Source organism: Patella vulgata, chromosome 8 (genome assembly GCF_932274485.2).
Source record: "Patella vulgata chromosome 8, xgPatVulg1.2, whole genome shotgun sequence".
Classification (NCBI taxonomy): domain Eukaryota; kingdom Metazoa; phylum Mollusca; class Gastropoda; family Patellidae; genus Patella; species Patella vulgata.
In genome coordinates this window covers 30467487-30589382 of record NC_065886.2, presented here as the reverse complement: position 1 = coordinate 30589382, position 121896 = coordinate 30467487, and the positions used below count along the sequence as shown (strand labels likewise).

The following is a 121896-nucleotide window of genomic DNA, read 5'->3' as shown; positions in this document are numbered from 1 at the left end:
TCCGAACGTCTAAACGACTGTCCTTGTCAGGCCCTCCGTCCTGCATCACTGACAAGGGGGAACCACGCCGGAAAAACTGGACGAACTTTCTCGGCCAATGCAGAGATCGATAACCCGACCTCCAGGCTAGCGAGCCAGAGTCTTACCCACTTAGCCACCATGACCCCCCCCCCCCCCCCATGTTCTTGTGTATTGTTATTTTCAATACTAAAAAAACATTACCCTTGTAAAGGCTTTGATACAACAGATATAGAATGTAAATGAAATGGGGTTTAACGTTCTACTGTTCTGGTCATACTGCAGGACTATTGAGTTAACGTCCGTCCGTCCTACCTAGCCACCGGTGCTTCGATATAGAATGTGATATGTTTTGGTTATCCTTTTTATTATAGTGTATTTGTTTGGAATTCAATTAGAAATTTTTGAAATTTCTCTTCAAAAATTCGTATTTTGGAGAAACTTGTATCGGATTTTAGCTTTCAGCTAAAAATGCAAAGTACGTTGCAAAGTATTTTAGCTAAAGTCACATAAACTATTTATTTATTTTTTTTTTTTTCAATACCGAAAATCATGTCGACGAGAGCCTCAAATGGAACAGGGATGGGCAGGGGGGGGGGGGGGGCACGGGGCGAAGGTCCGGGTAGGTGGCTTATAGTTTTTAATTCACTATTTTTCCCCAAAAAAGTGGACTGACAGAATTCGATTCTAATCCTACCCACGCTACTGGGTACCCACATTCAGAAAAGTCACCGGTTTTCTTCTGTTGTACGATCTTCTATAATGTATTTTTTAAAAACAATTTACAAATGTTTTAAAAAACATTACTCAGCATACCTTCAGGTCCCTCTAGGCCCATAGACAAGTGTCCCAACTGTACCCCACCCCCAGTCCCAATACCACCATCCCAACCCCTTCCCTCTCACGGGCCCCGTCTGGAGCCAGTTCATCTGAACAATCGCCTTTTTTGGTTAGATCCGAAGAACTAGTCGTTCTTTTTGATTTGACTGTTTTGGGATAACCTTTATAATTATCATCAGTCACAAATGTAATCTAATCATCAGAAACTAAATAAACATAAATAAATACTATCAAGAAGTCATGTGCTAGTTTTCTTTTTGATATAAAATGGAGACCGGACTTGAAAATAAAAATACAGCAACACAATACATTTCGTTTCAGATAAAGTAAGATACTCAATTTTGTAATCCACCCTCCCACTATGTAGACTCGATTAATCTAACCATTAGCAATTTGGCAGGTGCGTTCGAGTTGGTTGTTGTGGAATGTTCGATGATTATTACATTTAGTAATTAAGTATTTTATAATTTGTTTTTTTACACACAAATTTCTCAGACATAAAACTAATTATCCAACCCATTACTCAAAAGAATCATGTGGAATTAAATTTTAACGATTTTACGAAATATTAAATATTTTAATAAATGGAAACAATGCTGCACAACAGAACGCGTTAATTAGAAGATGGCGGCGCCCTCAGCTGGTTGAAAACGTCTGCTAGAATATTTTTATTTTATCAATTTTTGTTGTAGTTTTCCTTTATTTGCAAATTTATCCGTTAGATTTGACCATTTTAAATTGATTGTAATTTGTTTATGTGCAGAAGATATTGAAATTGCGCATAATGATAGAACCACCTGTTCTCCAGCCAACGCAGTCAGTCACGTCAGGAAAGGACGGAAAATATGCAACCGTCATGTCCCTCTAGCCATAAACCATAGGCCTATCGCGTTGACATTGTGTGAAAGTCACTGATTACGTGCCTTTTAATCAGAAAAACATCCACAATACGAACTAATGAATCAGTGTCAATCAATGTAGGACAGGCAATACGTATTAAATATCCTGTACACAATGATAGTGATAGGCCTATTGCCATTGGTCGATTGGACATTGATGATATCACTTGGCTGACTTGAATGATTTATAGGAATTAAGTTGAAATGTTAGACTTTTGAAACTTTAGACACAAAATGTTTTATCAGATGATGACTAGATTGATTATATTTTACAGAACAAATTTAAATTCTTAAATGCAACGAAATCATCGATTTATTGTCCAAAATCCAAAAGAAGCATAATTCTATTTTATAAAAACAGTCACATTGGTATTCTATGTTGGTGAAGCCAGTAGCAACATACCAGGCTATGCTTTTTGGTGCACACCAATGTTATTATTATTCACTTATGGAAAATCAATAAGAAATATTCTTTGGTGAGCATTGGTTTTAATTATTATATATTTTTCTTAGTAGACAAAGAAAGAACATTGGCCTGAGAGAATCAAAAGCAGGGCTTATTGAAGATGGACAGCCAGTCGGCATTTCTAAGAGGAAAAGGACGTGGTAGGGGTAGAGGAAATGGAAGAGGAGCCTGGTCAAATGGTGCTCCAGGCGTGAAATCTAATAATAGATCAGGTGATGGTTCTGTAGGTCCAGGAGGATTACAATCATCTAATAATATCAACAATTCTCATGCACAATCTGTCACATGTAAGTCATAGAAAATATACAAATGATTAAAAATTACCAGGCTAGTATAAGACCTTTTTGATTAGTGGTTATCCATGAAGAATTACCAGGTTATTATTGGACCTGTTCTTCATTGTAGTTAAATATGACCAACAACAATTTACTAGGCCATTATACAAGACCTATTAATTAAATCTGGGCAATGATAAGTACGAGCATATTACATGAACCAGGAACCGACCATGACAGCATCTCAGCCATCTTGCCGTTATGACATCATATCAAAAGTCTAAATCCGTAAGTTGATGTGCAGTTGTCCAAAGAACAAGGATGGCAAGTTTCACGTCGATCGTACTTGAATTAGTGGAGCCCCAAGAATAACAACATAAGAAGAAGATTCCCAGTTTATGTTCAAATAGCAGTGTTTCTTATTGATTTATAAAAAATAACCTAAGGTCATCTACAATCTTATTGATCTTTGATCAAAATCTTTAATTCAGAATAAAGGTATATTTTGAAGGGGGAAGGGGTGTCTTAATATTTTACTCCTTTTCAATCTTTAAAAATTTGAATTGTAATTTTTGTTGTATCTTTTTATTATTTTCCAGCTGAAGAAGAAATCCAACAGGCCCAGGTACAGGAACGATTTGATGCTATCAGTATCAAACATCGAGAATCAGCACAGAGATATCTACGAGAATTACAAGAGAATAATGAATTTTCTGACGAGGAGGAAGAAGAAGAAGAGTTAAAGGATGATGTGTTGGAATCTATTTTTAAATCTTATTCTGTTAGTTATGGTAAGATGTTCCTTGATTTTTTGTTAAATGAAATGGGGTTTAACGTTCTACTGTTCTGCTCCCAACTGGGCTAATGAAGACGGGCGTTTGCCATACACTTTGCTATGAGGGAAATCTTGCCTCGAATTCCAACTCTCAAAGGATCTTTTACGTGCACGCCAATGTGTACACAGGACCTCAGTTTTTCGTCCCATCCGAATGGCTAGAAAGCTGTCCTTGTCAGGCCCTCCGTCCTGCATCGCTGACAAGGGGGGAACCACACCGGAAAATCTGGATGAACTTTCTCGGCCAATGCAGGGATCGAACACCTGACCTCCAGGCTAGCGACCCAGCGTCTTACCCACTTCCCTGTCTGAAAGATGCTGTCTCACTCACCTGAAGGTCAGGTGTTGGATGAGAAAGTTCATCATTTAGATGGGACGAAAAACCACGGTCCCATGTACACATTGACATGTACGTAAAAGAACTCTTGGCAGTTGGAATTTGATATAAGAGTAGGCTTTAGTGCTGCCGTCTAGTCAAGAATTCCCTCTCAACACACTGCATGGTGGATGCTCATCTTCATTAGCCGAGTCGGAGCAGAAAAGTAGGATGTGAAACACCATTTCATTTGATCCTAAAAGAACCCATTTCAGATGGTATTAGACGAAGAGAAATGAAATGAAATGAAATGGGGTTTAACGTCCTACTGTTCTGCTCCTAACCTGGGCTAATGAAGACGGGCATACGCCATACAGTGTGCTATGAGGGAAATTTTGCCCGGACAGCGGCACTACGGCCTACTCTTATATCGAATTCCAACTGCCAAGGGTTCTTTTACGTGCACGCCAATGTGTACACGGGACCTCGGTTTTTCGTCCCATCCGAACGACTAGACAGCTTTCCTTGTCAGCCCCTCCGTCCTGCATCACTGACAAGGGAGAACCACGCCGGAATAGACGAAGAGTATATGGAAACAATGCCATCCACTCATAGCACACTAGATGGCATATGTCCACGGTCATAAGATGAGTTTTTGCATAAAATTATAATAATAATATTGTCATTTATAAAACGCGCTAATATTGAATAACAGTTTCTAAGGTGCATAGAAGATGTGGAATGCGTAGGAAAAATTAGATATTACGGAATTGTTTGTGAAATCAGTGACTCTCCAATAATCTGCAAACTGGTGAATGTTATTTTGTAGAATGAGCTGTGAACACGCAGCATCAAATTTGGACCCGTAGAGTCTGAGAGGTGTGCGTGTGTTTGAGAGTGTTCTTGAATGAAGTCAATAGAATGTATTTGAAATCCTGATTTGTCCTATTTTCAGATGAAGTTGGAAGTAATTTGGTGGAGAAAGTACAAGATGATTTGGTTCATTCGTTTCGTTCTGCCACGTCGGCTTGTTTGGTCTGTATAGAAACTGTCAAAAAAGAAGAAGCCGTAAGTCAACAGTGATACTTCATTTGTATGTTTAAAGGTAGCTAACATCTCACAGTCGAAGGCCTTGAAATGCAGGCTCTGTCATGCACCAATTCACTTTTCTCTGTTTATATTTTATAAAATGTCAAACAGATATTGAGCAAACAAATTGTGATATTTAAACATAAGAGGTGTTAGAGGTTTCCTGTCTATTCAATGTTTTTGGGAGAGCAAGTTATATGATTTAATTTGATACACTTTAGAAAGATTTGTGTGTGGAGAGTCTTATTAATTTTTTGCCAATATATATTAAATTTGGCTTGTTTTGGGGATAGAATTTATGTTTAGCAGAGCAGACACTCTTCTGGTCTAAAGCCAGTGTAAAATAAACTTTCAAGTACAACTTAAGTTGAATCTGACTTTTGTTCATTATATACACTTACACTGAAATGTGATCTGATTGAGAGAATTCAATTCTGAAACGTTCAATCGAGTACCCCCAATGATTTGTTATTTATATTTTATAGATTTGGTGTTGTCGTGGTTGCGCTGGGATATTTCATATTACATGTATACAAAAATGGGTGACTGAAGGGACGTACCAGTTTAATTACAAATCTGATTCCAACATTCCTGCCTCAAACATTCCCTGGCACTGGTAAGTGAACTATTATACCCAGCAGGGCTGCCGACAACCAGTATCGCAGCGCAATTTGCGATACATATTTTGTCCGTTGCTAACCAAAAATTAAAATCTAACGTTTTTGATTCGCAGTTACTGCGCATCATTAATATGCCTGTCATTTTGGATATTGACACAAGAATAATCCACATTTTGAAGACTAGAAGGCTTACTCAACACTTTCAACGTGTATAAAATGTTGAATAAAATTTTATAAACAAAACTGAATTCTCCGTGTGACATTTTCTTCTCGAACTGCCCAGACACAATACTATATAACACAGGGACATAACTCTATGAATAGGGACTATTAAACCGGAAATAGGGAATCAAGTAGTACCACTCACGTTGTGAGACATCAAGTAATTATATCATATTCATTTTGAAAGAAATAAATCCAGTGTATCTCCCACGTATTGTAAATAAAATATAAAAAAAATAAATACATGTTAACGTATTGTAAAATGATAAATCAAAGTAAAAATTCCCGTAAAATATTATTGTTTATATCGCGTGTGTCTAGTTAATCGAGGTGCGCCCGATTGAACAAAAATAATAATACACGATAAAAAGCAGACGAAATTGTTTTCTAACGAAGATTTCTAACGTAACAAAAAAAATACAATTAAAATGAGTGGGGCTTCGGAAGTCACTGTCAAGAATTGGCTTCAGACATAAGACCTAACTAAATGTCTACATCACATTCACAAACTGTCACAAGTACTTGTGGCAGTGCTAAAAAACCTAAGAATAGTCAGAATGGAATCTAATCATATTTCAATTCGTTATGAATTAAAGTAATATCTTGTTATTTAGGTGTTTTACGTTGAAACTGAAAAACTGCTAATCAATTTTTAAATTTGCTAATCAAATTTGGCAAAATTGGACTTTTTGATTAGCAGTGCTGCTAATCAACTGTGAAAAATTACCGACAGCCCTGATACCCAGTACCATTCCACAAAATTCTTAAAGTATACTGAATGCTTTTGACTCGAAACGTCAATGTAGGAATTAAAATGTCCTACTAGCTTATTGTCATGGTTACCAATAACATAATTTAATATGTGGACATCATGTGTACCAATAGTATAATTTAAAATGATGCAATCTCTTTGATCTGTCCTCATCTTTGTCTAGAAAAACAGTTACGAAGTGTTAAACCTCATTTGATTGTATTTTGTTTTTCAGTCCTAAATGTCGTCATGAGTATCAGCAGTCTGATTGTCCAACTAAGTATTATTGTTTCTGTGGTAAAGTTGCTGATCCTCCGTTTGACCCCTGGCTGGTTCCCCACTCCTGTGGTCAAACATGTGGTCGTAAACTGAAACCTGATTGTGGACATTCATGTCTACTTCTCTGTCATCCAGGTATGTTCAAAATGTTGCATAGCATAGAACTTCTCATTAAGGACAAAATCATTTATAAATTTAAATGTTTTTTCCATGTTTCCATAATTAACCCTTTGACACTCTGTACATGTAAATATTGATTGCCCAGGTTCCCCAAACGTATGAAAGAAAAGAGATATATTTTGATTGTGAGTTTGGAAGCTACTACTCCCTAGACTGCTGAATCACATGACTGCTGTTAAATAGTTGACATCTAGTCATGTGACTGGCAGTATGGAGCAGTAGATTCTGACTTATGAAGGGCTAAAGGGTTAATTCCTGTGTTTCATGGAAAGTTACACATTTGCACATCAAAACGAGGATTTTTTAAGTTCAACTAATCCACAAACTGTTTAAAAACAAAGACAAGAAAAGATTTCTTGAGAGAGAAGTGTTAATTACTTTTGGAATTAACTAAAAGTTGAATGTTAATTTTAGGTCCTTGTCCACCCTGTCCAAAGACTAAAAAATCAGTGTGTTATTGTGGTAAACAGCCAGCACAGATGAAGAGATGTAGTGCTAGAAACTGGGCGTGTGGTCAACCATGTGGACGTTTATTATCATGTAATCAACATTATTGTCAACAACCTTGTCATGAAGGTGAGTCACACATTTACAAACAATCAAAGAGGAAAATCAAGTCCAGTAAATTGACTTGAAATATTTTTCATGACCCGACTCAGAATGCTGTAAGAGCTAAGGACTGAAGTCACGGTGAGAGAACAGAAATCTAACTTGTCTTATTTGCCATGAATTGGAGACTCATTTGTGGAATAAGCGACTTGAGTGGGACTTGGACTTTCTTAAGATTGGGTTTTGTGACTTGACAAGGAGTCAAGGTACCACAGCTTTTACTCACCTTTGCTGACATTGCTATATTTTTTATTCACTAAGACCTATTCAGTGGTTGGATGTAAACAGGTAGTCAAAATTTCTTCTCACAACGTTATTAAGTGAAGTCCTTTCACTGTCTTAACCCTTTTAATTTTTGCAGCCTCTACTCTGGGCTCCTGGGACCTATTTATTAAACCAAAATACTATTTTTCCAGTCTTTGCCTGTAGACCTGAAATATCTGGAAATACAAATAAATGATAAAGAATTGGTAAAAATGCCTCACCAAATAGCTTATTGGTTATAAATTATACAAAAGAAAATATAAATATTGATTATTCTTAGGCCATCAGACAAAATGATTTATCTTTCTATCTTTCTTGGTTTGGTGTAGTTGGTGGGGGGGGGGGGGGGTCTGGTAGGGTTCACTGCTAGAATGCAGTAGGTTCAATACTGTAAGAACTTTAAGGTTTAATTAAAACTGGCTCCTATTTATCTGAAGTTGCACCCATGAGACTTGATAGTCTTGTCTATATGTTCAGATGAGTTAAAAAAATAAAATGATAAATTGAGTTCATATTTTGAAAGTCCTTTGACTAACGAATCCATTTAAAAGAATATAGATGAAAACCCCAACAAAAGTAATCCATATAGAAACCATTTAAAAACATATAAAAACAATATAACCAAGTGTTAACACATGTATAATATATTTCTAGGTGAATGTTCAGCTTGTAGTAAAACCAGTAAACAATCATGTTTATGTGGAAAACATGAAGATACCAGATTATGTGCTAGTCCTGAATGGAGATGTAAAGAGGTCTGTACTATTAAATTACTAATACTACACTAGTACTATGCTATGAATTATAACACATACTTATAGAAGAACAATTATTAATTGATTAGGGCGATGTTTCGTGGAGTATTCTCTCAACGTTGTCAAGCTACCACCCAAATGAATTAGTAATTGTTATAGTATATGTTATAGTTTATTGCTCTATTCACTTACTAAATGTCTCTAAAAGATTAATACAATACTGTACTATTGAAACAAATTTGTGGATGCTCAAGATGCTAAAGTTATCATCGGATTGACTTGAAATGTATACCCATCATGTTCATGAATGTTATTTTCTCTGTAATTTAGATATATTTTTGAATTATAATAAAATTAATACAGCCCCACAGATAAAAGGATTATATGAATTCAAATGTATTTATTGTAGGTGTGTAATAGACCTTTAGATTGTGGTAATCATGTTTGTGAAAAGGTTTGTCATGGTCAGGATTGTGGTCGCTGTCCTAGATTAGGTCTTAGAACCTGTCCATGTGGAAAAACAGGTAATTTTTATAAACTATATCACCTCCATATCACAGGCATCCTGTCGAATAAGGAACATCGATACATCATCTTCGCATGCATGGGGGGCGAGGCGGGGGGAGGGGGGGGTCAAATGGGTTAACGTGTGTGCTAGATCATAAGGTCTGTCATTGAGTAAGTGTCATGGTTTTGATTCCCTGCTTCTGTGTGATGAGGAGTAGGGCCACCTGTCCAATCTCATGGGTTTTCTCCAGGTCCCCCAGTTTCCTCCCTCTGCTAAAAAACCCTACACAAATGCCAATAATTGAAATTAAATTGAACCATTTGTTAAACCCTGTTTCTCTCTGTCCCTCATGTTCACGTGGTAATTGTAATTGGTGTTATTATTTGTGAATAATTCTATTTAACAGAATTGGAGTTACCATGTACAGAAGATATATTACCATGTGGTGATACATGTGAGAAACTTTTATCTTGTGGTCAACATAAATGTCTAGAAAGATGTCATACAGGAAACTGTACACCAGTAAGTGTTTTATATATATATTTTGTTTGACTTTGTTCATTCGTTCATGATGGACAGCTTATGGTCATTCAGAGGGAATGAAAAATCGAGGTCTCATGTACACATTGATTGGGCAAGAAAATTTCTCAGGATTTACAAAGCAGTGATGAAAGTCCGGTGAGGTTCCTCCTTGTCAGTGGTGTAGGACCAACGGCCATAGCGCCGCTGTCCAAGCAAAATTCCCCTCATTGCACAATTAATGTATGGTGTATGCCTGTCTTCATTAGCCCAGTCAGTGCAGAACAGTAGGATGTTAACCCTGTTTCATTTCATATGATTATTTTCAGTGTCAACATCTGGTGGTGAAGAGATGTAAATGTGGAAGAAAACAGAAAGAGAGTTTATGTAGTAAAGAATTTTCCTGTGATTCTAAATGTAATAAACAAAAAAACTGTGGTAGACATCAATGCAAGAAGAAGGTAGGCCTTGTTTTAATGTAGTCTCAAATCTGTCAGAGAAAAAAATGTTATTTTAAGCCTGACATGGACTGTGTCTAGTCATTTGGATTGGACAACAAACTGAAGTCCTGTAAAAAAAGAACCCTTGACAAGTAAAATTCGATATAGGAGTAGCTTGTAGCTCCGTTGTCCCAGCAAAATTTGGAAAAGTTAAACCCCATTTGATTTAAAGCTCCAGTCTAACCTTATGTATGATGTTTTAAGATTCTGTGTTAGTTTTGAAAGTTGCTGATCGTAATTTGTTTTTTTTGGACAATATCTAATAATCCACACTAAAATATAATCATTTTCGTTATGTAACATTTAATTAAGAAAACAAAACCCAAAGTAGATAACAACCCAGCTTAGATTCAATCGGATTAATAAGAGGTCCATCAAAATATTTATCCAATTCTTATACCTGGCGCTGTCTTATGTTGCAAAATATCTTTGTAAATACTGAGGAGGGGTGGGGAACCAAATGGATAACACGCACAAATTAGATCGTAAGGTCTATCATTAAGTCGAGTCGCATGATTTTGATTCCCCGCTTGTACTGATATTCATTTTTAGAGATTCAACTTTTAGTTTGCAATGTATTCAAAATCAGTCAAATGACGATGAGCGATTATAAAATTTATATTGAATCGATAAAACTGGATTTATATTTTTATAATTGTATTTTTTCAGTGTTGTAAAGGAAACTGTTCTCCATGTGATCAGATTTGTGGTAAACCTCTAGGATGTAAAAATCATAAATGTGCCAGTCCTTGTCATAGTGGTACGTTCCTTTTTCGTGATTTCAATTTTTTTATTCCCGTAAGAAATGTCAATTCAATTTTGATGCAGTGTAAAAGCTTGGGAACCCTGTAAAAAGAGTTGGAGCCACGGTGGCTCAGTGAGTAAGATGTTAACACACTAACCTGAAGGTCCTGTATTGCCCGATAGAAAGTTCATCTGAATTTTCTGACATAGTTCCCCCTTGTCAATGGTGTAGGATGGATGGTCTGGTAAGGGACAATATATAGTTGTTTGAATGGGACAGAAAACCGAGGTCCTCTGTACATAAAAGAACCCTTGACAGTTGGTATTCGATATAAGAGTAGACTGTAGCGCATCAGTCCGGGCAAACTTTCCCCCATGGCCCGACATATGCACGTCTTCATTATCCCAGTCGGAGCAGAACAGTAGGACGTTAAACTTCATTTCATTTTTATACGCCCACATTTTCATGTGGACGTATATTGTCGTCGCTCCCGTCCGTCTGGATGTCCGTCCACAATTGTTTGTGAACAGTCTGCAGGTCACAATTTTTATCCGATTTCAATGAAACTTGATATATAGGTCCCCCTAAGATCTCAGTTCCTTTCGATATTGGCATGTATGGGACTGTAACTTCATGGATTATGGCCCCTGATTGTACGAAAAATCACGTTTTTAGCTTGTGAACACTGTAGAGGTCACAATTTTTATCCGATTTTGTTGAAACTTGAAATGTAAGTTTATAACACAAAGATCTCAGTTCCTTTTGATATTCGCGCATATCGAATTGTAATTTCCTGAATTATGGCCCTTGATTGTAGGAAAAATCACTTTCTTGTTAGCTTGTTCTCTATCCATCTCTCGAAAATGTGGGCGTATTCTGCCTGGCAGCCGCTGGTTCATAAAAAGAGTTGATTATTCGAGACAAATGTTATATTTTATAGGACCATGTTATCCCTGTCCCTTGACTGTTGATGTTTTCTGTTTCTGTAACTCAACTAAAGTTACTGTACCATGTGGAAAAGAAAAAAATACCAAAAAACCTAAATGTAATCAAATCTGTAGGTAAGTTGGTTTGATTGTATATATCATCTGAAATTGGTCTAACAAATAGACATTAGAACATAAGATCTAAGTGGCATGGTTTCGATCCCAAGCTTGAACATCAGAAAAGGAGTAGGGTCACCTGCCCAACCATGTGAATTTTCTCTGGGTCATCTGCTTTCTTGGGGGGTTGGGTAGTCTAGTGGTTAGTGCATATGCTCGAAACCATAAGCTCTGCCATTGGGTCAAGTGGCGTGATACGTGACAAAGAGTAGGGTGGCCTATCCAGCCTTGCGGGGTTTCTCTGGATCTTCTTGTATCCTCCCACTGCTAACCAAAATGTTAGTCCCAGAATGATCTAGTTTGATTCAAGTGAATGTAAAACCCTATTTCTCTCTCTTTATAAAATGTTATTTATTTTTTTTTCAGAATACCTCCGACATGTCATCATACGTCAAGATTTAAACATCGTTGTCATTTTGACGACTGTCCGCCGTGTAGACTCGTGTGTAATCTACCACTGCCAGGGTGTAAACATACCTGTCCATTAAAATGTCATGATGAAGTCAAGGTCAAGGTCGTTGAAAAGGTAAAAAGTTAACAGTTTTCTTATTTTGAATCGGGAGCTGTGGTAGTAGAACCTCTTGACTAGAATGTCCAGAGTTCAATTCCTGGCAGAGGTCGAGCACACTTGTTAGAATATTTTAAAATTGGTCCTCAGTTTTCAGAGGTGATGCCAGGGAGCTTGACAGAGAAAGTCTACCTAGTCATTTGGATTAGACAACAAACTATCGTCCACCCCTTCTACACATTGGCGTGCAAGTAAAAGAAACCTTGACAGTTTGAAATGGAAGTAGTGCAGATGGAAATGCCACTGTCTAGAAAAAATTCTAGCATTTATTTCTGTGGTTACCACTGACATAAAAATAATCATTTTTCTCCTGTGTTCAAATCCCTGTAAGAGTGAGAAGAACCATCAGTTGTCAGGCGGCTGAAATTGATGAGATTTATATGCGTCATATAAATTAGTATAAAGAAGAATCGTATTGAATTTCAGCAATTTCCGTTTATTATAGCCCTTCTTTCACTTTGTTGAATCTTGTGAACGCTCTAACGCCAAAAGTTATCCGATCTTTGTGAAATTTATATGCATTATTTAAATTAGTAAAACGAAGAAGCCAATTGAATTTCAGCAATTTCTTTTTATTATGTCTAGAGTTATGGCCCTTGTTTCACTTTGTTGAGCCTTGTGAACGCTCTAACGCCCAAAGTTATGATCCGATCTGTATCAAATTTATATGCATCATTTAGATTAGTGAAACGACGAAGCCTGTTGAATTTCATATGTATGAAATTTGTATGCATCGTTTAAATTTGTGAAACGGAGGTCTATTAAATTTCAGAAATTTCTGTCAATTACTTCTAGTTATGGCCCTTGTTTTACTTGTGAACGTTTGAATGACAAAAGTTATCGTCTCATCTGTATGAAATTTATATGCATTAGAAGTCAACGAAAAAAACCTGTCAAATTTCATCAATTTCTGTAAATTACTTTCAGAGTTAAGGCCCTTGTTTCCATTTGTAGTACCTTGTGAACCCTCAAACGACGAAAATTATAATCTGATCTGTATGAAATTGTCTTCTAAATGCCCCCAATTACCTACAAAGGAATAAATATGCAACAACCCTTCATGACTGCTCGGATGAGTTAGCTGCTGTGTGTGTATGTTTCGTTGCCTGGCAACCTATCTTACTTTTAAAATATTCTCAGTTATTCTTCGAATTTTAATGTTAAAAAAGATTGTTTTGGGTGTTTAATATTTCATTGTGTTGAATATTTCATTGTGTATATTGTGTTTTAATTATTTTATTGTGTTGAATATTTCATTGCGTATACTGTGTTTTAATCTTTTATTGTGTATATTGGGTTTAATATTGCATTGTGTATATTGGGTTTAATATTGCATTGTGTTTAATATTTCATTGTGTTTTAATATTTCTTGTGTGAATATTTCATTGTGTTTTAATATTTCTTGGGTGAATATTTCATTGTGTGTTAATATTTCTTGTGTGAATGTTTTATTGTGTGAATATTTCATTGTGTTGAATATTTCATTGTGTTTAATATTTTTTTTTTTTGTATTTAATATTTTTTTTGTTTTTAAGATTTTATTGTGTTTAATATTTTATTGTTTAAAAGGATTATTTTGTGTGTGTTTAGGTTGAGAGAAAGGGACCATGGGATCCATTGCCTGTAGAGAAGATAGATATAATCAAGAAACCATGTTCACCATGCATGGTTCCATTACCTCAGAAATGTATGGGAGAACATGAGGTAGGTACCGTAAACACCCATATACACTCTGCCATAGGGTATTATTATTATATGGGACAACTTTGATCTTTTGGTCTTATACAAAAAAAATGTTCCATACTTCTGTATTATTTAACTTGTGTAACTCACTCAGAATATACAGGCGGAGGAACTTGAAGTTACCCCCCCCCCCCCCAACCCCTTTCCATTGACTTGTCCCGGACATCCCACATGGTTAATCCAACCCCTTTAGACTTGAAAGTAATATTTTATGTTTTGTTATAGATAAGAGAAGTAGAATGTAGTAATATTGGAGCCTATTCATGTGGTCGACCATGTGGTAGAGATTTAGATTGTGGTAATCACACATGTCATCTAGACTGTCATATTGTACAAGATGCTCCTGATCATCAGTCTGTAAGTTCTTATTATTTTTTAGTCATTTGGATAGGATGAAAAACCAATGTTGCTTGCATGTTAAAGATCCCTTAACAGTTGGAATTGGATATAAAAGAGGCTGTAGCACTGCTGTCTGGGCAAAATTTTCATCATAGCATACTGTATGGCATAAGCCCGTCTTCATTATCCCAGTCGGAACAGAACAATAGGACTTTTAAGCCCATTCCATTTCATACTATTTCAAAACTAAGCCTTTGTCAGCATGTTTATACTAAATTATAACGGTAAATCTTGAATAAGTTTTTAACTGATTTTAATTTTCAATATGGAGCATTAGGACAGAGAGAGAATGATCCGTATTGAATTTCTCTGTTCCCCATCCATCTCTTGCAGAATATGGAAGTATCTTCCACGGCAACCAGTAACAATTAACCTGCTGTAATTTAGCTAAAGTAGATTGATTTATGATACCATAGTGGCCGGTACATTGTTTTATCAATCGGCTTTTTCTAACATGAAGCAATTAATGACTGTAGAATTGAAGAGGAAACCCACAAGGTTGGACAGGTGACTATACTCCTTGTCACGTACAAGCAGGAAATCAAAACCATACCACTTAACTCAAAGTCCATGACAGACCTTATGATCTAACACGCACGTGTTAAACCATTCAGCCAATCAACTCCTTTTGCCTCTTTTGATTGATTACTGACTGTGTTATTAAACCGACTATCATTGAATTGTATTATTTTACAGGCAGGAAAGAATTGTGCCGTATGTGAAGAGTTGTGTTTAAAGACACGCCCACCTGGTTGTACTCACTCGTGTCCCGAGTCGTGTCATCCGGGGCCGTGTCCTCCCTGTACATACAGTATTAAGATGCGATGTCACTGTCACAGTATGGTTAAACATATACAGTGTATTGACTGGGCAGGTGCTTCCACAGAAGTCAGAGCAAATCTTAAAGCCTGTGGTGGCAGGTGCCCAAAAAATGTAAGTATTATGCCATCGCCAGTGTTCATCCATAACGTAAATTTTTAATATAACCATTTATCACTTGGTACAAGTAGATATAGACTAACTTGAAGAAAATTAGAGAAAAGATAATATTAATGCTGTTACATCCCTGGATATAATCAAATAGCAGTTCTGTCCCTTAGACTGTCCAAAACTGTCCACGATATATAAGCTTTCCTTATATAGGACTATTTACTAGTTTGGGCGTTAGATAGCTGTGCACGTAATGGGTCATTTTTGGCGGGATAAGGAGCCCTTGTTAGGGCGCAGTTTCGGGAAGTCTAACTGCTTAATGGTTAACAAAGCGTTTGTTTGTTTTTTTTCGTTTTAGATGCCGTGTGGTCATCGTTGTTTGTCTCCCTGTCATTCTGGACCTTGTCCTGAGGTCAAATGTCAACAATTGACAACTTCCTCGTGTCGATGTCGACGCATTAAACGCCAGGCCATATGTTACGACAAGAAGAAATTTATTGAATGTGATGAAGAATGTGAAAGAATTAAATCTGAGAAAAGATCAAAAGTAAGGAACAATTATATTTTTAGTATTTTCGTTAAAACTGATGGTCCAATAGCCCAATATAGAAATTACCTAATTATGTTGAAAGGGTGTAGGGGGATGGGGGCAGCTGAGTGGTTTAACTTATCATAAGGTCTGTCATTGAATCAAGTAGTGTGGTTTTGATTCCCCGCTTGTAAGTGACAAGGCATAGGGTCACCTGTCCAACCTTGTGGGTTTTCTCCAGAGTTTCCATTTTCCTGCCACTGGTGGTGAGTGTATGTTTACCCCATCTCTCATATATAGTGTCATATTCACATGCCTTGTCACCAAAAATTCTTGTGATTACTTGATTGACACTTTCAGTCGAGTATCCCCTATAGAATGTTTCAAGGTGTGCTAAGACATTCAACCGTGTATCCCCACAATGCTATATCCCCATCAAAGTATTTTGCACTTAGTGTTATAATGATATACTTATAGAGGGAAATCTTTGATAATCAAAGTTATAATCATATGCTTACAGAAGGAAATAATTAATAATGTTATATTTACAGGAGGAAGAAGCGGAGAAGCTGAGACAGGAAGAAGTAGCGAGAAAAGAACGAGAAGAATTGGAAGCTTTTGAACGCAGGACGAAGGGAAAGAAACGCAAACACCGTAAAGATTATACAGAAGTTATAGAACCCTCTTGGCTGTCTAGGAACGGAAAGAGTCTGTTAATATCGTTCCTAGTAGCGGCTTTCTCTGTTTTATTCTGTTATTTTGTTTATACATGTATTGAATAATGGCTTCCAGCCTCCCATGCTTTCATTTATTTTGCTCTTTCAGTGTGACATAAATCAAACGCAGAGTTAGATTGTCGATTCAAACTTTTATTTCTATTACTCAGTCTGATAGTGAAATGGCAAATTGCACTTAAAGTTCCTCTGTAGTGTCGATACAATATAACATACATTAAAGTTCCCCTTTATAGCTAATGCAAAATACATGCATCAAAACAACAACAACAACAACAACAATTTGAGAATATATATAAAATTAAAACATATCACGGTTAGATAAACGAGAAACAAATCGAGTATATTTTTATATTATCAATTTGTCCAAATAAATACAAACTATATTAAAATATGTAACAATAAATATATAACAAAGTAAAATAGATAACAAACAACACTTCCATTATAAGTAAAGTATATAACATAACAATTCCAGTATACGTAAAATTAAAACATACTGGTAGAATTTTGAAAATATATTTTGTATGAAATTGGATTTGTGCAATAGGAACAATTGTAAAAACGATATTCATAAATGTGAGAATTAATTCAGGCAAATGCTTCTTGAGGGAAGAAAAGCATAAAAAAAACTTTAAGATTTTATGCCCTTACTGAAAGTAAAGAAGACATTCCAAGCATGAAAATAATGTCAGACATTATTGTATCTGAATTTAAAACTTTGTCTGACGTGATTTATAAATATCGATAAAAAACACAGACAAAACTCAAATCTGTACCAGAGAAAATGATAGCTCAGTGAGTAAGACGCTGGCTCGTTAACCTGGATGTCTCAGGTTCACTGCCCGTGTTGGCCGAGAAAGTCCAATTTCTGTAGTGGTTCCCCCTTGTCAGTGGTGTAGAACAGAGGGCCTGGAAATGAACATTGTATAGTTGGTTGGATGGGACGGCCACTGTGGTTAAACCTATTAATTCATGAAAGCTGTGCTATAAATATAACTGGACACCCGAAGTAATAAATTTTAAAGTTTTGAATCGACAACTATAACTGTACAGTATTTACTTAACTTGTATATCCCACTGAATTATATATTATTTGGTATTGTTATAACTGTTGCTTATTTTCAAATTACACCTTTCGATTGGTTCTCTTTCATAAGAGGTGGAGCTAGAAGTGGCTCAAATTACACCTTTCGATTGGCTCTCTTCCATAAGAGGTGGGGTCAGTAAGTGACTAAAATTACACCTTTCAATTGGTTCGCTTCCATAAGAGGTGGGGCCAGGGCTCTTAAGACGTTAATACCACGGAAAATGGCCGCTAGACTTCCAGGTACAGTACAAGATATGTAGAATACTGGTTATCAGTGTGTAGTATTATAGATTATTATTAAACATGCATTATGTAAGGTTTAGATAAAGAGCTGAATGTTCTTGCTATAATAGTTTAAAAATACATGTAGATAAAAAAAAAATGAATATTATTATATTGAAAATATCATTCAAATTACTTTGTTCTGGGCGAAGTTATTACTGTTTGAAGATGTAGCGAAGATCTTGCAATGGTATTAGAAAACTAATTATCCATTGTATTAAATTTTACAATCTCAAGAGAGTTCAAATCTGTTTAAATCTCTGCCAACCGATGCTCTAGAGAGTTTATCATTGACTTGCCATGTGAATAAATTTCTAAATAATAATTTATATACCATTTGAAGCCCCCAAAAAGACCTGCAATAGGCAGTTTTAGCTCTTACATAATGCATTTTAATTAAAGAATTTCAGGCTCAAATCTTGCTTTTAATGTCAAGTTGCACAAACAATTACAAAATGTACTAAAAGGCAATAATTTATTGGAGAACTGAATAACTCATGAGGTTACCCTTGCTCTCCCAAATCTTCCAGATTCATTTATTTATTTGACAGTAATATGTCTCCACTATCAGTGATCTTGTATATGTAGAAACGATTTTCTAAGTTGTTCGAAAATATTGACTTTACAGAAGGTTGACATGGGAACACAAGTATAAGGAGATGTTAAGTTTGTACACAGAAATGTTAGGATTGTCGAGGGAGATGCTTGGCTGTACAGGGAGATGTTGTATTGGGTTGTATGGGGAGATGTGGGGTTGGGTTGGGTTGTATGGGGAGATGTTTTTGGGTTGTACAGGGAGATATTTATTGCTGGGTTGTACAGGGAGATGATGGATTTTGACAAATTGTAGACGTCTTAAAGAAAATGGTTTATTATTATTATTGTTGTTACGTGTTAAATATTTTATTTATACTGCATAGATGTCTATATATATATATATATATATAAATGGTGATGTATATTATATTCATTGTTGATAAAATCATGTCTTTGTTTTATTATTTCTGTTGAGTTGGGTGGCCGAATGGTTTAAAGGCTATAAGGTCTGTCATTTAATCAAGTGGCATGGTTTTGATTCCCCTTTTGTACGGGACAGGGAGTAGGGTCGCCAGTCCAACCTCTTTGGTTTTCTCCTGGTCATCCGGTTTCCTCCCACTCAGATTTTACATCCGGAACATTACCAGAGTATAATCTGCCAATTAGAAAGCGTTTGTTCTGTCATCAGCCATTATACCAGAATACAAAATACTCTATCAATTGAACAACAAATTAATACCGGAGTCAAAATTCTCCTGAATGTAAATAGCAAATTTAGACGACTTTGATTCCAAGTAGATCACTATCATCGTATAAACTGAAAAACTATTCTGGTCCTTATACGCCTTATAAAAATATGAACCTCAACTTTTTACCTCACCAAAACAAAATTCGATTGTTTATATAACGGATTATGATCCCACCAATGGTTCAATTTAGTAAGCCCTCCCAAGAGAAATAGTAGACTTCTCTATTATCCTTTTCGGAAATAGCCCATGTCGTACACTCTCCGAACAAAAGAAAAAGGCCAATCACATCATTTAGAAGGCTGAAATGCAAGCAGAAATGTTACGATACAAATAATTGGGCTTTTCACGCTCGATCCCAAATGAGACATAAATGATATGTCACGTTGGATAATATTTGAACCCTTTTAAATGGAAATGGATTCACATTTAGGAACTTTCGCAAGATTTAGTCCCGAAGGGTCCCCACAATCTTCATATTTATATGGTTAAATCTACTGAAATTGTCATGGTTTAATCTACTTAAATAGTGCTGGCTATTGCCACTGCGGTCAATATACGATACGAATCATATCACAATTTATAACCGGGTCAATATTTACCTCAGAAAACAACAGGGTAAATAAATAATTGATATTTTTTATTCCTGCTGATGTGGAAGAAATAAAACTGCGTTATTTCACGATATTGATTGATGTGGACCAAAATAAGGATCAAAATAATTTATAATGTGTGATAGATAATGTGTGAAGCGGATATAATTAAGAGTGAAGGTTACTTACTGAGAAAACATAAAAAGAATTGTGATACATTGATTCAGCATCTTGTGATTAAATAGGTGAATCGCGATACATCGATTCAACGATATATCATGTCAGCTCTAATTTTAAATTCTGAATAGAACCATTTTTGAACTGATATTTCTTTTAGAAATTCAACTCTTCAACAATATTGTAGTTCGCATGGTATTTTTCTTGTTGTTCAAATAACATTTAGTGGCTTGGGTATCGTCTCAAAATTCCAACACTTGCGTCCACTGGATGTATAAATGTTAATGTTGTTTCTTTAATGTTGAATCATGAATGAAAATACTCCGTCGGAGAGGTCGGAGAAGATGGGCACGTTGGTCAAGACTCGAGATCTATCCATGGGTTATTCATTTGGACAAAAGTGTTGAAATAATGGGATGATCGCTTAATTCAGAAGTGGTATCTAGGGGGGTGGGGGGGTCAATTTAAGTACAAAAATAACTTTAAACAGTTCATGATGATTTATTTTTTTCATCCTCAATTCAATGATAATTTTACAACTTATATATTTATATATATATGGTATTAAATAATACAATTCAACAGTTTTAACATTTTGTGGCAATTTTAAACTAACATTTGTATTTTTATACAATTAAAAAAAATAAAACAGAATATCAGGAAAATCACTTATTTTCTTTTTTCTTTGAGGTAAAAGAATATAACTGTGTTAACAATGTTGTACCACCAGTCATTAAGTAAGAGAGAGAGAAATTGGGTTTAACATCCACTCGACTAGGTTATTTCGGGAGCAACATATGGTTCAATTTTATTTCAGAAATTCGCTTACACTTAAGAAACCGAGGACCAAGAGAAAAGCCACAAGGCTGGACAGACGACCCTACTTTGGTCGCGTACAAGCAGGGAATCGAAACCACACCACCTGACTCAATTATTGACCTTATGATCATTAAGCAGGTGGCCGGTTAAGAAATGTTTGAGTCAAATTTTAAGTCCAGACTATTGTGAATGACTGATTTATTCATCCTACTAGTATAAACTTCAATAGATAAAGGCCTTCAACAATACTACATTCTATTATTTATAATATCAATTTCTAATTTTTATATATCACACATTATATATTAGCTGAAGGGAATAGCAATCATTATATTTACAATACATATGTACATTTAATTATCATACAATAACAATAACTTGGTAAGCATGATAGATCGATAACTACACAGGGTGGTGTGTCCTTGCCTCTCCCCTGAATCACTTATATTTCTGTTCCTATGAAACGTGTAAATTTCACCTATTTGTTTGGTTGGGGTGATGTAGCTAATAAAATTGTAGGTTATATTCAGGTCCAGATATGGGCCGAAAACGATGATTGACCCCCCCCTGCAAACAGTTCTGGTTCAAATATTTTTGGACAAGTTTCTTTTCCTTGTAGTTAAAGATTATGATTAAAAAATGAATGATGAACATCACCGGAACACCTAATAACACCATAACCTTTTTCTTGTTTTATTTACTTACATATTGACCTTAACTTAACTTAACCCTTTCGCCCCTGAACCACTGCTGACTCTCTCTAGCGACTCAAACTGCCTGAGTCCCATGAAAAGCTGTTGACTATAGATTTAGCAACTGTATACTAGTTCTGTGACGTGAGCAGTCTTGGCAGCCATAGTTTCGGATGGTTTCAAATATGACCTACAAAGATCACCTTTCTCTTATTTTTATAGAAAACCGAAAACCTACGAAAGGGTTAAAAATAAAAACATTAAAGCAACAATTGCATTTTTTGAAGTCATATGTTTAAATCGTTTAAAATAAAGCCTTAAAATACATGGAATCTATACACAGGCGTTGACCTGGAAATCACCCCTTCCATTATGTAGACATAGTTTCCCAGTGAAAAATATTTCAAATTTTTATGCGAATGTTATTAAAGTGCTAGAATGATTCCTTATATTGTATAATAGGGATCTGAGAACATTTTAAGCAATAGATAAAGAAATAATCATGTTTTGACTTTCTTAGAAAATATGAAATTATCGCTTTAAGTTTTGCATAAGGACAAGATAAAACAAATTCAAGCACACACAATTGCATTATATATCCTTTCAAGTATAAAAAATAAAGAATCTTTTGCAGATATTTCAACCATACAACTGTACGTATCTGAAGCTATTTTAGTGATTTATATCTGCCTACCATAATTTGAAAGGTTTATGATTATTAACAATGATGATATGATTATGAAAATGTTTAATTTATACAGTTTTTTTAAGGAAACAACTGTGATGGATAATAGTTTATTTATTATCCACCCTGAGCTCTCACTTGAGCCAGTGTCTTACTAGCATTGAAAACCTTGGACTAAGAAATCTCGGAGTTAATTTTGATGTAATAGTATTTATCTACTAGATCCATGGATTCCTTAATTACTTCTTATAGTGAGTTAGCTTCAAAAATCTGACAATATTCACTATATCATTACTTGAACAAAACAAAAAACTACATAAAATTTAGGATAAATAAAATATGAATTGTTTCGTAATTAAATATACTGTCAAACTATTCTAAACCAGCGGCTGCCAGGCAGGATACGCCCACATTTTCGAGAGATGGATAGAGAACAAGCTAAAAAGAAAGTGATTTTTCCTACAATCAAGGGCCATAATTCAGGAAATTACAATTCAATATGCGCAAATATCAAAAGGATCCAAGATCTTTGTGTTATAAACTTACATTTCAAGTTTCAACAAAATCCGATAAAAATTGTGACCTCTATAGGGTCCACAACCTTGATATACCATATTTTTTAGGCTATTTCAGAACGAACTGCAGCCATTTTGTCTGTCAATTTTGGGCCGAAATTCGAACTCAGCCATCCTTAGGGTGTAACGGTGATATAATAATACGTTTTTTTAAATCGAATAAACATTATGACCTCTATAGGGTCCACAAGCTAAAAATGCGATTTTTCGTACAATCAGGGGCCATAATTCAGGAAGTTACGGTCCGATATTTGCGAATATCGAAAGGAACCGAGATCTTTGGGTTATAAACTTACATTTCAAGTTTCAAGAAAATCGGATAAAAATTGTGACCTCTATAGGGTCCACAACCTTGACATACCATATTTTTACACTACTTCAGTACGAGGGGTGGCCATTTTGTCTGTCAGTTTTGGGCCGATTTTCACGAAATTCGAACTCAGCCATCCTTAGGGTGTAACGGTGATATAATAATAAGGTTTTTTAAATCGGATAAAAATTACGACCTCTATAGGGTCCACAAGCTAAAAACGTGATTTTTCTTACAATCAGGGGCCATAATTCAGGAAGTTACGGTCCGATATGCGCGAATATCGAAAGGAACCGAGATCTTTGGGTTATAAACTTACATTTCAAGTTTCAACAACATCGGATAAAAATTGCGACCTCTATAGGGTCCACAAGTTAAAAACGTGATTTTTCGTACAAACAGGGGCCATAATCCATGAAGTTTCAATCCGATACATGCCAATATCGAAAGCAGCCGAGATCTTTGGGCGATAAACCTATATTTCAAGTTTCGTCAAAATCAGATAAGAATTGTGACCTGTAGAGTGTCCACAAACAAATTGTGGACGGATGGACGGCCAGACGGACGGACGGACAGGAGCGTTGACAATATACGTCCACATGAAAATGTGGGCGTATAAAAATTGATGATACTATCATTTGTAAATTGCATAAAAGCAAAGACGAATTTAAAAAATCTTATAATCTAGTGTGATTTTTTTATATGAACAGCATATCTTCCTTTTTTCACGTTTTCCATAACATTGGCCATAATCTATGAAAATAACTGATCTGGAATCTATTTTAAGTCACATTAATTGTTATTTACTTCATCATTGTCAAAGCTTGGTGGTATAATTCCACAAGTTTTTTCTGTAATATGTTGAATGTAGCTACAGCATTTTTCTCCACTGGTTTATAATACACCGTGCATGTTTTATCGTTGCCATGGGAACCACAATAAAAATAGAAACCAACGGCAACAGCTGCCATGACGAGAAGAAGAGCAAATAACATTCCAAAACAATTGCATAAAGCACCATCTGCAAATAAAACAACATATATTGTTATTTATCATTGATAACTGTTTTATATCATTAACATTCCCTAACCTACAGGTCCCGTCTTCGATCCCTGCGTTTGCTGAGAAAGTTCATCCAGTTTTTCCGGCTTTGTTCCCTCTAGTAGGTGGTTCAGGACAGATGGCCTGGCAAGGGACAAGGTATAGTCGTTCGGATGGCACATAAAAGACCCTTTGACAGTTGAAATTTTATATAAGAGTTGGCCGGGGTGCTACTTAGCACACTGTATGGTGCATGCCTGTCTTTAATAGCCCAGTAGGAGCAGAACAGTAGCATTTTAAACTCTATTTTATTTCATTTTTAATGGAATCAATGGGGTTTTATATTTTGTCATTTTGAGATAAACAGATGCTAATCTCTTTATTTTTCTATGGTTATGTTAACGACGAGAGAGGAGAATTTTGAGCAGTGTTCTACCCATGTGGAGAGGAGGTTGCTTTAGACTAACATGTAGTCATTTTTATTTTCTATGGTGTATCTTGAATTACACATCTCCAGACTATATTTCCCTGATGCTTTGTTGATGGTGAGAATGATATTAGGGTGTCTTGAAATAACTATGAATATAAAAAAATCTACCTGTACTATTACTGGATTTTATTTCTACATGCTCTTTGACACCATTTGTTGCTGGTTTCTCTTTTACTAAAACACAAATTATAAAAACAATATTATCATAAACATTTCATTAACGCTTTATTTAGTTTACTTGTCTAATAGTTATAAAAACAGAAACTATTACAGTTTAGGTCAAAAATATCCCCACCCCACTCCCCAACAAAAATATTCCACTCTTCCTTTACAAAGGCCATTATAGAGACCGACATATCTCGTTATCTAACTTCATAAACCAACAAGTTAAGCTTAGTACATGGACAGGACATGGACATTAACGGATGCCTGATTGCCTTGGGACAACAAAAACTCATTTTCGGGCAAGTGGTTTTTCTTTCCTACCTTTTCCTAAAGAAAGTTTTTTTTATTAGTTTTGTCCCAAAAAAAAAGATGAAAGAAATTGACTGACAAGTTATCCGGAAAAGAATGACTGCAATAAGAAAAGATCGTTCAGAAATGTTGTAAACATATAAGGAAGTCAAGAGTTTTGTCACGGTTATCTCATATCTTTTTCTGTTGTCGTATCCCTTGAAAATCACTTGACGATTCAGTGTGATATAAATGGTATAAATATTATCAAATACATAATCTAGGTAGGCACTAGTAACTAATAATAGTTTGGATATTAACCCGACATGTTCACACAATTTATATCCAAGTTTCAGTTTCAGGCATATTCACGGAAGTATCTATGTTGCTTTTGATGATACCTCAACGGGTAAAACCTCACCTCTTTCTGGAGAATCATGATGATTATTCTGTTGTTTCTGTTCAGCTTTTAATGCTGCCTTTTGTCTTTTAATCTCATCAGCTTGAGCCTGTTTCTCAGCTTTTCTCCTTCTTCTTTCTTTTGCTTCTTCCTCTTGTCTGATCTTTTCTAATCCTACGAAAATAGAGAAAAGGGGGTTTAACATCCATATAAAACAAGCTAGGTCATTTCGGGACTAACACATGGTACATGTTTCTTTGAATAATTCATTTTACACTTGGTGTTTAGAAGTGGGGGAGGAAACCACTTTGACAGTCGACCATCGACTATGACGCTCGATTAGGATCGAAAGAACATGCCCGGAAAAATGAAATTATAACTTATCTTTACCTCTCACTCTCTCTTCTTCATCTTCTTGTTTTTTTAACAACTGAGCGTTGACACCCGTTAAAAATCGTACTGTCTGTAAAAATAGAATTCATAAATGTTTTATTTCAATGGGTTCCTCAATATGTGTCTCACTTGCAAATGGTGTGGGGAGTCAAGGTGCCTCGCTGACAAGAAGGTCGTGTGATTCACTCCCAGGGTTAGCTGAGAAAGTTCCTCTGGTTTTTCTGGCATGGTTTCCTCTTGCCAGTAGTGCAGGACCAAGGGCCTGGCAAGGACAGTATCTAGTCTTTTGGAGGGTACAAAAAAGGAGGTTCAGTGTGGAGTTGCAAACATTCGTCTTATACACTGCTGTGATTCATTTATGGATGAGGTCAGAAAAACAGTGAAATACTACGATTGGACTTATATTCCATATCAACTTATACCCTGTAAATATGGTAGGGATTGTGAATATAACTTTAATTAAATTGAAATATTCAAAACAAATCCAAGTTGATAATTCTTAAAGCTGCTAATAGTGATAGTCATTTGTATTTTCAGATATCTAATTTTTTGTAAAAACTGAACAGAACTGAACCATTTGTGGATTGATATCCCTTTTACGAATTCGAGGGATTAAAGAACCAAAATTACCTTTATAGCACATTTTTTACACTCTGCATCATTCAGACAATTTCCAGCTATAGATTTCAACGGTTCTTCTAACGGATTGTCTTTGACATCCAACCATTTCAGCTTCAACAGTTGATAGAAACTGACGGGTAGTGTCGTCAATTGGTTACCTAACAGATCTAAATGTTGTAGATTTTTAAGGCTGCCAAAATTTGATGGAAGTGACGCCAGATGGTTCTTACTTAGATCTATTTTTACCAGATGAGTTAAAGATGTAGAAAATATATCCTGTAATAATAAAAACAAATAAAAATAGCAATCACTCATATATCCTTCCAACTCTCTAATCCATCTTGTGCAGTCATGCGTCCTTTGTCTTGTGCAGTCATGAGTCCTTAACATAATTCTATGTAAAGATCTTGGTGTATTAGGGTTAATAGCAGTTAACATTAGGCTCAAAAGTAGCCATGGAAACACATTGCACTATGTGGCTAACTGATGTTCACATCTTCTCAAGGAGAGTAGAAAGTGGGACAGTATAACATCCACTAAATACAATGAAGTAATTCTGGGACTAACATATGGTATATTTGATATCAATAATTTGTTTGTGTGCAAAGATCATGAGCAGTGGATTAGGCAAGCAACCTTGGGATTGACAACACACAAATTGACTCAATGACAAACCTTACGATCTAAAGAGCATTATGTTACACCACTTAGCTGCCCCAGGTAGATAGTGGAACATACATGTAATGGTAGAAAATGGCACGCAATTATGTTTAAACGGCAACCTGAGGGAAAGTGAAATTTACTTTGCAATGAATTTCCATATCTGTCACAAGCACCCTTTCCTTCTTGTCTTATTCTTAAATTCAACAAAAATAATCTTTCAAAACTTACATCTAAGGCTTTCAACTGGTTATTAGATAAATCTAATTGGTTACATTTCTTCAGTGCTGCCTGAAATTAGACAAAGATTTATTAAACCAAATCAGTCAAATTATATTTGGGAGTGTTTAACCAGTTCATCACATGTGATAATGAATGACACCAATATACTAATATTGTCCTTTAACCACACGTGCAGTGAATACTTCTGCTAAAACACTTGGGAAAAATTTGGTGGATATATTCCGAAATTGGCCAAATGCTCTCTACACAATTTCTTCCAGATATGTGAGTTATTCTGACCCCGATTGGAAATTAATTAATAGCTCATTCATTCTCAAATAAAAGAAAACAAAGAGTTACAAACAAGTCATTACCACATCTTTCACTGGAACTACTGATAAATTACTTAAACTTAGATCAATCTCAGTTCCTTCTACTCGATCTCGTAAACTGTTTTTAGCCATTTTAACGGGTATTTTGTCAGTACTTTAGCTCAATCGGCGAAAATTGCAAACTTTCAAGAAATCTTCACGGCCCACGTTTACACAGGAAGTTGCTGTCTGATTAAGGTCTGTACTGCAGCAAATGAGGGCAAGTTACATTGAAATATTTCTATGGAGAGTTACTTAATTTTAATTTTAAAATCATCAATCATAGCTACAGTTCGTCTAAAGCTAACAAAATATTTTATTTCAGCTTTATATTTTGATATGTATTTATCCAGAAAAAGATTAAAGTCCAGTATTACTTGATGCGGACCGACATTTAACAACATCCGACTTCCGGGATAATTTCGTCTGTTTTGAGGACATGTGAGATTGTAAGAAGGACAAATTATTTCACCAGCCAAATGGTATGATGACATACATATTTATTTAGTTTTGACATTTTGTCACAACGATAGTATGTTAGTCGTAGGTTGATTTTGGTATAGCGTAGCTAGGACTTGTCTGCTTGATTTTCTTTTTAAAAGTTGATCATGATATGATTTTCAATCAACATGAATGATCATCATGAACATACTAACTGAAACAAGCCACGCCACATGTGATGTGGATTTTTGTCATGGATTCACATTCGGAAAAAAAAAACATAATATAGATTTACGAAACAGCAATACGCAGAACAGATTAAAGTTGTCAATAATATTGATAAATTTAATTTCGAAAGCTGTGATGAAGTCGAATGAACCGTACCAAAATTAACTAAATGGGAGCAATGGGTTCTTGATTTTTTGGTGTGAAACTGTGATGTATTTGTTTGGACTAAAGTCACATTTAAGTTTTACTATTATTGATACATGTACAATACATGTAATTACCTAGTTGCTCAGTGAGTAGTATATGGGGTTCATCTATGGCAGTTGCTCAATGCTCACTAACCAGGAGGTTGGCCATGAAAGTTTCTCGGGAATCTCCAATGGTTACCCCTTGACAGTAGGGCAAAACAGTGTGTCTGGCAAGGGAAAGGGTCGAGTTGTATAGATGGCACAGAAACCTGAGCTTCCATGTACATATTGATGTGCATTGTAACTGAAATTCAATAAAGGGTAGGACTAAGTGGGAAACACCCATGTCTGGATGAAATTTCCATCCGCACACTGCAAGGCATATGTCTATCACTATTAGCCCGGTTGATGCAGAAAAGTAGGACGTTAAACCCCATTTCATTTCGCATGGGAATTCTTTAATATAAGAATTTTTTGCTTTTAGGCTAAGTATTTTGTTCAAGTTGTAGTGGCTGGTGCACAGGTTGTGGGGCGAGCATTTGCCAGAGCTTTACGTCAGGAGTATCAGGCTAGTCAGCAAGCTGCCCAGAAAGCAGGAGGTGGAAGACATGGTGCCAAGAAAGCAGCAGCAGATACAGCAACAGGCATGTCACTTCAGGTAAAATGTTTGGCAAATATTGAAACACTAGAACCCTGGAAAACGGTACTTGTCAACAAGTCTGGACATAAGGCATCTTATTATAATATATACATTGTGAAATAATTTGTGACTGACAAAGTCTGTGACAGGTGCGTTATGTCCAGGCTTGTATATAGAAGTTGTGTGATAATTTGTGTCTTGACAAAGTCTGTGATAGTTGTCCAAACTTGTCAGGCACAAGCTCATCCTGGTCAGGCACATAACCTGTCAGTTTGTCTGGCACATAACCTGTCAGTTTGTCTGGCACATAACCTGTCAGTTTGTCTGGCACATATACTGAGCGCCATGGAAAACGCATCACTTTTTTTTCTCAAACATTTTATTACTATGTGGTTTTGTATGTATAATATTATGCAATACTATGAACTATTGTTTCACACAATGCTCCCAAACGCAAAAAATATCGGCCCGTGTGGAAAAAAAAAATTGCACGAGATGCACATGAAAAACCCAATATTCACGTGCAGCATTGTGTGTGAGCCCGTTAAAAGCATGTTTTCAACTTAATGTGCAGTACATGAACTGTGAAACGTCAATCTGTCGTAATTTGTTGTTGGACGTGTGAAGGAATCGAGCTAGAGATGCCGAGACTTACTGAAAATCAACGGAATGAAACCATGGGAATGTCCAAGGCTGGCATGTCTACACGACTGGATCAACACGTGACCGTCAACATCCTGGTTTTGTATGTATAATATTATGCAATACTATGAACTATTGTTTCACACAATGCTCCCAAACGCAAAAAATAGCGGCCCGTGTGGAAAAAAAAATTGCACGAGATGCACATGAAAAACCCAATATTCACGTGCGGCATTGTGTGTGAGCCCGTTAAAAGCATGTTTTCAACTTAATGTGCAGTACATGAACTGTGAAACGTCAATCTGTCGTAATTTGTTGTTGGACGTGTGAAGGAATCGAGCTAGAGATGCCGAGACTTACTGAAAATCAACGGAATGAAACCATGGGAATGTCCAGGGCTGGCATGTCTGCACGTACTGGATCAACACGTGACCGTCAACATCCTGGTCCGCAACGCGCTACAACCCAGGCTCAAGACCGCTACATCCGGGTCACTCATCTGCATGACAGATTCCGCCCAGCGACTCGAACAGGTGCAGCAGTCGTCGGAAGACAAGGACCAGTAAGTGCCAACACCGTAAGACGTCGTCTAAGAGAAATAGGACTCCATGCAAGACGACCTTATGTTGGAGCTATCCTCAGGGATCATCACCGTCAGCGGCGTTTGATATGGGCTCAAGGACACCAGACATGGAGAAGAGTAGACTGGCAAAGTGTGCTCTTCAGTGATGAGAGTCGCTTTCATCTTTTCCGGACACGGCACCGATAGAACATGTTTGGGATGAGATTGGACGCCGTCTGTATCGGAGACCACAGATGCACACCATTGCTGCTTTAGAAGCTGCTCTTGTCCAAGAATGGAACAATTTGCCCCAGGCCTTCTTTCAAACATTGGTAAATTCCATGCGACGTCGCTGCACAGCGTGCGTAAGAGCCCGTGGAGGACACACGCGCTACTGACATCTGTGTCGTACTTTTGGTTTTGACCCCTCTGACTTTGTACCGTTGATTACAGATTAAACATCAATAAGTGTACAAATGTGTTGTTATTGATGTGTTCCCATTTGAATATTGTTCACAATAAGATGCAAAATAAATAAGATATGTTTACAGGATCATTTTGTTATACGAAAAACTAAGTGATGCATTTTCCATGGCGCTCAGTATATTTGTCTTTTATTATAGCAAGATACAGACCCTTTATTCTATATCCGGCAATTTGTGTAACCCAACATTTACTGTCTAAATTCGATTAGGAAAATAGTTCACACACTCAGAATATTTAAATTTTAGCATCTGTACAAATTTGCTGTGTCAATGCTCATACATATCCATTTGAATAGAAATTTATAAATTTGTTTGTAAATATTGTAAAATAAAGTCAGCCATGTAACGGTGTTGCTTGTGCCAGGATTAACATATTACTATAACGGATATATTTCTGATGTTTATTTGATGTACATTTTAATCTGTAGTGTTGAACGATGGTTCAGCTGAATTAATTCATCGTTTTGTATTTTATTATAGGAAGCTAAACAGATATTGAATGTGTCCGAAGTTAAAGATATGGAAACAATATTACAGAAATATGAACATTTATTTAATGTCAATGATAAATCGAAAGGTGGATCTTTTTACTTACAATCAAAGGTAAGATGTCACACATGGGTGGTCATTTGTGACCCATGAAATTCAACAGCAAAACGAGTTGGAAGTTTCAAGTCTTTGTTTACGATATGTGAACAAAAATGTTGAAATAGACTAGAAATATAAAAAAAAATTGGTTTACTTTATTTGTCAAATCTAAACGTTTATCTTTCTTGTTATTTCATTGAAAAAATAGTTTAGTCTATTTTAACATTTTTGTTCATATAGTAAAAGACTTGCTACTTCCGACTCATTTTGTTATCACAGGTCACATATAGATCTAAGAAAGGCCCACAAAACACAAGACAGTCCAGTGTTCTTCAATCTTCAAAACAAGATTAAGCCGCAACGTCATAGCATGATGTATGCCCATCTGCATTTCCTTTGTTGGGTCAGACATGTAAGATGTGAACACTTATTTCATTTGTACCAGAGTGAGAGGTATTGAAGATTATTAGAATGGTTTTGCAAAATTGCAACAATTTTTCGTCCGCCCGTCTGTCCACCATCCACAATTTCTTGTGAACACTCTGCAGGCTACATTTATTATCTGATATATTTGAAATTCATATATCTTTTTTATATTAGTGAGACAAAGACGACATAAGTTATTATCCAATATCATCCTTTTTTATTTCTGATTTTAAATGTTAAGATTGTGTTGTTTTGTTTTAGGTTGTGAGAGCTAAGGAAAGGATAGAAATGGATTTAAAAGATACAACAAAGAAAGAAACAAAGAAAGAAGAATTATGACAGCAACAAAACTTGTATATTTTATAATGATATGTAAATAAATAGAGAGTGTGTGAGTGATATGGTGTACAGACATGTATGTAGAACAGTTAATGGTGCGTTGACCACACTTACTTTCGTTGACGCATGGATCATATTAAGAATTCAGTCCAGTCTATTGTTGTGATTTAACAAATTATGTACGTTGATCTGTTCAAAGATCTCGTAGCTGGTCGACTGTGCTAGTACTAGTAGATGAATTTTTGTGACTCAGAAGAAAAACTTAATTTCGTGGGTTTGAGAAAACCAATGACCTGATCAGTGGTTTCGACGTAGTTGGTAGATGAATATTGATTTATGAAATGGAAGAATAACATTACTTGATGAGGCTTTTCTCTTTCGATTTTAAGTTTTTTCGAGTTCAACTGTGTCTTTCACTTCATAAAGTGAAGCCCAAATGTAATTTCCCAAAGTTGGGTTTAAAATGAATCCTCTATAATATATTGGAATTATGGAATAGAAAGGGATAAATTTACCAGCTTTTCTTCAAGTACAAACAGCATGGGGTTATTTGATTATGCAATACAGATAAATATTAATACTTCGGTCAGTTTGTTACATGTGCAATGTGATGGGATAATTTTGCCCACACAGCAGTGTTTCTAATAAATGTACTAACTCTTTAACATGCACACCAATATTTACATTCTTGTATAGGAATAACATAAATTACTCCTCTTCTTAGATGATCAAATGAGTTAGCCATTTTGTTTGTGGTAACATTTATCCACCACATGATTAGTAACAAATGATTTTTTTTATGGTTCTTGTTTGAAATAGATTTCATGGTAAGAAAGGGAAATCACAAAATAGTGTGCTTTCCTGTTGTCTGAATTAATATATATAAAATAAAATATATTAATTATTTATGGAGATTTTGATTATTTCTCTTGCAAATAATATTTTAAGTGTATCTGAAACATGTTGGAAACCCTGAACCTTGTGATAGACAGGTATTAATAAAATCAATAAAAACAGAGTAAAATACAATTTGTATGAGACAGGCGACAGGTACCTGACAATGTATGTAACAGGTGTCATATTTTCAGACTCGTCTGTTGTATGTATATTCAAAGTGTTCACCTTATTTTTGTTGTTAAGAGTAGAAAGATTGAGACTAGGATTATTTAGTATCAATAAACGGGACACAGAATAATTATACTTCATCGGCTAAAATTATGCATCGCGTTTGTAGTAAAATGGTTGAGTTATTTTGGTGATTTACATTATTTCAGTTTGGTGAACAAAATGTTGTATTCCAAGTTATTTGACATTTGGGGGAGTCACGATGGCTCAGTGAGTAAGACGCTGGCTCGCTAGTCTGGAGGTTGTAGATTCGCTCCTGACGTTGGCCGAGAAAGTTCATTATGATTTTCCGGCATGGTTTCCCCTTGTCAGTGGTGCAGGACGAAGGGCCTGACAAGGACAGTTGTCTAGTCAACCGGATGTGTTGAAAAACCGAGGCCCCGTTATTGGCATGGAGGTAAAATTTCCCTCATAGCCCACTGTATAGTGTATGCCAGTCTTCATTAGCCCAGTCGGAGCAGAACAATAGGATGTTAAACACCATTTCATTTTGTTACATATTTGGAATGATTTTCTTCTTTGAATTTGTACATGATATGAATTATAAATAATAAATCTTTATTTACTTGTTTAGAAATAAAAAAAAAAATCCAAATATAAGTTATTGGTATATTTTTATATTGAGACAATGTAAAGCCAGTGCCAGGTCCTGTTATTTTTAAAGGAGCTAAATCGCTAACATTTGGGACCTAGAAATTGACAAAAGTAGGTCGCAACGCATATAATACTGTAGTATGAATGTATATAAACTGATTTACATTCAATGGTTTCCGTTTTTACTCCAATTTCAAATCAGTTATGTTCCGCAAAATAAGCCAGCAGTCTCAAGCGAGTGCAAATTTCTAGCGTCAGGTTATTCCAGTCTACATACGCCGTTTGATATGGTGCAATGTGTCTAGCCTTGTCCCTCGAGTCTCTTGATACAACTGGGGCTGAAGCGCATTATGGTACACGATTCGTGTACCAATGGTAAAATGTTTATTTTGTCTTAAATATTGGATATCAAAAGCCCATCTTTTTCAGGTAAGATAACCACATGAATGTTGATTTAATTTGACAAATAAATCTTGTTTTCAATGTTGAAGATTTTGGATGATATTAAGTTAGAGACTTAGCTACTTTAAGCAAAATGTTCAGTTTCTGCCAAGACATAAATTGTCCATGACATGCAACCCCTCCCCCTTGAAATATAACAAAATATAGTTAACTGCATACAGTAGAGGTAAAAGCTGCCTAGTGTCATTTGAGTGATTTTTAATCCCTTGCAAATTACAATATTGTCAAAATGGAATCTCTGAAAAGGAATATCAGTCCATAAATGGTTCGATTCAGCATTTATAAAGATAATAATATAATGAATTGAAATTTTCACAACATTCTATGGATGACATAATAAAGCTAGCATCACCTGGAGGTTATCTAGCATTGATATTTGCATTTTGTTTTGTTAATTAAATATAGAATAACAAATTTTAAAGTTGAATTGTAATTTTTGGTGACTTCAAAGGTACCGTGTTTGATTTTAAAAATATAAGAGCTGAAAATGGGGTTGATAAATGGAGTTATTTCCCTTTACATATAATCCACGGTCAGATAAGGACTTGTGTTAATTGTCGACTGTTCAGTCATTAATAATTACTAGGAACAAACATTTCACTATGATATCTGATATTATATCCCCAACCTCTATTTACAAGAATTTCAAATTTGTGACTTTATCAAAGAAAAACTGATTTTGATAACATGAGGTCAGTTCTTGGATTGAAATAACTAATCTTTCTTTTAATATTTCTCAAATATGATGTTCAGTTCAGTCTAGTCTTGAAAAATGATGTCTTTGTAATTTTACAGATGCATTATGTTAGAGCTAAATCTGTGTATAGCCTGTCTTTCTTTTGGCTTCAAATGCGTAATATTATTTGACATCTATTACAGGGACAATAACACTCTTGCTGGCTTGACAGCTCCAGAAAATAAAAAATAGCCTTATTCTAAGTACTAGATGTGTTAGTGTCCTACCTGGTGTGTAAATTATCCATTAAATCCTATTTTATTTGTCCAGAGAGTTCAAAAATATTTTTAAATCCAAGTCACATTTGAAAAACTTTACGTTGGGCTTTTCAAATCATTTAGTTGAATTTTTCCATTTTTTTAAATTAGGTGTGTTAAGATGAAATTTGTATCATCAATTAACTGGAATATTGTAAAATAGTACAATTTGTTGACAAGAATAAAGATTGGGACATATTATTCAGTTACAACAAGAGTGGTATTGAGCCTTTAACATGACAAGCCTATAATCAACTCTCTATAATTTCTAGATCATCAGTCTGATGGTGGAGATTTAAATGGATTTGAACACCTGTGAGATTTAAAACTTTAACGATAAAATGGATAACCAGACTAGTCTCAGTTGTCAAGTACCCTTGCTACGATAAGATTGTGATTGGACGATTCCATATCAACATATCATTCAAAACTTGTGAACCAGAAAATTCTGTCTGCACACAGAGAACTATCTACTTTGGAAATCGATCTCTTCCCTGGATGTCCTCCATATTCAAAATTTGTAATGGCTTATAATCCATTTTAAATCTTTTATACACACAACTAAATAAATATTCTCATGTTTATTAAATGGGAGCAGAATAAACATTTCTCAAAATCATCCAAGTACACTTTGTGTTTTCCACTCAAATAGTCAATGCAGGAATTAAAATATTGGTCAACTAGCTTCCAATTTGTTCTGAGGGGGAGGTGACTGGAGACAGACAAGAGTTATTTTCATATGCCATAAAATTCTGCAAAATCTTTTGAAAGGATTTGATTATTGAGTCATTTGATTGGCTGTCTAATCACAGACTCAGAAAAAGCTTCCATAAACATGTCCTTAAGATCTAGGGTTCCCACAACTTCTTCTAAGCGACCACAAAGTGGTGGGGCGTCGTCACGGGGCAGGGGGGGACTTGGTATGGGGGCCCTCCCCAAGAAAATTTTAAAAAAATGATTGCCAGAAAGGTGTTTTGCAAGCATTTCAGAAGAAATAACTTACTCATCAAATTCACAAAAAGAGATTGAAACTCAAAATTGATCGCAACCCCAAGGCAACTGGTCAACCCATGTCGAAAGTCTCAAGTAAAACTCCGGATTTAGATGATATTGAGGGTACCCCTGACGCAATATAGTTTTGTAGGTGCCGACTTCCCATTAAACAATATTTCATTTATTGAGGGGATTCCATTTGTTCCAGCCAAATATGCTATATCGATGCAGTACAGGGTAAATTTCCCTCATAGCATACAGCATGTCATATGTTAGTCTTCATCAGCCTGGTTAATGCAAAAAAGCAGGATGTCAAACTCATCATTTCGTTCTTTGAACTGACTTACCGACAAGGGTGAAGACATTAGAAATGCAAATATTTTAGAGATCTGCACAGCCAAAAAAAAAACCCACATAAAATAGCAGATAATATATGTTTAATTACATAATATATAAATATATAAACTACTATATTTTCAGTATCAAAATATTTCCACTATAACAATGATAATAACAATGAAAATCAACGACTATTTAAAATTAACCCTTATCAATATAGCACTTGGTACATTAATATTGAATACCCCAGTTCCTGGTAAATATCAGAGAAAAGGAATCCTTTTTACATTCCGATTTGTAGTTTATTTTTGAAATTGCTCAATATTACTGCTGTGTAAACCAATTCAACTTTGTGTCACATCGACTTGGAAATACATAGATCACAATTCTATGGAATACGATTACAGAGCGATATTTCAACTAGGTTTCTCTCATCTTTATTAAGTAATGATAAAATATAATGTTTGTATTGTCTCATTATATTTTATCATTGCTTATTAATGACTAAAGAAGCCTAGTTAAAACGTCCCTCAGTAATAAACAGTAATAGTATTCCATAGAATTGTGTCCTGTGTATTTCAATTCAATTACTAAATGACATTGAAACAATTTAATGACTCCGGGTAGATTGAGACGCTAGATATAGCAATAGTCTCTGGGGATCCAGCCAGTCGTTTGACTCCAGTAGATTGAGGCGATAGAGATAGCGGTCGTTTCAGGGGATCCAGATGCTAAAGGGTTAAAGTATATCTGGCTTATGAATATTATCAATGTGAATCATGACTGGTGTCACGTGTGAGTAGTGTAAACTTTCTATTACACCAGATTCCACTTCCAGGCAAGTTCACACAGCCAATGATTTATTTTGTTTTTTTCATGTAACAAGTTCAGTATCTATCTTCGGTTATGCTAGGTTCCCACTATCATGATTTGCGCTACGACTGAAATCGTGGACTCAATAGGGACAATCCTATTGTAACGCATCGCATAACAGTGGGAACCTAGCATAAACCAGTAAGCCAAATAAGTACATCTTGGGAAGAGTGAGAGAGAAATGCAGATTAATGTCCACTTGACTCGACACAAACTAGGTCATTTCGGAACAAAGATGGTTTATTTTATTAATTCACTTGTGCGTAGGGGTCTTTAGCAGTGGGAGGAAACTGAAGGACAGACGACTCTACTCCTTGTCACGTACAAACAGGGAATCGAAACCACACCACTTGATTCAATGACAGATCTTATGATATAGTGCAAACATTAAACTATACCCCCCCCCCCCTTCCCCCACACATCTTAAGGCACCAAGGGAGAGGCGGTGGTACACAGATATTTTTCCATTGTTGTATTTACCATGATACAAAGCCTCACTAGTCCTCCGTTAAATCAAATTATCTAGGATTTTACAATCAGATGTAATCTCAATTTTTAACTTAAATTAAACATGAATTCAAAACTTAATTAAAATACATTTTATGGTACAATATTTCTACCTTCAAACAAAGACCTATCTCAGGTGAAACAATGAAAACAAAGACCTATCTCAGGTGAAACAATGAAAATTAAAGTTGAACCATTCTCAAGTGAAATAATAATATGGCCTTTGTGTGAAGGCAGATCAAATTACAGCTTAATTAAATTTCAACTTTTAAAGTCATTTACAATTTCTGAAATTAAAAATTGTTAGAAATTCAATAAGAACAACAGTAACATCCACATGCTCAAAAATAATTAAATCATAATCTGTACCAAATATCAAATTACTGTATAAAACACACATTTAATGCTTTTGTTTCTAAAAATGAAATGAAATGATATGTCGTTGAATGTCCTACTGTTCTGTAACGACTGGGATAATAAAGACAGATGGTTTGTGCATTTTTTGGAAAAAATCTTATTTTTCAGATGAATCCACATTAAAATTAATTATTTGACATTTAATAATTTAAAAAAACAACATATCAATGGTAGATAATCTCCAGACATGGATTTAGTTGAATTAACGGGGCATTAGGTAAGATTAGATTAAGAGTTGACAGTTCTCGCTATAATAGTTAAAAAATAGATAATGAAAAGGGAATATGTTGAAAATTTCAGTTAAATTACTTCCTCTGAGCCTAGTTATCGGCGATACAATTAGTCTAGCCTCGATTGTCATGGCTACCTTTGTTAATAAATATCAAATTAATAATTTATATAACATTTAAGGCCTAAAGAAAGACCTGCAATAGGCAGATTTAGCTGTTGCATAATGCATGTTTAATCAGAGGCCCATGAAAATATTGTCGGGAATAATATAGGTGATTTGTTTTGACCATATCCCATTTGCGTCATCTGAAATGAACTATTATTGGATTGATACTCCTTTCAAAAATTCAACTTTTCACAATATTGTAGTCTCCAAATGATTTGAAATCCCTCATATATTGTACCATAGTTTAAAAAGGATTAAAAATATGATAGATAATCTCACAGCTTGAATTCAAACGATCATCGGTGGCTTTAATTTTATATGATCAAAATGTTTAACATCATTCCTTTCACACTTGCTTTAAGGTAAATTTTGATTAAAGCATTAGTATTTATTTATTCACTAGCTGGATACCTGGTTCAAGATCTGATTACTCACCATCATCCGTTACTATTATTAAACTTAATTACCATAATAAACAGGAGTTACCTCCTGTTAACCGTTAATTACAGTAAAACAGTTCCTCTGCAAGCACAGTTCTGCATTGATTTTTGGCTGTGTTAAACTAATAAATGATCTTGTCCTACATAAATCATGACCTAAAACATTCAAAGGGTCATGATGGTTAATTTGATACCACATATGTGGGGTGGATTGTGGCGACGAAGCATGATGGGAGAACATACATACACACATCTTTGATTTTAATTATATACATTTACTTAATGCTTAAAGTAGCAATACTGTTATATTAATTTATAAAAATCAACAGTTAAAACATATTATATTATAGTCATGTACAAATTCATTGAATCTTATAAACCTCAACATTTCTCAAATACAACGTTTGAAAACTTTAATTCTGAAATTGGTCGACAATCAAAATATGTTTGTTAACAGTGACGTTATAGACAGATAAACAATGGACATTATTCAAGAATACATCCTCGGTTTCCACAGTGGTCTCATTCCGTTTTATAGCCTACCTTAGGTTGATTCATGGGGTTTTCTCCGATTTCAAATTATCTGCTCTGGCCTTCATCGTAGCTTGAGTCTGCGAATCAATCAAAAAACAGTTTACAAATTATTCCTACTAAGACTCTTTAGCCCTTTTGGTTACGTTCACAACAACATGGCGGCTTGTTGCAACAAGGTGAGTTACTTCACCTCGTCAACTTCCTTTGCAATTAACGATTTATGGAATTGGTCGATAAAAACAGCACTAACATCAAGGGTAGATAACTTGAATATGGGTACCTCCCCCCTCGGATTAACCCAGGGTATAGTGGATTAGAACGGAAAGAGACCACCAGGGATACCGAGGATGTCCAGAATATTGCTAGAGTACTTGAGTTTATACTGTTAGAATTTCTAAATTAAAATACATATTTAATCAGTATGATGAAATGCTGATTTATTCTGGCTTGCATAGATTTATTACCACTTTAAACGTGGATTTTAGGTAACAATTCAGACAGTCAAAACAGAAAATATACTGGCCTAACCCCTTACAAATTGGAATAAGAATGAAATTCCTGTAAGTTTTAAGCTCATGCCAGAATTCAATTCTTGTACATTGTAATATTGGGGACCAAGGCGGTGCCATTATTCATCAATGTAACCTTTTCATTGGTCGCGAACTGAAATTTATACTTTGATTTGAATGCTCAGCCAATGAATAATCTATTCATGAACGGGGCCGAACAGCTCATATAAAGATAATGATGTATAAAAATGATAAAATGTTATTAAACCAGTGTTGAAATGATATTTGTGTAGGCATACCTTTTAACTTATCATAGTTTACCGTACAAAGTAGTGCAGCTTTATGGTTTTCGGATATATATATATGTATAAATTGGAAGATAACCATTTTTCACTATATTCACTTGACAAGAACTTTTCATTGATGGAGACAGTATGCAGAGTAAAGATCATGCAAATTACATGATCAAAATTACATGAGAGAGAGAGAAAATGGAAATGGGGTTTAATTGCCACTCAACACAAACTAGGTCATTTCAGGACTATGGTATGGTTCACTTTTATTTCAATAATTTTCTTGCAGGTACGGGTCTTTAGCAATTGTAGGAAACTGGAGGACCCTGGGACAGGTAATCATACTCCTTGTCACATACAAGCGGGGAATCAAAACAATGTCACTTGACTTTCTGATCTAACCTGATACATGCACAGAAAGAATATGCTCTAGCATAGTATAAATTATTTGGCAAGGATATAAATATATTCAATACTTCTTTGAGAAGAAACTCTATCATAAATACATTAATAATAGGTACATGTACTTATTTTCACACAACAAAAATATATGCTAAACCAATTTGAGGGAAAAAAAAGGCCCTCAAATCTCTTAAACGGTTTGAAATTCAGAAATAAAAGCTCTGAAGAAGAATAACGAAGGTCTTTTTATTTTTAAATATTTCTTTTTTCAAGAATATTCTGATTGTTGTTCAAAAGAAAAACTAAAATTCAAATTGATCTGGCCGGGGTATTTATAAAAAATAATATAAAAATATATTTCACTCGTCTTGTAAAACACAAAAATATTTTGTTCATGTGCACACCACAAGTTTCTTGTTACGATAAATCAGTCGGCAACAATTTGAGTAGTTAATGTTGCTATAGTAACGGGGGTACTGATCGGACTACGTGACAAATCTAACGGTCGTTCCTGACAATCAGATTCCGTCGGCGAAGAACTGCCATCTGTATTTGGAAGGGAGGATGGAATTGCTGTCACAACATGGGGTAACAGTTCTGTGACGTGAGATGCTATCGGCAACAGATTCCATGACGACACAACACTTGCGGTTTGTTGCATATTTACGTCTTTTGACAAATCACCATTGGATTGGACGTTTGAATTATTGTTTATATTAATTGTCGTATATGGTAGGGCTGTAGAAAATAACAATTCACTTCCTTTTTCCGAACATAGCGCGTCATGAAACGACTGAGAAGAGTTACTGCCCTTAACGTTATGTCCGTGAGTTCGTGCATGTTTACGTAATGAGCTGGGATCTGTATAACGTTTGTTGCATCCTGGCATTTTACAGATGTATGGTTTTTGATCTTGGTGCGTGCGGACATGTTTAAAACGATCGCTGGAGTTCGAATACGCTTTATTACAACCTTGAAATGGACAGGTATAAGGTTTCTCACCTAAAAATAAAAAAAATACAAATTCATTTATTATAGCCTATAAAATGTTGCTTAAAGATATACAGAGAAAAAATGGGGTTTAAAGTCCACTTAGCACAAAACAGTTCATTTCAGGACTAACATATGCATATGGTTCAATTTTATTTCAATAATTCGTTTGCACGTGTAGGGGGTCTTTAGCATAGAAAGAAAGCATTGGTGCTCCTATGGTTAGTCGGATAACCATAAACGGTTAGAGAGAGTGAGAGAGAAATGGGGCTTAACGTCCACTCGATACAAACTAGGCCATTTCGGGACTAACATATGGTTTTAACTTTATTTCAATAATTTGCTTGCACGTAGGGGTCTTTAGCAGTTGGAGGAAACCGGTGGACCCGGAGAAAACCCACAAGGTTGGACAGGCGACACTACTCCTTGTCACGTACAACCGGGGATTCGAAACCACGCTAGTTGACTCAACGACAGGCCTTATGATACAGCGGGCGCATGCTAACCATTTGGCCATCCAACCCCCCCACCATAAATGGTTAGAATTGGACGATTAAACAGTTCGAATTAAATGGTACGGTTACTCAGAGATGTCCACCATTATATAGAGTTACATGCATGTCCCATTATATTCCTCTTTATAACAAAAGTTTTCTGTTGCTCTTCTTTTGTATTTGATGTTTGAAAATCTTAGAATGTATCTCTCACCCCACGATGTCAACTACCAAAAATAATACTATTAATAGCACTCCAGGTTAGCGAGTCAATGTCTTACCCGCTGAGCCAAAGTGGCTCCTGCAATTACGATACTAACATGTGGTATGTCTGTATTACAATTATTCAAGGATCTTTTGCAGTGTGAGGAACTCAGAGAAAACCCACAAGGTTAGGCATTGACCCTTCTCCTTGTCAAACTAACAATACCATCATTGGATTAAATTCACATCACTTCACTCAATGACAGACAGTGCACACGTTAATCGGGTAATCCATTCGGCCACCCATTCGGAAATAGAAAATATAAATTTGAAACTTTCAAATATATTACCAGTATGTGATCTGTTGTGTATTTTTAGATTTTCTAAACGTGAGAAGCATTTTCCACATCGTGTACATTTATGTGGTTTCTCGTTGGTGTGAGTTCTAATGTGTATTAACATCTTATACCTGAAAAAAAGAGACTTAATTTATATCAACAACTTATAACTGGAAAAAAGAGACTTCATTGCATTAACATTTTATAACTGGAAAAAATAGACCTCAATTATATTAACAGCTTATGCCTTGAATCAATCTGCTTATTCAATGAAAAGAACAAAGAAAGATTCTGACGTACGTGTTACAAGGCTAGATAACAATATGTATCGAGTGGGAAAATTATGTCCACACAAATGCAAAAAAACATGAATAATGTCTTACCTAGCATTAAAGCCACGTCCTTGCCTCTGACATCCAGTCCATTTACATTGATAATCGACGTCAGGTCTCTCGACTTTAACATGATGATCATTTACATGGTTGACAAGATCATCCAGTTGTAAAAATCTCTGATCACAGTTCATCCATCGACAATCATAAACATGGACAGATTGAGATAATGGCTGTTTGGATGGTTCTTGTATTTCACACTGTCGGAGAAACAATTTAAATGTCAATTATTATATTTAAACTGGTTTAATAAAATCAATAAATCATTTTACATTTACAACTCATGGTTTTCGTCGAAGCTTTAGTGAGTTCTATTTTGCTATTTGGGGGTTGGGTCGTTGGGTGGCCAAATGGGTGTGCACATGAAATCATAAGGTCTGTCATTTTGTCAAGTGGCGTGGTTTCGATTCCCTGCTTGTTTGTGACAAGAAGTAGGGTAACCTGCCCAACCTTGTAGTTGTCCTCCGATTTCCTCCCACTGCCAAAGACACCTACGGGCAAGCATATTATTGAAATAAAATTGAACCAGAATTTTTTAAATAGATAAAAAATTCAATCAAGTGATACAGAATTCATCTTTCAGTCCTACAAACAGATGTGGTATGAGTAGAGAGGGAAACAGGGTTTAACGTCCACTCGGCACAAACTAAGACATTTTAGGACTAATATATGGTTTACCGGTATATTTATTTCAGGTCTTTAGCAGTGGAACGAAACCGGAGCACCCGGAGAAAACCAAACCAGTTGACTCAATGACAGACCTTATAATCTAAAGCACATGTTTAGATCATTTTAATAGGCACGCTCTATCTCCAAGTCACATACATTCACACCACGGATTCAAACCATAACCACAAGCCAGAGGTGACTGACCAGCTAGAGCGTGAAGTGTAACAAACTAGAGTGTAACAAACTAGACCATGAGGCCATCCCAACCTCTGTATTCCACATCAAGGGATCTTGGGCTATAAAGAAGAATGGGGTTTAATGTTAATGTACCACTGTAAAATTCATAGTTCTTAAGACTTTTAATAAATAAATAACAACTCGAGCCATGAAAATCATCTTTTGTTCAAAGTTAGATTTATTCCCAAAGAAATAAGAAGTGAAACACAAACTCATATTGGTGTGGTTTTACCTACTTTTATAAAACTATTGCTAGGCAACTGAGATGTCTGTATTTGACCTATGATCCCAGGATTGATCACCATTGCATCTTGAGGTAGAGTTGAGGATGTAATCAGACCTGGACGGAGTGAGTTAGGGGAGATAATCAAACTGGACTGTGTACAGGAAGTGCAGTACACAGGAAGTGATGATGTCAGGCATCCTTGTTGAGTACCAACTGGATATAAATATGTCTGATCTATATTTGGAGATAATCCATTCACTAAAAGATAGGCAATAATTCAAAATTACACATTTGGCAGACTTGCTATATCTAAACATTCACATGTATCAGGACAAACAATATAAAATGGTGATCTTGATTACAGAGAGAGAGAAATGGGGTTTAACGTCCACCCAACACAATTAAGTCATTTCGGGACTTTCAAGAGTTACGGGTCTTTAGCAGTGGTAGAAAACCAGAGAAGCTGATGAAAACCCAGTAGGTTGGACAGGCAAGCCTACACTTTGTCATATCGGAGGACATGGAGAAAACGCATGAGGTTGGACAGGTCACCTACCCTACTTCCTGCCACATACAAGCCTGGGATCGAAACCATGCAACTTGACTCAATGGCAGACCTTATGATCTATCTAACATTAAAACATACTTGTATCAACATATAATCTGTGCTCCTACTTTTATCAAAATAATTACAAATAATATTTTCCTACAATTCAAATGTTATTTTTATGGTTGCATGTGCAATGCAATCACTCAACCACCATTAACCCTAGGATATAAGAATTATAAAAATATATAATCTGTGATAGCTGGGACACCTGACGTTATCCAAAATAATTACAAAAGATATGAAAATATTTGTATCAAAATGAGTTTACCTGTAATAATGGAAGATGTATCAATGGATATTGGGCTGGATTCTGTAAACAAAGAGGAGATAACTCCATCCTCATCCTGATGTTTCACCATTTCACTACCTGACATCCTTCCCCATTTAACTTCTAGCACACATCTATAAAACACAAAATAAATGAAATGAAATGGGGTTTAACGTCCTTCTGTTTTGCTCCGACTGGGCTAATGAAGATGAGCATATGCCATAGAGTGTTCTATAAAGGAAACTTTGCTCGGGCAGCGGCGCTATGGCCTACTATTACATCGAATTCCAACTACCAATTGATCTTTTACATGCAAGCGAATATGTACACAGGACCTCAGTCTTTTGTCTCATCTGAACGACTAGACAATTGTCCTTGTCAGGCCCCCCGTTCTGCACCACCAACAAGGTGAAACCACACCAGAAAATTTTGATGAACTTTCTTTGTCAACACCGGGAGTGAACCCGTGACCTCCAGGGTAGCGAGCCAGCGTCTTACTCACTTAGCCACTGTGGTTCCCTGTGAAATTTTGAGCAGACAGCAGAATTCCCACCTGCTCTTTGTCAAATTCTAACTGCCAAGGGATCTTTTACGTGCATGCCAAAATGTACACAGGATCTTGTTTTTTCCACCCATGCAAATGACTAGACACTGTTCCTTTATATGAAGTGAAATTAAAGATACATTATGGGAGATTCAGTAACGAGTTGGCAGTTCTCTTTATAATAGTTAAAAACTAGATAATGTAAAGGCAATTTGGTGAAAATTTCATTCAAATTGATCCACTATGAACCGAGAACTAAGCGACTGAAATTCCCATAACCCTCGGTCATCATTACTAAAGTCAGTACGATAAACAGCATAGTCTCGATTAACCATTTAATCGTTTAATCGAGAAGGAAAGTTATGCAGTAAATCGGCTTACAATCCACTAAAGATCGCAGGCTAGCGCTGCCATCCAGAGTGTATTATGGCCTGGATAGGTTAATTAATGTCTAATTAATAATTTAGATAACATTTTAGGCCTAAAGAAAGACCTGAAATAGGCAGATTTAGCCTTTGCATAATGTATGTTTAACAAACTCTCGATTTCTTGGACTGACGAATCAACAAACTTGCATTTTTTCACTTTATAAAATACAAACATTAACAAAACCTTCTTCACTAACAGACCAACTTGTAAATCACACATTTATTGAAGTATGGAAATATGGCGCCACTCACAGACAATGTTAGAAACAAATGCATACCTTGTACATACAAGTCTCTACAACCAATTTGTCTGTGTTATTATTGAAAAGTCCAGCACAAAGTTTGACAGTCCAGTAGTGTCTTTTCCAGCGGGTTCAACGAATCAGCGTTATTTGTCTTTTGTCAGGTCCAACTAAATGTGTTATTTCCACTTACAGGTCTGCACACCTACCATTGTGTTTTTGTTTCAGTCCAGACAGCGAAATGTTCAGGCACCCTGCAGTCAAAGGATTAAAGAAATCATGAATTAACAATATCTAATTTTCAGAGTTCATTATAATTATATTGTGGGATATCAACTAGTAGTTATTCAGATATCAGATTAATATCAGCTGTAAAATTTGGCAGGGATCTATGCGATAGCTCTACCATACATGTACATACAAGTTAGAGACGAAAAGTTTGCACCAGTTTAAAGTGGAAGTACTAGATGGTACTCATAGACACACTGTAAATATTGCAACTTTAGGCCTTAAAAAAATATATTCTATTTTTCAGGTAATTTGGCATCAGGACCTGTTTTTATTTTTAAAACTAAAAAATAAATACAGTCTCATTAATTACCGCAAGTAGCCTAAATGTTTTACTCAAATTAATCTCCTCAAAAATGCATCAAAGAACTACAGTTGCATGTTTTGGGATAATAAATTTGTAAGTCTTGCACCCAAAATTATCAAGTGTTAGGTATTCAGCAGAATATATTTGTTCTTTAAGAGAACACTGAGTTCCTAATATCTCTGATAACCTATTTATCCTAAAGGTTTATAAAACCCATGATATATCAGTAGATATTATCAATAATACTGTTGAATGTATAAAAATATATAGGTTGACCAATCAACCATGACCATATAAAGACTTGTAATTAGCTGTGAGTACATGTCATATAACACCAGATAGATGAAAAAATGTGGGGCTTGACGTCCCCTCAATACAAACTAGGTCATCTTCCGACAAAAATATGGTACATCATTAAATGTCAAACAATCGATCTGAGTAGTATTTAGTGTGGATTTAAGATTCATTATCTAAGATTTAGATAAAGAGCTGGCCGTTCTTGCTATAATAGTTATAAAAATAGATAATGCAAAATGAATATATTCAAAGATTCATTTAAATTACTTTATTCTGAGCCAAGTTATCACTGTTTGTAGTTTTGACAAAATGTGTGCATTGATTGTTTAATATTATCGTTACCACAGTACTGGTATATTCAAGAGTTAGACATGATCCTCCATTTTTAAATTAAATCATTAAATGGCCGAACCATTCTAAACTAGTTAAAATTAGGAGCATTCTGAAGGCATCGAGAGTTGATTAAGGTTTATACCGATCATCTTTTGACGCTCATAGACTTATTATATCACATTATACATCCATAAATGATCAGCCCAGATGTTATGTTATAATTGTATAATCAACTTTTGTTTAAACTGTGTATGCTGTCCTTGGTGGATGCAATGATGATACAATAAAATCTTATCTTATCTTATCTGTTAATAAATGTCTAACTTATAATTTATAAAACATTTAAGCCAATTAGTTTTTGCATAATGTATCTTTAAGCAGTGAAACTTTAGACCTTGTCCAAAATATTGAAATGACAATCAGCGCAGCGGCTTTAAGGGAGAAAAAAAAAATTGTGGTCTACGCCCATAGCATTACTGTTGTTTGTCCCTCCCGTATGAATGACTGAGACACAAGCAACATAGATTAAAATTGAAGATGTCACGAACTAGATGACCTGGCGTCTGGTACGTTCGGGCATTTTTATGCGCGAACTCTTAGTTTTTTTTTACTGGCATGCGCGCAGGTACTATTTCTTTTTCTTTTAACAAGTACCCAAATCGGGGATTTCGTGCAGAGGTAGTTCGGAGGTAAACAGTCTGTGAAGTACAACACTTGCCACTGTACCTGTGTATCGCTAATTATAAACCGAATGTGTGAAGACAGTTCATACATATCACTCAAAAATATTTCAGTACAAACTCAGTTGATTCACGCTCGATTTGCTACTAAACAAACCCATCGGTTTATTTTCTCGACAGTGTGACCCGAAGTGACCGCGGATTTATTGACCTTGTATGAACTTATCCATAGCTATATCCTTACACCGAGAGAAATTATCTAGTCTCGGTGAAAAGAACCATGGTCATCTGGTAGAAAATTACTTTTGTATTTTTTGGAACGGAAAACAGTGTTTTTAGAAGCAAACTAACCTGCCGCACATGAGGAAGTCATTATACTAATAATAAAAGGCGAGACCTCTTTTTGCGGCGCAGGCTTATCACTGAGTAGTAAACCGTCCACAAACAATAAATAATATAGGAAGCCTAGTGACGAGTGTAGTAAGTAGGCTATAGACTATAGGTTTGAGTCGAGATTACTCGCTTTCAGTTTACTCTGTTTTTGCGATAACCAATTATGTGAGAAATACCATACTGACATTCGGTTTTTAAAAGTTGTACGCGAACTAAATGCGTTTGTTAGATACTGACAGAGCAGCCCCGAGTCGAACAATCGTCGCCCGAGCTGTCTTCGTCAGCTATTTTCACAATATCGTGCAATAGGTGTATTAATGTGATTTTTAGGTTTAACCCCGCAAACAATGCCAAAATAGTGTTTTCACTGCTTACAGAAAACTGAAATTTAAAAAAAAAATTTTTTATGAAGGTGACCCTCCCACACACTCCCTATCGAGCTGCCGCTCGGTCTGCGCAGCCTCATGCCTGGCACATACTGTCAACATTGTATATTTTTCTGTTTCCGCCCTTCCCCCCCACAATATATATTTCACGGCTACGTTGCGACGGTACCAGCATACCCAGTTGTTGACACCCATTACATCACTCCTGTCTAACAAATCATAAAGCTGTGGTGTTACGGTGGCGGCATAGTATTTCACCGTAACACCACAGCCACTCTAACCATTCATAATACATCTAACTATCCCTTTACAGCACTTCACTCCCTACACATTTCCCCTTGTCCTACTTTCCCAAACGTCAACAACACATCTCATACATCCAGTTCGCTGATTAACCCTTGTACCACGTCTACTGGATACATAGTAACATTACCCTCATATCAGTTTATGTTACACTGTTCTATAACTATATAGGGGGTCATCTCACACGTCAATGATTAATAAGTGTACGCACAGAGATTAACTTCACAGCAATAGGTTGACTGATAATCACACGTAGGGTCGGGGGGGGGGGGTGCGTTTTATGATTTGATGATACACAAACCAATAACCGATCATCAATAACTTGGGAAGGGGGGGGCAATAATATTAAAGATGCAGTATGTAAGAGCTAAATCTTCCTCTTGTAGATCTCTTTTCTGGCTTCAAATCTTACATGTATATATATTATCATATCATTATTTAGACAGTAAGGTACATCTATATGGAATTGGCGAGCTTTCCCCCTTGTCAGTGGTACCCAGGGCCTATCAAGGTCAGTGTCTAAATGTTCGGATGGGACAAAAAAATGATGTTGTTTGTAGACTACATATCATCAGATGGCCAAGATTTAAACGAATTTGAACAACCACTAGATATCAGAATTCTACAATAAAATGGATAATCGAGACTAAGTACCGTTGCTACGACAATAAATGATCTGCGCTGCATCTTCGAACAGTCATCGCTTTGCCCAGAATAAAGTAATTTGACTGAAATTTTCAATATATTCATTTTTCTTTATCTATTTTTGAACTATTATATCCAGAACAGTCAGCTCTTTATCTAAATCTTACATCTCCAAACAACCAGACATGATGTCATGAGCAAGCTGAATCAATCCTGAGCCATTCTGCTCAGGAATCTCTTTTAACTGGAAAGCTCAATTCTGCCTTCTTTATTCAGTATAAATATTATGATATTTAAATAAAATCATACAATTCCTACAGAATGCTGTTAAATATTTAATGTTAATATTTAATGTCCGCAGGTTTGTCTCATCGGTTCTGTTTTGTGTGTAGTGCAGTTCTCCTGCACTTATTATTTAAATCTGTTTTGTACAACTGTTGAAAGGGGATTTTAAACCTGTATTATATACTGCACTAGGAAACACGTCTAATCCATTTAATTCTAAATTAAAGTTCATTCACAGACTGATATCAACTGATATAAATTAAACTTTTTTCACATTCTTTTCATTTATAAATGTAATGTTATTAAATAATTGTAAAAATGTGTTGACCCATACTGTGAGTAAAAACACCTCGCCCCTATCTAACATCTTTTTATATTAGCTTCATTTAAAATTTAATCACAAACTGTGCATTGAATTACACATTTAACATACAAGGCTTAAAGTTAAAGAGATATCTCATTGAAAAACATTTTGAGAGAGAGAGAGAGATGGCTAACTTCATATGTAAAGTATATACATGAATTTGTGGATCGACACTAACCCATGTTTTACTCAATGAAATATCTCTTTAAACCCTGACAGATTTTTATCTTCTTTAAATATTCTGTCTACGGAATATATACATTCTAAATAAATCATGTCTCATTTTAGGTTTTTGGAATTAAAACTCAATGATTATTATGACTACAAATTTCAAGTTAATAAGAAATTAGATCTGCACGGAAGTGAACTATGAAATTGGGTGGTCTGAACATTTTACCAGACTCTGTCTAGAACCATCCTGTGGTTTCCAGCGAGCTTCTAGAACTATTCTGTGGTTTCCAGCGAGCTTCATCAAGTTATTTATAAATGGTTTGGTCACAAAAGAACTGTCCACCAAAAGAGAGCAGAGGATTCTTTCAAATGGCAATATGAACTGGTTTTTTGTCGCAACCTAAAGACTAGGCAGAGAGAGAGTGTGAGAGAGATGGTTTAATGTCAACTCAACAAAATCTAGGTTATTTAGGTACTACAACACGGTTCAATTTTATTTCAATACATGTACTTCGCTTGCACATTAATATTGGGATCTTTAGATGTGGGATGGCCCAGAGAAAACCCTCAAGTTTGGACGCTAGTCCTTGCCATGTACTGGGAAGATCATTCAGACACCCAATCCCCCCCCCAAACACACACACACACACACACAATCGAACACTGTGGGCCCCATTACATAGGAAGTGAATATAATTATATTTTCGATCAATAATGAATGTAGTTGAAGAGAAATTATGATTTGTAATCTATGTGGTACAGACAGTGTTATATTTTTTTTATAACTTACCTGTAAGCATGAAGTACATGTACCTATTACACCTGTCTTAGGCTCATCCATTTATAGATAAACTGAAAGAAAAAAAAACAGTCATAGGTTTAACTGAAAATACTGATTATTTATAAACTATAATAGAAAGGACAGGAGGACCACACTACACACAAAACAAAACCGACAATACAAACCGGTGAACAAGACAAACTACACAGACATTGAAAGTACTGGATTAAAACTACTAACTGCTTCCAATTAAGTCATGGAAGTAAATGTACGTATATATATATATATATATTATATATAGCACCTATTAGTAAGTGCAGCAGAACAGCACTACACACAAAACAAAACTGATAAGACAAACCACGGACAAGACAAACTACACAGACTTTACAAGAAACAACCAACAAACATCAAATCAAGTGAATGGATCCAGGGGGATGGGGGTAGGGTGGTGAGGGAATATAACTACATGTACATGTATCTTATATTAACTTTGGAGATACTGCAACCAGAAGGAAATGAAATAAAATGGGTTACAAAGTCCTACTGTTCTGCTCCGAATTGGCCTAATGAAGACGGGCATACCCCATACAGTGTGTTATGAGGGAAATTTTGCCCAGACAGCGGCACTACGGCCTACTCTTATATCGAATTCCAACTGTCAAGGGATCTTTTACGAGCACACCAACGTGTACACAGGATCGCGGTTTTTGTCCCATCCGAATGACTAGACAGCTGTCCTTGTCAGACCCTCCTTCCTGCATCACTTACAAGGGGTGAACCACGCCGGAAAATCTGGATGAACTTTCTCGGCCAATGCAGGGATCGAACACCCAACCTCCAGGCAACCAGAAGGAGGTCCCTGGTCCGATGATGAAAGGGACAGACTGGCTTCCCCTTGTCAGTGCTACAGGATAAATAGTTGGCAAGAATGTAGTAATTCGGAATGGAGAAACAAACAAGGTCCAAAATAAAGCAGTGAGAGAGAGAGAAACGAGGTTTAACGTCGACTCGAAACAAACCAGGTTATTCCGGGACTAACATATGGTTCAACTTATGGTTGGAGGACCTGAAGAAAGATAGGTTGCCAGGCAACTAACATACGCCCACAGCAGCTAAGTCATCCGGACAGTCAACAAGTGCTGTCGCATATTTTTTTCTTTTGTCAGTAATGAGAACATTTACAACACATGAAAATCTGATTACGAGTAATAACCCATGAAGTAATTATCAGAAAACATTAGAATTTGTTTCGACTGTTTGTCTCATGACCTTAAACAATTTATATTAACTTTAGCCTCTAGAGTAAATGAATGAATGAAATGGAGTTTTAGCCTCTAGAGTGCCCACAAGATTTTTCAAAGTGATCAAGGTCCTTAACTCAGGTAGTAGTTATCAGAAAGCGATGAAAATGAATAGGATTCTTTGTCTCATGATCTTAAACACTGTGTATAAGTTTAAAGTCAATCAGATATTAACTTTACCCACAAGAGCTTTAACAAGATTTTTCAAAGAGGTCAGTAATTATCAAAAATAGTTGAAAATCAAAAGGCTTCTTCGTCTCATGACCTTAAACAGTATGTATAAATTTAAGTCAATAATCGGATATTAACTTTAGCCTCTAGAGTGCCCACAAAATATTTCAAGGCGATCTGAAAATTGTTGAAAATCAATAGACTTCTGCGTCACATGACCTAAAACACTGTGCATAAATTTAAAGTCAATGGGATATTAACTTTAGCTCCTAGAGTGTCAACAAGGTATTTCAACAAGATCAAGGGCCAAAACTCTGGCAGTAAGTATCGGAAATCGTTGCAAATCAATAGGCTTCTTCGTCTTATGACCTTAAACACTGTGTATAAATTTAAAGTCAATCGGATATTAACTTTAGCCTCTAGAGCGAGCAATTGTGGATGCTGGACGGACCAACAGACAATATACTACATTTCAATGTGGGCGTATAAAAACCATGAGGTTGGACAGGCGCCCCTTCTCCTTGTCACAAACAAGCAGGGAATCTAAAACATGGCCCTGACACAATGACAGACCTTATGATGCAATGAACATGTGTCAACAACCCCCCCCCCCCCCAGTTGGACATTAAAGAGAACCTAAAAGTAGTCCATAGCGCATATGCCAGTTTTAATTTGCTTGATTGATGCAAAAAAAGAAATATGACATTAAAATTTATTTAATTTTTTGTTTATATTGACTTCCAACATAATAATATGTAATATGAATGTAATATGTAATAACTGATTTCAAAAAGTCAATATATTCACAGATTTTAATGAATGATAATATTTCATTTCTGAAAATATTTCATTCTTGAATAATACTTCTGAGAATAGAGGGGGTGCCAAGGAACTGTGTCTAATGGTTTGCAAGGGAAGAAAAAACACTGCATGACAGAAAAGTAGGATGTTAAAACTCCATTTCATTTCAATACTCAGAAGTACATGATAATGAGTAGGCCCGCTTTCTGAACTATTTGGCAAGCAAGTTATTGAAATAAACAATACATTTGTCCCAGATTGACCTAGTTGATATTGAATAGATATAAAACCTTATATATTTCATGAAGTCATTGTGTACATTGAATAAAACAAACACATTTATACCAATAAACAGATAAAGGATACCTTTGTGTGGGGTACAAATCTTGATTAATTAAACTCTATCATATTCTTCGAGTCAATATACTTAGCCATGTCATTTTAACTTATCACGATTGTATTCAGAATTTATACAGGTTATATTTATAGATTCAAATCTGTGTACTCTTACAGGCCCAAAATATCAAATATATCTAAAGATGCATTATGTAAGACTTCGATAAAGAGCGGGTCCATCTTGCTATAATAATTCGAAAATAGATAATGAATATTGAAAATTTTATTCAAATTACTTTATTGTTGGCAAAGTTATGGCTCTTTGAAGATCACTTATTATCGTAGCAACAGTACTTGAGAACCAAAACTATATCTTGATTATCCACGTTATTGTTAAATTTTAAAAGCTTGTGGGTGTTCTAATCCATTTGAATCCCAGCCATCCAATAGTCTACAGATGTTTTTACGAGAAAACAAATCGGTTTCAATTACCGATCTCATTTTGTACATGAAGTAGATCTCGAGTTGGTATTCGAATCGGTTCTCGTAAACGCAACAAGTTGCCGTGAAAGATGGCTGAAGACTGAAAAATTGAGGAAAAATGTTAAAAAATTCATTTTTCTTTATTCTATTCTTGAAGACACTGCCCAAAAATAAAAACGAGAAGTTGCACCAGTTGACTATTCCCAAATGCCCCGTATTTGTATCAGGAATGTCCATGATATTCATATTTTAACGTGAAATTCAAAAGAAAATGAACTAACTTCGGGCACTTCGTGTCGCTTGTGGGGAACACCATCTTGGAAATTGAATCGTCAGTCCAGCAGGCGAGCAAGTTGGTAGATTTGCATAATCAATTTGGCAAATCGTTGTGGTAAATTCAACAATTAGGTGAAACTGATTGGGCTATTATTTGCCGTAAATGTGTTTGAAAATGATTTGCAAATCGATTAGCCATAATCGGTTTATCATAAAAACGCCTTATAAGAAGATGGATTATAGGCTTGGCATGTAAATAAATGTCTAAATAATAATTTATATAACATTTGAAGCCAAAAATAAAGACCGTAAGTAGACAGATTTAGCTCTTACACAATGTATCTTGAACAGCATGTTACATGTAATTTTCAGGGTTAGCACTGGCAAGATTGTCCATACCTTCACCTTATGAAACTGTAAATAATGAATGAAATGATTTGGTTTGTTCTTGAGGAGAGAGTAAAACATCCTCTTGTTAGACTGGGAAGTTAATCTCAAAAGTGGAGTGAGCCCAAACAAATTGCAAAAGAAACCAATCCAGTTGGGTTCAATCATACATACATTTGACAACATCATACGTACTGAAAGGACAACATTGGTGTCAGTCCTTATCAAATATGTGATAGAACTGGTTAAACACGTTCCAGATTCCTTCCACTGCTAAAGACCCCTATGCGCAACAAATAATTTAAATAAAATTGAACCATGTTTTAGTCCCGAAATGACCTAGTTTGTGTCAAGTGGAGTTAAACCCATATCTCTCTCTCCCTCTCTCTCTCTCTCAGCCCCACATACCAACTTTTGGTCTTCAAAGAATTATTAGTGAGCTGAAATTCGACCGTGTGTTATAATTCATGTTTTCCTTTTGCGTTCGTCACTTCCCTTTCTTGAAAGCTTCATAACGCATCTATCATAACAATGATCTCAGTGTTCAAATTATATTTGGAACATGTTTAACCAATTCTATCACATATGTGATAATGTCTGACACCAACACTGTCCTTTAACATAATTCAATATGGCAGTCTCCAGGAAGCTTCTGAGAGCGAGATCTCTTAACCAGTGAGTTTCAGTGTTTGAATAATAAATAGCTGGGGTTTTTTAAATCTTACAATACACAGTGGTTATAGAGGAAAAATGTTCTAAAAATAACAAATTTGACCAACATAATAATAAAAAAATGTATTTTGCACAAGGTGCCGTTCATTTTTTCAAAATGGCTGCAAATTTTGGTAATAAAATGGCATGGTCCCAGTATATAACAAGTCACTATTTAACATATTTCTGAATTTAAAAATGAATTTTGAAATTCTAACTTGTCAGAAATTCAAAATGGCAGTTAAAAATAGCAGATTTTAAATTAATCGTTATCTTTCCCTGTTGGATATGACTTGCAACATGTCTTTAACTTGGTTTTCAGTGTCATTTACCGGTAGTGTAATTCTGATTTCAATAAATAATTTAAAAATCCAAAATGGAAACCAAAATGAAGTCCAAAATGGCGGATTTTAATTAAATGTCATTTTTTTCGATCGGATATGGCTTGTAAAATGTTTTTTATATTAGGTTTTTGAGGTTACCGAGTTCAATTCTGACTCCCAAAACTAACTTTGAATAGCCCACAATTTAAAATTGCAATCAAAATAGAATGCATAATGGTGACTCTTTCCATGTGGATATTGTTTTTAAAATATATCTATCTAATAAGATTTTCAGGGTTACTGAATTCTATTCTGGGTCTAAGAAATCCAAACCTCTGTTTAGCGTTCTTTTCTTAGTGCAATTTTCTTCATTTGGTGTGTTTTTGCACCATCTTTAGTGCAATTTTCTTCATTTGGCGTGTCTTTGCACCATCTTTAGCGAGGTAAAAGTGGTTTCGATATATCAAGTATTTAAGAATTTGTGCCCTAATATTAGTTCAGAAATGGTTGCGTCTGGCTGGAGAGCACCCCCCCCCCCCCACACACACACACACCCCATGGGGAACCCCTCACAGAGCAAGGATCGTGGGCCATTCGTCTGTTCCTGGTATCAATTAGATCAATAGTAATGCAAAGTTAAATATGGCCTACCACCCATAGCACTTAAAACTAAAAATAAATCGTTTATTGGAATTTTCGATGAAATGGTATTGTTGGTTCCACATTGGAATTATCTGAGAAAGGGGTTATTCTCTTGTGGCTCATGGTGGGTTCAAATAAACCTATGCTGAAATTTGGAGAACAATACATTTGATGTCAGTGAACCCAATTGTTTCCAGGGAACACTATTTCACACAAAATCTTATTTTCTATCCAGGTAGCCCTTCCATAAAGTATCTGCATAATAAGTTTATGAAAATTTAAATATGATCTACCACCTGTAGCAGTTTCTCCTCAAACTGAAAATAAATTTTTTACTGCAACGTTTGAATAAATAAACTTTTTCAAAGCTTTAAACTACACGACAAATATACAAATTGTTAATTTATATGATAATTTAAGGTCTACCATGTAATACGGAAATCTGTAATATGTTTATCTCCATATCTTTCTTCCTGTACTAACAATCATTTTTTTTTTTGTATAAAACAGAAACATTTCTTTTGTAGCTGTAAAATAATATACGAATTATTAGTTTATATGGCGTATTGTTACTGATAAATAATGTTATCAAGTAATGCAGAAATTTGCAATATGTTTTAATATTCTGTTTCCCCTCCCTTTTTTGGATGGACTGAAAAGGAATATGGTAGTTTCAGTTGTCCCCAAACTAGTTCATGTTTTTGCATAGTTTGGGGTCCCTTTTATGCATGATTTTATGTTGTTTTTCATGTGTTATAATAGTGCAGGTTAAATATGTGCATAAGCCAGAAACATCAGAAAATACTGCAGAAATCTGCAATACGTTTTAATATTCTATGTTTCCCCTCCCTTTTCGGAATGGACTGAAAGGGAGTATGGAAGTTTCAGTTGTCTACAAACTAGTTAATGTTCTTGCATGGTTTGGGATCCCCTTTTATTCATGAATTTACATTGTTTTTGATGTTGTGCAGGTTAAATATGTGCATAAGCCCAAAACAAAATACTATAGAAAGCACCATTTAAAGTCAGTTCTCTCCTCTCCGGCTGCAGCACGAAATTTCTTTTGAAAAACTGACTGTCAATGATGTTTTCTAAGTATGTCCTAATGTTTCTATGTTATGAAAATTGTATGCGTGACAATCTCCTGAAACTATTTTTTGAACCCAATATTAAATTCAGTAAGCCTGAAAACCTTTTTTTACAAGCAACATCCACAAGAACAAAAATCACCATTTTGGATTCTATTTTGATTGTCGTTTTCATACGGCCCAGATGAATTCCTGTTTAATTGATAGAACTAATAATTTAAGTAGAAAATTTCATTACAAAATTTGATAGAATCAACAATCTAAATATCTCCAATCAGACATAACAATATTGTTGTCAACTAAAATACTTGTGGTAACATGGCCGCGGGAGTACTGTATATCACAGTATTTTAACAACATTATTCTCTAATAGTGTAATATATTGGTAATATAGATTCTGATATATCTAGCCAAAGTATGAAACAACTTCTATAAACGACAGATCATTAATAAAGGTATTTCTTTTGAGTTTTGATTTTAGTGATGTAATTTGATTGTAATAAAAACAAGTCTTTACAGTAAAATAATATAAATACACATGAATAAAAATATCATCTGGCATACTGGGGCTATGAAAATAAACACTCACTGATTAATACATATCCAGATCTATATATGTACTATTTATATCTTAATATTCAGATCTATATCTACTATTCATATTTCAATATCCAGATCTATATATGACACAGGCCATGATAAGGTGTAGACCTAACACATGGTTTTGGATAAATTGATTTTTTCGAAACTGGGACAAATCAAGTGTAATTTTTTATATGGTTATACACAAAATATATTAAAGAGACAATAAACACTATTTCATGATCAAAAAAGTACAAATAAAGTTTTTATTGTGTGACAAAGAAATAAAATAAAAATACTCTCTTTTGGGGTTTTAAATTTGTCCCCCTTGGTGGTGTTGAAAAAGGTAAGTATTTTGATACTGAAGACATGGATTGAAATCTGTAAGTTTTATTATAAAGTGAAGGCAAGGGATGTTTCTATCCACCAGAAGTATCAAATTGCAACAATCTTAGTATTTTTCAACAAAAAATATTGTTTTAATTAAAGGTGTGTGACGGACATTACATATTCCGTCCAAAAAACCTGATTTTTTATTGCATTGAAAGTGTGGCTAACCACCTGTATATTTTTATAGTTACATGTATGTTTATGTTACAAATGAAGAGGCATACATTGTACTTGAGTGATATAACTTAAGTATTTCTATTGGTCGCATTTTTGATTGTCTACTGAAGATTACATCAAAGAATTATGTCCGTTACTTGCCTTTAAGATGATTGATATTTCGAGTCCCGTTTTAAATCCATGGCTCTTCCGTGGTTATTAGCTCCGTTGTTCTACACACTGTTTGTATACCTCATGATTTTGCGGGTAAATTCTGGGCAAAATCTGTTTGTTACGGTCAGCTCAGATTTCGTCAAGGTCGCTGAGATGCAATTTTATATGGTTAGGGCATGTGATTGTTGGCGAGACTGTAGGTTATGGTAAGCATTGGGGCTAGGTCCAGGGTTCGTATTAGCGCTAGCCCTGTTTACATCTCGTGACCTGTGACCAAACTTGAAGTTGGCCTTATCAAATAGATCTAACCGGTTAATTTAGATAATGTCGAACATACATGTAATTACATTTACACAAAGAAGCTAAAATATCCCGATTTGAATCGAGTTTCAAAATTAAAAGTCCGAGTACGTATGGAATTTAAACGCCCAAATATAGAGAAATGGTGAATTTACCTTGTCTCAAAATATCAGCTCAAAATATTAAGTCGTTTGGACATGAAAGTCAAAAATACTTATCTGGACACGTAACCCTTTTAAATTTTGGGTCAATTTTTTCGTTGGGCGACCTGATTATCGATTCCCGTTTATTTTGAGGTCTATACAGTGAATGGCCCGTGTGCTGTACTTCATAACGAAGGGTAAATTTCACCTACACATTATTGTTATAAAATAAAAGTCTGGTTTTATCCAGCCACCGTATAATAAAGTTTTGACATCAGTCTCTATTTCCAGATGACGACTGGCGGGTTTAAGTTGTTTGAAAACATATTACAATTATTGAGATAGTTGCTCGGCTCTTAGGTAGAGAATTTTAAGAGATTTTAACACAAAATTAGGCAGTTTTATTCTCCAAAATATTATCAGGATTGGCCCTTTAAATTGCATTAAATTACATAGATTGACTTCTTTTAAAACATCCTTAAAAGTAAGAATGTAAGAGAACGTTAAACACCGACAATGTACTCAGATATAGAGAGAGAGAAATGGGGTTTAACGTCCACACGACACAAACTAGGACATTTCAGGACTAACATATGGTTCAATTTTATTTCCATAATTTGCTTGCGCGTAGGGGTCTTTAGCAGTGGGAGGAAACCGAAGCACCCGCAGAAAACCCACGAGGTTGGACAGGCGACCCTACTCCTTGTCACATACAAACAGGGAATTTAAACCATGCCAGTTGACTCAATGACAGACTTTATGATACAGCGCGCACATGCTAACCATTCAGCCATCCAACCCCGCCCCCACTGTAACCAGATGCACCTCACCCTGTTAATTGGCTCAATAGTAACGTCCGTTACAAATGGTCACGTCCGTTACAAATGCGTCACGTCCATTACACAGTAGGGAGTAATGTCCGTTACAATATTTACAATATATTGATCAAATATTGCAACATATTGGCTGAGAATAACAATGAAATCATGCCCGAAGTTTTACACTTTAACCTGGATTGTGTCCTAATACTATTTATAGGACTATGATCCTTAATAAATAACATGTATATTACATTTTTATGCTATTTATGGCTCTCACTGTTACTATAGATAGATCCATATGTACTATAATACCTATTGAATAACCATAATAAAACTGAGTAAAATATGTCTTCATAAGCTTGGTTGGTGTAGTAAAATAGAATGTTAAAGCCCACCATTTCATTCCATGCCATTGAAGCTGCTAACACAGTTCACATAAAAACATCTGTACATGTTATTGGCTATTTGATCAATTTTCATTTGTGGAATTAAGAACTAAGAAGAGGCGTTTTTATTTTCGGTGAGCTTTTGTGGCTCACCAACCATTAGGTCTGTTTGTTCCCAGCTTTAACCAAGAAAGTTCCTCAGGACATTCCAGCGCCCCTCCCCCACCCCCCTTCTCAACGGTGTAGGACGGTCCTAGCAAAATGTCCCTAACACAATATAGCACACTGAATATATATAATATAACAAGCACACAAATTTATTCTGGCCCATTCACTCATAGCCAACTAATTTTTGCTTGACCTCCTAAAATGTCTCCACAAGGTAAATCTGAAGCAAATATAATGTCATATCTCCATGTTGGCATAAAGAATGGAACCCAAATGGCATCTACAGCTTTTGGTTCGATTTTTAGAATAGGACAAGAAACCAATGTACACACATATGCTCCTCAAGCCTGGACATACATGTAAGACAAGATAGTTGTTACAGGACTTTGTTAAACACAAATTATTACTAAAAGTTTTTATCATAACTTGAACATTGTGTGAAAATTTGTGCCTGATGAAGTCTGTGACTGGTGCCTTATGTCCAGGCTTATATATAAACCTTGTGTGATAATTTGTGCATGGCAGACGATTTCTGTCCAGGCTAGGTAGGTGTATATATATAGTTGCCATTTTGAATTTCATGAAAAGTAAAACAAGACCTCGTACTTGTGAATAAGTTAATTTCAAAAATTTTAGGAAACCGTTCAAACAAGATAGAGAAATGAGAAAACTACAGATTACAAGCAGATCTCTTGTGACTATATTAGGAATTTCCATAAAAATTTGTCCCGATATCTGTCTAAATAAGAACGATATCAAACCCTGTTTTAACTTATATTCCTTTCACAGAATCAACTATCACAATATTGTGATATTGCAACAGATTCAAAATCACTGTTTCTTAGTTTTAGTTTTGCCAATGGCATAAACTGTCAACATCGGATCACTAAATTAGTTTTATGAATATCTCAACATTGCCCTCTCTATGTCCTGGAAACCATGGTGGGTCAGTGACTAAGACATTGGCTCGCTTACTTGAAGTAACATGTGCGCTCCTGGGAAAGGGATAGACGTCATATGGACAAAAAACCAAGGTCCTGTGTACCCATGGGCATGCAGGTAAAAGAATTGTTGACAGTTTGAATTCGATATTATAAGAGTAGGCAGTAGTGCCGCTGCCTGGGCAAAATTTCCCTCAGCGCACTGTATTCCAGCCAGAGCAGAACAGGACATTAAACCCCATTTCATGTGTCCTGTGAACCCACAAAAAATTGTAATCATAGACCCCTACTCTTTTCACAAAGCACATCAAGACATGAAATTTAATCAAACTGAGATTTGTTATCACCTAAATCTTAGAGATCTCATTACTATTATTTCTTTTTTTTGCAAATCCATTAACAAACTGATATCAAAATGTCATCATATAGTCCATTTACTTTGTCTGAACTTTAATTAAGTCTGACGCATGCTAGATTTTTTTATGGATACACAATTACTGAAATAACTACTAAGCAACCTCTCAAAGAAAGAAGTTAATTAAATATACACTTTTATTTATGTAGTCAATTTCAAAGAGACAGAAAGAAAGAGAGAGAGATGGTTCTAACAAGGTTGGACAAATGACCCTATTGCTTGCCAAATACGAGGAGGGAATCAAAACCACACCATTTATGATAGAATTTATGATTTAGCAATACGGTTTACACAATTTGTCTTTATTGTTACATGTATTTCCATCAATTTGCTAAGTATGATCCAATTTTTCTTTTCATTTCCAATATAAAAGTAATGTAGAATATTTCTGAATAATTTAATACAACTGGAAGAGAAAGAGGTTAAAGTGACGAAAGTGAAATTCATGAAAGCTGATTTTTGATTTTTGGATTTGTTGTTCCAGGTAAATTATTTTACCTTGACTCCGAACTTGAACATGACATATTACATATTGATTAATCGAACATAGCATTAGTTCAGATAATGAATATTCGAGTATAAGTCCACACAAATTTAATTATGAGAATTGCGTTACCCTCGACATTTTGTCAGAAGCGGCGGGCGGAAATAAAAATAAAATTTGATCTTGGACGCAAAATATAGCTACCACGACAGTGTCAGGTGAATCCGATGAAATTTTCGGATGAAATTCGGAATCCCCATTGCAGGATTCCGAATTCCGGCCCACACCCAGCACACCTGGCCCAGAAAGTCTATTATACCAGCCCACGGCGGCCCGTTAAAACCACCGGCCACATACAACATGATCATCATCGCTCCATGACCGGTCCAATACACCCCCCACACCCCACATATAATGTTCAGCACAAAAGGGGGTTTTTTTTAGACGAATTGAACAAAATTATTTTTTTCATTTCCACCGGCCCTTCGGGCGATCGCCCAATCCGCCCCTGCTAGGCATCGATCCCATTAGTTATGACGGCAAACTTTAACGGTCTGTTACGGCGAGTTCTTGGCGTGCTGTAAACGTCAACGCTGATTAATTAATCAATGTCAGACGTCATAGTGTCAAAAGCCACTCGTATGACCCTGACACGACCTCCCACTACAACTGGTCAGAACTTCATGTAGTACAGGCCATCAAAAGTATAAAAAAGGGAAATGAAATATAGATCTGTATTTTAATCAGATTGTACATTCCCTTGTTTTTATTCATTATATACTTAATAAAAACATGGTAATGCACAGACTACTTTTTCTATTTTTCTCGTTTTCTCTTATCTAGTGACAGTCAATTATTTTTTTTGAATTCTCAAATATCCTCCCACAGTCTCATATAATAACTTTTGGTCTTCGAAGGAATTAATATAAATAGCAGAAATTGCTCATGCTATCTGTTGTCACTTCAGTCAGTTATATAGAAGGATAACTCGTTTCATCACTTCCGTTTGTTCAAATCTTCGTTGTGCATCTATCGTAGCAATGATCTCTGTGTTAAAATTGTATTTGGAACGTGCTTAACCAGTTCTATCACATATGTGATAATGATTGACACCAATATTGTCCTTTAATAGAACTGGAAACTGGTCACAATCAAATCTGGAAATAAGGCAACTGTCACAGACAACGTCAAACAATAATTCTAGCTTTGTTCTGCACAATTCCTCTGGTACTCTGGTGCCTGTCATTTTGTTCAGCACAAATTTGTATTTTAATTATTTATAATAAATAAATGTTTGGTATAAAATGTTAAGAACCCACCGTTCCTTTCTTGTATTAATTTATTGCTTTACAGCATCAGATGTCATACAGGCCTGAGGCCTGTGATTGCAAAGGTTGGATAGCACACTGTTCATTGACAAGTTTCAAACTATGTTAATTGTGGGTGCTTTCCTGTAAACTTTACAATAGTTCTTTCCCCTTTGACCACAAACTGATTCATTCATGGCAAATTTAGAAATGGCTACTCCATAATAAATATTTTCAAACGTAATGAATTATTAAAGTTTATAAATGTCACATTTGTTTGCCATGAACATAAATAGAGCAATGGTAAGTTGCACTTTTATAAGTAACCAAAGCAGTCGCATTTTGTGTCGTATGTCACTATGACACTGTGAATGACTTGAATGAGTAAACCAGCACGTGAGCACGGTGATATGAATTAGAAACTAAATTGAGAAACATACGCAGCTGTGACAATCCATGCGTTTCAATCGCACAGTCAATAAATAGCTAAACATTAAGAAAACAAAATACATATACCTTGCAATAACATAATAAACGATAAAATCCGTCATTCCATCGTTGCAAGTGTCTTAATACCATGTGCAGAGAAAGGAAACCATTGTTATCAACACTACTGCACATGCCCAGACCCCCTACATGCCAAATAATACGTCACAGCATTCCGCGGTAAACGTCATGCGAGATATTTATATCACGTGGCGTATGTGAAGACTTGCGGCTATCCTACGATTCTGTTTGATCTATGTCCAAACAGCTATATGTAAACAAATATCAGCATATTTTCACGTGATATAGTCACCTGTTTAATAAACAAATTGTGTTTGTTGTGTACACGTAACCTAGTTTTATTTTTAACGGTTAGGGTCGTGGTTTTTATTTTATTATTACTTTGTCTAGTATATTATACTCATTAAGTCATTTCTCATTTGGTACTTCTTCCTAGTACAGTTCTTTCTAGTTCTAGTAGTTCGTCCACAAATTCTAAGGACTGGCGTTAAATTTTAAATGTAGAAAGAGAACTTGCTACACGAGGAGCCATTTTACTGTACTTCATGCTTCCCGACCTCATTATACAATATTTTAGTATGTCGCGTCGGAAATTTCCGCCGTAAAAATGAATTCATTCTCCTTGAATTTCATCAATGTCATTGCATAATTTTCATTGGGCTTTTCTCTCAAAGCGCACGGCCTGAGCTTTAAGACTTTGTTGACATTCTATCTACCAATGAAATCTCCGTATTCTATCAGCTGATAGGTGGTCTTATTTTAGCCACGACATATATGGTCATGTCATAGACTGTCTGCATTCCAGACATACTATATTACTATGGAGAATTTTGCATTTATTCAGAAATATAGCATTTTATTGCAAAACGCAACAGTAAATTGAGGACAATATTCTGAGTTATAATAATACATAAATGGCTACACGGAAACATATTAAAATATATTTCCAATACTTAGTATTGATGCTTACATGAGGAAATATCATTTCAATAACTTTCAAATTCTCCCAACTGTCTCGATGGCAACCGTACGGCAGCTGTTGATTTGTTTATTTTTACTTTCCCGCGCCTTGCCAACGGACTAAACACTGGTTTTACATATATCTGACCGCAACATAAAATAGTTCCCCCATGTTTTATAATTTTTCTTTGGGACATTTATTGAAAAAAGGATAACAAAGCCTTATTCTAGAATGCATATGTTCTAATAAAGGGGACACAAAGATGGAAAAGGAGTTTTAGGGGTCGAGAATCGACCCAGACGGTGAGACCCCCAGCATTACTTTTCGCTGTGAATTAGCCAACAGCTGTTTCGCGCCAATTATTACTCACTCTGCCAGCGTTACGCCGGGATAGTTGTGGATAGTACCTTACAATCGTAAATAAACCCCACAAATCGTGTTTATAAAGTGTTTTTGTTGTAATTTTGGATGTTGGATAAATTTATGTTTCCAAGAGGAAGTGATCGACAAAAGATAATGGAACGATACAGTCCTAGGAGCGATGGATTAGCCGCTGTTTACGCACGGTGAGTTGTAAACTTGTACGCATGCTTTACGGGTATAAACACTATCGTAAGACAGCGTGGTCAGCCCATGTTTTGAATATTTTGACAAAATTTTAGCCGATTTCTAACTGAAACTATATGATTTAGTTGCAGTGACTTACGGGGCTCCAGGATATATAACTTTTAACATAAATTTGGGGTTGTGTCACATGTAGAAAATGATTTGTTTACATCGTGTATTGAAAGATCATATCGACAAAGCACGATGACGTTCATTCAAGCTTTCCCTCACTAGGTCGACTCGCTAGCCGCTATGTCCTACAAGTCTTGACTAGCGACAAACGCACTGTCGGTAAATATGCCGAGCGGGCACCCATTACGCTATTTTATTTATTTATTTATGACATGTTTTGAATTTTTTAACGCTTGTTTTTGGATTCAGCCCTGTTTTTATTTTTGCATTAATTCGGCCTAAATTTTTAATTTACAAAATAAAATTAACGTAGTCTAGACTAGGCCTAGAGGTTGACGTTCAACCATCATGCGGTGTCTTTGTATTATTTACATTAACATTTGGGGTTTAATTTTATTTCTTTCCTCTCTCCTATTTAACATTTTATTTATCAACATATTTCAAATATTTGTTTTATTATAAACATCTACAAATTTAGATAACTTGTTCGAATTAATCAGGTGCTTTGAATTTTATAAACTATTTAGTAGCCTATATATGATTTTAATTGAATATTATGAATATATTTTTTTTTGTCTTGACGGCGGGATGTGATTGACAAGACAGGCGTAATTGGTCCAGATCAAGGATGTTCTAGTGAAATAGCCGAATTGAATTTAGCTTTAGCTTTCTTGAGTCGAGATGTTTTAGTTTTTTCGATTTTGGTTGTGGACATTCTTTACAAACATAACTTGATAATTGTTTAAAATAAAAATAAAAGTTCGAAAAGCAAGCGAAAGGTGTAAAAACAAGGTCGTATATTTACATTTAGGGGTATGTATGCATGATAAGCGATTTTCAGCGTCAAAGGTACTTTGACCAGTCAGTCACGAGGAATAACTGGCAATCTGCCAAACGGGGCGGTCATACGGTAATATCGCTGTGACTAAATTTCTATTTATTGCATACACGCTATTCGTGTAAAATCGGAGTATTTTGTTCGATATTATCTAATGTATGCGTATCATGTTGGGTCCTTTTTTTTGTGGGGGGGGGGGTGTTTAGTCATCTACCTGCAACTTAACACCGATCAAAGCGCAATCAAACAAAAATGAGTTGCTGGCAGCCTGCCAAGTATTTTTCTCAGAGGCGGGCGACTGTTGGCAAACTGCCAAGCGACGGCTATGTCTGGCTTACAGCATTGATGATCAATACGGAAGATCGATTTCGCCTCCCGTTTTAGTAATGTTGTTATTTCATTCATTTGTAAGTTCTACCTTGATGCGACACCTTGTATTATTGTGCTAGCAAAGTCAACGCGCACCGCTTTAACGGTACATTAGCTTTCATCTTTTTCTTTTAAAGTAAAGCAAATAGAGTTGTATTCCTACGCAACATCCTAATACAATTACCTTCCTACTATCTCCAATACGGTATAATATATAAAAATTAAAAAAAAAACGCCAGGTTCCCCCCCCCCCCAGTTATAAACGGTTTAAAACAAAATAATTTTATATTAGGGTTTATTTAACCGCATAATTTTTTTTAAGTGTCTCTAATATTTATGAGCCCAATTTCGTCCGGATCAATGTCCGTTGTTGCCTCTCTTTTTTTTTGTGTTTTTGAAAATTTATACTATTTGAAGCCTATTTCGCATTATTATTATTATGTAACTGTGACATGGTATAACGACATATTTTTGACAAGTAATCAAAATAGTGTTTTTATTATTCATATATCCATTGATTGCAATGCAAAAATCTTTAAATAGTGATATTTTGTGTCACTGAGTTCTATCCGAATCACAAACGGATTCGATTAATCTTTAATATTTACCAGTAATTATATCTATTTTGAAGAATATTACAGCGGAAATTATTCACCTGTTCCGAGTATTACTATAGTATGAAACTATAGTCAGTAATATAACCATATATTTTGCCTAAAAGTTTGTCAAAGTAAATCACACTCCGTACATTTATTAATATTTCAATTATATGTTTTATATAAATTCCATTATTTATCTTATTAGGAACCATCCGCCGGAAAGTGACAAAAAGCAGCGCCGTGAAATTGCCAACAAAAACGAAAGACGTCGAATGCAAAGCATCAATGCTGGATTTCATGCATTGAAGGCTCTGATTCCACACCATGACGGCGAAAAACTCAGCAAGGTAAATAGTTATTTTACGCTCTTACTTATCTAGGGTGGGTGGGTGGTCGAATGGTTTAACGCACGCCCTTTAGATCATAAGATCTGTCATTGATTGCTCGCTTGTACATGAACATGAAAACTAGTTGGTTCCCCTGCCCAACCCCGTGGGTTTTCTTCGGATCCCCCGGTTTTCCCCGACTGCAAACGAATTATTGAAATAAAATTGAACCATATGTTAGTCCCGAAATGATTTTATTTGTGTCGAGTGGGCGTCAAACCCCATTTCTCTCTCTTTCTTTTTTTATATCTAACACTGGGTCAATTTCACTTAAGCTGCAGAAACATCAAATTCAAACGTAATTTCGATTTTCGCAAAATATGCATGCTGTCTATTATGTTATTAATTCCTACTATACACAGTTTAGTGACACGAATCCCGGGTCCACATGACGTGTTTGCAATAAAATTAATTAACCGACACATTCCTTCAAATAAAAAGTTTATTCGATTCTCATAAAGATTAATATATGTTTATGTGTGCAGTTTTTGCAGCAATAAGTTTCTAGTCAAATCGATAAATAAGCTTATTCGCTGAAATATTTATTAATTTTTAGAAATTATATCACATGTGAACATTTCATGTAGGCGTTGAACAATAGCATATTATTATAAAGAACGTAATAATACATGTACATGTAGGTAGGTCTCCGACACTGGATTTGATAGAGATGTCAATTATTTGGGCTGCCATGTCGAGTACTTGTCGACATGCTTGCTCATCATTCGCTAAATATGTATTTAATTAATTTGATATCCACCAGTTTGCTAGCCGAATCGCCCGCATACACACGTACATAACTCCTCCATTTTTGGCATGACCCACTCACTGGCTGATAGACGAGACTGAGTAATGTACATGTATTTGATTGCGTTTTATTAGGTGAATATGTAGGAAGCTAAGAACATGTTAGAGGCAAGCTGTTCTTATATATATATTTGTAATCTCATAGGTTTACATATACCTTTACCTTCTATACAATAACTACCAAATGTCCCGTCGCTTGTAAAATGGATGTACATGTAGGTAGAGTGCTTGTTTTCTAACCCGAATCAGATGTTAGTGATGGGTCGACATATGTAAATAAATAGTTGTGTGTGGGTTGGGGTTTTTTTTTCGGGGTTTTTTTTTGTTACAAATTTAACGCCCAATACATTATACATGATTTTGTGGAGATGTTGATGCAGTTAAGTTATTTACATATGAAGTAGTAAAAAAAACAGATAAAATAAATGTAATCGAAATGTCACTTTAAAACACGATTTTAAAATTCGATGTCTTGCTTGAGAAGGGAGGGTGGACCATCTTCTCCCTTTGTCATAATAAAATGTTTAGCACTGGGGGATCGAACCACACACAACCATACACGTTTAAAAACAGATATGACGGGGGTACCGAGAATAGGAAATAAGATGAACAGTGCGATAAATTAGAGAAATATAAACTCCTATAATTCCAGTAAAAAAAACAAGACAGGCGCTAATGCTACATCAATTGTCTTGCATCTTCATTGAATGGAGATTTTTTTTTATTAATCACCTGATAGAATACCTAAAAAATTAACGAACGCTTACCCCCTCAACCCCACCCCACCCTTTTACTCCCCACAAAAGTTATTTCTTTATAACTGCATGGGATCAGCGATGAATTAGAACGGATATTGACTTCAGTTTGTTTAGATTTGATTTTCACCGACCCCTACACAATAGAGGATCAACAAGCAACCCGTTAAATGCGTTTCAAGAAACCTACAAACTATAAAATCGTTCGGCTTCCTTAATCACTGAGTATTGATTTTATGATTTGGCCGATATCTGACATCCAGTTGCATGAGAATTGAGAAGACAGACAGAAAGCTGGTCTGGTTCACTTGTGTTTCTTAGACATCCGCATAGAACCGCGAATTGTCCGGACGCGAGACTGGCGAGACGAAGTCTATAGACGCCACAACAAATATATCCGATGGTCAACGAACTGTGTGAGCTATATCTGTAGTGGTGGGTAGGTCAGTCAGTGTGTCATGAAGACCAGCCTGAGCCAATATCAATATTGAAATAGGAGTCCATTTTAACATTGTCTGACGCCCATATTGTATTCAATTTCTGTTTAAATTAGACATTTCAAATATATGGTGACCTCACACACAGCTTTCCATTTTTTGCTTGGATAATTATATTGGATATTGTTTTCATATACATTTTCTTCATTTGTAACCTTAAATATTAAAACATATGAAGGGTCAAATTAATGAATTTTTGGAACTATATTGCCAGAACGGATATATATACCGATATCGAGTTAAGAACCAGGTGCTCATTAATTTACTGTTAACTCAAATTTTATACAATGCATTAAAAGTGCATCTGATGTTGTTAGCGTTATGTATGTCAACTTCAATTAAATAGGATTAGAAATGGTATCAAGTGTTCCAAAACAACACAATACTGTCAGATCAAAATATACATCTGTTTTGAATGACATGCTTATTGTTTGAAGACATTTTTCAACAAATTCCACAATATATGAAATTGATATTGATTATGAGGAGGTGTATGAGAACATATGTTGGGCTATTTATAGACCCACGAGTTGGAAAAGTACTTGTAAGTAGGCTATGGTATACACCTGGTGCAATATTGAACCATGTCCCAGTTAGCCTGTAGACACAATTGCTGGAATACTTGTAAAAACAGTTGATGCATTCCATCTACATGTATACTGAAAAATAAAAAAAATCTAGGATACATAAAAGACAATAGTTGAGTGTTTAAATGAAGTACAGCTCAAAGCCACGTCAACACCAATGATGATAAACGAAAAACACTATAAAGCGGATCAGACAATTGCAAAAATAAATATAGAAAATCCAAAAAAAAAGGCCCAAGTATCACCGACTACTAGTACACAAGTAAAGCATATTTGAGTGTTCGTTTCATATAAATAGGCCAGAAAATATTGTTTTGTTAATCTGACATTAAACACTTGTTTTACGCGGAGTTCTCCTCCACGCCCACCCAACAAAGTAGTTCGGCTCACTTCCTCTTTGGTTGTCAGCTGTCTAAACATACACAATAATAATTTATAAATTTCAACATTCCAACACACAGAAATAACACCTTTTCTCTCCCGTTAGACAACATTTCATATTTCTAACAGCTGACAGCTTTGATGGACGCCATTGTTGTAAAAATAGATGTATTTTTGATCACGTGAAATGGACTATATTTAGATGTAATGGTTCTGAAATGTTTGTTAATGTATATTCAAGATGTTCTAGTCTACACTAAATGCTAATGGCTTGTAAAATATTCTATTAATATTAATTTATTTCGTTAGTGCGTTCCGTTTGAAGAATCCTAGTGGATTTTTTTTTTAATTATTTTTTTATACAAAACCTTACACATGTGAATATAAAGTTGTAGTTGATCTACCGTGAAATACTCCCGAAACGAATAAAATTAATGAGTTTAATGAATATACGTTTTATTGTATAGTAAACACGCGTTTCATTCATATTCGTTTTCACGGACCGAGACCACCTACATGTAGTTGAAACAAACAAAACACCTTTTACATAAATTGTGTGTTGGGGTTAGTTTTCGCTTGGATTTTTTTTAAAAATAATACGCCTGGCTTCGCCTTGTACATCTTGCTGTTAATTTAAAAATAATTAAGATTCATAACATTCAAAGGATATGAATGCCGCAATATAATAGAACCGCAGGGGCTAATCGTCTTGCATACATGGCACACAGATTATTTTTTTTTCTGTGCGTGAAACAGTCACCCAGATGTAACTGAATTAAGATTCTTAATGGCAATTAATGATTATTAGATGTTAGAGGACCGCACCACACACAAACAAGGCTATTCGAGACTAACAGAATATTTTATTTTCATAATTCGCTTGTGTGCTTGTGATCTTTAGATAAACCATTGTCAAGTTATTGCAAACCCGGGATTAAGATCGTGACTCGGCAGTTTGATGAAGCATATTAAGATGTTAGAAGTAATAGAAGAAGAATGTCATTGAATATTTTCTCTCTGTATCAAGTCGGATCGCAATCGTTCAGCCCGAACACTAAAATATTTTACAAATTTGCCCCAAGATATTCTAAAGAATTTAAGGACTCGCATTCTGTTCTATCTATTTTAGTGATAAAAATATAGTCTAAAAAGGCTGCACAAATATTTGGGGCGCGCTTTCTTCAATGAATCAAATTAAAATTTGAAAGTACATCCTGTCTACCTGTCCATTTATATAAGACATTAAAATACCGGGGCAAGCAGGAGTGGCGATGATCTTTTGAAATTCTGATCGGGCGAACGTTTAACTCACAAATCACGTGACCTATAGAATAAACAGTACTCCCCCACATCCTATCGCGGCCTCGAAATGGAGATATTTGCCTCAAGAACCAAGCTCCATTTTCAAGATTTTGTTTGTTTTCTAAGATTCCGCTGAGTCAGTGCTGTCTTTAATTATCAAGCCCTACCTAATATGAAAAGTAGTTTTTTTTTATCAGGGAATGTAAAAGGCTATAAATGTTTAACGGGCCATGGCACACATTCTATATCACACGTGATACAGCTGATCGCATTATTTCATTCATGATCATGTGGCGTTTACGTCATTGTAGGTCAAAGGTGACGTATTTGGGGTGTTCGCTAACTCATTACGTTGTACACACATGTACAAGCCTGACTTCATATACACCAGGGGAGAATGCCATGCCTGATGATAAATGGGTCGAGTGTTGAAGGCTTTCTTTTCTCCAATTCAAATTGATTTCCGGTGAAATTTAAAAACTAGTTACTATTGATGACATATTTAATATTTAAAAAAAAGAATTGTTAACCATAGAATTAAAATAACGGTACCAATAATCACAAAAAAAAACATCAGCATACCAATGAGAATATAGTGTTTTCAATTTACGTGTATCCTTATTATATTTGATAAATGAAAATCATTGTAGGCGGTATATTGATAGCGACTGTTGCTCCATTGTCATTCTCTACAATATTCATGTCACGCCTATTTTGATGAGAAAGCTAAAAATGAAACAGTTCTTGTATTCTTCATATAGTTTAATACTATTATGACAAGTAATAGACTTTAATCAAGTTCCCGGTCACGTTTCAAAAAATTAAAAATAAAATATCATTTACGACACGTATTGGCCAAATAGATATAAAGTGGTGTTCAGCTTTTCTGCACCAACCTGGATATAAAAACGGGCATATGCCACACAACGTGTCGTGCAGTGGTGTTTTGTCACATCCAAACGGTCAAGAGTCCATTTACGTACATGTACTGTCTAGTACATGTCATGTGGATCTCAGTTTTTCGTCCCATCCAAACGACTGTACACCGCGCCCATTTAGCCGCCGTGGCTCCCATGTCGGAGTAAAAATGAGTCAAGTAAACTAATCTGAATAACTAAATTAAATGCGCTCCATTCACAGTTATGAAAATATGATCTTTTTCTGCATTCTCGATTTTCTCTTGGTCGGGTAATGTCGGGCATTGTATTTGAAAGAGGGTAATAACCACTTTGATGTTTATTTCAGCAGCATATTAATATTTGTAAGCGGCCCTATACAGTTGCTATAACACTCATATTAAATGTCATAGTATACATGTACTATATCAACCATTATATAAATCGATACAATAACCTTTCTATTATGATAGGAATTAATCTTTTATAATCTACACACCCGTTTATTATAAACGATACCCTTACATTCATACAAGTTTCACTTACACATATTCATACAACCCGGACTTTTTTTTCTCCCCAAAAAATTCTCTTTGAATAGCAGCAAGGTCTAGTGACGTTAATGTCGACAAGCTATCAACTATACATAGCCGCATTCCCTACATACCTTGTGGGGTATTCATGTGCTAATATAACTGACAGACAAGCTCGGTAAGTGTGGGAATAAAACTTGTATTAAGCGAGTTCATTCATGCACATCTGTGAGTTGGTTAAACCACTACTGTTCGACACTGGTAACTATAAATGTGTACTCGTCCACCCTTAAATACATATTACCTAGCCTACAAGGCATATTACATCTATCTTTCTTTCTATTTTTCTAGCCACTTTGCAAACGATTGGTTTTAAAATATGTATTTTTTAAATATATTAAAAACTCAAATGTCTTCTCTTTTAAAATAGGTCAATATGTTAAAACTGTAGACATCTATTATTGTCTGCACTAAATATATTTTATGGGATGATTTTAAAGTGTCTCGACTTCTACACGACATAGAAAATACAAAATGTAAACGATTGGCTTTAAAAGGGGTTTTTTTTTTGTTATTTTTTTATTTAAAAAGTCAAACGTCTTCCCTTATAAAATAGGCCAATATGTTAAAACTGTCTGCACTCAATATATTTATTTTTTTTAGTTAATGTTAAAGTCTCTCGGCACCTGCACATAGAAATTACAAAATGCTGTGATGGCTTTACCCCCACCCCTATTCCTTTGATTGGTCGATAAGAAAATAACACGGTTATAAAAACACATCTTTAGTTCAAAGATTGGTGAAGCTTTCCGGTACACTAGCACTAGAAAGATTGGTCGCAAATAAATTCGATGGAAAGTAGACTTTATGTATTTACCTACACTATTCCTGTTTCAAGTAAATCTATTTTGTTAAATGATTGATTAATTTCTTTTCTTGAGAAACTCGAACATATAAAATAGATTCGCTGGAAATAAAAAAATAAAACAAGTAGTACAATTTGTTCGGGTAAATAATACTGTTATCTGATGGTTTTTAGAACGATTACGTGAAGATGTTATTGTTTATATTGCAAATTAAAATAAGCGAATTCTTTAGAATTAGATTTGACTCCCGCGTCCATGCGAACCAGGGGAACTGACCTTCTTGGAATCGTTCGCTTTACCTCCGCGTCTACCTTGGACAAACTGACTTGCTAACATTCGTTGTCTATTGAAAGCGGTATTATCAATCTGACCAAAGAAAAGGGATCGACTCCGCCTAGAACAACGCCATGGTTTCCAGCGACTCCGCCAGTTTCGTCAAGTTGCGGCTATGAACGGTTAATTCCCCTTACAAAAACAAGAAGAGAACAAGTAGCAAGCAGCGACTAGATCTGTACATATAGATGCCGTTTTGTGCTTGCCTCACGGAGTTATTACCAGTGCATCTGTGTACGAAGTAGAAATTGAAGGCAAAATCTTGGTTGTGGATGTACAGATTTGTCTCAAACATGCCTCACGATCTAATTTAAACATAGATCACACGTGTAACGGCATCGTCAAGTTTGCGAATTCAAATGTTTTAAGTGTTTTGTTTATTTTGTGTTTTTCAGGCTGCCATTCTTCAACAGACAGGCGAGTATATCCAGTCTCTCGAGGAAGAGAAGAGTAAATTGATCGCCCAGAATGCCCAGTATAAACGACTACTATTAGAGAGTGAAAGAGAACGGGAGAAAGATCAGTTATTTAATGATTCGCCGCCACCGAAGAGAAAGAAGAGGGATACAGGTAGGAGAAGTTTATAAATATTTATTTTTTATTGATTGAGTGGGTAGAGCCCATTTTCTTCCATGTACCAGTACGCGTTTTAGCCAGCTAAAAAGTTTGTTTAATGCAAATGTAATATGACCATTTCCAATTCCATGTACATTTAACCAGCGAAAACGCGTACATGGATAAAGTGCTTAAGCCTAACTAGGACCTTTTTGCTGATTGAGACAGAAGAATTTTATTTTTTCTAATGTTTGTTTATTACGGTTTTTGTTAACTCCATGGAAACCATAGAATGGTCGCCCATACTGTCAAATGAGATTCTTTATATGGTAGTCCCATGTACCCAGGCAGCATGCACCTAAGCAAAAATAATTTGTGATCATTCATCGACCTTTGGTCATACTAATTATTAAATATGCAATATAAAATTTAAGCATCGGTTCTTACAGTACTCTGTAATAATGCTCATCGGTTATTTCTCTATATCTCCGCTTTCTGTACAGAATCGTTATTTTGATCTCAAAGTAATTATAGATTATGAGTTTTCAACGTTGTATTTGACAAATGTAATCCTGTTACATTTGTATGCCTATTAATTAATGCTTGGAGTATATTTTATATTTGAAAACATCTCTATTTGTAGAATCTTCAGATGAGGGGATCAGTATGGGAAGTTCCCCCGATAGTAATGAGGACGGTATTGAAGAATTACAGAGAGCTATGGTAGAATTGAGGAGCCAGTTGGATAACGAACGATGGTTAAGAATGGTTCTAGAGAAGAGATTTCGATCACAGCTTTACACTGACAAATTATCTGATGTTAGCAATGCTTATGTGCAGACTGATCTGAATAAAATGGTAAGTATTTGTGTCGAGTCTCAGGGCAGAAAGGGTGGGGGTATTTAGCTGAAGACAGGACTAGAACGTTACTAAGATTATTGTTAAGCTGGTATTTTATTGACTGAATTATATAGTTCCTCCCAAAATGGTTTAATAAAGGTTAAATGACAGGACATAACAGCAATATGGATTTATTAAGTGTTCCAAAAAACTGCATGTTCCAATCTGTCAGTTTACTAGCTTTAACTTAAAACAACACAATAAATACAGATAAATTTACCGTTTGTTTACATGTGTAAAAAGATTTAAAGATAGTGCTAAATATTGTCTGTGATGAAAAAAATATCCGTCTAATCGGAAATAGACAACATATATAAAAATTAACCGGGTTGTGAAGTCCTGGTTCGAAACCTGGTTACTCTCATGTAGCAGAAATCACCGCAGTAAAAAAATCAAAAAAATCGCATTCTTGTATTTGAAGGATGTTTTTGTTTTTTTTTTCTCAGACTGACTATGATGAATTGAAATCAGATGATGGCTCCATGAAGGATGATTACCCATCGTATCATACCACGTCCATGTCCCGCAAAAATCTTGAAACAATGATGGAAGCTATTCAGCATCTTGAAGGACGACTAGTGTTCGAAGATGATCGGAAATACGAAGACCGGGTTCCCAATACAACCATTCAAATCAGAACATCATCGCACCCCCATCATAGTGAAGAGAGTGAAAAGGACAGCAGTGACCAAGATGATACGAAATCAGAAAGTTCTGATCAATGTCCGACCATCCATTACACCCATCGCATACATCGACATCGTTTACAAAACCAATATACCCAAGACAATGGCAAACTAGTGCCGCAATTATCTGTTCATAGTGAAAAATATCCCTGTTTACAGACTATACCCAATCAATTTTACACCCCAACAAGTGTCATAGTTCATAATTCGTGAAATTAGTTCAATTCATTCATCCATATTTTCATCTTGTATATAATTCATTCATTCTTCATTCATTCATCCATTGAATCATTTGTATCACTAAGAGTGCTATTTTACATTCATTCATATATATAAATATTCATTATTGATTCATGCATATTCATTATTGGTTAAAAATAACCATACTGTTGAGTTTGGGGATTATTATTTTTTTTGTTTTTTTTTGTCACATGTTTGAAAATTTTATAACAGAATTCATTGGGAATAAATAAAATATTATAATTAAGTTTGTATTATTTGGAATTCTAATATCTTTTATTTGATACTATCAAAACTAAAGGGAAAATTTGGTAATTATAAATTTGTTAACTTCGTTTTGAGCTAGACCAACGTCTGTTTTTCCACCATTTTGTAGCATGGTAAACTTTCTTTTTCCCGCCATTTGATGATAGGATATAGAAAAAAAGGATGAAGTTTCGTATATTTTCCATCATAGAAAAACAAAATAATCAAAGGGTTTGTCATAAATTCTAACATTCCACTCATGACAAACATCCATACCAAAGATGTCATCCTTGCATTACATTATTAATTTTGCTTATTGGTAATTATTAATTAATTCCATAGTCTGATCCGTTAATTAGCCCGTATATCCGATTTGATTGTGGGGACAGGGAAACTGATCCTAATCCGACCATATCCTTCTACAGCTGGGATCGTCATATCATTGGAAAATTAGTTAATTAAAATTATCAGCTAGGCCATTAATTTTACTTCATCAAGAACATGTATGAATGATAAAAAAAATGAAGACGTCTATTAAATAGGAAAATTTGTTTTGGTATATATGTCAATTTTGTATTATTAATATTTGATTTATGTTTTTAAACATTTGAAAATAAGTTATTCAGTTTTATTTTTCCTCAGTTCAGGATAAACCTTGAAATCTAAGATAAAACTGGCACCTTCTAGAACATTTATTTCTTTAAATAAAAATGTTTTTTCAACCTTGGGCATTCAGGAAATCAATATATTACAAGGGCATTTGGTATTTATTTTTGTCTGTTTTCTTTCATTCGAAGAACTCTCTGAATATTTTAATTAATGGTTGTAATACACATCTAAGCATTGTTGCATATTTCCTGAACTAAAGAAAAACCTCATTATTTTTAACAATTTATATTTCATGATGAAAAATTATTCAATTCGTTTTTTGTTTCGACCAAATAAATCAACAAAAAATATTTACGGTACAAACCCAAAAACCGCCTGGAACATTGTTTAGAAAACCTGTAAAAAAATTTAATTGAAAGAATTGATTTAAAATTGTGGAAATGGAGGGATTATGGCAAGAAGATTGATTAAATGGGTATGAAACAAAAATAAAAATGAAATTTTCTAGGACTTTTGTTGTTCTTAATGATTTTGCAGGTGCTTGGAATGAAATGCACGTACAGAAATGAAACTTATAATTTTTGTTGGTTTTTTTTAATTGTTCTATGAATACAGATGAAATATATATATTATTATTATTATTATTATAACCCAACATATGTATATAGTAAATACATATAATGTATCATATTCTCCTGTTATATATTGTTGAATACGTTGCCATGGTAAATTTTGAATTTCATCCAAGATGACGTCACTATGGCAACGTACCGCTTTTTCTCGTCTACCCGTGGAGGTAGTACTGTATGTATATATATATGTGTATATCCATAACTGGTTCAAAGTTTACAGAGCAGGGCTAATTTCATTGGTGGTTTGAAATCAGTCCTAAATCACACATCTTCTTTCAGAATGTTAAAATATTCGGCCATTTTAATCCGAAATTAGAAAACTCAAACAGACTAAACACAGTATAAGCAAAAAAGTTTCTTGAAAAAGTTGACAAAATTCACAAAACCTTTCTTTAATATTTGAAATCAACAAAATTGACGGAAGCAAAAATGTATTTTAAGGGCCGTTATGCACATAGTCTTTCTTCAACGATTTTGAAATCTGTCGATTTCTGTTTGACCCTTACGAGAATTATCTGGTAAATAGTTCAAAATTCCAGAAATAAGAAAATTAACTATGAAAATTCGTGTACGAAATCATTGTGACAAATCCATCTTGACACCAGACCGAAACTCACACATTATCCAAACACCAATTTTTGTAACTCAGCGCATAGAGGAAAAATTGATCAGATAATCAAAAACCGATTCAATTTTGAAAAATACTAATACATTTTAGGGTTTCATATCAAATTATGGGGGTTTTTTCCGGCTTAAATAGATTTGGGAATTTTATTCGGATTTTGTTTTTTCTGGAATAAATGAACTAAGTAAAGTATATTGTGTATATATTATGATTTATGAAACAACCCAGACTTTATGTAAACTATATTAAAACAAATGAGAATTAAGCCGGGAACTATTAACTTCGTTTTCATCCTATTATTTTCTGTTTCTTTGTTTATTTTTGCTGTTAGATTGTTTTTTACTGTTTTAAATATTATGGTGGTACGAGTAACTCGATGTGAATAAATGAGAACCATTGTCAATATATATGTTATCCATGTTCGAGTTTGTTAACGTATGTTGATTTCAGTGTAAATGAAATTAAAATGAAAAAATGCACATTACAATGCAAATTTTGGACGGCGATCGTTCTGGTGATTTTCCAAATCCTAATCATGCTTCGATGGGCAAAACAGTTCTTCAAATAAAATTATGAATAAAATTTATTTATTCGTAGTCAATTTAAAATTTTAAAATTTCCTATTTGGTTTTTTTAAATTTAGAAAGTTCGTCATGTTTTAAGATAAACTGATATTTCGAAAAACTGTACATCCGGGCTAATGAAAGTAGAAACCGTTAAGCCCATCAACAAGATTTAGGTAAAATGACCAATAACTGTTATAATATAATTCTGTATGTTTTTTTGTTTTTTTATGTTTTCATTATAAACCCTCATTAGTCTTATTTGTTTTACTTGTAAAAGCCTCATGCATAAACTTTCTTTTTGAGAACATTTTGTGGCTTTGCTCTCTCTCTCTCTCCAAATTCTTTTAGATTGTCGAAATTATTCTGATTGTCATTTGATTTATTAATGGTTTTGAAATTTGAAAAGTGCTAATTTAAACACTGTTGAAGAATAAAAGCATAATTTACAAAAAAAAAGAAGATATTTTAGAAGTGAAGTTCTCTGAACAATGATGGTCCGATTAATTTTCATTTTCTGAAAAAGTTTTGTAATATTTTTAGAATGTTTCATGAAATGTTCCCATTCAATCTCGATTTATGCAAATATTTACTGTGGCTTCATCAGTTTTTCTGCCTTGATCACGTGATTTTTAAACGATCACGTGATTTGGCGCTTTCCGCCTCTGTCGCAAGGGGGAAATAACCCTCGCGACTTGTGTTTGAAGTGTGGTCTTGCAGTGCACTATAAAGCCTATGTTAGAACATGATGCAGTGATACATATTAAATGTTGAAATAAAGATTAAGTTGTTTGTTATATATTGCTCCAGGGATACTACATTTTAAAATGATGCAATGAGGGATCAGGGTATATTCACCAGAAGATTTCCAGAGCACCTGGCGACATATTGTTTATTATGCTACAGGAGATTCTCAAAGCAGTTGACGAGACCACCCAGCTAGTTCTACAATTCGGTTTAGGCAATATTCTTAAAAATTTTACCCATTACCCAGGACAGTTGACAACAAATCTTTTACCCATTGTCCAGAGTAGTTGGCAACAGATCGCTTATCTATTACCCAGAGGAGTCGATAGCAAATATTTTACACGCTGTCCTGAGAATTGGACAACTGTTCTTTGCCCATCACTAGCAGCGACAGATTATTTACAAATTTGCAGAGCACTTGGCATAACACCATCGACCACATACCACCATGATGTTAAAGTAACTGGCAACAAATATTTCACCCGTTACCCAGAGCAGTTGACAATATTTCCTTTACCCATTACCCAGAGCAGTAGACCATATTTCCTTTACCGATTATCCAGAGTACTTGACAACGACTCCTTTATCCATTGCCCATGAGAGTCAACAAATCCTTTACCCATTGCACAGGGCAGTTGACAACAAATCATTTACTCACTACCCAGCGTAGTAGTTGACAACAAATCCTTTATCCATTACCCACCGCCGTTGACAACAAATCCTGTACCCATCACCTCCAACGTCCTTTGTAGCATACTTCGACGACAGATCCTTTTGTATCGCTAGAGCTGATAAGAAAACGGATCCTGCAGAGTTGACGACAGTCCCTTTACCAATCGCCTGAACAGTTGACAACAAATTCTTAACAATTATATGGGCTCAAGATCCTAGACCTAAAAAAATCCTTTCCCCGCATCCAGATCAGTACACATCCTTTCCCCGCTGCCAGAGAAATGAACAAAACAACCCCTTTTTTCGCTGCCAGAAAAACCAAACCCTTTTCCCGCCGCTAGAGAAATGGACAAGACCTACCATTTCCCACCACCAAAGAAATGGACAACAAACCCCTTTCCTGTCGCCAGAGGAATGGACAAAAGCAACCCATTCCCCACCGCTAGGGAAATGGAAAAAAAAAAAACCTTTTCCCATCGCCAGACAAAATTAAATCCTTTCCTCGCCGCTAGTGAAATAGACAAAACCAACCATTTTCCGCCACCAAAGAAATGGACAAAACCAACCCATTCCACGCCGCTAGGGAAATGGACAAAACCAACCCTTTACAGGTCAATGGACATCTAAACCTTATCCCAGTCAGAAAGCAGTTGACAAATAACTCAAAACTAGACAGTCTGTTCAAAATACCCTCGAAACCATCCCGGGAGGTAGGCCTATTTGCGACGAGATCACCGGTCGACATATGCCTAGTATTTACTGCTTGACGAAGTCGTACATTGTGAATTAACGTACCGTGCTAATACCGCTTTTATATAACTGAATAAAATCTTTAAGGGCTGTCAAAATGTTAGAGTTACACTTGACTTTATGAATGAATGATTTATAGTCGGCTTAAAAGGGAATATAGTTGACGATAAGAATGGCGGCCTAGTTACATTTTTTTTTTGACGTACAATAAGTAAAGCTAATAAATATGGCCGCAGATCACCAATAATTTCCCCATGGACTCTAATGGTATTCTCGTCTGTAAGACCGACTCTAACTTTTCCCCAATTTTCCCAAATTACCACGGATGGAGCAACATGTGGTAACCGCTTGCTCAAAAGCACGTATGAGGTTCATCATGGAAACCTTGAGATACATAAACTGGAAGTAGAGATAAATAAACGTGCAACCTTCCGTCCTACATTTCAACCTAACCAACCTCTTAACTCTCCGCCTCAAAATCATGAATATTCACCAATACCTGTCAGAAAATGTAAATTCAACCCTTTTCTTCAATTCTACACCATCGCCACGCAAAAGGGGGAAAGGGGGGGGGGGGGAGAAATACTAAAAATAACTTTTGTAACCAGCGTCGCTGTGTCCTCAATAATTGATGGCCATCTCCGTATTTCTCGTGGTTAAGGGTCACACTCGTGAAAGAGTGCTGTTGTCCAGCACAGTGTACAATATTTCCACGTATAAAGCTATCCCATCTCGTGGATTTTCTCCAATCCCCCCCCCCCCCACACACACACACACTGCTAAAGACCCCTAAAATTGAAAGATTTTTTTAGTCCTGAAATGACCTAGTTTGTTTCGAGTGGACGTTAAACACCATTTCTCTCTCAGTTCTGTGTTGCTAAGCATTCGGATAATTAAGTTACTGCAATTTCGGCACGTGGTATGTTATCTCTGTACGTTCGTATGTTTGGCAGTGTTAAAAATTGTCCATAGAGCGGGAGGGAAGGGGGAGGGGGGGGGGGAAGATGCGTTGCGACTATAATATGACTCACATTACACACAATATCCTTCCGGTGTTTTTGTGAAGGATTCGAATAGTTAAGCCGTGCGCGTTAGGTCACAAGGTGTGTCATTGAGTGGCGTGGTTTAGATTCCAAGCTTGCACGTGACATGGTGTACCAGTTCACCTGTTCAATCTCATGGGTTTTCTGCGGGTCCTCCGGGTCCTTCGGTTTCATCCCACATCTGAAGACCCCTACGCGTAAGCTAAATATTGAAATAAAATCATCTGTTAGTCCCCAAATGTCCTAGTTTGTGTCGAGACGTTAAATACAATTTCTCTCTCTCCCTTCCGTTTTAAAATCAAGGCCCAAGGCCATGGGGTGTCTAGAACACCCGATACCACTTGAGGAGTCCACACAGCTAAATAAACCGTCTTGCATGAATGAATACAACTTTTCTCTATAAAGCTCTTCAATTTCCAATGAATCGTCAAAAGCCATATTTATTGCTGGCATGTGAATTAGGCTATTTTAATCTATTTATTCAGACCATTTTACCTATATTAATTCATATATATAGTTAATCATACTGCGGTGAATAATCCTTTGTTTCTGTAAACTGTTACACGTGTTTATATGTTTTAAAGGGGCGAGTAACAGCTAGCTTAAAAATTTAAAAAAATATTTATTGTAAATTTTCTTTAAAAAATGGTTGTCTGACAGATAATAAAGTCTAACCATTTATATTCCAATCTGAACGACCAGACATTGTTCCTTTCCAGACTCTGACAAGGGGAAACCAGTTTAAAGAATCTTAAGGAACTTTCTCGGCCATCACCGGGATCAGCGAGCCAGCGTCTTATTCACTGAGCCACACATGTTTACCCTAGTCCTTAAACCAGAGTTGAATAAGTTTTTATGTTTGACCGTTGTTCTGGCACCTTGCCCCTTTAAATAAGTGTTCGTGTAGCATAAATAGAATCTACACCGGGACAAGTGTACTAAAAACTTTGTTTACGACTCGAGAGTGTCGCTCTTCAACTCGAGACAACTTTTATTTTTACATATATATATATATATATATATATATATATATATATATATATATATATATATAGTTTAATAGTTTAAATTTTATTTATGCGTATAGCCTCAAGTAACATATTAGATGCAGTTAAAGTTTATGAAAATAAGAACAAAGAAAAAACATCAACAGTGATAAATGAGATTGGGATAGACAAAAATGAATTGAATTGAAATGGGGTTAAAGTCCAGGTGTTCTGCCTCCACTGTGGGAATATTGCCCGGACCCTATCCTATGCCACTGACACAGACGAACCTCGCCGGAAAATCCCGAGGAGCTTTCTCGGCCAACACCAGCATTTTGGCGAGCCAGCGTTCTACACACTGAGCCACCGCGGCTCCCGTCCGAAAACAACAGCCCCCCCCCCCCCTTTGTGAGTTTGTACGGTCCTACCCCCCCCCCCCCACACACACACACACTCACGCACACACCTTACAAATACACTGTACGTTAGTTCAGAAATCGAAATGGGGTTTGACGTCCACTAATTAGGTCGTTACGGGACTAACATATGGCATAATTTATTCGTAGGGATCTTTAGTTGTGGGAGGAATCAGAAGAAAACCAAATTAACTCAGACAGGCAAACATACTTCTTGTCACACGTACAAACGTGAGTTCAACACCATAGCATGCGCATCAATGGCATTCCACAGCAAGGGCACGCAAATCGCCGGAAAGAGGGCTTGTTACATCCTCATCATTATTCCCCGAGGCAATAATTTAAAATATTCGGCCACCCAACCCACCGATCCGTCTTTATTATCCCGGTTGGTGCAGAAAAATAGAACATTAGACAACATTTTATTTATTCCAATTTACCAAGAAAATGGCGTGTGTCACATCCGCATTATAATTCCCGAGGCAATATCTCAAAATACATGTATATCAAAATACTTCAAAATAAAAATTATTTTATGTTTTCGTGCGAAATATTTGGGATTGAGAAAAAAATATCTTTAAATGAAACAAAAATAATTCTTAAACTTCAAATACTAACACGTTTTTAAATAGAATTACAAAAAGTAAAATGTTAATTTGTCTTTGTTATGAAAGTTAGTAAGTAATAGCGAGTAGGTGTGTAAGAGGGGTTTAACATAACTTCAACTCATTAACAGTAGATATATCTTTAGGCCTTTTTTATATATCGCATAGCTGACATACCAGCGTTTGTAACACCTTAATATACACACATGCGTAACAATACCTGACATAGCCTTGGTTAGTTCGTAACAATACATGACACAGTTAGTTCGTAACAATGTAATCTAATATTAGTTGAAGGACACAGCCTTGATTAGTTCGTAACAATTAAATAGTAAGTGCAGGAGGACCGTACTACACACAACACAAAACCAAAACGATAAGACAAACCTACGGACAAGACAAACTATATAACATTGCATGAAATAATCAACAAAAATCAAGTCAACTGAATGGATCAGCGTCCATTGCGCTGTAAAATGTAAGTTGAATGACATAGGCTAGCCTTCGTTACAATACGGACGTTATTTGTGGGACACAGCCCTGGTTTAATCGTAACAATACGGAAGTTATTTGTAGGACACAGTCTTGGTTATGTCGCAAAAATACAATTTGAAAGTGGACGGACAGCCCTGGTAAGTTCCAGGGTTTTGTTGGCCAAATGGTCTAAACGCATTCGTTATTCACCGAGCCACTCAGTTGTTTAATATCGATCTGTTGAAATAAAATGTATTTAAATACAAAGGACGGATAAGATTGGATCAAGAACGAAACCTCTAGCGACCAAACGCCCCCGAAGATCCGTCGAATATTGCTTAAAGTCATACGAGGATGACTGCACTGCTAGGACGATTTCATTGTAATGACACGTGTTTGTGATGATGACTGCATGGCTACGGTAGTTGCACTGTGAGATCACTTGTTTGTCAGGATGACTGTATGGCTAGGATAGTTGCACTCCGGGAAAATTTGTTTCTGAGGATGACTGCGTGGCTAGGATAGTTGCATTCTAAGAACACTTGTTTGTGAGGATGACTGCGTTGCTAGTACGACATCATTATGATGACACTTGTTTGTTGGGATGGGGGTGAGAAAACACTTGTTTGTGATGATGGCTGCATGTCTAGATTAGATGCACTGTAAGAACAATTGTTTCAGAAGACTTCGAAATGTAGTTTAATTTTAAAACATCCATATCGTCATTGACTTGTTCAACACTACTCCGCATTACACGTTTTATTAACGATCAAATCTGATATCATCATTCCAGACCACGGGGTGCCATACCATATCGAGATGTTCATTCATATACATCTGTGAGAAATAGCTCATTTAATGTCTGCTTCCAAAATTAATTGATATGAAGGAATTAGTTCATTCACGCATACAGATAAACAGGACCCCCTTCTGTTACTGACTGTACCGGCTTGTTATTGATAAATGTCAACTAATATACATACAGAGGGAATTATTAATCATTTATTAAAAGTAACAATATTTTACACGGCTATCTGGATGTATGCGGGTGGGGGGTAGATGGGCTTACTTTCGAATGGAATGAACGAATGGCAATGGCGTTTAACGTCCTACTATTCTACTCCGATTGGGCTAATAAAGACGGGGCACGCGCCATACAGTGTGCTATTGGGGAATTTTTACCAGGACAGCGGCCTACGGCCTACTATTATATCGAATTACAACTACCAAGAAGTCTTTTAAACATACATTATGTAGGAGCTAAATCTGCATATTGCAGGTCTTTCTTTAGGCCTGAGTTATTTTCTAAATTATTAATTAGACATTAAGTAACTTATCCGCCATATTTTGATTGAAGCTAAAAATGGAGGAGCGAGACTTAGCTTCGAACAACCATTACGGTGGTTGAAATTATTGCACATGTCTTGTCAAACCTTCAAAAGCTAATATTTTTGCTCCCAATAGAGTAATTTGAATGAAAATTTCAAATTATTCATTTTACATTATCTATTTTCGAACTATTATAGTAAGAATGGCTGCTTCTTAATCTAAATCTTACATAATGTATCTTTAAGTGGAGACATATGTGTACATGAGACCACGCGATCCCCCTTCTTGATTTGTAAGCCTATGGGTTTTTGTACCATCGGAATGACGAGTAGTTTTTACTTGGCTGGTCGGGTGGTTGGATGGCTGAATGGTTAGCGTGCGCGCGCTGTATCATAAAGTCTGTCATTGAGTCAACTGGCGGGGTTTCGAATTCCCGGTTGTATGTGACAAGGAGTAGGGTCGCCTGTCCAGCCTCGTCGGTTTTCTCCGGGTCCTCCGGTTTCCTCCCACTGCTAAGACCCCTACGCGCAAGCGATTTATTAAAATAAAATTAAACCATATGTTAGTCCCGAAATGACCTAGTTTGTGTCGAGTGGATGTTAAACCCCATTTTTCTCTCTCTCTCTCTCTCTCTCTCTCACTTGGCTGGTCTTCTTTCCGGGAAACGTAGCTCGAACATCTCGAGGAACAGCCTGGGCCAATTTCGGGATTTGTGATAACCGTTCTCACTTATCAGGGAATTTCCGGCGTGGTTTTACGCCTTGTCAGCGGTAAGAGTATGCCCTAATGCCGCAAAATTTCCCTCATAGCACGCTGTAAGGCATATGCCCGATTTCATTATCCCAGCCGTTGCAGTAGGACGTTAAACACCATTTCATTTCATCTGTGTACCATTAAAACGACATTAATTCCGCATGTAAACTGTTGCTTTTATCACCTTCAAGTAATGACAGGTGTCGTACACGAGAAAGAGTATGCGTACCATCATCAGTATATCCGACACGACTTTATATACAACTATGGCGATAATTAATAAGGGCGTAAAACAAGAGGTGGTTAATGAGATAAAGTATAACTCCCGCTACTATCACCAGATAAACTTCCTTTATACTGTCAACTACAAAGACCTACATAGATAGAGACGCGTTAACCTTATCTACTACATATCACGTTTATCATGTTCATAAATGTAGCCAAATATTAAAGGACTTGGCTTCACAATTTATTTCTGAAAAACTTTAACAAGTGAGTGAATACTCTACGTAACGTCACCCGTCTTCAGTATCCGGGCCGGTACAGAACAATCGGGCATTAAACCCCATTTCAATTCATTCCGAAATTAATTAATAATTGTTATAGTTTAATTCTCAATTTGAGTACACTCTAGCGTGATATTTTTCCGAAAAATGCAAATGGCGCACAGCCATTACACAAAATGAAAATGGTTCTTCTCGACGCGAGCCGGGTTTTGAACATGGCAAATTCTATAGCCCTTTACCGCCTAGACCCCTCTCTCTCACCCCTCTCTCTCTCTCTTATATGTACAGATAGTATAGCAATAACAACTCTACTAACTTCTCGAATAAAAAATATAGGCATCAGGTGTTCTATAGAGGTAACCTCGGGGAATAAGCCACATTAGGCCAAATATATGAACTCCCATTCAGGAATGAATAAAATTTTAACTACATGTATATGAACATCCCATACACCACAAACAGCAGTATGAGGTAACCTCGGGGTATAGGCCACGTTAGGCTTAATATATGAACTCACATTGAGATTGAATCAAATTAGGACTTATTATCTGTGACCTGATTCGTGACAAGGTGCCCCACCTCTTATCATGACCTATAAACTATATATTTATGATGATCTTGTGTGTGTATATGTATATATAAGTACATATGTAGATATAACCATATTTATCTATGACCATACACGGGGTTTGTGCAACAGATAAGAGGATTCCACTGTCTCTAATATCCTCTGATTTACGATGGCCAGATTATTAATCGTCACAGACGATAAGGCGTAGGGCTAACTAACCAATATTGACCGTCAATAACAGACCTTAGAAATGAAATAGGGCTTAACGTTCTACTGTTCTGCTCCGACTGGGCTAATGAAGACGGGGCATGCGCCATACAATGCGCTTTCAGAGAAATTTTGCTACGGCCTACTCTTATATCGAATTCCAACTGCCAAGGGATCTTTTACGTGCACGCCAATGCGTAAACGGGACCTCGATTTTTCGTCTTTCGTCCCATCCAAACGATGATTATACGTTGTCTCTTGTCAGGTCCGCCGTCCTACGCCACTGACAAGGGGAAACCACGCTGGAAAATCCCTATGAACATTTTCGATCAAGACCGGGATCGAACACGGGATTTCCAAGTCTACATGACAAAGAGACAAAAATTATTAACAATCACAGGAAATGGTGTTTAATGTTCTATATTTCTGCACCAACTGGGATGAAGGAAGCCGACATGCAGTGTGCCATGAGAGACGTTTTGTCTGGGCGGTGGCGTTGTGTTCGTCAATGTGTTTTTAACGTCCTACTTTTCTGCACCAACCGGGCTAATGAAGACGGCATGCAGTGTGTACGAGAGAAAATTTACCCGGGCAGTGGCGTTTCATCGAATTGTAGGTACTCACCACGGATGGCCCTCGATTTAACGTCCCATCCCAACGACTAGATGGCCTTTCCTTCGAAGCAAAATTCGTTTGCAGGATAACAATCAATTAAATGGATTGTTTTCAGCTTGTTTTGAAATGATCCGGTTCAGTTTCAAATTGTCCGGTTTAGTTTGGTGTAAATAATAACACCACCTTGTCTTGAGTCGACAACAGATCCTATGTGTTGTAAATGACTAATAGAAACGCCAGCTTTCTTATTGGTCAATAAATCATAACCGGACCTGAAAATTGAGCCTAAATATTTTCTGTAGAGGGTGAATTAAGTTCTTGTAATATCTAATCTAACATTTTGTTAGGGGCCGTGGTTATCAAGTCACAGATAGAGAGAGAGAGAGAGAGAGAGAGAGAGAGAGTGTGTGTGTGTTGGACCTCATGATCTAACGCGTACGCGTTAAGTTATTCCCCGCGCCCCCCTCCCCCCGACAACCCCCACTCCTGTTGGGGGCGTGGTTGTCGACGCTTTGAACTAGAATCTACGGATACAGGGATGGGCAGGATGCTTCAAGCTCGATCTATACTTTTGCATGGTGATTATGTTCATACCTACGTGTTTGAAATAACTTTATTTAACGTCCGCCTCCACCGAAGTAATATCGCAGACAAGCCTACGTGCCCCCCCCCCCCCCCCGACAACCCCCACTCCTGTTGGGGGCGTGGTTGTCGACGCTTTGAACTAGAATCTACGGATACAGGGATGGGCAGGATGCTTCAAGCTCGATCTATACTTTTGCATGGTGATTATGTTCATACCTACGTGTTTGAAATAACTTTATTTAACGTCCGCCTCCACCGAAGTAATATCGCAGACAAGCCTACGTGCCCCCCCCCCCCCCCGCTCCACCATTTAAATATTAAACATCTTTTGCATTAAAATCGTTCAGCCCACCCCAAATTCGTAATCTGAGATCCCACCCACCCAGCCCCACTTACTCACAAATATATTTTTGTGAGTCCTACCTTGAGGTATAGGCGGTATAGGATGCCCCATATGTGAGAGCAAAGCGTCATATTTCAATATCAATAACATGCTGTGACCCCTCACTGGACCAAAATTAATAAATGTTAGTGAATCTGTTGAAATTTCTAAAATTGCATATATGGCACTAAATATGACAGACTGTTAATCGACTGACATTACACCAGGGGTTCAACAAGGTCACTTTTTACAGTGTACGAAATTACTAGGCTGCGCTCATCCGTCACATGATCGCTTTGACCTTTAACCTCGTAAACAGACATCCAATAATGAAGATGAGCTACTGTGTTTTGTCGGACATGATGTGAATTAATTGAATAAGAAGCATGCAGGCTCATATCAGTGTAACTGGGATTAAACACGGTCGTTATGGTTGTAAGGTTCTACACCGACACCTCCTGAAGTCACTACCAATTTATTCAGCTACCGTCTGGGCGCTTACCGCCACTGTCGAGGGATTTAGAATATGTCACTCTTTGTTCTGGAGACTCGACGTTGAAGGTTGATCCCCAGCAAGACGAAGATGAAAATATTGAATACTGATTATCTTGTAACACACAGAGGATCACAGATCACATGGAACCACATACAGAAATAAATAAAATGAAATAAAATAAGATTGGGTTCTGCTCCTACTGGGCTAATGAAGACGGGCATACTCCATGCAGAGTGCTATATATGAGGGAAATTTTGCCCGGACAGCGGCACTATGTTCGAAGGATTTAGAAGATGTCACTCTATATTCTGGAGACTATATGTTGTCCCTTGCTAGCCCCCCCCCCCCCCCGTCCTACATCACTGAAAAGCAGGGGCCAAATGAACTTTCTGGGCCAACGAAGGGATCGAACACGGGATCCCCAGATAAGCTAACCAACGTCTTACTCACTGAGCCACCGTCTTACTGTTCTGCTCCGATGGGACAGTGTACTATGAGGGAAATCTTGTCAGGACAGCTGTGCTACGGCCTACTCTTGTATCGAATTCATTTGTGTATCTCAAGATAGTCACCATGGTCAGCCTGAACCAGTAGGACTCCTACATCTCACATACAACAAGAGTACAGTAATATCAGGGAAGCAGACAGTGTAATATGTTATGACAACAGACAACATCTATATTATGACAGATCAATGTGACACTAATTCACCTAGTTCATACGTTCTATTTAACTGTCAATAAGAGAGCAAGAGAGAGAGAGAGAGAGAGAGAGATAGAGAGATTTAACGTCCACTCGACACAAACTAGGTCATGTCGGGACTAACATTTGGTTCAATTGTATTTCAATAATTTGCTTGCGTGTAGGGGTCTTTAGCAGTTGGAGGAAAGCGGAGGGCCCGGAGAAATCCCACGAGGTTGGACAGGCGACCCTAACCGGGGAATCGAAACCACGCCAGTTGACTCATTGACAGACCTTAAGATACAGCGCGCACGTAATAACCATTCGGCCATCCAACTGTCAATAAACGCTTTATTGAAGCCTTTTTTAAATAGATTTGTCCATAATGAAACCAGACACATTGATATGGGTTCCGTTATTTTTACAGCTGATGAGACAATTTCAAGACTAAATTAAGCGAAATGATTAAAACTGTCATAAATCAAAATGACACTGGGGACCGCGACTAGTATAAACAAACATGACAGTGGGGGCCGCGACTAACATAAGCAAACATCACAGTGGGCACCGCGACTAACATAAATACACATGACAGTGGGTACAAGAACTAACATAACAAACATGACAGTTGGTACAAGAACTAACACAAACAAACATGACCACATGACAGTGGGGACCGCGACTAACAGAAATAGACATGGCAGTGAGTACAAGAACATGACAGTACATAAACTAACTTAAGCCAACACGACAGTGGGTACATGAACTAACATAAATAAACATGACAGTGGGGACCGCGACCAACACAAACAAACATGACTGGGGGACAGCGACTAACATAAACAAACATGACAGTGGGGACCGCGACTAACACAAACAAACATGACAGTGTGGACCGCGACTAACACAAACAAACATGACAGTGGGTACTAGAACTAACATAAACCAACAAGAGTCACGTCTTGGGTTCCATCCTGTGATTCATTTGCCTAGTTTCTCATTTTCAGTAGTGTAGAGGGAGGGCCTGGCAAACCCAAGAGGCTTCGCGTACATGTTGGCTTGCACTTAAAAGAACCCTTAGCAATTGGAATTCGGGGCAAATTACCCTCATAGCTCACTGCATGGTGTATAGCTGTGTTCCTTATCCCGCTTGGTGTAGAAAAGTAAACACCATTATATTTTCTTTTATGATAAAGCCACAAACCTGAACGCTTGAGTACATGCAATAAAACTAGCAAATTGTATATATAACAAATTAATAGATATTTACAGATGCGTAGGCGAATAGATAAGTATATACATGCATATCTATATTATATATAATATATAACCATTATCACATATAATAATGTTCGTATCTTTATAGCTAAAACTAGACGTATGTTATCTCTGTTGTATTCAACAGTATAACAAACCCTGATCTTAAACATGTATTATCAATGTCACCAACCAAATAAATATAATTCATTTTATATACATGTGTACATAATCAAACTAATCATAGACTCTAGTAATATTAAACATCCCACTACCAAAACATTTATAGATGGGCAGACATGTCACACATTTTTCCAGAAATGTAATTAAAGCTGAACTCCGATTAAAAAAAAACTACAGAAATAATTAAATGAAAAAAGCTAGCGCCCTAAACAGTCGCCATACTTGTTTTCAATTTGTAGAGCAAACATGACGATTGCTTACGTCTTACAAAAAGATATTCAGGCCACGCCCACATCCAGTATATGCCTTGTCAAGCACAGTGTCCACATCCGGACACTGTGCTTGACAAGGCATATATACTGGATGTGGGCGTGGCCTGCCCCTCTTTTTGTGCTCCGCAATCAGTAGCCATTGAAAACAAGTATGGCGACTGTTTAGGGCGTTAACGGGTTTTTTTTTTCTATTTATTTATTTTTGTAGTTTTGTAATCGGAGTTCAGGTTTAAGACCTAATGTTAATTAGATGCTAAATGGATTGCCCATTATAACAGATACCAACAACCCCAACTAGTATGTGTCGGGGAGTAGGGTCGTGTGTCCAATCTCAAGGGTTTCCTCATTTTAACTCCCACTGAGAAAGCCCCCCCCCCCACGCCGCCCCACTCCACCCGCACACGCAAGCGAATTATTGAAACAAAATTGAACCATATTTTAGTCCTATTATATGTCGAGTGCTCTAAATAAATATAGAATTTTAATTAGATTAATCCCTTTTTCTACGATATCACTCCCAGTGGAAGGGGACGTTAAGTCACGCAAAAGGACGAATGAATTAATCTCCACCGCGGCATGTATCGCGACATAATCGACCCCAAATTTAAATCTATAGTGCTAAAATCTACTCTTATTTCGAATTCCGACTGTCACGGGTTGTTTTACTTGAATGTGAAAGTGTACACGGGACCTCGGTTTTTCGTGCTATCCGAACGACTAGACTGTTCCTTGTCGGGCCTTTCTTCCAACACAACGGACAAGGGGAAGCCACGCTGGAAAATCTAAAAGTACACATTTAGATATATAGGGCTACCCCGGCTTTTCGGTAAATTGATTCAACGTATTCTTCGTTACCTCCTGAACCAAATTCGTCTTGTATAAATTTGAATATTTGTATCCCAAGCTACACCACCACGGTTTAGATATTAAAATTCCATCACACGATGCGATTTTTATTGACAAGAGTTGGTTTGGGGAGGCTAACCGTGAATTTATCCTGAGTTTGTTTCAACTTGTGCGGCGGTCGATCAAAGAGAAACCGACAAGTCTTGTTTACCTGTATGTAAATAGATTAGAATACACATAGACCAAAGGTAAACACTGGTCAAACCTTAAAGGGACAGGTCAAACAGATAAATACAATATGAAATTGGGCTTAACGTCGTACTTTTCTGCACCAACCGGGGTAATGAAGACAGGAAATCCACAGAATAAAGGGACAGTCCACAAAGTAAAGGGAGCCATGGCGGGTCGTGATTGACCTAGTAAGTTCTTCGAAGTTGGTCAACTTTAAAGAGAAGAGAAGAGAGACAGGGAGAGAGAGTGATAGAGATTAATGATGGCCGAGAAAGTCCCTCGGAGATTTCCAGTCTGCCAAACTTTCTTCTCGTCAGTGGTGCAGGACGGAGGATCTGGCAAGGCAAAGAACCTGGTAGTTCGCGTCGGATGATAAAAAAGATATCCACCACCAGTGTTTAATAGTCGACTATAATAGTTTTAACTCTGTGTAAAGGTTGCAGATTTTAACCCTATGTAATAACAATATTGCTCATTTAGCAGGACTTGAAAATAGTGCTGAATTTTCATAAATTTGTGTCAGATATGACGAGAACTGACCCCTGTTGGCGAAAAAAAGAAGAATCGGGTTTGAAAATAATGAAAAATAGAAAGTAAGGATTCCAAAGTAGCCTTAAAACAGAGGTGGGAGTAGAGTGGTATTTTTATATTACAGCTTAATAGCGACGAATAGGAACTAAAGAAAAGCTGCAGGACGTTAACCCTCATTTTATTTCAATGATCTTAAATATTAGGCCTACCCATTGTTAATCTCTCTATGACGTAACTTACGATATGTTTTAGCTAACCAATTTAGGGATTAGACTTTTCAAACAGCGTATTTGAGAATACGCTTTATTTGTATGGATCTTAAACGTCATGTGTCAAAAGGAGTTGCTAAGTTTTATTTCAGCGAATTGTCTCTTAACCGTGGTCAATCTGGGACTGGTCAGTAATTTAAGTGGGGTAAATAGTAAAACACGCTGGAAACATGTAACAAGACATAGATGGGAGGCGTCCAATACATTCTCGCACAGACATGACGATAGGTTTCCACAACAATATACCCTCTTCGTTAAATACTTGCTTTACAATACTCGTCCGACATCTTGTTAGATATTCATACACCCCATTGTACTCTTACAATGATAGTCCCGGTAGGTTGGGTCAAGGGTCATCAGATGAATGACATTAGCTCGGACAATGACGTCAATGTAGAACGTTCTAGAATGACTATAGATGATTGGTTACTCTCTAGACGATCATGGAGTGTAATTGAAGTGGACATAGCGAACACTTGATTTTGCCGGACACAATTTTCGATATCCTTTTAACCATACAATCCGTTACTTATAATTAACAAGATAAAATAAAAGTAGACAGACGAAAAGCATAAAAATAGTGTTGCTGTTTCTATCCTACTATCCGTTGTTTATAAATAAATGAAATGAAATAAGGTTTTAACGTCCATCTTTTATTATACACCGACCGAACTGATGAAAACGGGCATACGCTATACAGTGACGTATGAGAGACATTTTGCCCGGACAGTAGCCTTAGACCTAATTCCAACTGTCAAGGGTTCTTTTATGTGCACGCCAATGTGTTCACGGGACATCGTTTTTTTTTGTCTTATCCGAAAGATCAGACAGCCGTTCTTGTCAGGCCATCGAATGGTTAACTTGTGTGCGTTGGATCAAAAGGTCTGTCATTGAGTCAAGCGGCGTGATATCGATACCCTACTTGTATGTGACAAGGAGTGTGGTCTCCTGTACAATCGGGTTTTACTTCGGGGTTCTCAGGGTGTCTAATCATTCGGATGGAAAAAATAAGTCTTGTGTATACATCGGCGTGCACGTGGAAGAACCCCTTACATTTGAAATCCGGTCAAAATGTCCCTCACAGCACATTGCATGCCTAGATCTTCATTAGCCCAGTCGTCGGTTTACATGCTTTCCGGCTTCCTACTTCCTGTTTTATCTTAATTAATTTGGATTCATTTTGTATAATATTTAATATGTTAGAAGCAAGTAGCGCTAAATTTATTTCGTCATGTTCGAGATTCGCTGTTTCATTTGATAAATATTATTAATTTGATCTAGCGTATTAAGTACAACCAGGGTGTGTGTCGGGGTGGGGGGGGATGGCTGAATGGTTAGCGTATGCACGCTGTATCATAAAGTCTGTCATTGAGTCATCTGGCGTGATTTCGATTCCTCGGTTGTACGTGACAAGGAGTAGGGTCGCCTGTCCAACCTCGTGGGTTTTATGCGGGTCCTCCGGTTTCCTCCCACTGCTAAAGACCCCTACGCGCAAGCGATTTATTAAAATAAAATTAAACCATATGTTAGTCCCGAAATGACCTAGTTTGTGTCGAGTGGACGTTAAACCCCATTTCTCTCTCTCTCACACAACCAGGGTGACTGGGTATAAGATGTAGGCGATATAAGGTTATGAGAAAGATCGTTATCACATGATATCCTCATGGGCTATTTATAGAACATGATTGATTTTAAAATACTTTTACTCCATATAATCAATTCAAATGTCATTTAAAAATAGAGAGAATTATGACGTCACTTGTTGTTGCAATATTTATTCGTAAGGGTGAGATATTCTTTGAATTTCAAAATACAACACTAAATCATCCAGTGTACAAATATTCATTTCATAAATCCAACATTCAAGAATTTGACATTAATTGGATTTATTATAAGATTTATATTTTCCTTTTTTTTTTCTTTTTTTCCTCTTAACAATTGTACCTTTTTAACTGTCATTTACAGTGTATGTGGAGAGGTCATCGGTAAGTTTTCGTAACTTTTATCCCAATCCTTTTGTACTGTATTTATATTCTTGTAGAATAAAGTATGTTTCAAAACTTTTGGTATATGGTTTTGTTCTATAGTGGGGGGGGGGGGGGTGAGTGTTAAGGTAGTAGCAGATCTATGTGTGTGCCCTACCTCCCCACCGTCTGTCGACCTATCTGGTTTTGTAGCTGATATAGGTAGTGGCGGATCCATGTGTGAGCCCTACCTCACCACCGTCTGTCGACCTATCTGGTTTTGTAGCTGATATAGGTAGTGGCGGATCCATGTGTGAGCCTTACCTTCCTACTGCCTGTCAACCTGTCTAATTTTGCAGCTGATATAGGTAGTGGCGAATCCATGTGTTAGCCTTACCTCCCCATCGCCTCTCAATCTATCTGGTTCTGTAGCTGATATAGGTAGTGGCGGACCCTTGGGTTAGCTCTACCCCCCCCCCCCGGCCACCGCCTCTCAACAACAGTATTAAAAAATAACTTATCGTTATGTTGCTACGAAACGTAAAAAATATGAATATATTGTTGGTGGGAAGGAGGGAAGGGGGTGCTGGTGGGGAAGGGCTGGGGGAGGGGGGGAGGGGGAGGGGTTTTGTTGGTGGGAGGAGGGAGCGGAGAGGATGTAGGTGGCGAGGAGAGGAAGGGGTGTCGGTATGTTGAATGGGGAGTATTGGAAGGCGGGGAGAGGGTGTTGGTGGGGAGGATGGGAGGGTGTCATTATCCGATTAAATGTTACGGGCCCAGACGTGCGTCACAAATCAACATTAACCTCCCGATTTTTGTGCACGTTGGTGTGCACGTTAAAGACTCCTTATAGTTGGAATTCGATGTAGAGTAGACTTAAAACAGCGTTGTCTGAGCAAAATATCCTCACTTGACACCATGGAGCATGCCCGTCTTTATTATCCCGGCTACTGCAGAACAGTAGGACGTTAAAGCCCCACCTCATTTCAATAATGTACATGGTGATCACTTACGATTCATTAAAAGATATTTGCAATTTTATTTTTGTTTTTTTTAAAGTCTCTGACAAACCTCCACGTTTCTCAAATACAACGTATGAAAACTCTTATTCTCAATATATACATTATATAAGATTTAGATAAAGAGCTGGTCGTTCTTGGTATATTAGTTAAAAAATAGATAATGCATAATGAATATATTGAACATTTCATTCAAATTACTTTATTCTGAGCCAAGTTATCACTGTTTGTAGTTTTGACATTGTCGTAACCAGGGTACTGGTATATTCGAGTCTTAGCCTCGCTTCTCCATTTTTAAACTAAACCATTAAATGGCCGAACCGTTCTTATCTAGTTAAAATCTCGAGCACCCGATAATTATGTCTAATTAATAATTCATATAACATTAAGGCCTAAAGAAAGACCTAGATTAGGCAAATTTAGTTTTTGAAGAATGTATCTTTAAATTGTTCATTTACCAAAATAACGTATGTTTACAGTAAGTGACAATATAGAGAGATATAAACTGTTAGAACTCCTAAACTAACATACATATTCAACAATTAGAATGATGAAAGCTCATTAATGAGGACAAATTATTTCTTGTTTGTTACTACATTTATTTCCTGTAAAAGCATAACATTAATTCCCTCAGTAGTCGAAGTAACCAGTTTATAAAGCGATAAAAAAAATATTGATATTTTACGGTTGTGGCAATCGGCCACGAGATGAATAACTCTGTCTTGTAATTGGTACTCGTGGTCTCCAAGTTGGTCACGTAACGGATTGAACTGACAGTATAGATTGGATGGTGGCTCCCTCTAGAATCACGAGTGTAGTGGAATCAGTGAAGACTCGCGCCACAGACGTTATTTTACCATATAAACGACCCTTTGTATTATTACATAATTCATCTCAAACATGAAACCACTCGTACCAATATTAGTTTTAATCGTTAGGGACCAGCTAGCCTTCGGTTACATCCGATCTTTTCAGTCTTATCAATGGTCCCAAGTCGATTCGATGCATATCAAATGGTAGCCTCGAGGGATTCGATCATTTCACTTAACTCTAACATGCATGTCCGCCATTTTCTAACATTGTGAAAGAGTACGATATTGATTCATGGTTCGTTATTGCATAATTGGCTAGGTCAGAAACTGACTTAGATACTGTAACGAACGGGAAGAATTCCCCTAGTCTCACATCAAGACATTGATCAAGAACGATTAGTTACAAAATGCCAGAGAATAGCGCCACGACCTTTTCAATGCATAATTCTAATCTTAATTCAACTCGCTGGCTTTTAGGCCTTCGAGAAATGCAATCAAGACGTATGGTATAATCAAAAACTGTGAATGTCCAACGTTAGAATAAAGCGAGACGAACATTGTTCGATACAAAAGCTTCCGGTTAATTCAACAGATGAGGTACGATCTTCAAGGTTGTTTTACAGTCAATCTCAAGGACGTAGACTACCTCGTGTTTTGTTTTTGTCGGGAGGGTAAGTATAATATATAACCTCTTATACTCAATGGAATTCCAACTTATGATGTTATGGAGAGAAAAATGAAATAAAATCAAATGGGGTTTAACTTCCTGCGGTGCTACGAAATACTCGTGTTTCCAATTCCGGAAAATCTCCATGAAATTTCTCGGCTAACACAGGAATCGGAAACGGGACGACTTACTCACTGAGCCACCGTGGCTCCCTGAAATGGACAAATATGGAAATTAGAATTGACCACTGTAGCCTATTTAAAATACTTATTCATCTGTTTTATTCTGATTAGGGAACCGAACTGACTCACTAACCGGGGGGTTCGGGATTCACTCCCGGTATTGACCCAGAAAGTTCCCAGGAATTTTCCAGCGTGGTTTCCCCTTATCTGTGGCGCAGGACTGAGGGTGTGAATTACTCGTTTTGATGGGAAGAAAATCGAGGTCCCACGTACAGTTGGAATTCCATTACTGCCCAGGCACAATTTGCCTCATAGCACACTGGATGGCGTCGTAGCAGAACTGTAGGACCTTAAACCCCATTTCGTTTCATTTCAGCAGCCCAGTCAGAGCAGTACAGTAGGACGTTAAACCCCATTTTATTAGCCCAGTCGGAGAAGAGCAGTAGGACGTTAAACCCACTTCATTTGATTTCTTATTCTGATCAGGTCCATGTTAGGATCCAGGTCAGACGATTAAATAGTTTGGATTCTAAACCTGGCAATGACCTGGGGTTTGGTCTGGAGAAGTTCCTGTTTTTCTCACATTCCATCTTCGGTGGAAGCGGATAGCGAGAGTGAGAGAGACGTGGCATTTAATGTCCACTCAAAACAAACTAGGTAATTTCGGGACTAACATGTGGTTCAATTTTTATTTCAATAATTAACTTGTACTTGAAGAAACCGATAAACCCATTAAAAACCCACGAAGTTGAAAAAGTGACCCTACTCCTTGTCACATACACGCTTGGACTTGAAACCATCCCGCTTGACTCAATGGCAGACCTTATGATCACCTCTCTACAACCCAACGATCGAATCCGATTGTAATCGAATTTCATACAATTTTCGTCGCTGTAAATGTCGCTTTAGGATATACATTAAGTCAATGACCTACTGTACCAACCTACCCTGACACATGCTCGTCCAGACACAGATTCCGTTCCCCGTGATGCATACAGACTAAGAAAAAAGGTTAGATAACAGCTTTTAAAGTTAATGACGTTAATCGTTACCAGTGATCAGTTTTTTGTCTGTTAGATGTCGTTTACGTAACGTCAAATACAAAGGGATCACTTAATTAGAGATATTTAAATGGCGACTTTTTAATTAGATCTACCGTCTAATCTTTAAAAAAAGGGGTATAAAAGAAGACCACATTGGAAATAACGACTTATCAGTTAGCATTGATATTGTCTACCTTCTAATCTTATAAAAAATGTAAAAAACATTTAACATGTCGCAGAGTACCATATGAACCAGGGACTAAGCATGACGCAACCGACGCCATCTTAGAATTGTGAAGTCATGTCGAAAATCGATGCAAAGTGATTCAAAGAACGAACACGCATGCCAAAAGCCTGAAATGCATCGTCCGAAGAACAATAAGAAGAGCATCAAGCGTATGGAACCAATTCCTGGTTTAAAGAAAAAACCCAACAAAAAAAACCAACAAAAATACAAAAAACAAAAACATACACAAATGAAAAAATACACGACTTTCAATAAGCGGTTGACAAAATGGCAGTAAAATTGACTGATAGTTACACGTGCCTAAATCAAATAGTGAGTGTTCACAAGTCTATGAATATGAACTTTTTGCTGCCACCATACTTGCGCTTCATACGCATAAAATTCTGTTACTCCATTCAGTTTGTGGTTCAGCTGCATGAATATGTGTAACTCTATTAATGATATTTGTTGTTTTGGGAGGCTACTGGCATTTCTCTAGCCTATTTAAACATACATTATGCAAGAGCTAAATCTGCCTATTGCAAGACTTCATTTAGGCTTCAGATGTTATAGAAATGATTAATTAGACCTTTATTTACACGACAAGCTCAAAATCAACTCTGTAGACCCACAGATGGCTTGGATACAGTTTGGATTTAAACAGTCGTCCATTTAAAATTAAATCAATAAATGGCGGACCTAGCTAACGTTTACCGTTAGTCGCTGATGTCACTACCGGAAACTTGTGATGAAAGGCCTGTCAAGCGAGGCTACCATAGCCATTGAGCATGTTACTTGATAATCGAGAATATGTGGATGGAGTTATCGTCTGTCAATCAAACGATCGTCAATTCTCATAGACGGTGCAGACACAATTGATGCCTATTTCTAGTCCAAACTTCCAATAGTGACAATTCCGTTCAGAACAAAGTAATTTGACTGAAATTTTCAACATTTTCTACTTTTATTATCTATTCATGGAATGGCCAACACTTTATAAAAAAACCTTAACTAATGTATCTTTAATAAAATTTCTCTCAGTAATATTGTTTTTCATTTTACAAGACCCGTTCCGTTTCAAATCATTTAGAGAATAAATTATTTCACAGCTTATGTTTTGAACCGTATAGTTTCGTTTATACAAAATTAAATGTCGCATTGTTTATCATTATCGCATCACAGGGCAAACGTGAGCTGGTTTTCTCGCTTAAAGAAAGGCAACTTTTTAAGCAAGTTAGAAAAAAAAGATTTTAATCATGTGGCTCGCTGGGTTTTTCTCTGTGAACATTTCTTCACAGAAACCTGACAAAAAACGAGGTGGGGCCCGTTAATACCCTTTAGTATTCTTGATTGTTAAACTTTAAATGCATCACAAAGAAAACTCAAACCGCGACCAACCGTTAACAAAAAAGGGGGAATGGATCGGCCGCAGTGTAACTTAATAACCCTTTTATGACTTGGACACAAAAGAGTTTTCTAGTAAACCACTTCGGCATATCAGTTGATCAGAGTCATTGATTGGTTTAAATTATATGTCCGCCGAGATGACATTTATGACGAGTTTCCTACGTTAATATCGTTCCCAATTTAGATATGAGGCGATTCACATGAATAGTAGCATCTGATTAGATTTTAATTTTCCATCCCTGTCATCAAATAAACCACCATATAATTCCCACGTGAAATAAATCGCCATCACGTGACCGTGTGAAATCTCAAGGCTACTATCTAGTTTGTATTCTGTCTGACGTGAATTGACGATCAGGAATATACTAATCACATTAGAAATGAAAGCTTAATGAAGGCGGGCATACGCCATACAGTGTGCTAAGAGGGAAATTTTGCCCAGACTGCGGCGGTATGGCCTACTCTTATTTCGAATCCCAACTTACTGTCAAGGCGTCTTTTACGTGCACGGGTTTTCGTACCATCCGAACGACTATTTTTCGTCCTATTCCACTAACATAGGGGAACCATGCCGGAAATCCCGATGACTTTCTTGGGCAAAACCCACAGGTTAGCGAGTCAACGTCTTACTCAATGAGACACTGTGGCTCTTGTGCCACATTAGGAAATTCGATTGTTGTTGTTGGCTTGTTAATGGAATAAATATATTATCTTGCCATCGATCTCAACTCGAAGGTCATGAATACAAAATGGTCAATTAGAGTAAGGGGGTTTTATCAAGCAAAAGTAAATGAAGCTGTCTCGCGCACGAGAGATGTTAAATCAATAGAGATGGTTTTTTTTCACGGTGAAATTCAACATGAGTTAATTAACTGGTGTAAACCTCAGCTGTACAGGATCAGGCATCAAGCAGTTGGCTTAATACCGGAAGTATACTCACAACGCCACCTGGTTTAAAACACCAAGGTTATCTATTTCGTTGTTCTATTAAATAATTTTTTTTATTTTGAGTGAAGCGTGTATCAGTACAGGCATGGGACTGTACAGTGCATGATTTAATATATACATGTATGTTTATTTCTTGCGATGTCAGTAGTTTGTCTTGTCCACAGGTTTGTGTGTAGTACGTTCCTCCTTCAAAATGAGATGAAATGGTGTTTAACGTCCTACTGTTCTCCTCCGACTGGACTAATGAAGACGGGAGGGAAATTTTGCCGACAGCGCCGCCACGACCTACTCTTATATCGAATTCAAACTGCCAATGAATCTTTTACGTGCACGGAAATTTGTACACAGGACCTTCGTTGTTCGTCCCACCCGAACGACTAGACGGCTGTCCTTATCAGGCCCTCCGTCCTGTACCACTGACAAGGGAATCCACGCCTTCGTGGGGGGGGGGGGCGGGCAGCGAAACACTGAGGTTTCGTGACAAGGACAGTGTCTAGTTCCGTGTATGGTTGGAATTCGATATAAGAGTGGGCCATAGTGCCGCTGTACGGACAAAATGTTCCTCAAGGCACACTGTATGGCGATGTCCGTCTTCATTAGCCCAGTCGTTAAAGAATAGCAGGCCGTTAAACATTATTTGATTTCAGAATCTAGGAATTGAACTGAACACGTAAATGTCAGCCAGGTCGATTTGTCACAGAAGAATAGAGGAAGGAAATTAGATAAATATTTGTAGACCAGATTATACCATTGATGACCCTTGAATATCCAGACATTGAATATTAAGAAAGCGATGGCGGGAGCATGGAGGTAGATTATTATAGATATTTATAAAGATATAAGGGGTCTAGTTCATAGTGACCGGGGTATTGTCTAGACGAGAGAGCGGGGTATTGTCTAAACGAGAGAGTCTTGGTAACACCAGTCAGTGCAGAGAAGTAGGACGTTAAACCCCATTTCCAGTTATAATTGATAGCCCAGGGGACTAATAGAGGCTGATATAAAACGAGGAAGAAACCTCATTAAGCTTGACAATGGAACCAGATTTACTATTTTCAGAACAAAACCAATAGAAGGCAATCATGTAAAATAAAACGACCCACCAGAATCACACAACACAAAGTCTGCAAGAAATGACCTAGTTTTGTGTCGAGTGGACGTTAAACGCTGTTTGTTTGTGTAATTATCCTACACATCTGATGATAGTAAACCTACAAGCTAGACAGACAAGGTCAAATTATTTTTTTTCCAGACAAAACAATGTTATGACCCGGTTAATACTGTCATTATCCTGTCATTACTAAACGATAGGCCTGTCTGCTATTACTACAAGATAGGCCTGTCTGTCTTTACATCACGATAGGTCTGTCTGCCATTAACACAATATAGGCTTGTCTGCGATTACTACAAGACAGGCCTGTCTGCCTGTACTACACGATATGCCTGTCTGCCATTACTACACGATAGGCCTATCTATACTACACGATAGGCCTGTCTGTCTTTACATCACGACAGGCCTAATTGAGATTCCTATGTCGGATTTACGGTATTAACTAGTTTCTGACAACACAATATTCTTCAGTCATGTTACACAGGTATGATCGAGCCCCATCCCCTTTCGAACGTCAAGCCCCTTCGCCATCATCACCCTGCACATACAGTCGGTATAGGGTATACTTACTGCACAACCGTTGCTCTCTGTCGGGGTAGAGCATGCGTATTGACGATATTACTTGGTCGCCAGCAAGAATATCTGACAAAATTGTGTGATGACAAACAAATCTCTAGGCTCGAGTCATTTAATGACCAACACGAATACTCTCGTGGAAGAATATTGATATAGCTGGATCGGACATCCTGATAATTGACCACTGGTGATGAGCATTCAAGGCAACTGGACAGGTAATCACTTAAATGATGGATTCGTTTGTCAATGGTCATCCGTCAAAAACCATTGGACATTAAAGCCTATTACTCAAACTAAGGTCAACTATAATGACCATTGTTAGATGCAGTCTCCTGGCGTGACCACATCAATTCATCATAAACAAATCCAATAAACTAATTATAAAGAAAATAGAACGGGCCTTTTAAATAGTCCGCCGAGCGAAGCATCGCACCAAATGTTTGGAGATTTATAATCCCATTCGGAAAAATAAATGATAATCCCACAAAATAAATACCACGAAATAAATTTTCATCACCCTATGTCAGTGTTTTTGTGGAGACTTAACCTGTCCCCCAAATTCTTAAACCTAACCTTACCCTACTGTCGTTACGAATAGCCTATGAAGGATAAATCCGACGACAAAACATATAATATTGACATCTTCTAAGTTTCCACAGAAAACCGTGAGATGAGAAAAACAAAAAACTTGATTAAAGAGACATTCTTTCGAATAATTTATTTGACATCTTGGTCCATTCTTACATGTACATACAAAACCGCCGAGAAATAAAATGAAATATGGTTTAACGTCCTTCTGTTCTGCTTCGACTGGGTAATGAACACGGGAAAATTTTGTCCACTACACCTGTACAAGGTCATTAAGACCAAATGCAAAAATATAGTGTTTCAAACTTTACCCCTTCATAACCGGATCGAATTGGGGGTTCTTTGGCACGAATACTGGCCATGCCCACATAAATGAAGTTAAATAAATATTTATGAGCCACGGAGCTGAACCCTCTTTTCTTAGCCATGTGCACAGGGGCTAAGTCAAATTTAGAAAGCATAACATAACCAGTGTCTGCTATATCACCATTGTGAAAACAGAAATGAAATGGGGTGGGATTTAACGTTCCACGTTTCTGTACTGGCTGGGCTAATGAAGACGGGCATACGCCATGCCGAATGTGCTATGAGGGAAATTTCACCCCGGGCAGCGGCGCTACGGCCTACTCTTATATCGATTTCCAGCTGTTACGCGGGACCTCAGTTTTTTGTACATCCGTCCTGTACTACTAACAATGGGGACGGCGGAAAAATCCGATGAACATTCTCGGTCAACACAGGGATCTTTATGTGTACACGGGACCTCGTTTTGTTTTCGTACCATCCGAAGACAACACGATGTCCTTACTAGACCCCCCCCCCCCCCCGACCTGCACCACCGTCTCGACACTATAAAAAATGAAATTAGAAATGCCAGAATATTTTTGTGCTCGATGGAATGTCTTATTACAGGACGTAAAAACAAAACAAGTCGTTAAGGTAAACCAATTTATATCAATATCTGGTCAGCTAGCTAACAATTAATTAACCAAGGGAACCAACAATAAATACTGGACTACCTGCCGAGTGTAAACCCTCGGCTATATCAACATCATGTTTACAGCGACACCTACCGAGTGAACACTGACCAGACGAACGAACAATCAGACAATTGATTAAATTCCAGCAACACTCATCGTGGCGCCGCCGCCACCGTCAGGGTCCATCGTTAGCCCGGCTGCAGAACAACAATACTGACCGCTCAATCATAGCGCTTGTCGATATAACGTCTTCTACAGACGTGAAGTCCAAATGGCTTGATTGACACATGGTGTTTCTGGTCGTCTGCTCGGGGCAATGGCAGAAGTGGTGTGATTAATATGTTGTTCTAATTGAGTCGCATGTGTGAAGCGCCTTTTACTGTCAGCTTCCGACCAGCCTGGTAAGTAGAAGCAAATGACGGAATAGCTTAATAAAGTATAGGAAGCGGAAGAATGACTCCTACGGCTATTATCAATGTTGAGATCCATTCCAATATCTGCAATACGTGACAATATTCATTAAAGTATAGGCTCCTGGGGATCTCTTGTGGCGTCTGCTCAGAGATTTTCAGCTTCTCCATTTCACACTTGCTCTATCTAAAGTATTCACCTCTATTGATTCAAACTTTGTCATTTAAAAGATCCGTTATGTAAGATCTAAATTATTATTGTGGGCATTTATTCTGGCTTCAAATGTTATATAATTTATTATTTAGACATTTATTTACATGACAAAACTATTATCAACTCTCTAGACCGGGATTTAAATGCATTTAAAAATCCGCGAGATTTGAATTTTAACAATGATATCGACAATCAAGACTTAGATTCAGTGATAAATGCGCGCAGAATAAAGTTGGCCTAAATTGACTAAAAGTTTTAATATATTAATTTTTCATCATCTATTTTTAAACTATTATAGCAAGAACGGCGATATCTCTATCCAAACCTTACATAATGCATCTTTAAATACATAAAAAGAACCAAGAATTTGTTGAGTAATTTAAGAAGTCGGCGCTTTAATGTCTATTTTTTTTCTTTTTAAAAAGCAAAGAAAGAGAGCAACTGTAGTGTCTATAAGTCAGAAATTATATTTTGTCGTCTCCCTATTTAATTGGTCTTATTCACCATACAAAAGTTTGAATGGCTGGTAAACAATTTTATAGATAGTATATAAAATGTGTACATCGTTTGTCAGACCACTATAAAGCGGATGTTAAAAAAGATCCCCTTGTAAATGAATTTTTTTTGTCTTATTAAACGGTCGATGAATACAATACATCTCTATGAATATTAATAAAAGCAGAAATTGTCGATCATTATGGAAATAGTAAAAATCCTAATAATTTGTCTTGTGGCTTGTAGATTATATTATCTGCGGGGGTTTTGATGTTTATCGCCACGGTAACCAGTGTCGTTTCCCGTCTAACTAATTGTTCTTCACATGCATTAACTTGTTCTCATGACATTCCTCCTGAGGTTAAAGGACACATGGGGTTTAAGAGAGAGAGAGAGAGAGAGAGAGAGAGAGAGAGCGCATACCCCTGGCATAGAAAGACCCCAGCGGGTGCATGGAAATGTTAAAAAATAAGACCACTTGTCCGTGGAAGCGGTGTATACTTTTCGTTTATTGGGGTTTCTCCGAGGTTACAAAATATGCTTTCAACAAGTAACCAGTCCTGGATCAAACATAAAGCACAAATAGAAAGGTCCCCACGGGTTGGTGTGGAGTTTACTCCTAGAGTCTACCTTTTAATTAAGACAGTCTTTAGTGTATAGGATCCCTACGCCTCCGACAGACGAGCGTATTTTTTCACTCAATCTAGCCGATATTTAAAATCGCTCGAAAAATCGCCTGTGTGTCCGTTCACGGCGACAACGATTCTCTCGGCGAACCATTCGCCAGACCAATCGCCAGTATGTAGCATATTTTCGGTTGAATATTTTACGCCGGCAATTGATTCGCCGGAAAATCCGCTCGTCTGTCCATGCCCAGCGTATATTGTCGAGCGAACCATTTCTATAAGCCAATCGGAGAGCCCATTGATTTATCTCAAAATGGCTTATACATGAGTCACATGATCGATGTGTTCGTTTGTATTTGGCCTTAAAAAAAAAACAAACAAAAAAACCCCCCAAAACGCTGGCGAATTTCAATCGGCGTGATCAGGCGAAAAATTACACTCGCCTGTCCTAGGCTTACAAGCTTCTTATTAGGACCAGACCACCATTAACATTAACTATAGCCCCCAGAAATCAAAAAAATAAAAACACTACATACTTTCATAATATGAAATTGAAACTGAAACTGAACATAATATGTGGGAGGATCATGACGTCGTTACATTTGCTAATCACTTTACACTATAAATAATAAAGATAATAGACAGTTTGTGGTTAAAAAGCTCGGGTTTTCTAGGCAAATGTAAAATATGTGAACTCGAGCGATTCGTTTTCAATCAATTATTAAAAACGTTCTTTTCCCAGCTTGGGTTCATGTGAGTTCAACGAAAACGTTTCTAAACGTGACGTTCTTCCAGTTAAATAAACGACAGAGAGGGTATACATTTTGTCTTAATCCCTTTCATTCATACAGAAAGTTGTTGTTGAAACATCGAGATGTCGTTTGTGCCAAATGTAGGCACGTAATTTATTCCCTTGGCTCAAAACAAATTAATGGGTTTTCTTTCATAACTGATTGTGGTAAGGACACTGGACTCCTCCGCTAACATGTTCCGAGTTCGAATGTAAATAATGTTAGGGCATGTGATTGTTGGCGAGATTGTAGGTTAGGGTAAGCGTTAGGGCTAGGTCCAGGATTAGGGTTGGAATTAGCGCGATCGCTGTTTACATCTCGCGGTCTTTGACCAAACCTGAAGTTTGCCAAATTGATCTAACCAGAGGATGGGGAGGGAATAGAGAGAGGGAGCGAGATGGAGAGAGAGAGAGAGAGAGGGGGGAGGGAGAGGGGGATATGGTTTAACGTCCACTCAACACGCCTGATGATACGTTAAACCCTATTCGATTGAAATTGTAGATTTTTATGTAGCAATGTAGAAATTGATGGTTGGAGTAATCGCCTGTATGCCATATATATTGGATATTACAGAACTTGGATCGAAAGATCATTCAAGTATCAGTGGTGTGTGGAAGAAGAACGATTCACAATCAAATGAGATCTATTAGGCGTTGATCACCATTCCATAATAATATCCATAAATTCTTAGCTGTATGAACTTCTCAATAGATAAATATACACACCGTTATTAGACCGATTGGCAAGACATTAAACTAGATTTCATTCCGTTTGCGTTTTCCATCACAAGAAAACTAGTGATTCCGTTGGGAAACCCAGCGATTCCGTTGAGAAACCAGTGATTCCGTTAACGAAACCAGTGATTCCGTTTTAAGAAAACCAATGATTCCGTTGAGAAACCAGTGATTCTTTTGAGGAAACCAGTGATTCGGTTTTGAGAAAACCAGTGATTCCGTTAAGAAAACCATGGATTCCACTGAGAAACCTGAGATTCTATGAATCTATTTATGCAAGATGATAAAAAGTGAAAAATTATAAATATAAATCATTTATAACGTTAGAATTGCAAGTGGATTGCAATGTTATATTTTTAAATTAGCCAAGTTTCATTTCATGGATGTGCTTTTTTTTATTATTAACCTATCCAATAAACGTACAGAATGTTTCCATCATCTTTTTGAAATATGTTTTATTGTGATCTAGCTGTCACTGTACAAGTCACAGTTTAAATGCTGTGTGGGAAAAGTCGATATTACATTATATATATATATATATATATATATATATATATATATATATATATATAAATTGTTACACGTGTGGGTGTAGTCTATGATGATGGAATGTGATGAGAGGCCTAATCTATTTTACTAACCCCTGTCCCCGTCTCAGCTTATCAATACGAGCTTGGGCTACTTTTTTTTCTCAATTTGAATTCTTCGCATTTTGTGATATTGTCAGTCTTACCAATTTAAAGAAATGAAATGGATTTTAACACCTTAATCGAGCTAACGAAACGCTCATACGTCATGCAGTGTGCCATGGAAATGAAATGAAATGGGATTTAACGTCCTACTGTTCTGTTCCATCTGGGCCAATGAAGACAGGCATACGTCATACAGTGTGTTATGAGAGAAATTTTGCCCGGATAGCGGCGTTACGGCCTAAGCCAATGTGTACACGGAACCTCTTCTTTTGTCCCATCCGAACAACTATACGCCGTCCCTTGCCAGGCAGTCGGTCGTGCACACTGACAAGGAGGAACCACTCCCAAAAATCCCGATGAACTTTCCCAGCCAACGCAGAGATCGAACACGGGACCTCCTGGTTAGCGAGCCAACGTCTTACTCACTGAGCCACCGTGGCTCCATCAGCGGGCTATGGACTGGGTGGAATTAGGCTCCCTAACCTTGCCTTAGATTTTCGTCTCATTCAAATAATAAGAGGTTGTTCCTTGTCAGGTCACTCGCCCAGGCCCAAATCTGACTAGAAATCCCAAGGAAAATTCCCGACCAACCTGGGACTTCCTGATATTCCTGATATTATTAGGCCTTTTCTGGGACAAAAATGGTCACGACGTGACTGAATGCGATTCGATATGGCAACAGTTGTATTATTTACATGCTAAAACAGGGAATTCGAAGATCCAGAAGGCATTAGTAAAAGAGTAGCCAATGTTGGTCATATCTCCATTGACTGTCAGAAATTCCCCGAAATCGTATGGTCATGGAATTTTCTGCGCAAGATAAAAAAATTGATGTATAGAATTAGACTTGCATACATGATAAAAAACAATAAGCACTGACAAGACAATTGATGACGTCTTCTGAGAGATTCATAAGCCCACGTGTTCCTGGAACTCTTTGGCCCACACACTCTCGAACATCCTTGAAAGAACGAGTCCAGACAGTCTCCATTTTAGCTATAACAAATCAATACGCGATTTAATATAAAGAAGCATAATAGATAAATCACACGATATTCAACGCATCGTCAATTTGCAGACAAATATGAAGATATGAGATTAATTTTAAAAAAAAGAAAAGTAACATAGTTCCAACAGCACGCATTTTGAATCAATGCATTTAAACGGATAAATCTGTTTCCACACGAACCAAGAGTTACACGTTCGATATGGGATGTTTTCTTGAAATGAAATGAAATGGGGTTAAGCGTCCTACTTTTCTGCACGGAATGGGTTGATGAAGTCGGGGTTGCTTTCTTCCTTGTGTTGTGAAACAATGAATTGGGGGTTTCCATCCTATCCAAACGATTAGACTTTGTTATTTGTCAGTTCCTCTGTCCGACACCACTGACAAGGGGAAATCACATTGAAAATTAAGAGGAATTTTTTCTAACAGCACCGTGATCGACGCTGAAACATACGCTAGTATAAGCCAGTGCCTTACCCCAAAGTCACTGTGACCCCCTGAAAAGAAGGACGTTAAGCCCCATTTCATTTTATTTTATTTGATTTATATATTCTGTTTAATGTCACATGATCTCGTGTTAAACCGGATGCAGTATCAATTATTGTCGACAAATATTATACAATAAAAAACGTTTATATATCATCGAACATTAGACGATGAATCAGAGCTTTATTAAAATATTTTAATATGAAACCTTATCTATTTATGAAACATTTCAATTATTAAGTTTACTGGATCGATAACATTCTATAACAGTAACACATTAACCGGTGTTTGGTTGATAAAGAGTGCAACTGAAAGAATTAATTAATATTGCCTAACATCCCCAGTGGTTTTTTTTACTATTATTTTCTTTAAAAAAAGCCTATCAATAATATCAATGAATATCATACTATGTGAATTGGTTATAATGGTTGTGGAGAATATTATTAAAACTGTCGAATCAATAGTCGAAGTGTTCGCCGAGTGCTTCTCTAGTATATCTCTGAAGGATAATTGAGTATCATAAAGCATCCGGAACACCCTCTATTATAACCGCTTTCACATGATGACACTCTCAGAATATTCAAGGTTCCGGGTGACCAAAAAGCTTTTAATTTGATGGAAACAAGTGCAACGAGATATTGATTGAACAAATCAAGTCAAGCAAGTACACCTTTTAATTGAAGGACCTCTCGAGAGCGGTCCAATCAGTGGTTCTAAAATCGTATGAATGAAGGAGAGAAAGGAACGATAACTGGAAACGGAGGACAGCAAGACAAATGGCCTTCGTGGAGTAGCACAATAACGATGGTGTCGCTGGGGATACTTGATCTTGTCTTGGTCTTGTAAAGACTAAAATAGCGCAAGTTTGTAATAAAGAGATCCGGAATTAATTTACTGGACAGAAATAGAGAAGAATGGCCGTCTCTAGAGAATATAGACCAGGTTGTTATAAAGATATAAACATTAGAGGGTGTATTTAAGGTTGTCGTCTGTGTAGCCGAGGAAGGACAGCTCTAATTGAAGTTTTATTGTCGTGAATAACCGGTCCATATCGATGTGTCTACTCCAAACTGGTAATGTGTAATAAAATGAGGTTTAAAGTCCTACTTTTCTGTACGAATCGTGTAATTGAGATTGGCATACATACAGGCAGGCCATGTGCTATGAGGGAACATTTTCTCCGGACAGTGGCGTTTCTCACTTTCTTCATCGAATTCCTACTATGAAGGGTTCTTTTACTTGTATGCAAACAAGTAAACGGTTTTGTGTCCCATCCAAATGACTAGGCGCTTTTTCTTGCCAGAGCCCCCGTCCTGCACTACTGACAACGAAAAACCAGACTGAAGTCTCGACGAAATTAGTATGACTAAGTGCGCGTCATACACAACGAGCCACCACGACTTCCCCGCGGTTCTCTGTATTTCCTGAATAAACCCATGTATAAACCTTAAAATGAAATAAAATGTGGTTTAACGTCCTACTGCTCTGCACCGGCTGCGCTAATGCAGACGGGCATGCTCGTTTTTTCGTGCCATTCAAACGACTAGACACTATTCCTTGCCAGGCTCTCTGCAATGCATCGCTGACAAAGGGAAACCTCGACGGAAAACCCGAAGGAACTTTTAATGTTTTAGCCAAGTTTTATCTGGCAAATATGCGAGTAGATTAATCTTTGTCCCCAGTGTCCGAGAATATGGCCAATGAACGTGTCTCGAATAACAAGTTAGTATGCCTGTTAATCTACATAATCTCTAATAAAGATACCCAAACTTGGCTAATCATCGATGCTCGTGAATAATTCATCACCGGTTATTCGAGATTAATAGTTAATTTAATGATATAGTGGTACTAGTCCCGATTAATTCATGATTTAGTATTTAATTGTGTGATATTATGAGCCTAATTGGACATTTCCATTGATAACCTCCTTTATATTATTTATTAGTCAAGCAAGGTATGTTGTGGCAAACTGCTTTGATCCAATTATAAAATGCCACACCAACTCAACATAAGATTATACTGTTCTATACCAGTCTTGAAGGTCTCGCGTGACCATAGAAAACACGAACAAGTGTATAATATGAACAAGGAACCGGCCATGACGTTATTGCAACTATCTTGAAATTGTGACGTCAGATCAAAAGTCATTTAAACCATGCGCAATTTTTCAAAGGAGAAACAAGCCAAGTTTTATGCCGAGCGAACGCCGCCTTACCCCCCCCCCCCCCCTCCCCTCCAAGTCTATCAAGTATATTGAACCAGATCCTGCTGCCAAAACAATCGTTTGTTAGTTCCAGGCCGACTCGAACATGTCAACTCCCGGAAACCTACTTCTCTCTGACTGGAAAATTGATTCATGTTGATCGTACTGGATTTGGCGGTTCATGGTAATCGTACTCGATTTGGCGGTGCCTTGGCCTTTTTTGAAGACCTACCCCACCCCTCCTCCAGTTTACGAAGGATACGAAACCATTTCCTGGTGCCCAAATAACCGCATATCTGTCTCAAAACGCGAAACCCGAAAGAGTCGACTTGTGTCACGAGTTCCGTTCTGCTTCATTTATTGTGGGTCCAGTAATAATATTAACCTACTTCTGGGATTAATCCAACCTCCCACCCCAGTTCCATATATATATATATATATAACACATAGTGATAATTACTGGCCATACATCTACTGTAAAAGGGTTAATTAATTTCATTGTGTAATCGATCAAATATTTATACAAAAGAATGAGTGCAAGGTGATCCATCATTCCAGAACTTGTACTTGGTATCGAAGAAGAGTTCAGAATTCCAACAACTTAACTGCATCGATATATCGTTGTTTAATTAGAGAAAAAAGTTACTCTATTTCGTATTTTTTGAAAATAAAAATGCTAATTGGGGGAAAAATGAGATTTTCAAGGACAATTTTTTACCGGATAATATTTGCTTTCTATTTTAACACTTTAAAGGGATAGTAACAGTTTAAATAGTGTCGCCAAAATATACAGAAATGAAATGGGGTTTAACATCCTACTTTTGTGCCTGCAGTGTGCTATGGGAGAATTTTGCCCGGATAGCGACATCGAATTCCAATTTCCAATGCATCTATTACGTTAACATCAACGTTGACTCGGGACTTCGTTTTTCGTCACATACGATCCACTTGACACTGTTCGTTGCCAGCCCTTTAGTTTTGGACTACTAATAAGTGGAAACTAGATATAGGACAGTAGGATGTCCTTATTAGCCGAGTTGGTATAGGAAAGTAGAATGTCCTCATTAGCCGGTTTGATATAGGAAAGTAAGATGTCCCCAGTAGCCGGTTTGGTATAGGAAAGTAGTACGTCTTTATTAGCTGGGTGTACACAGGAAAGTAGTACGTCTTCCTACAAAATGCTTTACGATTGAATTCGATACGTGGTCATTTAGATCATATTATAAGCGGCCATTGGGTTAAAATGATACCTGATTATCCAGACAATATAATACGCCATTTAATGAGTACGCTTTTTTCGAGCGCGTACAAAGTAAATATTAACATGTAGACTGTTTTTAAAGAAAAAATGCTATTCATTGTATTCTCCTCCTTGAATGTTTTTGATCTTGAATGATACAGAATAACAAGTAGATGTAGGAACTCGAGATCTAAACAAATGTTGCTACGCGAGACCAAGTGTACTGTTATAATATATCAGACCGTGTACATATCATCATGCACGTGTCCGCCTTATGTTGTCAGTCAACAACACGCACTTGCCAAATAGGTTAAAAGGTTTTCTATTAACGGGATATCGTATGTCCACTCCGCTGACCAATTGACCAACAGCCAGTCGCTGACTCTCCATTAATTAATTTAACGCCGTAAAAATAAACACGACGCTATTCCAGACATCGCTCCATAATCACGCATTAAGGATCATCAGTGGGCAATTAACGTTGTGTCCAGTGTCCGTCCAATAGACCAATGGTCAGATAATCGTATAAAGTCATGTCCGGACACAGTTCTGGTGTTGTTTTAATATCCCCCGTTCGACAAGAGAGTAGACCTAACCATAATCAGATCGATACAGAGGAATAGGGGAGATACACTTTTATGGAAGACGAAAAGGGTCAAACTGGACCATTTTAACGGCATCATTTTCGATCGCGATTTTATCGTCAAATTCATTTTTTTTATTATTATCTAAACTTGATATTTTCCACTTGAATCAAGATCTTACCTCTTAGTTTTTAACCTTTGAAACAACATCTCTTTAATAAATTGATGATTTGTTTTTACTAATTTAAGAATATTTGGCAACAAATTTCTCGTATATAAAAAGGCTAGACAACATGCTAAACCGTCTTAAAAATAATATTTATTTTGAAAATTCAATAAACAATTTCTCAAATGGAAATTCATGTCAAAATTTTCTTGCATTTTCTAGAACAAATTGTTATGGCTGAACGTCATTATTACACCTGGGGACGCCCCTCAACGCTTGAAGTTAAATTGACGAAATTTGACCCGTTTTGTATTCCATACACTATAGTAATTGAATGGTTGTGATTTCTGATGATGTTACTTAATCTTGGGATTTTGTTCTTAGTCAGTGACCCGACCAAACGGTTAGTCTTTATTTGGAAGAGGTTTATAATAGATCATTGTATTCATGGCCGTCTCTAGTCGGTTATTCGGGTTGTATATGACCTCATTCCAACAAACCGTTTCTTCTACTTGTTGTTTGGGGGACACGGTGGCTAAGTGTTTTTAAACACGACTCCCAGGCTATATAGCGACCCAGTGTCTTAATATAGCCTGGGATCGCGGATTCGAACCTGGCGTTGGCCGACAAAGTTCATCGGGATTTTCCAGCGTTCGTTTGGCCTTGTCAGTGGTGCAGGACGGAGGGCTTGACAAGGACAGCTGTCTAGTTGTTCGTGTGAGACCAAAAACCGAGGTCCTGTGTACACATTAGCGTGTACATAAAAGATCTCTTAGCATTCCATATAAGAGTCGGCCGTGGCGACGCTGTCGGGGCAAAATTACTCCCATAGCACACTGTATGACGTATGCTCGTTTTCACTAGCCCAGTCGAAGCTGACCAGTAGGGCGTTAACCCCTATTTCATTTCATTTGTCGTTGGAATCAAGTTAATCAGTTCTTCTAGACAAGAAATCGCGAGGTATTTCTTGGTGTGTTTGCCAATGGAATCAACCCTCATGTAATAAGAACAATCCTGAAAATCCGTAGTAAACGGACCACAATGATCCATTGGACACTGTGTCTGAAAAGGCACGATAATGGCTTTTAGTACAACAGCTAAATCCCAAAAGAAAACCACGATAATCGTTCAAATGTGGATGCAAGTATCAACATTGGCACAAATATTTCATGAGGACAACTCTTTTGAAAAAGCCCAGTAGCCAATCAAATATCCGAGGTGGGGGTCATTTTCAAAATGGTCGACCTTCCGGCAAATCGAAATATCATTTTTTTGCGATAAAGCCAAGTGCAATTGTGCTTTTTTTTTTTTAAATTGACCTTTAACGTATATTTTAAGTTTCATCTATATCGAACAGAGTTAAGGGTCTTAGGGTGTCCATAAACTTTGTACACTTCACATTTTGTGTAAACGTACAGGTTCATAATCTCAGAAGTTGCGCGGTCTGATTCAGACCAAACCCGGACTCCCCAGGCATTAATATATATCATACGTTTCAACTGAATTGGACGAAAAATTGTGGCATCTGGGGCGTCCACAACCTTCGTACATCTTTCACAATTATCTGTAAAAGGCAGGGGGGGGGGGGGCTGATGCGCACCAGAGATATGTTGGACGTAAGCGTAAGCATATATTATAAGTTCCATCGTAAGGTATGTCATGGTAAGAGGGATGGGGGAGGGGAGGGGGTGGGGTGGCGAATGATCTGTTATTTAGTCAAATGGCGTGGTTTCGCTTCTCCACTTGTACTTGACAAGGAGTAGGATTGCCTGTCGGTTTCCCCCAACAGCTAAAGAACCTTACGCGCAAGCGAATTAATGAAATAGAATTGAACCATAAGTTAGTCCCGAAACGACCTAATTTGTGTCGAGTGGACGTTAAACCCCATTTCTCTCTCTTGCAATTGAATGATAACCCCCCCCCCCAAACAATTCTCGTGAAGTATATTGATTTGATGAATAAAAGTTTTTTTCCTGGTGTATAAATAGAAAGTTTAGTGTATTGAATGGGCTGTAGTATATATTATGTAATCATTTAATAGTTTGTGACATTTTATACGGGGAAGTGAGTGGCCGGGAAGCAGGAAATAAAATTATATGATTTACTATCATGATGATTCACGCTTTATTTAATTGAATAAATGGCGGATCCTGGTGCGGTGGTTGAGTATCACTCTTTTTATATAAAGTTAAAGATGCATCATGTTAAACCTAATCTGAGTATTGCAAATCTTTATTTTGGCTCCAAATGTTTTATAAATTATTATTTAGACATTTATTCACATGACAAGCCTATAATCAACTCTCTAGTTCATCGCATGGCGGAGATTTAAACGGATTGAAATACGATCGCAATTAAATGATTTAATTTAAAAATGGTGAATCGACGATCTTTATCTAAATCTTACATAATGTACTTCTATGGGCCGCTGTTAATTCTCTTCCGATAAAACAGAAATGAACTAGGGTTTAACGTTCTACTTTGCTGTTGTGTGATGAAGTGTGCTGTGTGATGAAGTGTGCTGTGAATAAAATTTTCCCGAGCAGCGGCGCTACGGCCAACTCTACCATCGGCCTACGACCTTTCGTCCCATGCCCCCCCCCACCCCCGTATGCCAAGCCCCCCGTTCTGGGTAAATCTGGCTGAAAACACAGGGGTCGATCCTGCATCCCCTGGTTAGTCAACCCGCGCCATATTCAGCAAGTCACCACGGCAAATACAGATGTCAGATCATACACCCAAAAGTATTTCCAAAACAGCATCAAGATCGGAAATTGATTAACCCGAATTTAAATTAAGATCATCTAAATATTTAGAATTTCTAATGCGTATGGGTTCCGCTTGCCAATTACCAGTCGGAGTTCAAACCCATGACTTGCTTATACATGTACAACATATCTTATACATAACCTGCTATAGGCCATATTTACTTATTATCTAAAGCCAGGAAGAAGGAAAGGGTGCAATGGCATCATATGAGGAAAAAATAAAAACATAAAATGAAATGAAATTGACTTTAACGCCCTGCTGTTCTGCTCCGACTGGCTAATGAAGACGGGTTTACAGTGACGTTTTGTCTGGACAGCGGTGCTATGACCTACTCTTATATCCAATTCCAATTGCCAATGGCTCTTTAAAAGGAGCTAAATCGCTGATATTTGGGTCGCAACGCATATAATAATGTAATGTGAATGTATATAAAGTGATTTACATTCAATTGTTTCCGTTTTTACTGCGATTTTCAATCAGTTATGTTCGACGAAATACGCCAGAAGTATGAATCGAATGGCAATCTCTAGCGTCTGGTTATTCCACTCTATACCGACAGTACTTATTGCGCATGCTCTCCAGAAAAGAATAAGACGTCACCGATGGACATGACTTGTGGAATATATCTAGCCTCTTTCTATGAGTCCCTTGTTAAAAATGGCGCTGAAATGCACCATGGTACACGATTCGTGTACCAACGGTAAAATGATTATTTTGTCTTAATTATTGGATATCAGAAGCCCATTTTTTCCCCGTAAGATCACAACATCAATGTTGATTTAAATTGACAAATAATTCGTGTTTTCAATGTCGATGATTTTGGATGATATTGAGTTAGAGACTTTTCTTCTTTAAGTGCACACCAATTTGTACACCAGACCCCGTGCCATCCGAACGATTATACGTTGTCCCTTGCCAGGATCTCAATCTGTTATTGACATGTTTTTTTTATCTAATGACCAGAAGAAGGAAAGGGTGTATGACATTATATGAGGAAAAAAAAAAACAACACGAAGAGAAAATTACATCACACAAATAAGACATTGGTTTGCGAACCTGGAGGTCCTGTGTCCCAAGAAAGTTTATCGTGATTTTCAGACGTGGTTCCCCCTTCTTAGTGGTGTAAAACGGGAGACCTGGCATATAGTTGTTCGGACGGGACAAAAAAAACGTGGTGACGTGTACAGGCTGTCGTGCACGTAAAA

At 36.7% G+C, this 121896-nt stretch overlaps 4 protein-coding genes across 8 annotated transcripts; 2 read left to right on the top strand and 2 right to left on the bottom strand.

Annotated features, from left to right (window-relative positions):
- The first annotated feature begins 1274 nt into the window (after positions 1 to 1274).
- LOC126830607 (NF-X1-type zinc finger protein NFXL1) lies at positions 1275 to 19069 on the top strand. Of its 4 annotated transcripts, none has more exons than XM_050561006.2 (19): positions 1275 to 1306; positions 2271 to 2510; positions 3098 to 3289; positions 4605 to 4717; positions 5224 to 5354; positions 6567 to 6745; positions 7205 to 7366; positions 8318 to 8418; positions 8828 to 8942; positions 9333 to 9448; positions 9775 to 9906; positions 10615 to 10705; positions 11631 to 11751; positions 12160 to 12319; positions 13952 to 14065; positions 14330 to 14461; positions 15200 to 15436; positions 15792 to 15980; positions 16514 to 19069. In XM_050561006.2, the coding sequence occupies exons 2-19, from the start codon at positions 2324 to 2326 to the stop codon at positions 16742 to 16744; spliced, it is 2703 nt and encodes a 900-aa protein (XP_050416963.1). In that variant the 5' UTR covers positions 1275 to 1306; positions 2271 to 2323; the 3' UTR covers positions 16745 to 19069. The 4 variants fall into 4 exon arrangements, with proteins under 4 accessions (XP_050416963.1, XP_050416964.1, XP_050416961.1 ...); XM_050561007.2 differs by having other exon boundaries at positions 1279 to 1306; positions 2274 to 2510; XM_050561004.2 differs by lacking the exon at positions 1275 to 1306 and adding an exon at positions 1468 to 1510.
- Positions 19070 to 20602: 1533 nt separating this feature from the next.
- Positions 20603 to 28049, bottom strand: LOC126830620 (leucine-rich repeat-containing protein 59). Its single transcript, XM_050561026.1, has 7 exons — positions 27857 to 28049; positions 27492 to 27551; positions 26610 to 26876; positions 25977 to 26049; positions 25608 to 25760; positions 24842 to 24907; positions 20603 to 24223 (listed from the first exon to the last, which is right to left on the bottom strand). Exons 1-7 carry the CDS (start codon positions 27944 to 27946, stop codon positions 24006 to 24008), a joined length of 927 nt encoding a protein of 308 aa, XP_050416983.1. The 5' UTR covers positions 27947 to 28049; the 3' UTR covers positions 20603 to 24005.
- Positions 28050 to 36987: 8938 nt separating this feature from the next.
- LOC126830615 (zinc finger protein GLIS2) lies at positions 36988 to 65580 on the bottom strand. Of its 2 annotated transcripts, XM_050561020.2 has the most exons (8): positions 65451 to 65580; positions 52155 to 52216; positions 46949 to 47166; positions 45699 to 45832; positions 44831 to 45078; positions 43680 to 43888; positions 43309 to 43427; positions 36988 to 42272 (listed from the first exon to the last, which is right to left on the bottom strand). In XM_050561020.2, exons 4-8 carry the CDS (start codon positions 45802 to 45804, stop codon positions 41698 to 41700), a joined length of 1257 nt encoding a protein of 418 aa, XP_050416977.1. In that variant the 5' UTR covers positions 45805 to 45832; positions 46949 to 47166; positions 52155 to 52216; positions 65451 to 65580; the 3' UTR covers positions 36988 to 41697. The 2 variants fall into 2 exon arrangements, with proteins under 2 accessions (XP_050416977.1, XP_050416978.1); XM_050561021.2 differs by lacking the exon at positions 46949 to 47166.
- Positions 65581 to 66675: 1095 nt separating this feature from the next.
- On the top strand, positions 66676 to 82127 carry LOC126830619 (transcription factor AP-4). Its single transcript, XM_050561025.2, has 5 exons — positions 66676 to 66968; positions 69152 to 69293; positions 76685 to 76859; positions 77488 to 77702; positions 78191 to 82127. Exons 1-5 carry the CDS (start codon positions 66871 to 66873, stop codon positions 78641 to 78643), a joined length of 1083 nt encoding a protein of 360 aa, XP_050416982.1. The 5' UTR covers positions 66676 to 66870; the 3' UTR covers positions 78644 to 82127.
- The last annotated feature ends 39769 nt before the right edge of the window (positions 82128 to 121896 follow it).

Coding starts and splice junctions, on each gene's coding strand:
- LOC126830607 (XM_050561006.2), top strand. CDS start 2,324: ATGGACAGCCAGTCGGCATTTCTAAGAGGAAAAGGACGTGGTAGGGGT. Junction 9,449..9,774: donor ATACAGGAAACTGTACACCA/GTAAGTGTTTTA, acceptor GATTATTTTCAG/TGTCAACATCTGGTGGTGAA. Junction 15,981..16,513: donor AATCTGAGAAAAGATCAAAA/GTAAGGAACAAT, acceptor TTATATTTACAG/GAGGAAGAAGCGGAGAAGCT.
- LOC126830620 (XM_050561026.1), bottom strand. CDS start 27,946: ATGGCTAAAAACAGTTTACGAGATCGAGTAGAAGGAACTGAGATTGAT. Junction 24,908..25,607: donor TCATGATTCTCCAGAAAGAG/GTGAGGTTTTAC, acceptor TTTGTGTTTTAG/TAAAAGAGAAACCAGCAACA. Junction 24,224..24,841: donor AAAATCCAGTAATAGTACAG/GTAGATTTTTTT, acceptor TTTTATTTGCAG/ATGGTGCTTTATGCAATTGT.
- LOC126830615 (XM_050561020.2), bottom strand. CDS start 45,804: ATGTCAGGTAGTGAAATGGTGAAACATCAGGATGAGGATGGAGTTATC. Junction 43,889..44,830: donor CTAGCAATAGTTTTATAAAA/GTAGGTAAAACC, acceptor TTTCTCCGACAG/TGTGAAATACAAGAACCATC. Junction 43,428..43,679: donor GGACGTGGCTTTAATGCTAG/GTAAGACATTAT, acceptor TCTTTTTTTCAG/GTATAAGATGTTAATACACA.
- LOC126830619 (XM_050561025.2), top strand. CDS start 66,871: ATGTTGGATAAATTTATGTTTCCAAGAGGAAGTGATCGACAAAAGATA. Junction 66,969..69,151: donor TTAGCCGCTGTTTACGCACG/GTGAGTTGTAAA, acceptor TTATCTTATTAG/GAACCATCCGCCGGAAAGTG. Junction 76,860..77,487: donor GAGAAAGAAGAGGGATACAG/GTAGGAGAAGTT, acceptor CTCTATTTGTAG/AATCTTCAGATGAGGGGATC.